Source organism: Bradysia coprophila, assembly GCF_014529535.1.
Source record: "Bradysia coprophila strain Holo2 chromosome X unlocalized genomic scaffold, BU_Bcop_v1 contig_173, whole genome shotgun sequence".
In the NCBI taxonomy this organism is placed as follows: domain Eukaryota; kingdom Metazoa; phylum Arthropoda; class Insecta; order Diptera; family Sciaridae; genus Bradysia; species Bradysia coprophila.
Window position 1 is genome coordinate 3,945,063 of NW_023503302.1, and position 116,824 is coordinate 4,061,886.

The 116,824-nt window shown below is 35.6% G+C and overlaps 5 protein-coding genes and 2 long non-coding RNA genes across 9 annotated transcripts; 2 read left to right on the plus strand and 5 right to left on the minus strand.

Moving 5' to 3' along the window:
* Positions 1–12,565: 12,565 nt before the first annotated feature.
* LOC119068275 lies at positions 12,566–24,021 on the minus strand. Its single transcript, XR_005086125.1, has 3 exons — positions 24,011–24,021; positions 21,534–21,535; positions 12,566–12,615 (listed from the first exon to the last, which is right to left on the minus strand). It is a non-coding gene; the product is annotated as an uncharacterized LOC119068275 (long non-coding RNA).
* A 5,588-nt stretch (positions 24,022–29,609) lies between these two features.
* LOC119068233 (5'-3' exoribonuclease 2 homolog) lies at positions 29,610–49,317 on the minus strand. Its single transcript, XM_037171749.1, has 10 exons — positions 49,104–49,317; positions 48,114–49,000; positions 47,895–48,045; positions 47,070–47,759; positions 46,916–47,005; positions 46,573–46,729; positions 46,335–46,509; positions 45,926–46,110; positions 45,719–45,862; positions 29,610–30,059 (listed from the first exon to the last, which is right to left on the minus strand). The coding sequence occupies exons 1-10, from the start codon at positions 49,176–49,178 to the stop codon at positions 29,737–29,739; spliced, it is 2,877 nt and encodes a 958-aa protein (XP_037027644.1). The 5' UTR covers positions 49,179–49,317; the 3' UTR covers positions 29,610–29,736.
* A 4,032-nt stretch (positions 49,318–53,349) lies between these two features.
* Positions 53,350–79,426, plus strand: LOC119068227. Of its 2 annotated transcripts, XR_005086112.1 has the most exons (7): positions 53,350–54,324; positions 54,438–54,640; positions 60,300–60,615; positions 60,677–60,822; positions 60,944–62,740; positions 62,871–67,387; positions 79,415–79,426. XR_005086112.1 is itself a non-coding variant. In XM_037171735.1 (6 exons), the coding sequence occupies exons 1-6, from the start codon at positions 53,985–53,987 to the stop codon at positions 64,830–64,832; spliced, it is 4,764 nt and encodes a 1,587-aa protein (XP_037027630.1). In that variant the 5' UTR covers positions 53,350–53,984; the 3' UTR covers positions 64,833–71,913. The 2 variants fall into 2 exon arrangements, 1 of the variants encoding a protein (XP_037027630.1); XM_037171735.1 differs by lacking the exon at positions 79,415–79,426 and having other exon boundaries at positions 62,871–71,913.
* LOC119068269 lies at positions 77,081–77,806 on the minus strand. The gene is made up of 2 exons (XR_005086119.1): positions 77,335–77,806; positions 77,081–77,279 (listed from the first exon to the last, which is right to left on the minus strand). It is a non-coding gene; the product is annotated as an uncharacterized LOC119068269 (long non-coding RNA).
* LOC119068251 (mitoferrin) lies at positions 78,047–93,404 on the minus strand. 2 transcript variants are annotated; one of them, XM_037171789.1, is made up of 7 exons: positions 93,053–93,404; positions 92,793–92,961; positions 83,315–83,403; positions 83,069–83,196; positions 82,742–82,977; positions 80,373–80,540; positions 78,047–80,304 (listed from the first exon to the last, which is right to left on the minus strand). In XM_037171789.1, the coding sequence occupies exons 2-7, from the start codon at positions 92,907–92,909 to the stop codon at positions 79,870–79,872; spliced, it is 1,173 nt and encodes a 390-aa protein (XP_037027684.1). In that variant the 5' UTR covers positions 92,910–92,961; positions 93,053–93,404; the 3' UTR covers positions 78,047–79,869. The 2 variants fall into 2 exon arrangements, with proteins under 2 accessions (XP_037027684.1, XP_037027682.1); XM_037171787.1 differs by having other exon boundaries at positions 92,793–93,400.
* A 4,659-nt stretch (positions 93,405–98,063) lies between these two features.
* Positions 98,064–105,940, minus strand: LOC119068365 (actin-binding LIM protein 3-like). Its single transcript, XM_037171934.1, has 7 exons — positions 105,891–105,940; positions 105,501–105,817; positions 105,290–105,384; positions 102,439–102,505; positions 102,322–102,362; positions 101,268–101,465; positions 98,064–101,198 (listed from the first exon to the last, which is right to left on the minus strand). Exons 1-7 carry the CDS (start codon positions 105,938–105,940, stop codon positions 101,085–101,087), a joined length of 882 nt encoding a protein of 293 aa, XP_037027829.1. The 3' UTR covers positions 98,064–101,084.
* Positions 105,941–108,181: 2,241 nt separating this feature from the next.
* On the plus strand, positions 108,182–112,167 carry LOC119068242 (ubiquitin thioesterase trabid-like). The gene is given in 10 exon segments (XM_037171769.1): positions 108,182–108,489; positions 108,549–108,766; positions 108,823–108,886; positions 108,889–109,222; positions 109,298–109,461; positions 109,464–109,541; positions 109,600–109,811; positions 109,886–109,987; positions 111,544–111,590; positions 111,682–112,167. Coding segments are annotated over 10 exon segments (1,557 nt in total). The 5' UTR covers positions 108,182–108,239; the 3' UTR covers positions 111,770–112,167.
* Positions 112,168–116,824: the final 4,657 nt, after the last annotated feature.

A 116,824-nucleotide genomic window follows, 5' to 3' on the forward strand; every position in this document is an offset into this window, starting at 1 on the left:
AGACCGGTAGAGACGTCTCTTGACTAGAAAAATTTTTGTTGGACTGCTGAGACCGGTTGAGACGTCTCATTTTCAGAAAATATTTTTTTCCGTTTCTGAGACCAGTAGAGACGTCTCTTTACTAGAAAATTTTTTGTTGGACTTGTGAGACCGGTTGAGACGTCTCATTTTCAGAAAATATTTTTTTCCGTTTCTGAGACCGGTGGAGACGTCTCTTTAGTAGAAAATATTATTTCGGATTTTTGAGATCGGTTGAAACGTCTCTTTGGCAGAAAATATTATTTCGGATTTTTGAGACCGGTTGAAACGTCTCTTTGGCAGAAAATATTATTTCGGATGTTTGAGACCGGTTGAGACGTCTCATTTTCAGAAAATATTTTTTTTCACTTCTGAGACCGGTAGAGACGTCTCTTTACTAGAAAATATTATTTCTGTTTTTGAGACCGGTAGAGACGTCTCTTTGCTCGAATAATTTTTGTTGGACTTTTCGAGACCGATGGAGACGTCTCTTTTTCGTGTGGTCTCACAATGGAAATTTTTTCAAACTAGTGAGACTGACTGAGTGGTCTCATGATGGAAGAAAGTTTCACGTGAAGTCCACTGTAAATTCAAAATGAAACGCACAACAGCTAAATCAAATCGTTGAATTTAATCTACTCGCTTTATTGTCATTTATTTTTTGATTCATTGGTTCAAATTCTGAAATGCGCTTATAGTGTGAAGATTAAAAAAATTTCTTCAGAACTGTGAGACTTGTGGTCCACGATGGAAATTTTTTTTTTTTAAATTTTGTGAGTGTTAGTGCGTACAAACAATCATTGAATCAAAAAAAAAACGAAAATTGTACTTCGGGTTTTGAAATCGAAGTGCAGTGTAGAAATAACAACAGAGACATTCAGTCTGTGCAAGCTTTAGCGAACAAACTAAATAATTTTTGTTCAATTTACGCAAAGTTTTGCTTTCTTCCATCATGAGACCACTCAGTCAGTCTCACTAGTTTGAAAAAATATTTCTTCCATTGTGAGACCACACGAAAAAGAGACGTCTCAACCGGTCTCAGAAGTCCAACAAAAATTTTTCTAGTAAAGAGACGTCTCCACCAGTCTCAGAACGGAAAAAAATATTTTCTGAAAATGAGACGTCTCAACCGGTCTCAAACATCCGAAATAATATTTTCTGCCAAAGAGACGTCTCAACCGGTCTCAAACATCCGAAATAATATTTTCTGCCAAAGAGACGTTTCAACCGGTCTCAAAAATCCGAAATAATATTTTCTACTAAAGAGACGTCTCAACCGGTCTCAAAAATCCGAAATAATATTTTCTACTAAAGAGACGTCTCCACCAGTCTCAGAACGGAAAAAAATATTTTCTGAAAATGAGACGTCTCAACCGGTCTCAAACATCCGAAATAATATTTTCTGCCAAAGAGACGTCTCAACCGGTCTCAAACATCCGAAATAATATTTTCTGCCAAAGAGACGTTTCAACCGGTCTCAAAAATCCGAAATAATATTTTCTACTAAAGAGACGTCTCAACCGGTCTCAAAAATCCGAAATAATATTTTCTACTAAAGAGACGTCTCCACCAGTCTCAGAACGGAAAAAAATATTTTCTGAAAATGAGACGTCTCAACCGGTCTCAAACATCCGAAATAATATTTTCTGCCAAAGAGACGTCTCAACCGGTCTCAAAAATCCGAAATAATATTTTCTGCCAAAGCGACGTTTCAACCGGTCTCAAAAATCCGAAATAATATTTTCTACTAAAGAGACGTCTCCACCAGTCTCAGAACGGAAAAAAATATTTTCTGAAAATGAGACGTCTCAACCGGTCCAACAAAAATTTTCTAGTAAAGAGACGTCTCTACCGGTCTCAGAAACGGAAAAAAATATTTTCTGAAAATGAGACGTCTCAACCGGTCTCACAAGTCCAACAAAAATTATTCTAGCAAAGAGACGTCTCTACCGGTCTCAGAAACGGAAAAAAATATTTTCTGAAAATGAGACGTCTCAACCGGTCTCAGAAGTCCAACAAAAATTATTCTAGAAAAGAGACGTCTCTACCGGTCTCAGAAGTGAAAAAAAACATTTTCTGAAAAAGAGACGTCTCATCCGGTCTCAAAAATCCGAAATAATATTTTCTACTAAAAAGACGTCTCCGCCGGTCTCAAAAATCCGAAACAATATTTTCTACCAAAGAGACGTTTCAACCGGTCTCGCACTGTCCACCCATATTTATTAGCGATGAGACTACGCACTTAGTCTAAAGCGATCTGGAAACCTAACTACAATGAGACCTTTCATCCAGTCTCAGCATTTGTAACAACGGTTCAAAAATAGAACTACCAGTACATATGTCAGATTTAGCAGCAAGCGTAAGGTCGTTGGCGGTCCGCACTGGAAAGTTAAGCATCATTGGTCGCGGTTAGTACTTGGATGGGTGACCGGAAAAAACATCACGAAATAAAAAAAAAGGTAAAAATAAAATTCATAAATTCATAAAATTTACTAACACTTCTCTACATTTACAATAGCGAATTATAAAAAAAAATGAAAAGTGGTGGCCATCTGTTGACTCAATAAAGAAGTATACGAACAAAAAACTCGAAAAATGAGAGACGTCTCAAACAGTCTAAAAAAAAACTCGAATATGAGAGAAGTCTCAAACAGTCTAAAAAAAACTCGAATATGAGAGAAGTCTCAAACAGTCTAAAAAAAACTCGAATATGAGAGAAGTCTCAAACAGTCTAAAAAAACCTCGAATGTGAGAGACGTTTCAAACAGTCTAAAAAAAATCTTTTTTTTCCTGTCTTTAAAATAGCAATTCGCAATGAGACCACTCAGTCAGTCTCACCAGGTCTAGCAAATCCAAAACGAGACCACTCAGTCAGTCTCACCAGGTCTAGCAAATCCAAAACGAGACCACTCAGTCAGTCTCACCAGGTCTAGCAAATCCAAAACGAGACCACTCAGTCAGTCTCACCAGGTCTAGCAAATCCAAAACGAGACCACTCAGTCAGTCTCACCAGGTCTAGCAAATCCAAAACGAGACCACTCAGTCAGTCTCACCAGGTCTAGCAAATCCAAAACGAGACCACTCAGTCAGTCTCACCAGGTCTAGCAAATCCAAAACGAGACCACTCAGTCAGTCTCACCAGGTCTAGCAAATCCGAAACGAGACCACTCAGTCAGTCTCACCAGGTCTAGCAAATCCGAAACGAGACCACTCAGTCAGTCTCACCAGGTCTAGCAAATCCAAAACGAGACCACTCAGTCAGTCTCACCAGGTCTAGCAAATCCAAAACGAGACCACTCAGTCAGTCTCACCAGGTCTAGCAAATCCGAAACGAGACCACTCAGTCAGTCTCACCAGGTCTAGCAAATCCAAAATGAGACCACTCACTTAGTTTCAGGACGTCTCGCAAATTCAAAACCATTCTCGAATGAGACGTCTCACCATTCTCGGATGAATTCCGATGAACAATCTCGATGAATTTTCGGTCTCAAAGGTCAAAAATACGTAGTCTCACTGCCATACAAGCGAACCGGTCTAAAATAGGTCTCAGAGACCACTTTTTTTTTCACCCGGGTTGAGACGTTCTTCAAATCAATTTTTACCATGAAGCCATGAAGGATCATTTTTGTGCACATGTAGTTAGATCATGAAGTCTTCTACTTTTTTTATAATTACCAAAAAGAGCCATCATGGCTTCACGGTAAAAAAACTGATTTCGGAATCCATCAAAGTGTGCTGAACAGAAGGAAAACCCTGAACTATATGTTGAAGATGTTCACGCAATTTTCTATTTTCCTTGTACATACATTTTCCTAGTGTTATTTTCTCCCACTACGTATTTATGTCTGCGCTTTCTATATGTATACATTTTCTGCCTGTCGTTTAATGAAAATAAGTTTACTCATTCGTCCCACCTTTCGTTATAAATCGGCAATTCTCGAGAGATTCGAAGTTACATAAATTGTAAATTTCATCATTCGTACGTGTCTTATCGTTCGGGCTAGTTTTATAATCATTCTGCCAAAATGTTTCAAAATTCAATTGAAACGATGGAAAATCGCCAACAACATTGCATATATTGCTGGTTAAGAACATGTTAAACTCAGGGATGTATAAAGCTTTATGCATCATTTATTCATGGTAACATCCACGAATGATATGCCATGTGCCATCATTTCAATTTAATTTGTATAGTCGTCGCTTTATAGCCATTGATCAGACGAATCTGGACAGCTCGCATAAATCCGTATCACATGTATCTCTTAACCACTTACCTGACGTAATATTTATCCTTTTCTAGTGCAACATCGGCTCGTAAAATTTGTAATCTTTATGTTGACAGCACTTACATTTAACTTCAACGAAATTTACTGTTGGTAACAGTCAACAAGTTGTGAAAGATCATTGTTAACAATTGTTGTAAATCTTTTAACGACAAAAAAAAATATTCGAAGCGAGGTCATATATTAATAGCTAAAAGTAGACATGTTACATTAGCGAATAATTAGAAAAATGAAATTAAATTCGTTGAACTTCGTTTCAAATAGTCGTTCTTTGAGACTATTAAACAAATTCTACTGATGTCGTCAGACTATTCGAAACGCAACTAAGCGAATGAAATTTAATTTTTCTTGTGATTCACTAATATAACACATTTAGCTATTCAATATGAACAATGAAGTTATTAAACCATCCAATAACTATTAAAATCGTATCCGTTTGCATAAAACGTACACAAAAAACTTCATACGAAAGGTTTGATCTACATTAATAAGAAAATGCACTCCAAAACACAATCTGGATTTTCACCGATTTCCTTGAGTTTTCTGAGGATTTTTTGAAGATTTTCTGATCCAATAATTTTCTAAAAGAGTTTCCATGCACAGTAAGCATTGCTTACTTTCCCTTTGGATTTGAAAACTGTTCGAAAATTTGGTGATATTTTTCTGCACCTTCATCGATACCTTCATTATCCTCGTTGACTTCCCAAAAATGACTGTTTGAATAGGATAATGTGAAAAGAAACATTTTTGTTTAAAACGAAATCGAAAACATATCGCATCCATATGTCCGTCAACAGAAAATTTATTTTTATTATAAATATTTATGAAAAGGTTCTTTATTTTCTGTATACGTATGTGCCCATTTATTATTATGCCATCTTCTGTCGATCAGAATTTTGAAAATTAAAAAACTTGCAAAGTCATGAAATGGCCACCCGCAGACATTTTTTTTTTTTCATTTCTTTCTTTTAACAATTTTCAATGTAACAATAGAAATATTTTGTATAATTCACACCAATTAGCATTCATAAAAATTGTGTGTTTGTTAACAAAATTATTTTAAAAAAATGGGCAGAGTTTGATGATGATACACACCATTTGTTTTGTGTGTGAGAATTTAGAGTATTAAACAAATAAATAATTTGGAAAAGACATGGACGAAAAAAAATGAACAAAAATTAAGATAATTTTGTGTGTCGAGTCCATGATAATATGACATGACATGCTCGAATGAAAGAGAATTGTTTAGATTTTACCTTGGTCATAGCCCATGAGTGTTCGTCTGTAAACTGCATAATATTATGGTAAATTACACCTTAAGAGCACTGAGAGTGTTACAGCAAGAGCATAAACCGTCCATTTTCCTCATTGTGAAAATGTTGGAATCCTACTGAAATCTTAAAATTTTCCGATGCATTTTCTGATGGAATGGCAAGTTTCGGTTTCCATGAAGAAAGTCATACTCTATACTACTTTGTTGAGTAAAGTTTTTTAAGTACTTTAGCAATAAAAACTCCATTTTATCAACTTGAATTTATAAAAATTTAGCCAGTACCCGTGCCTGAAATAATTCTGATAGGCATTTACATATAAACTGGTACCTAGGGAGCAAAATCTTATAGCTATGGCACTGTGTTCAAAGAAATGAAGTAAAACAATTGAAGTCAATCTCTTGAAAATACTTAGATTGTATGAACTTAGTAGATATTTTAGGATATGATTGCCGTCTGTGATAGTCAGAAGAAGACAGAAGGATTTTGCAGATCTTTGAATACTCAAATTGACCCAGGTATTTTGAGAAGTAGAATGATGGGGATCGTGGCTATTAGCCATAGTTATTACCACTAGAAAAACATTAGATCTTTAAGCATCAACTTCATAAAATCGGTCGAAGTCATTAGAAACAAAATTGTCGGTTTGTTTCGTTTACAAAACCTTCCCATTCTTCCATTCATTACCAACGTACAAGTTTAAATATACGTGTGATAGTCTCCTATTAACACACATTTTATCAATCGTATTGATGTTCAATAAGTGTTATTAATGTCTTCAATGAAGAAGTCAAACAGTAACTTATTTTCCAACAAGATGCAACAAGAATAAATGGCCCACAGTACGTAGCTCTCGTCATCAATTTTAAATTATGTAAGAAAATTACATTCACACGGAAATCGATCTATTGGAAATTTATGTTCGAGAGAAGTGAATTAAAAAAAAATCAGAAAAAAATATAATTTCAATTCTCATCGAAAACTCTTGAGAAGTAGGAATCAATCGATGACAATTATGACCCCCCAATGCCTTGTCTTGTTCATGATCAACGTTACCCCGATAATGTCTCAAATAACTGTGATCCTGCCGTGAATATATTCATTGGTGGTCCTTATTGCTCATGTGCATTTTTTTCATATTTATACGAATGCATATAGCTTCCGTTTTTATTTCACTTTCCGCATATCCGCATAAATCGCACGTATATAACAACATTTTCGGATGGAATAGAATTATTGGTCCCACCTTATTCATCCAACTGTCTATAATATGTTCGATAATTTTCCTTTTCTTTTTATTTCCTTGTCGAAATGGCCATAGGGGATTACAACTTTTTTTTTCTTTCGACTTTTTTTCGGTTTTGAAATAATTGATAGAAGCGGTCAAGAGGAAAAAGTATGGGTTAAATATCAGATCAAAGTCAATATTAATTGTGTATTATGTACTGCATACGAAGGGGAATGAGTGTGTTCATAATTCGAAGTATACAAAAAAGGCGAAAGGGAAATTACATTGAATTTGATTGATGCTCACATGCGGCTGTATAGAAAACGATTTTAGAATGGCATTTTGGCATATTGCATTAAATTAACTTTTACATCGTAGGAGTTGCCTATTAGCGTATTTGCAATCCTTTTGAAATTATAAATATAATTGTTTCCACGTCGATTACACAACATACTTAAAGAGACTTAAAGGCACAATATCTTGGCTTTAGATGTTTTCGAACATTATGATCTCGAGTTGCATAAATAACTATTAGAGCTTACTCAATTGCTCAATTTTTCGTTTTAAAATTGGCGGACACCTTGAATAACCAAGAGATAAATCGTGGACTGACTTGAACATATTTTGACGATTCTCACTATAACAATTCGCGAAAACTCACAAAAATTTGAGAATAAAGTTGCACGATAATTTTGCACACTAGCCTTCAGATAGGACTTATCTTTGGGAACTTTATTTCTTGGAGATTCCAAAAAATGCTAAAAAAATAAGAATTTTTTCACAAAAACTATGAATAGTTAAATGAGCTGAGCTTATCGCATAGATATTTGAGCTCAATTACAATATACTAATGTCAGCGCTCTATTTTTTGTGAACCAACTTCAAAAATTTTGTGACGCATCTATAGGCAAAAGCTGTTCGGAAATTAAGGCTCGAATGTAATAGATTGTTTTGTTGTAAAATTCTACATTCCCTCAAAAAATTACAACTGTCAGCGATCTATTTTTTCGTGAACAAACTTCACTGCTATGACATTTCATGGATATTGACCAGAGTGAAGTCATTTCACGAGAAAATAGAGCACAAACAATGCAGTACTGAAATAAAATTGTGGCGCCTACCGATAAGCAAAGCATGTCATTAAACCACGAAAATGTTTATTTGTAGCAATTTTTACTGCCAACTAATAAAAAGTTCGTGGTGGGCAAACAAGCTCCCATAAATTCGAATTAGTTACGAGCAAGACCACCAAACAATCAAATACATTGTTTAACTCTGAAAACGGTTGAGTGTTTTCTTCTTGGTAAAATACTTCCTCGGCTTGTTGATAAAAAACGAGCCATCAGAACAGTCGGAGCGTTTGCTGCGACGGAGCCCCGTACAAACCCGTATATCTATTGCGTTCGTGACCCTAGTGCGTCTGTCACCCTACTTTGATCGTAAGCCTATTGCGCCGGTTAATGTAGTTAAAGTAAAATTATTATGTAATATGTACATCTTACAAATTGCGCATAGCGCAATTACGAAGCCCCGTACGACGTTCCTTTCAAATGAAACAAAAATTTCAAATCGCCCTAAAATTTTATTTTTTTGAAGGGCCTAGTATCGGCCTCAGTCCGAGGACCCAAATTTAAATTTTTTTTCAACTACATTCTATTCGGCCTTTGATTACCTTCCAAATGAAACAAAAATTACGAAAAACGGATGAAATTTGCTCGAGTTATATGTAAAAAACACATAGGGCCCTAGTAGTGGCCTTAGTCCAAGGACCTAAATTTAATTTTTTTTCAACAATATTCTATTCGGCCTTTGATTACCTTCCAAATGAAACAAAAATTACGAAAAACGAATGAAATTTGCTCGAGTTATATGTAAAATACACATAGGGCCCTAGTATCGGCCTCAGTCCGAGGACCCAAATTTATTTTTTTTTTCAACTACATTCTATTCGGCCTTTGATTACCTCCCAAATAAAACAAAAATTACGAAAAACGGATGAAATTTGCTCGAGTTATATGTAAAATACACATAGGGCCCTAGTAGTGGCCTTAGTCCAAGGACCCAAATTTAATTTTTTTTTCAACAACATTCTATTCGGCCTTTGATTACCTTCCAAATGAAACAAAAATTACGAAAAACGGATGAAATATACTCGAGTTATATGTGAAATACACATAGGGCCCTAGTAGCGGCCTTAGGCCAAGGACCCAAATTTAATTTTTTTTCAACAACATTCTATTCGGCATTCGATTACCTTCCAAATCAAACAAAAATTACGAAAAACGAATGAAATTTACTCGAGTTCTATGTAAAATACACATAGGGCCCTAGTAGCATTTCACTTCTAAGGCCCTAACTCACGGCCCACTTACCCGATTTTAAAAAACTTTTTTTCCTGGATTGGTATTGACAATACCTATCATTTGCCGTGTCATTTACATTTCCATCGTTTATTTTGCCATAAATATCACCAAAAGACCTTAAATCACTTAGGTGGCCCTAACTCACGAAGGGCCGACCCGAATATGCCCATCTTCGAACTTAGCCTCACTATTTCGACTATCTTTCAGGGAAAAAAAAAATTTTTGAAATCGGATTTGATTTACTCAAGATATCGACGTGACAGACGGACAGACGGACAGACAAAATTTTTATTGCAGATTCGTCATCTATGAACATAGGCAAACACTTTGCCCTTACCGTCTGCTTCGAATTCCATCAATTACACACGGCATCGTAAACCTATAAGCCCCTTTGTACTTCGTACGGGGCTAAAAAGAAAAAGCAATCATGAGGGTGTCGATTAAAGTCTGTAATAGCATATCCATTCATATTATGAAGTATAATATCCGCACATTAAAATCAGGACCATTGATTTTCTGCTCTAAAATTGCAATGTGAAAATCTGTGTGTATTGATTCTTGATTTGAACAAATTAAAATTGGAATTTCTGTTCTTTGTGCCTTATTTTATATTTAACATTTTAAATTTACGAGTCATGTAAAAGGCCGATACACAATACAGGAGACCTATATATCGAAATATTTTTTTATTAATAATAACAAGAAACAGAAAGAAAGAAGAAGAAAAAAAAGAGTAGAAGAAGAAGAGTAAGATTCTGAGTACTAAAATAACATTGTGTGGCCGTTTTTAATGGCCATAAGATGAATAAACGATGATGATCGGTTTTTGTTTGTTTTATTTAAAACCTTCAAGTTGTCATACTCGTATATGCATTATTTTTATTTAATCAACGGCATTATACAAATTATTATTTATTGAATTGAACCAAAAGTGTTTGTATGTGAGTGTATGCGTTTGTTTGGATACCTTTTTTCCTGGATTTATACAGACAGTTTTTGTTAAACTTTTTTTTTTTTTAATATTATCCCAACAAAAATCTCTTCGAGAAAAGTGTGACGCAGTCTTTGAAATACAATTTCTAAAATGAATGATATCGCTAGAGTTGACGCTTTCAGCTTCGTTACGCAAAAATTAAATTTTACACCCAATTTTAGTTCAAACAAGCTGGCTTAGTTTTTCTCATTATCTGCCAAATAATTTTTACCAAAAAAAAATTTGACTGGAAACAACCAAAATTTTACCAAAAAAATCTACGTCGCAAAGTGGCAAATGTTCAGGAACAGATCAGCAAGAAAATTTATCTGCCGCATGCGACGCAGATTTTTTTGGTAAAATTTTGGTTATTTCCAGTCAAATTTTTTTTTGGTAAAAATTATTTGGCAGATAATGAGAGAAACTAAGCCAGCTTGTTTGAACTAAAATTGGGTGTAAAATTTAATTTTTGCGTAACGAAGCTGAAAGCGTCAACTCTAGCGATATCATTCATTTTAGAAATTGTATTTCAAAGACTGCGTCACACTTTTCTCGAAGAGATTTTTGTTGGGATATCAGTCGTTTTAGAAGTGTAATCAACACTGCTTTTTATAACAGTTTACAGTTTTAATTCAAAAATTTTACGAAAATCGAAAATTTGACGAAATTAGAAAATTTGACGAAATTTGACGAAATTCGAAAATTTGACGAAATTCGAAAATTTGACGAAAATCGAAAATTTGACGAAATTCGAAAATTCGACGAAAATTAAAAAATTTGACGAAATTCGAAAATTTGACGAAATTTGACGAAATTTAACGAAAATCGAAAATTTGACGAAATTCGAAAATTTGACGAAGAAAGTAATTCTCTATCTGCCACCATTCAAGAAATATCTCCAAAATCCCAATTGACCCACCCATTTCCAACTTTCGACATTTTTCGCAAATGCCCTTCTTTTCTACTCGTAAAACTCTGAGACTTTGCCGAAGAAAGTAACTCTCTATCTGCCACCATTCAAGAAATACCTCTAAAAACATAATTGACCCACCCATTTCCAACTTTCGACATTTTTCACATATGCCAATGTGTTCTACTCGTAAAACTCTGAGACTTTGCCAAAGAAAGTAAATCTCTATCTCTCATAAGCCAAAAAATATTAGTCCTTTCATCCTACGCTCGAGTAGCTCAAAATTTGGTCACTCTGACCACTCTAGCTCAACCAAATCTGCACCAATTTTTCTAATTATTTTTTTGTTCGATTCGTGTGGCAAATACCTTTCATTTGATGGGTCACACGCCCCTGCAGGTTTCAATACAGCTGAGCTACAGCTGAAAACGCGTTCCCGACCCTCGAAAACCACACTCAGAAACCACTTCGAGGCCAATAAAACAAAATTCTGGTTTTTCCTGGGGTAGTGGCGTATCACATTTTCATTTTTATGCCCACCCCGAGGTTCCTGCAAAATTTCATGGAGATTGGCTGACTAGTTTCCGAGATCGACCGTCGATAGATAGACAGATTGTCAGATAGACAGATAGACAGATAGACAGATAGACAGATAGAAACATACAGAGTAAGTTGAAAGATTTTGATTGTTTGGAAAACGTTAATTTGGTGCATTTTCTATCAAAATGACCAACTTGAAAACGATGTATCTCCGGCAATTTTAAAGTTAGATAGTCGAGTGATAGCTCGTTTTGCTCGTATTTGAAGCGCGAATAAGATAGAATAGGATTTGTGGTGATACAGGTCAAAGGAAAGAAACTTAAATTCTCGCCTATATATAGTTGCCGCGTCTCAAAAAATTTTCTTCGTTCTTTTTTTGGAAGTTAGACTGCGTCAAGTCCTCCGCTATCGCTCCGGACATGATTTATTATTGTGTTGATCTTTATGATTCAATGGTACAAAGAGCTCTAAGAAATCATTTTAAAAGGTACTAATAACACATCGTTAAATATGAATTTTTCAATTAACGAGGTGATGTTCACAAATGACATTAGGAAATCACTTTCACTGGAAAAGAAAGGTCAATCGAGAGTAAGAACTCTGGTAAGAACTGTAGGACTTCTCTGCCTTACAATGCATACAAACTCAGAACACAAGAGATGCAAGATTTTGAGAGAGTAAACGTTTGAAATTCTCTCACAAAATCGTGCATCTCTTTTGCAGTTCTCATTGTACCAGATTCCGTTTCTGGGGTGTGCAGATCGTCGCCTGAGACTCGTGGGCTGAGAAATTTGAGAGACAAATTTCCATAAGAAAAATTCATCGACCACAATACGAAAAACCATCGATAGATTGGTACACGCAAAGAACGTTTGTGCGGAAAGAATGTATGTACCCTTCCTTTTTGAAGGTACCTTTTAATTTTCCTTCGATTTTTTTGTGTTGTGATTAAAAATTGTTGTCTTTGGGTGTGTGATATATTTCCGAATTTTCGTTCTTCGTGTTTACCAATCTACCCTATGTTATATCCTAGGTCATCCATTTACGGGGCAAGATAGTTTCTACTTCAGTTTGAGACTCAACAACACTTAGATGTGAGTAGTTGAAAAAGAGGAAAACCTTCACATCGATGAACCTGTAAGGGTTCCTTAACCTTTACAAAGCAGAGAAATTATGAAAATATTAAACATATGGGTAATAAACTGCTCGACTCGAAGAATCCAACAAGGAGGAAAAATTAGATCAAAAAATTCAACATTGCAAATTGCTCTTGTCGATTTTTTTGCAAACAGCATACAAAACTGAAAGTATAAATCTATCATCAAACGCAGCTTTCAAACCAAATTTTTTCTTCCTACTATTCGCTATTAACGTTTTTCGAGGGTAGTGTTGGTAGCTTAGGCGAGACAATACTTCGGCATACGTTATAGTGTCTGAAGTTGTTGTAAAATTTGAAAAAGGGAAAGCTATGCCAACGTAAAAAATCCAATTTTTGTATAATAAACTGTTACTGCTGTTCCTCTTCATTTCGTATGCTACTTTAAATGGCAAATGATCGGAAATCAGAGAAACCAGAAGAACAGCTTCGATACGAAAGTGGGATTTTTATGTGTCCAAAATAGTAGCGAGGTAGAAAGAACAATATTCTACACATTCACCATCACCCATATTACATTTGATTGACCAAATTGCAATATATAAAAATTCATTGAAAGAAACAGAATTTTCTTAAATCATGTGATTAAAATATGATCGTATGGTATGTGCGTTTCAGAAAGAAATTAGATACCCTGTTGGTGGCGCGCTTAGAAAAATTCAAACACGTCTGATACATTTTCTCTTTTGCTATGCAAATAATTGTCTGTAAGAAAGCACACAAATACCATAGGGAAAGTCATAGTTGCTGTGCTAAGTCAAATTGAAAATTTCGATAAATCCCTTAAACATACAAGCATCGATATGCCCATATTGCAATAATAAGTTAGTTGTGCTCCTTTCTCGAAGAGAATACAGCAGCGTATTAAAGCATCGACGAAAATGTGTCCACATTGAAAATTCCATATTGTGTGTGAGTGTGTTGTGTGTATAAAAGTTCGTGAAAATTCCATTCAATTTTCTAACAATATCCTGACACCATATAAACACACAGTTAACAAAACATATCAATATAAATGGTAATTTAATTTTCCATAAAATTGATTTTTATCTCTACGAAGCGACGGTCAAACAAAAGTTGTGAAATATTAGGGGGTGTCCATATATAAAACATTCCAACCACAAAACATCTAAAAGACTTTTCACGCATTAGTAGAGGCGGTTAGTATAGCTGTCGCTTGCAGATACAGTCCATAGATAATGAAATTGGGGGCAAATTGTTTTGATACTAAATGGCTTTTCTTTTCCGTTGTTCGGTGGTGTATTTTTTTTTGTGGTAGGTTGTAGGATGTCGGTGTACGTTTCCATAACCATGAGCTGAGAGTTAAATAGTTTTCTTGTTTCTTTCAACGTTCGTAAAACTATATTTACGGCAGCATTTTTACTAACCCAACAAAACCCAATCCAAGTTTGTCGGCATATTCGTCGAATGGCAGATTGTATGTTATGTTACCCAACGGTGTCCTGTTATTCGATTCAGTTCTATAAGGCAAATGGAGAACTTTTTTTCTGATGCATATTTTCGAGTAGAATTTTTCCGGTCTTTCTGCTACTGACATGTTAAACTGACCGCATAAAATCACTAAAGGAATATTCAACACAAAAATTTTACCATAATGGACGGATCGGAAGTTTGTTGGTAGAGTTTGTTCGGGTGTGAGAGAGAGAGAGAGAGAGAGAGAGAGAGAGTGGGGGAGGCATAGAGTGTGTATTTGATCTTATTTACATCGAAATTACTTTTCAATTTAGTTTCAACTCAAACAAAGTCGCTTGAGAAATCAAAAATTATAAAATTAAATCAAAGTTTTCAAAGTGTACAGTGGGATATTAAGGAATCCTGTTCGGCTATATCGGTCTATATAATATCAACTCATGAAGAGAGAGCGAGAGACGTAACATATATATATATATATATATATATATATACATCAGCTTATAACATTTTACAAATTCTCATTTAATTCCAAGGTAAAAAGAGATTGTGTGTGGAGGGTGAATCTTATGTAATATATATGACACATTTATGTAACAAATAATGCTGTTGAGACTGTCATTGAATTCGTATAATATGAGATTGTTTAAGGGACTTTTGGACTTGCATTATGAACGAAATTCAGCTGAAAAGCAATAAAATAAGGTTCATGTCAATTTTGTGAAGATGTTTAAAAACACTTCGGACTTGTGACCATTTTAAAACCCATGACTGAAGCAGTGTTTCCAGATAGAACCAATAAAACCGATGATATTGATGGTTGTTTTCATGTTGAAGGCTTTGTTGTTGACATTATGACCAAGTACCGATGACATTATTACTTTATGCAATGTCGTATATTTGCTGGATGAGAAATTAAGTGAATTTGAGATACTGAAAATTCGTACAATCCACCAATTATCCAAATAACCAGTTGTTCGGAACCTATTTTATTTGAAGAAACGTTGCTTCAGAAGTTCAAAAGAACCTGAATAAGTCTTACAGTTTATCACAATCGCAGTTTATTTAAATGACGGGAATCAATCTTTATGAAATGAACAAACCATTACTCTGTTGTCATAACTACCAGGCCTCAGTAATATCACCTTATAAACCTAATATGCTACTGTACTATTTATGGCTTAAGATAAAGGCACACCGATAGTCGCAGTATTGCTGTAAATGCTATTTGCACCCAGGTACGAGTGCAAGTATTATTGCTAATACTTACTTACTTACTTTACCGGCACTATAACCCATTGAGGGTTTTGGCCTTCTCCAACATGATTCTCCAATTGGACCTATCTGCAGCCAATATCTCCCAGCTGGTTACTCCGACCGATCTCAAATTATTGCTCATGCGTTTATGGTATTTCAAAGTTGTGTTTCAAATTCATGAAAGAAACAATTACCTAATGGATCGAATGAGAAAAATTTCACTGTCGTCGCAGGCAAAAGAGAACTCTAATTGTATTCGATGATCTGTAATTTTATTGTAAATTATTTTCGTGGAGCCAATAAACCTAACTAATGTCATTTTACCCAGGCGACTATTTGCACCTGGGTGCAAATAGCTACCAGATATATTCTTGTAACTTGAATGAACTTCAATTTCAATTTGTTTTGCCATAAGATGAGTATGCAATTAACGAACAAATAATCTTTCATCACAAAACAAAATAGTTCCTGGTCTAATACCAAGTAAAAGGTAGCGAAACTATTTTGTCTCATTAATTTGATCATATTTAGCACAATAAATAGAACAACGCGAACTCACACAAAAAAAAACAATTTCCATGTGAAATTTTCTTTATTCTGCTGGTGGCATTTTTTTGTGTTGTCTCGTGCTTTATCTCGTTGACGAAGGATAAAAAAAATCTACAAAATAAGGGATGCCATGTCTCATACATTATCATTTGATATAAAGCAAAATAACATCCCCCTCATGGATAGGGTTTTTTTTGTTGTATTTCGTCGATGTACAATATACATGTATATATCTAGGACAAACTTAATGTATAAATAAGAGCATGCACTTGAAGAATCATGAATATTGCTGTACATGTTTATAGGATGTTACTTACATTGTGATTTAATGTAAAACAATAGTTCACAATGCTTCAATTGTTAAGTCACGTACGTGCGAAACCTGAACAAGGGCTCCCTTAAAAATCATAATAAAAAAATATTAAATAACAACAACAACAACTACACCGTATACGACTATCACACTGGTTGTGCAGCTCCTCACATTGATTGATATATAATTTATGTGTCCTCAGTGTTCCGCCCGCAGTATATTATAAAGTGGAAAAACAAGTCCTCTGTGTGACCCCTCGTCTTATTCGAAGGAAAAAAAAAATCTAATATAGAAATTCAAAATGAGAAATAAATCGGAAAAAACAAATAACACAAAACTCGGATACAATAGGTACGGATACATTGGTACATGTATGCATCGCATCATACAACAACACTAAACGAGAATAATGATCAATTTTCGTTTTAATAACGCAAACAATCAGATTGTAGAATTTTAGCTTTATCGTTTTGAATGCTAAATATCACGTGCAACACACGTGCACTCAGGTTAAGCTGGGTGGTATTAAATTAACCGGTGATTAGAGACAGACTAATCTTCTGTTTATTGAAACATTTTCATTTCGATTCCAGGATGATTATTCGGTTTGTTTATTATTAAGGATTTTCATTTTCGTATCGTGGAGATTGCTGCTGCATCGACAATTGATTGAAAATGCGTTGCGTAGTACTATGAATTAGGAATTACACTTTCGTATTAAAATATACCGTGCAATGAATGTCATATAAATAAGGTGCTGGGATGTGCGAGACGTTTTATACAGGACGATGGTTCACTGTTTATAGATGGTACTGTCGTAACTGCACTCATTGTAGAACACTGACGCAGTTGATCTAGAAATCAATTTCAATGAATCAAAAAGAAAACATTGAATGGACCTTGGTCCTATGATATATCAGTGGGATTCTGTAATTCTCCCAATTTTTCAGAAATTGTTCTACTTTCATTCTTTTCATTTTCCACCATTTTTTTTAAAACAATCTTCGTGAATCTTCGTGCGGAAAATTCGGAAAAAATGGGAAAACTCTTTACTGAAAAATAGTACCTGAATGATACTTGTGTGTGTGTCCACTTCCCACGGTTCGCCTGAACCAAATTTTAATAAAAAGTTCGGATAACCTCAACTTTTTTTCATGGAATAACAGCATTAAGTGAGTGTAGATTATACGCGTATAAAACAAAAACAAAAAATCACCGAGCCATTTTTGAGAACGTACCTAGTAGACCACCTCATGCAAGTTTTTGATATGCTAAACTAACGTAAGCATCCCAAATTTTTACTATAGCCAATGCTCTCAGCTTTCGATTGATCCCATACCTGCCATATAAATTTGAACAATTTAGCAGCTACTGGCCACACTTTTTTGAATTATTTTAACATTTTTATTTATAAAAACATATTTTACCAAACTAGATGTTTTAATCAAATCTCAGCCAACTGTATCGGAATACCAAAATGAAATACTGTCCCGATTCTGCGACACAACATCTCAAATCTGTGAAATAACTAATTTCCTCACGATATATACTTTACGTAAAAGTTCATCATAAACTGATAATGCATCCAGTATAAACGACATGCTTTCAGCAATAGATCATGTGATTGATTGGATACCTTTATTCCCATAATTACTCCGATTACATGTTGAATGTAATTATTACTTTGCTTAACATTTTAGATACTTCCTTTATGTAAAGTATCTCGTAGTGTTTGATACAAAAATTTTTGTGCACAGAACAACTGAAATACGACATATTTTGCCATGATTTTTTTGTTATGAAATGTCAGGTTTTCCCGGCAAAATACAATGTGTTCAGTGATTGAATGACGCAAAGTTATGAAGGAGACAAAGTAAAGATGATGATCGTAAAAGGCAAAAAGAAATCCAGGTCAAATTCACCGTATATGATGGTAATCCATGACGAACTGAATCATGCTGATAGAACCAAAAACGAACTAGTAGAAGAATAACTGGAACAACAATTTGGATTAGACAGAGAGACCCTAAAGACGTGGAGCATTGATTCAGTTTGTATATATCGCATTGTTAATTAAACATTTACAATTCAGCAATCATCATCGAAAATACTGAATCTCTCAGGAGATCGGATGACTTATAAGGCTCTGGTGAATCTCTCAGGGGATCGTTTGAATGTGTACTCTGAACCTAAATGTTGAAGTTAGTCGGACTGTACGCCACTTGAGGGTCAGCTTCTTGTGTGATTGTCCTTTACCACTTTCCTGGTTGGCCTACCGTAATCTAGGATGCATAGTGATTGAAATACATCGCTCGCTGGGTATAGTGAAGTCGGAGTCGGAAATGTCAGGTTTTCCCGAACGATATATCGTGCGGGAAAAAAATTAATTTCTTAACGACTTATCGTGACCGGTGCTGATAAAAATCGATGTCGTTGTACAAAAAATGCTATTACTTCAACGATTTATAATAGATTTCCACATATAACTAAAAAACTACTCATCACTGGCCAGAGCTTATTGTTATCGTCGTTGTCGATATCATATGCCTAGCTGTTTGTATTACAACTTCCTGTCAATAATGTGGAGTAAGATACGAAAAGACCGAACATACGTTTTGGTACAATAATTTATTTCAACAGAGGAAACAAATGCAGCTACATTTTCGAAGAATTTCAAATCACAAACACTCGCTCAATCTAAAATGCAGAGCAAGATATTGAGCTTCATCCGAATTTTTCCTATAAAAAAGAAATGTTAATTTATAATATCCCGGTTCCAGAAACTTTGGGATCGCTCCCTTCCGTAGATAATAATGGTAGAATGTGAAGTGACCCTAAAAACAAAAAAATTAATTGGTAATTCGTCGCTAATGGACGTGGTATTTTTTTTGCAACAATTTCGTGAACACAAACGAATTATGTCACATGATAGTTATTTATCACGGCAGTGTAAAGTTAACCGGCCTTTGATTTTGGTGCGAAAAGCTTACTGGTACAAATGCATGAAACGAATACGTAAACTATTTTAACGGGATTTATACCCCTCCTTTGAATGTATTTTGGTCCTCTGCTCCTGCCTGATGGTTTACTTTACTCTAACGTGTTATTTATGCAAGCAAGTGCTGTATGAAGGTTTTTATCACAAAAGATGTGAGATTGGCAATCCGAGACGAAGTCTTCATACAATGTTAATGCTAGAAGCAGTGCTATGCTTGAGGAAAAATAAAAAAATAAAAAAACTCAAGAGAATTTCTGCTCCGAAATCAGTTCTGACGCATACTTCACTCTTGTTTGAATTTTCAAATTTAACCCCTTGATTTGTTTATTGTTTTTTAGCATTGAAATTACAGGCTTGTATTGTATTGTATTGAACACAGCGATTCATTTTTTTTTCGGTTCTGGAAGGTCTGACAAGGATGTGATACTGCTTGCATAACCGAATCGTGTGTATGCACCGTCCATATGATAGCAAAGATCGACTCTCGGTACACTGTAGACAGTCTTAACGAATTGGCTCTTGCCTTTGGAACTGTAGAAGATAGCAATCTCTGCCTACAATTTTATTTCAATTTTTTTTTTCAGATACAGCATATCATGCTTTCTCAATATTATAAGTAAAATTTGAATTGTTTTTAATAGTACTCATATATAAGTAATGCAATCACATGTAGAATGTATCGGACAACATTAAAACATGGTTTGGAGATTGAATTTTGGTTGCAACCACACAAAATCTCTAAGCCCGCTCGTAATCCACTAAAGTTTTTTTTATCAAAATACAACCTGCCAATTATTGTTGAACTCCGAAATAAAGTTTTAAAGTGGTTACAGTGAACGATATCTCAAATGTCTCACTGTCATTTTTTTCAGAGAATGTCATTGTGAATTTGCAATGACACAATAAAATTCTCAGAAAAATTTGACAGTGAGACATTTAAGATGTCGTTTACTGTACATTCTCGATCTATATTTTCATGAAATTTGTTATACAAAAAGGATAACGGGGGTTAATACGATTAAAGAGCGCCTAAGAGGAAAGGTCTTCAAAAGTGTCGTTACCTGAATATCTACGGCAATGTAAACGGCTGCAGCAATGAAGCAGAAGAAGGCAAAATTTAGATGTCTTCTCATTTTGAAAGTATGATCGTCAATCCATTACAAAAGACCGTTCGGAAACTATTATTTATTCGAAAACAGTTTGGTTACATTCATATGGCTAGATACTCAATCACAATCATCGTATACATCATTATTAGTTCACATGTTTTACATGTGATGTTGATCTCGATCCAATCGTTTAACCCGTTTAACCCTTTCGTATATATAAATTAATTTTAATAAAATATTAGTGTAAACCCCAGATCTATTTAATTTTAACAGTGTGCTATTAAGATATATCTAGTGGGTATAGAAAACGGCTGACAGTTCATATTTGTTCAAATTCTTTTTTGCATTGTTCTGATTGTTACAAATCCTCTGTAAAAAAGTCTTTCGTGTTTTGTTGTTGTGGTAAAAAGAACCGGTATGGAATCGCCTCAGTTCAATTTGCTCGGCCATGACAATGTCATGCCGTGCCAAATTTAATTCAAAACAATCGACAGCAGATGTTTATATTAGAGATTTATTTGTGAAACTTCTCGAAACATTCCGCACATAGCGGAACTTTACAATTCGTACAAGTGATACGTGTGCGTTTTTCTTTCTTTCTGGCACTGCAAGACTTGCATCTCCGGTTCTTTTTGTTGACTGTCGGCAGATGTATACCGACTCCAACCAGACGGACTTCCTTTGGAACAATTTTTTGGAACAAACTTGGTGGTCGGCCAGGGTTTTTTCTGCTCGTAAATCCATTGATTAGTTGTCGCGCCAGTTTTAGCCGGTAAGTCAATTGATCGGATTTCACTTTTGCCGAATTTACCTGCATTTTCCACATCACATAGGAGTTAACAATTGCTAGGTCCACCAAATAATAGAAAATTCGATGCCACCATTTGACGGACTTTCTGCCAATTGCGTAGCGCTCGTGAAGTTGATCAAATTTGTCCACACCGCCCATAGCCTTATTGTAAACTGTCACAACTTGTGGACAGTGGACTTCAATTCGTTTTCCGTTTCTCAATCGGCGAAGAACGGTCGTTGTTTGTCGTGGACTATGTGCCGAAGATAAAAAATTAAAAGCTTTGCTGTCCTTCCATTTCACAGCTGCAATTTTATTCTTGACCTGGAACTGAAACTCTCCACGACTCATGCTATTTTCAGTTTTTTTGTCTTTTTTGATAAATGGTAGTCCTTTGGAGTTCGAACGTACGGTTCCACACGCAAAAATGTCTTTTTCACGTAACTTCTCCAGCAGTGAATAACTTGTAAAAAAAATTGTCCACCACTACAATCGACCCCGGCCTAATATTAGCAGCAAAGTTCAGAACAACCCGTTCGCCCAATGTCGAATTTAGAATGACTTCTTCTTTACCAGTGTAAATTATAAATGCGATTATGAAGCCAGTTGTGGAATCTGCTAGACACCATACCTTGTATCCTCTTTTAATCGGCTTCATTGGCATATATTGTTTCAGGACACACCGCCCTTTGAAGGCTATCATCGACTCGTCAACTGTGTAAAATGATGATGGATTGTAAACTTGGCCGAGGTTGGCGTTCAGCATATCGATGAGTGGTCGCAACTTGTGCAATTCACGGTCCCCCTGAACCAAAATAAAGTTTTGATGAAAATGCACCCAAAAATTTATTGCTGTTCTCAATAGAGGGACCCTAGGGGAGTTCAAAACGATGGTCCGTTAAGCTGGACCAGATGCTACCACAACCCCATACAACTAAGAAAAAAAATATATGGGATGGGGAAGCATCTGGTCCAGCTTAACGGACCATCGTTTTGAACTCCCCTAGGGTCCCTCTATTTAGAACAGCAATCAATTTTTGGGTGCATTTTCGGTAAAACTTTATTTTGGTTCAGGGGGGGTGTGAATTTTTCGTATTTCGGATGATTCCTCTCGAATATATTTTCGTTATCATTGCAATGTGTGTTCTCAATTATTTTCTTTGTAATCGACCAATGGTACAAAACTTTATTTTACCTGGATTCAGCGGCATGACCTTGGCGATTTCATCAACTCTCAAAATATCATCCGAAGACCAGTAGCATTTCAAGCTCGGTAGCTTGTGAATGCCCATCAATATGTGCATTCCGACTGTGGCTTTGAGCTCATCGGCGGTGACATCACTCCAATTTTTCGATTGTTTTTGTGCAGCGTACCGATTTGTTTCTTCAACAATTCTGTTGATGATGGGTACATCAAAGATCTTTTTAAAGTAATCGATCTCATTATCCCCAAATTCACCAATGACACTAGCAGCAACATCAAACGAGGTCTGAATTTCGTCCATCTCAGCTGTGCTCTGACTCCAAACTTGTTCAACGCTTTCATTGTCTTCGTTCTCACTTTCTGTTACACTGTCTTCGTCAGACCCACTATCAAATTGTGTTCCTCTGAACTGTTCATCGTCATCACTTTCATCTGAAAGTCCATCGTCTGCTTCATTAGCAGAATCAACATCGTTCTCTGGCAGAGAATGCTCAAGCTTCATTCGCTTTTCAAACAGCCGTTGACTTTTCCGAATCATGTTGACAAACTAATTGACTAATTGACAGCCAAAACACGAACCAATTTTGGTGAAAATAAATACAATGGTTCGGCAATCCAGGCAAGCTATAGCTCGTTTGAATCGTCTTTCAATTCTAAGAAATAGGCAGCTTTTAGTTTTTCTGTTAGTTTCCCATTTTCTGGTTGAACACGTGAAAATTGATAGCATGTCAAGGGATGGTGAAAACAGTTTTTTTTTGATAGCTCAAGATAGACATAGACATGTTTCTAAAAGTTGAAAATTTGTAGGAATGCCTTTGACAGACCTTCATAAAGAGTATAATCATCGGTATGGGCCGCCACCCGTTCTGGACTTATGACTCAAAATATGGTCAATGTTTGGACAGTCCTACTGGCTTGCAACAGAATTTATCAGGGAGTTCTATAGGGTTTTGTAGCTGGACTTACCCTCTTTCGTTCCACATATAATAAAACTAAGATAATTTCTGTTGCAAGCCACAAAGTTAGTCGAAGTAAACTGTCGCTCCAGGAGACCAATATTTTTCAGTGTTTTCAACTTGCTTTTGGTCTTCAAACAGGCTGGAGCGATGGAAATGAAATAAACTAAATCAAAATTACATGTTCAGCTCGAAATTGTCCTAAACCGAGCGAACATTGGTGTTGAAAATGTTGCTTTCCTCCTACTTCGTAGTAGGTGGAAAACCTCCTTTCTTTGACTTCACAAAATGAACAGAAACTCAATTGCTTGCTACGAATGTAGGTTTATTGTAAAGCAGAGATGCGCACTGGGTTCGTTTACAGCCAAAACATGGTCACTCAAGATGTAATTTGTGCTTCACAAGAGGTCACAACCATTCCCCAATATGGAAATGTGTGTAAAATCAAGTTTTTAGCCCCGTACGAAGTACTGGGGGCTTATAAGATTAATATGCCGTTTGTAACACGTCGAATTGGAAGCAGACAGTAAGGGCAAAGCATTTGGTTATGTTCATAGATGACGAATCCGCAATAAAAAAAATGTCCGTCCGTCCGTCCGTCTGTGACCCCTCTAGCTTGAGCAAATCACAACCTTTTTTCAAAATTCTTTTTTTTCCCGACTGGTATCGACAGATAGAGCTAGGGCCTTATAGGTGTTTTTCAGTCTTTCGACGATATCTACCGAAATACGCACGCAATAGCTGCTTGTGATATATCAAATGAAAGGTATTGACGAGTAGAACAAAGTTGCTGAACATTGTTTTTGTGTAGGATGCAACGCGAGCTTGTTGGGAGGGCTCAAAGATCGTTACTCGGCCCTAAGTGTTTTTTCCACATAAATCGAGTAAATCTCATCCGATTTTGCTAGATTTTGTTTTATTTGAGAGATAATTGAATACCGAAAAGAACGTGTCGAAAAAAGTTTCAAATTTGGGCCCTTGGACTAAGGCCGCTACTCGGCCCTAAGTGTTTTTTGCACATAAATCGAGTAAATCTCATCCGATTTTGCTAGATTTTGTTTTATTTGAGAGATAATTGAATGCCGAATAGAATGATGGCAAAAAAAGTTTCAAATTTGGACCCTTGGACTAAGGCCGCTACTCGGCCCTAAGTGTTTTTTGCACATAAATCGAGTAAATCTCATCCGATTTTGCTAGATTTAGTTTTTTATGGAAGGTAATTGAATACCGAAAATAACGTGGCGAAAAAAGTTTCAAATTTGAGCCCTTGGACTAAGGCCGGTACTCGGCCCTAAGTGTTTTTTGCACATAAATCGAGTAAATCTCATCCGATTTTGCTAGATTTTGTTTCATTTGAGAGATAATAGAATGTCGAATAGAATGATGGCAAAAAAAGTTTCAAATTTGGGCCCTTGGACTAAGGCCGCTACTCGGCCCTAAGTGTTTTTTGCACATAAATCGAGTAAATCTCATCCGATTTTGCTAGATTTAGTTTTTTATGGAAGGTAATTGAATACCGAAAAGAATGTGGCGAAAAAAGTTTAAAATTTGGGCCCTTGGACTAAGGCCGCTACTCGGCCCTAAGTGTTTTTTGCACATAAATCGAGTAAATCTCATCCGATTTTGCTAGTTTTTGTTTCATTTGATAGATAATAGAAAGTTGGCAAAAAATTTTGGGTTTCTAAAATAATATCGTAAATTGTTGGTTTTATTTGAGAGGTACTTCGTACGGGCTTTTGTAATTGCGCTATGCGCAATTTTAAAAATGAACACTTTCAGTAAATTTGACAATTCCCAACTTGACTTGCATTTTGGTAACAGACGCATTAGAGGGTTGTAGACGTATTAGGGTTCCGGGCGTATTACGGCTACGGACGTATTATGGTTACGGACGAAATAGGATTACGGGTCGTACGGGGCTAAGTCGCAGCAAACGCTCCGACTGTTCTGATGCCTTGTTTATATGTAAATGGACAGTTCGCCGGAGGTACCAAGTAATAAGTTTTATCAAAAAATTATCAAACAGCTCTGGAACAATGCAATTTGTTTTGGAAATACCTTGAATCCCTCGTTACCCTAAACATTTCCACATATTAATTTTTTGGCCGCCCGAATGCTTTCTCAGGACGATGTTCTAAAAACCCGGTTTTCAATTGATCTGTGATTCGCCCGAGGATAAGTGATTTTTTGTCGATTTGGGTAAAGACATTTGGGCCTAATTTTCAACACTCATGAAATTGAATCTATCTGGAAAAATCTTCTACTGTTGTATTGAAAATGACGGGTATCTTTTCATGTAGATTCTTCTACGGACTATTGATAATAATGGACTCATATTGATGATATGACTCAAGATTTTTGAGATTTTCTCAATGATTTTAAGACTTCAGTATTTTTATACGTAATTTCCCGGATTACTTCGAATACATGAATAACCAAAACCAGAAAACTGCTTTTGCTACACTTTATCCACCACATTTCTCCTCAAGCTATGGTGAACGAAAATTCAAGGCAGATTTTTTGGTCTACTCGAGCATCAAATATTAAGCTATCACTGTGTTTTTCTGGTCCGGTAGACTCACAAGAATACGTTCGTTTTTTTTCCGAATTATTAAACACATTTTAGGGGTCCCGAACAACGAATTCATTCATATGACGAAATACGTTGGTTAGACCAGTAAAAAAGATGTGCACTATACATCTCATCTCTTCTAACCAACGTATTTCTTCATATGAATGAATTCGTTGCTCGGGACCCCTAAAATGTGTTTGAAAATTCGGAAAAAAATACGAACATTATCTTCTGACTCTTCCGGACCAGAAAAACACAGTGATAGCTGAATATGCGATGCTCGAGCAGACCAAAAAATCTGGCTTTTTGCCTTTTTTTACAGCATCTCTGTGCCAAAAACACTATTCAACGGAATAGATTGTGGATTTGAGCAAGTACGGCTAGTGGAAATACGTAGAACAAAATGAGAAGAAAATGATTCGAGATAATAATTAAACACGTAGCATCCTACCGCCTGTGAAAGCATGTAATCCAAGTGACGATGATATTTTGATGGAATAATATTTAAGCTGATGGACAACACCCAATGCAACTGTCTTCACGGTATTACAGACATGGCGATAGTCTCGTTACATAGAAAACAAAACTGTTAAAAGGCACACATCATATTTACACTCAATGCCTAACGGAGGGATCATCAGAACGACAATAAAAATTCGTTTGATGTGAAGAAACTGTCGATATACTTTCAGATTTTAGTTAAATTTTATGGGAGCTCCTTCAAATAATTCCGACCCTCTCTTGTTGTGTACCTATAAGAATATATACATAATGATTTTGCCATCATGTAAATGTGCGTTAACATCCAACCCATATATACCTAAAATATATTCAAATCCACACGTGATATTTTATTGTAAATTGTACATTACTCTGTGTGTATTTATGCAATATGTTTGCTTTCTTTTTAACAAAAATGTATGAATGAACAGTGAATATGTAAGCAATAGTAAAACGACATACCAATGCGAATCATAAATTCTCAAGTGGACACTTAACGAAGAACAAAACATCGAAGAATGGAAAACAATTGGGAACAAAATTTTATTTTTTTCAATTTTTTTGTTGAACATGTTTGAGAGTTGGATATTTTGCAAAAGACCGATGATGCAAAGTTGATATATTTCATACGTCAAAAATTAGAGAATAGAAAAACCGTCGTTAGTACTTGTAAAGTTAATCGATTAGATTTTTTTTCTGATGTGAGATTTTAAGTGGACTCCATGAAATGCATTCACTTTTATTTGTTGGAACAGCAGCTTTTCCATTATTTAGCAACGGCAGTACCGTCTGGATTTTTTTTTGTTTTTTTTTCTGGAACTTTAATTTTGTTTAATTTTCCTCAACGAATTATATTTTCTACATGTTCGTACCACAGCTGTTTTATTGACATTAAAAAAACCTTTTGTGATCATGCATTATTAGGACCCGCATGCGTTGCGAAAATAAATTCATTTCCCGTCAGTCGTTAGTATCGCGTTTATATTTTCGTTATATTGAAATGATGGGAATTAGTATTTCAGACTATAGTCCATTTATGGACATAAGTATTCGTAGGCAAAATCGATTGCAGATGATACTCCGTTCAGGTTCAGTTTGACCTCATTTAGTTCCAAGAACTTAAACAGATCTTAGTCTGACAGATCTTAGTCTGAACCCGACTTTAAGGTTCAACAAGAATGCACCTGAACGTATCGAAATTTATCTCATCAGGTTTGGTATGCATACAGGTCAAGTTCCTGATAAATCTGAGCTTGGTGTCGAAATAAAAAAATGTCAGGTCCTGTAATCCGAACCCGACCTGTTCAGAGATTTAATTGCGGAATATTAAATAGTAACTTGAGAAACTAGATTGTGGTGTCTTGAAACATTGAACTCTCATCCACTATATCAGCTATATTTTCGACACACAAAACACCAAACAGAAATGAATCGAACGAAACGTTTACCTATTCCATCGATTTTCTTTATAACCCCAAACAGGTCCTGTTTCCATACGAAATATTAATAACAAAACTGGGCTACTCGACTGCCCTTTTAAGTACAACAATGAAATCGAATGGATTATTCGTACTTGGAAAATATTAACATTTCGGTGTAAACATTTCCATTCAACGTAAGCGCAAAGTTTCGACACTTTAAAATATTCAAAATGTGCAGGATTTATACTCTTTTCCATATTCAAATTGGCTCTTGTATGTTATTCGTAACTTAAGTGAAGTGCTGCACAGAACTTACGAAATTCGCTAAGGTGCCTTAGATTTGGCAAGGCTGTAAACTTTGGGGAAGTCAAGTTCAAAGTTTACAGCCCAGCTTTGAGATTTGGTGCGTTTGTGTACAGCTTAAAAAAAGAGGTAATTTGAATCTTCTCATTCCGTATCGCTTAAAATAGCTATTTTGTTAACATATGCCTAAATGAAAATTTTGCGCAATAGATGTGAAAATTATTAACCCGAGGCGAAGCCGAGGTTGACAACTACATCGTATGCGCAACAAGATTTTATGTACATGAGTGAGATCTTCATTTTTCCAAACGTCACTTTTACGAACTAGTGCGCAAAAGTATATATGAAAATCCATTTACTTATTACTTTGATCGCACTACTGTTCCTAAAGTTGTTTTTCGACGAAACTATAAATTTAATCGGTAACATTTCGAGTAAGGCCTGTCTGTACCCCAGACCCTATTCTTCGGTAGTAGATTATAATTTATGCAATGATAGATGGAGATGGCACTTGAGGCCAAAGCTGGCAGTACTATTTAGTAAAGATTTCCATACATCAAAAATATATGGAAAAATGAGAGACATGACAACTCGTGATCTTTGTTCATACTCATTGTTTCTTAGAAAAATCACGCCCTCTACAGTGCCAGTAACCTTCCCGTTCCCATTCGTCAAAATAAAAGTTCTGAAGCACAGACGAACGGCGTATTGTATTATATTACGAAAATGACGTTGATAATTAAAGCAAACGAGCCCATGAGCTGCTACTTTTCCTTTCGAAAAATAGATTTACGTGGAAATTGCAACAGCTACATTAGAATGTACAGTTGTTGTCAACGGCAGCCAAACAAATTCCCAACGATCGCTCAAAATACACATCCGTACAATCTTTGCTGAAACAACAGACTGACATACACACACCCACAACAATCCAAATAAAATGGAAAATTAATTAAATTCTTTCAATGCGAATAAAATAGGTTGTGTAGCACTTCAAATGGCTTAAATTCATTAATACATCAAATTACACAATATATCCCGGTCGTTGTCGAGGTGAGTTTCGTATTTACCTATCTTAAAACGGAACACGACGTGTATACCGAATAATAAATCATCATCATCATCATTGCCGAAATGGCAAATCCATAATGTTGTGTGTAACATAGCAACAATTAGCTGCTAAACGGAACGAATGCGATTCGAATTTCATTTTGCTTAGAAGAAACAAAACGGGAGAGAGGAAAAAATAAATAATTCGTATTGATGCAGTGAATTTTCGGGATATAATAAATTTCCCAAATAGAAAACAGGGTCGGGGTGAAACGACAACGACGTGTATCTTCGGTATAATATATGAAAATGAGGAACCAATTTAAAGCGATTTAGGTAATGCGATCAAATATCAAAATTGAAACAAATAAATGTAAGATTCTCGACGAAAATTATTTTCATAAAAAAAATGGTTTTTATTTTGGAATTGATTTCGTTTTATTTTCAGTAAAATCTAGATTTTTTAGCCTATATAAGTATCTACGTGATTCCCACATAAATGAAAAATAAAAAAAATCTTCAGAGAAAAATACGATATAATTAACTCCTCCAGAAACCACCACCGCTGCTGCGATCATTGTTTCCTTGATAACCACCTCGTCCTCCACCACTACCTCCTCCTCCTCTACCGCGATATCCACCGCCTTGATTGAATCTGTTGTTGTCGTCGCGATTATTGAAACGATTTTGCTCACCGTAAAATTGACTGTTTCCACTACCACCACTACCGCCACCACCACCTCCTCGTCCACCGCGGTTATTGTAACCATAATTGAAATTGTTTTGATTATTTTGGTAACGATTCTGATAATTGTTTTCACCGCTGTTATGTCCACGATTATAAGAATTGTTGTCGTTGCGTCCTGAAACAAAATAAACGAAACCGTAAGTTTAAACGACCGAAACAAGGCAATGATTTGTGTCAAATTTAAGTTAGTTCGGTCAATTCGATAAGGTCTCGAAATGGTCTTAAGACTGCACATTAAAAATTATAAAAGTAATTTAAACAGTCAGAATGAAAGCAACATAAAGACAACTGAAATATAAATTTATAACCAAGGAGAGCAGCAAGATATCAGTATGCGAATCACTGTTTCTACCCAAAGTGTATACCATGAAGAGTAAATTACAGGAGATGAGTGAATAATTCTTTAAGCATTGCGCTAAAGATCAAAAAAACGAGCCATCAGAACAGTCGGAGCGTTTGCTGCGACTGAGCCCCGTACAAACCCGTATATCTATTGCGTACGTGATTTAATTTTTTTTCGACAACATTCTATTCGGTGTTCGATTACCTCTCAAATGAAACAAAAATTAGGAAAAACGGATGAAATTTACTCGAGTTGTATGCTAGAAACACATAGGGCCCTAGTAGCAGCCTTAGTCCAAGGATCCAAATTTTTCAACAACATTCTATTCGGAATTCAACTACCTTTTAAATGAAAAAAAAATTAGGCAAAACGGATCAAATTTACTCGACTTGTGCAAAATACACATAGGACCGAGTAGCCTTTCACTTCTAAGGCCCTAACTCACGGTCCACTCACCCGATTTTAAAAACTTTTTTCCTTGATTGGTATTAACAATACCTATCATTTGCCGTGTCATTTACATTTCCATCGTTTATTTTGCCATAAATATTACCAAAAGACCTTAAATCACTTAGGTGGCCCTAACTCACGAAGGGCCGACCCGAATATGCCCATCTTCGAACTTAGCCTCACTATTTCAACTACCTTTCAATTTTTGAAATCAGATTTGATTTACTCAAGATATCGACGTGACAAAATTTTTATTGCGGATTCATCATCTATGAACATAGGCAAACACTTTGCCCTTACCGTTTGCTTCGAATTCCATCAATTACACACGGTATTATAATACTATAAGCCCCTTTGTACTTCGTACGGGGCTAAAAACTGGAACGTACAGGCGGAGAAAAATAAATCCAACTCCGTTTATTCATTCCACTACATTACCAAACTATTTACGCATGTATAAATAGTTGATAGTTTCACTTCTTTATTTTCTCCCACTGTTTGTGGTATGATAGTTGGAATGTCGGAAAAGTATTTTAAAACTGTGGAAATAAATCGTCCCCGATATATTGGTCCTGCACTTGAATTCACCCGAAAAAAGGTAACCTTTATTTTTTTGCTGATTGCAAAAAAGTTCGATTGGAAGTAACTGTACCCACATTTGTATAAAATTTGACGAATATGAAGTTTTAAGACCGAGTTGAAGGCTATAATACAGTTCTATAATAAGTTAATAGAGATCTCATTTTAGCAAGGAGGAAAGAATTTTCTTGCCCCATTGCTAATTGGACGCAGGTCAAGTAAATCGTCGCCTATAAATCAAATCAAAGTAGTCACTGTCTTGCTTGTATGTTCTTGTTGAAATCGGATCGAGTAATGAAACATTTACTGGCCGCACAAAAAAATATTTTTTTTATCAAAAATTAATTAATTTCTATCATATTCAGCTACCATTCATTAGGTCCTCCAGCGTATGTACATTAATAAAAATCTCATAGCATCGTAATTGTTGTTTCATTTAAAAATATTAATTATATTTTTTTAATTAAATTTAATTAATTTTTGAGTAGAAGACAGCATCGAATTTTATTGTGACTGGTCATTGAATGTTAATAAATTGTTTTGTTTTTATTTAAATTTGATGAACGAACTGATAGTTAAATTTGGAAGAACGAAACGAATTATAAAATTATGTACCAACAAGATAAATGATGGAAATGGTAATTTTTGTGTGAAATGTATTGATCCGGGGCGGAGCCGAGTTTGGTATTTTATTAAAAAAAAAAACCTGAGGTACTTGCGCTGCCGTGGATTAAAGTACGTCGCCATTACCAATACCGAAATTCAGAGAAAATCACGATCTCAAACTATAGAAGTTCATGTATAAGAGAATGGAGACTCCTCACACTTTATCAGGGACCCGACTACTGAAAATTGTGTGACATCATTTGCTCATTTCCTCCAGTTTTTTTACTGAACATTTATAGATATTTCCTCTTTTTGTATAGCATTTTTCCGTAGAGATGTGACACCCTTGTTGGTAACCGTTCACACTTTGTTCACACAAAATGTGTTTTAAACTCGAATTATCGAAGTTTAATAGTTTAAACGTTTTTATTTTCAGTGTCATCTTATCAACCACTAGCCAGACCAATAAATCAAAAAGATTCAATTTACTGAACAAGTATTTTACTTTTAACGGTTTCTTTCATTATATCTGGAGATCGTCCAACCGTAGCACGAATGTGGTTTCATGTAAAGGGTTTGATAAAATTCGTAACTTTTAGTTCCTGATAGTGTAAAGTCAAAAATCTTTGAATTTATAGTGAATGTTGTTTACGGACCTATAATTAGTATTGACAACACTTGAAAGAACTCTACAGTGTAGAGTCTACACCCCCACCCCTTTTCAAAGTTTTCGGTGCACAGGTGAGTTGGACGAATTATTATGAAGGCTCTTTTGATTGCAGAATACTGAATGGACTAGTGGACGGTTAAAACCGATCAATTTCAGTTGCATAAGGTAAGCCACCAGAGACGTTATGTGTCCATATCTTTAAAAATTTAAATTAGATAAAATCTGTATTAGAGCAGGACGCGTTCTGGAAGTGCAAAAATCGAAGATTAAGATTATATGATTTACAACAGTGCATGGTTCATTTTCGCATAAAATGCAGCCACCGCACACCATTAAAATATAAATTGCTATTTATTCAAACCCCCGTGAAAAACAATAAAAATTTTTGTATTTGTGATGGCACGCGACACTCACTCAGCCGTACAACAAATAAACTCTAGTGTATGTGACGCGTGTAATTGGAGCACAATGGCATGTCAAATTTAATCATAACGGGGTTTGACAGTTGGCAGTCTCTCCTCGCCTATACAATATTTGTATTATCCGGTGTTATATTATACACATATTTTGTCATACACCAGATATGTATATAAACAACATCAACCGAACGTCATTACCTCCTCATTATTTATCATCAAAATGGTTCTGATTTATATTATATTGAATGAAATTATAGAAAGTGAATGGAATGGAATGGCCCTATGTGAAAACTAAAATATATACAAACAAACAAAAATTATGTGTTGTATACCGAACAACACCAGGAGCATAAAACATTGAACACAATATGCTTCTCGGTGGATGGATGCGATATAGAAGCTATTATTTGTCGTTTTCGAATCATAATATGACAAGAAGAACTCCCTCTTTTAGGAGCTTATGTTTGTATAGCACGGTTGTTGTTTTTTTTCTCATCGAGGAATGAAAGGCGTCGGATAGCGGGTGGATACCCCATTATAAATGTTAATTGGTGTGTTATATATGGAAATTAAATGAAAGCCATACCGAAAAAAAAAATATTTTAATTATTAATTTCTAATTATTTTTCACAGCAAAAAAGCATTTTTTTTTTGCTTAATTCAGTTAGATGAAATTTCAAAAATACTTGAAACGAAAAACAAAATAGGACAGAAAACAACATTTTATGTAAATTTGTTTTTTTCATTTACCCCAATTAATATTTTACACAGCGACAAGAATGGAGCGATAGTTATTTACGTGAGTCGGGTGGAAATGATACAGTGTTGACAGTTTGTGTAGTCTGAATTTAAGGGCTAAAATTTCAAAACTCAAAAAAGACAGATTCAACTAGACTGTAGACTGATACCTACACTGATAGGAAGGTCCATGGAGCCGGACAACTGTCGTTTCAAATACCGTCAACATGATGACTATTTTAAAGAAAAAAGAATTTTCAGGCCTCTTACATAAAAAATAGTTTTGCCTTTTTGTAAACTGAAAATGGACATGTGCGCTGACGAATCATAAAACTTACTGACATATTTCTGGCCAAGACATTTTTTAAATCGATTTTTACCATGAAGCCATGATGGCCAGAAATATGTCAGTAAGTTTTATGATTCTTAAACATCGTGGCAAATGATTTACGTCTCATCTGAGCGGACGCATACGATGACGACGTAAATTGCGGAGATATTTTAACCTCATAAACACTATTCACACACCCGCTAAAATACCAGCATTCGCACCCAACTGTCGAAGGACCCAATTGTTAAACCAGTTGTTGTACAAGGAAGATTTAAATTGTTTGTGACGAAACACTCAAGGGTTAGGTAAGTTTGTACAAGGAAGATTCTAGTGGTTTCTGACAAAACACCCTGGTGCAAATAATTTTAGAATATTTGCATTCTATACGGGTATAAATTTTGCATTTACGGCTACTTCAACATCGTAGAATGAACAGTATTACTTCGACATTTTTATGTTCATTTAGGTCTGCAAAAACTGAATGAAAATTTTAGGTTGAAGGGTGCGGTTCGGAAAACTTTGCTGAACCGAATGTTTAATGAATTCCAGAATTTGTCCATTTTCAAGTTCTCTTACATTCGACCACTTGAACAGCTAATTTCGTAACGAATCCCTCAGTGGCTTTTTCTGCGCACAAGATGTTCGAATTGCTAATACGAGCCAAGGACGAGTTTCACAACACCCCATTTATGTACCTGTTAAGAACAAACCGTTCTGTACTCTGGCTGACGCACTCAAAATAAAATTTCTACACACTATAGTACAATTGTTAAAAGTTTCCTATGTGCTGAATGAGCACCAGCTGAATATCACCAGCTGGATCTACTAGCACACACTTATTGTATGATAAACAATCAAAACACATTCTTCACAATGTGTATACTTCATTCATACGTTTTATGTGTGCGCATAGATGACGTTTACGTAGAAATGTGTATAGGTTGTCTTTGAATTGTTTACAATTCAAAGTGTTTTTGTTTGTGCACCAGCTGGTGATATTCAGATGGTGCTTATTCTGCATATAGGAAACTTTTAACAATTGTACAAAAATATTTTGCTCTGAAACTGAATGCTGATGCTATGTCACGGCTCTGACCACCCGCCGAAATTATCCGATCGGCGCTCACATCTAATTTAAAAGGAGAAAATGAAAGATTTTTCCGTTGTAATTTTATATGTTAAAATTATCTTCAATGAGATATGGCAATGAATAGGTCTATTTAATTATGAAAGAGTGTTTCTTTCATCCGTTTAAAATGGAGAAAAAAAAATCTTGTAAAATTCTTGTATTTTGTTTACAATTTTCATTATTATTTTGCATGAATGTCACAGCACAGAAATGTTATGTCTGCACGTTGTAAAAAAACATTTTGTTGAGTGAAAAAAGAAATTATGTAGAAAGTTGAAGTTGAAGAGAATTACTTAACCGAAAAAAGTAAGATTTTTACGGAAGCAATGGCAATGTTTGTTTGGCTAAAATGAAAGAAAACTTCGAAGTACAGTAAGAGAATACACGACCCAGTATAAACAGATGAGCTGGAAGGTGGATAAGTATTTCGTGTGCACTAAGAATCATTTTATTTCGCTTTACAATTTCGGATCCGAACAATGATTTGAAAGGACACTGAAAAAAAAAAATAATTGCTCGCTGAAAATGTTTTATAAACTGTATAGCATGCCGTATTGAAACAGCTCTTACTGTGCAACGATATTTTTCGAAACAGAATAGAAAAGTTTTTAGTTTTTTAAATTTTCGTTTACTACAACAGTCCTTGTGTAAATAAAATTGCGTACACGGCCTCTCTCTGACTGAATGAAAACCTGGTAGGTAAAAGAGGATTGTGTACACAATCTCTAATTGGACTGTTTAAAACACTACCGCTGTTTGTAAGCAATGAGTGACAACAATATCTCTGATCGGTACAAAAAGATGGGATTTCAAGGAAGTCTTCCAGGAACTCGCTTAAATAATCTACAGACGAACAAATAGATATATTTGCGATCTAAACTCTTCTTTCATCAATGAAAATGTTTTCCCGCTTACTTCATGAAAACCATGTTGAAAGTTGTGTATGTAAAGTAAAATATTCAATTTACAGTCACAATAAAATGTCAATTGCAGTGGATGAGTAAAGGAAGGCATAAGCGAGGGAAAGAGAAAAACAAATCTAGAACCGGAAGTCTTTTGCGGCTCATTTCTGTTTTTTTTTTTTTAAGCAGAAACAATCAACCACCATCTACCACCACATTTTCTCTGAGATACATTTTATTTGGTCGACAAGTGACTTTGATGAAGCGCAGTGATTGAGCATCTTCATAATCAACGTTTCATTGTTTGAAAATTACCACTTGAGACTTATATGTGTTACATGATGAAACAGGTGTAATTGCGGAATATAACGAAATGCAGTGATTGTTGATTGGCCATTACGAATGTTTTAGAGGAATTCAGTGAGTGCATGTCTATCCGCTGTCATGAAATTTAACTAGCGTACTATTCCTATACGATTGTGATACATTCACATTAATCTACATGCCATAGTTGTGGTACAAAAAAAAACACAAAAGGGAACCGAAGAGACAAGAGATTATAGGGTCACTTACTGCAGCATTGTCAATGCTAATCTAATGAGTGCATTCATGGTTACTACATTCCGAACATCCTTTGACCACTGCCGTACGATTTGACAGCTGGTGTTTCGTTGCCCTAATAAACATTTTGAAAAGATTTACCCGTCTGAAGCCCCAAAATTATGAAGTTTTCTTCGCAAATTACCATGGATCTTCGACTATTTGTTAACTATTGTCCCACTAATGACTCACCCTGTTACTGAATTTGAAGATCTTTACTTTAATTATTCTTTCAATATCTCCTACAGAACTTCCGAAATATTCAATTGGAAAAATCTCTAAATTTCATTTCATTTTATCCATAATTGCAACTTATGCCAACCAAACCAACCAACAAATCAATCACTGCACACACACATACACACGTGAGATGAAAAATCACTCGTAAATATTGTGTAATATGTGAAAAACACCCCTTTTTTCAAACTGAAATTGGAAAATCTTTGTTGAATATTGGGAAGGAAATAATAAAATCGCATTTTGTGTGGAAAACGTTCACATAATGGACTCGGGAGAAAATCATAATAAATAAATAAATAAGAAATGGAGTTAAAGTGTTCCGGGATGTCTGTACAAATAACTTGCATGCACGTGATGTCAGCACAATGGGGGGCAATTATCTTTGGCGCAGCTTTTTTTTTCTTTTCTTTTTTTTCATGATTTTATTATTTTTAACTTTTTTTTACACACAGGAATAATGTGTGAGTGGTAAAACAACATATTGAAAAATTTGTAAAAAGGAATTGCCGTCGTCGTCGATTTAATTGCACTCGGTTAATTATGTTGAGGACAAACGTTAAATCGAAAACAAAAAGTAATTGACACAAGACTAAAATCACATCGTTACGAAATCATGTCCTGAATTCAGACAATAATGACTACTCTACGCCGAGTCTAATCTAACAACAATAATAGCGTTCAGCCTAAAAAGTATCGATCAGAGATGATTTATCGATACGATAATGAAACTAACTACGTATCGCAATTGCAAGGGAATAATTGTTATTCGTGGTGTATGAAAATGACTCATTTTACTGAGTCTATAACCGTTGTACTTTGTACATGGTATACAATCTTAAACATACCAACCAGTTTCAGTTAACAAATTTGTGTGTTGTGCCAAATATTCGTGTCATAGTGGTTATTATGATACTACTTTACAAAGTGACTACTATTATACGAGCGACGCGCCTGTGTATATCCAAATAAAACTGCACCGAAAATAAGCGAGTTTCGAGATTATTTTAGTGTTTTAGGTCCTTTGTTTTAATTGCTCATTGTTTCAATATTTTGCAAGTCGGCTACTTTTCTACTGCTAGAATTATCACCTAAAGTTGTGGACGGGGTTCTTAAAATTCTTCATACGCCACTGATTACAGCTTTAAGCGTTGGCTTGTTTTTCTTTTTAGATTTTTCTGTTTACCAATCGGTTGAAAACTCTTAAATTATCGCCAAAAAATCGTACAAAATCAGACATTTTGGGACAAGGGGTCACAGATATTATTGACTTACAGCTCTTAGTGACTTATGTCACTGCAGCCGGTCAGGGACTTGGGAAAATCACCTATTTTTTCACCTAAAATGATTGATATCACAAACAGGTCAACATGGACCTGGTGGTGTGTATACTCCAAATGTGTGTCTCTTCAAGGCCTACAAGCCTAGCTAAAAAAGTTTATTCCCAAAATTGATCCAACTCGACTAATCGCGAGAAAACGATTTTGGACCACTTTTGGCAGACCCTTACTTCATGACCTCGAGCGTCGACAACAAAATATATGACACCAAACGTAGTACCACGTTTTACTCGCAACAGTTCAACGAATCGAATGAGCTATAAGTCAATAATATCCGTGACCCCTTGTCCCAAAGTTGTTCGAAGATTTCGCGATATCACTCTTAAGCGAAGTAATATAATCAGAGCTATTGAGGTTAAATCATTAAAATACTTTCCTTGAACCCTTCGTGGACTTGTTAAGGCATTATTCGTGAAATATGAACGAGCCACTTAAGTTAAATTGCAGTCCTTCGTTTTTGCATTGTTTCAAATTTTACATTTATTCCAGGGGCGCCGACTTCTAGGTGGCAATGGGTGCGCGAGCACCCGACAAACGAATCTGTTGGGTGCGAAGCACCCGACAAGGGAAGGCTATACTTATTTTCGATTCAAATCTTTTGCAGCTCAAATAATTAATAATTTCACTATCAAATGTTTCCATACTATCCACGCAATTAGTGCTATCTGTTTTGTCAGATTGAGCCGATTGTGCTCTTTGTCAGTTTTCTAATTTCCAATTTATTTTTTGTTGAGATTTACGAACAGATAACTAATTGCTTTGATTGGAGTTACGTTCTACGAGTCAAAAATCATTCTATTCGGTCTTAGCTTATCGATATTAACTTTTTTTGGATTATGTTTTTTTAATCGGCGAAATCGTTGTTCGATGCAACAAATTGTTTCGTTGTCTTGTGACCAGAAAACGACTCATTACCTTGTAAAAATGGAAGGAAGACAACAAAATACCGCACTGTCTTGCAGCGAAGTTTTTTGTTTCGACGTGTGGGATGAATTCATCGCATTCGGCTCTAAATACAAACTTCACACACACCTCAAATGTCCCAGCGAGACAGTAATATACTATTTTCACACGAAAAAAACAAACCAAAAAACCAAATTTTATTGGACTGCGCAAATATTGGGAATGCGTAGAAATTTTCATCTCGGCAAGGCTTCAAATCTCAAAATTTTTCGCTCGCTCTGCTCGCGTAGTAAGTGTTCACTTAAGTTTTGATAAGGAGTGCCGTCAGAGGAAGTGGACGTCATTATTTATCAACCCATAGTGACTCAGTTAAAAAAAGTTAGAAAAATAAAAATTAAATACAATTTTTTACAATGGGCTCATAGCTTTAGTTTTTTTTTTCGTAAATTCGTTTGAAGTTGGTGTTATTTGAAGGCAATAGAGTAGATCTTGTCTTGCAAAGTATGTTACGCAGAGAACCGTTTCGAAAGTTATAGACTTTCCTGAATATGTTGTCTGAAGACGTTAGAATTATTTCAAGATCGCTCAACCGATGAAGCAAAAATTGAGGACGTATTTAGTTTAAATATTATACGCCTATGAAAGGTTTCCAGGAATATGATAGATTTTACGACTTTCTCCAATTTCAAAAGTTGCCCGAAACGATAATTTTGTATCTTTGATTTCATAATGATGAAATAAAAACTCTTGTGTTTAACAACTTGGGGTCTAGACTAATCAATTTCAGTAAAACTAAAACTATGATCTGAGTCAAAGGTTTGAGCACCCAACAACTCAAACGAAAGTCGGCGCCTCTGATTTATTCCTATAGTAATTATGTCGGGTAGTTAAATTCAACTAATTTTTCGAACGAATAGAAAACTGACGTATGAACTATGCCTGTCTCAATATTGTAAGCAAAGGTAGGTACTATTCGCACTTCGTGTGATTAGTCTCTTTCACCTGAGTATAAGTTGACAACTGTGTATGTTGACCACCCTGTAAGTTGACCGCTTTTCTCGAGACTTTCCTCAGTCACAATGAATTTTTTGTTTTTCTTTTCAAAGTAACATCATTCTCTTTTCTACAAACATTTTGTAAATAAAAGCATCACTCTCAAAGGATAACGAAATTGCTTGTAGAAGAGAGTGATGCTTCCTTTGGCAAAATGTTTGAAGAAGATGTCGGTACTTCGCTCCACAAAATGTCAAAACTTAAAACGAAAGTTTAACGGGAACCGGAACATTTTAATGACTAAAGTCAATTACCTTCATTCATTACAAGCTTTTCAGTCTAGTAAGAAAGTGCGAATAGTGAAATAAAGATTAGTTTGATTTCACTATTCGCACTGTGCTCGATTAGTCAAATAAAAGCTAATCGCACGAAGTGCACATATCCTTTTCGGTAAAATAAATATATTTCGCCTCATCTACTGTCTTCAATAAACATGAACCGTAAAACATCTAACATTAGAGGTTTTGAGTTGAAGAGTTTCCATTGAGTAAATTTTCTTAAAAAAAAGCCAAATTTAACATACTATTAAAAATGCAAAATAATTTACTTTTTCCTCTTATTTAAAATGAAAAACGAAGTTGTGGAAATTTAATTTCATAATGATTGATCAGAGCCGATTTTTTTCGATTTATTCACAATAATGAGCTTGAGTGACTTGATAGCATGTTCAGTTTCAATGGATGAACGAGTCAATTATGTTTCATCCATTCGTCAATAGGAGAGTTTAGCTGCATTACTGAATGAATTTGGAATACAAATTCAAAGTAGAAAATTGGTTTGGCCGCTATTACAGCGGCGTAATATTTCATAAATATCCTTTGTCAATCATCCTAACGTCTAATTTGTGTAGTCCATAAATTTCGTGCCATTTGAACAATCATAGGTTTTTTGGTAGAATGAGAAATAAATCAGCGTACGATTTGGATCACGAAATAGTTATTTCTTAACTCAATTATTTTCCTAATCCATAATGCCTCAGGCTCGTGCTGGAAATCTCTCATTCGATAAAAAAGTCTTTAAGCATAAGTTAGGAACAACGTTTTTCCTAAACGACTAAGGAAATACACGATAAAGTCGCGATTCTAGTTAAGAAAATAACTTCGAATTCGTTGCTTATTTCCTATGTCGTTTAGGAAGAACGTTGTTCCTAACTTATACTAACAGGCTTTTTTAGTGAATTCGATACCAGCACTAAATAACAAAAACAATAAGTTGCAATGCAAATTTTCCCCATTATCTTTCGCACAAAAGTTTACGTAAAAAGTTGGTCAATCTTAGTTTCTTAATCCATCCGCACTATTAGCACAGCCAAATCATTTGCAGCAGTATCAGCAATTCAAAAAAAAGGAGAAGAAAAAATGAGAAATATTTGATGTATGGATGGATACGAAGAAATTTCCATTGTGAGTTGTTCACACACCATACACTACACTTGCATCGAAAGTCTGAGATTATCTTTTTTGTGTATTGATCAGGTGTTTTAAAACCATTTGCCTTCTCCCTATATGTACAATGTACTTTTGAAAATGAAAGCCTTAATGCATCATAAAACGTTAGGATATTTACTGTACAATTAAAAGTGGATGGATTAAAAATGGATATGAGCAAAATGTTCGATTTCATTTTTTTTTTCATTCCTCTTCCATAAGTCTTTTGTGTTACATGTTCACAAGTATCAACAATTTCCTTAAAATGGCTGGATTTGAAGCGTTTGCGAAAACAAAATTGAATTGGTAGTGATATGTCAGGTAAATGTGGTGTGAATGCTATGTGGATTGATCAATTTCTTTTCTGAATTTGACTAGACCGATGAACAATGAAATGAACAATTTTCAATTTCCTTCTGGTTTAAACGGTGAGAATCTTGCGAAAAATAATTCTTTTTGTCTTTTAGACACTGGCATTCTTGAAGAACTTGAGATATTCATTGAAGTTCGCGACAAAATTAAGGAGCAAATAATCGCAAAATTTCTCGCCTTTTGAACTGCATTAGAAAGAGAAGCTTTAGTGACAACTCAAAAACCACGTTCATTGTTCTCGTGCAACGTTCCATTCAGGTCAGGTCAAAATAGATTATATTAGGTGAACAACAACAAAAAAAATGTTAATTCCAAACCGTAAGTGAATATACTAGGTAGCTTCTTGGGCTGTATGTGAACCACTCTCTGTGTAGTACCACAATTACCTCAACACACAAACACAAATATTATATTTCAGAAACTCGTGTAAGCGTAAAAGAAACCTCAATTAAATAATTAGCATACGAACAGATACGTATAATGCTCCCTCATATATGGTTTCGTTTAGTGACTATGGTTTTTGATATATGAAGGATTACTTGAAAACATGAAATTGATGGTTTATAGAACGATTAGCGATGTTGAGAAGTTTTTTAAGCCAGAGCACTGCCCTCAGAGAAAAAAGCAATGAATACAACAGAGCGACAGAAAATCGCTAGCTAAATATCTTCAGTTTTTCTCCTGAATTTCTAAAAAAAAAGTATTCAAAACAGAAAACCAGTCGAGAACATACGGCCTTTGGTGTTACACTTAGTAAAAAAAAACTATTTTTCAAATTACTGGTTACAAAGTTTAGCTGAAGGGGTGTCATTGGCTATTTTCTAGCGCTCTTGATTGGGTTCCCTTCAGGTGAGATTAATCTGACAAAATTAGCAATCGCTAGTTTCGAAATGCGATAGACTTGCCAAATTCAAAAAGTTAGCTGAGAACGCTTTTATGTTCAGCTTGTCTGCGTAGAATACACGAGTGTGAAAATTCCGATTCAGTAATTATTTCTGCAAAAATGATGTTTTGTTTGACGAGACTTTTTTTTAAATAAACCTCTCAGAATCTTGAATTTATAAAAACCGATTCGGAATGGAACCAAATTAAGAGAATCACAAAAGTGTAGCAAAAAATCATCCTGTGCACAAAGTTCTCCCCTTTAATTATGTGTTCCATACGTCATCACATCATTTATTACAAATACTCTCGGTTTAAATACGAGGCAAATATACTTACACTGACGATTTATAATTGCCATAGCCCGTACGTGCTCGAGTATTTGATTTCGAAACTTGATGTAACCATATAAATTGCTATGTTGAGGATTTGCAAAATTCTCTCGTCATCTGCCGCATTGCTTAACCGTGACATATAAGCCATGTTTGCAAATTAATCATAATGATGTGTTTTCGGTTTAGAAGATGGTTTATAACGTTTGAAGGATCACACGGTAAAATACGAGATGTGTATATTGCTGGTCGTATGAATATTTTATCATCTTGTTTCGGTGGCGCTTCATTAAAATGTTCGGAATTAATTACAGTTTTCAGTTGAAAATTGTTCCAATTTATAGTTTTCTTTATTGTAGTACACAGCTACGTTTAGTTTGCCCTCTACGAACGGTATGTAATATACACGAACAATGAGACAATGGCTTAATGCATTTCTAAACTAACCCACAATTTAAACCAATTTATCAATCCGATCCGAATCAAATCACAACATCGCATTCATCCTATTCGAGCATTTCTTTACAAATAATGTTCACCGAAGCGTGTGGTAAATATCTAAAGAAATTTTTTCCCTTCTAATTATGATGTAAGTGAATAGAGATTTCACAATAATAGGACTCTCTCTATACTTTCTATACGTCTATACGTACCACCAAAGCGAACATGATGAAGAAAAATGAAGAAAAAAAATCCAGAAAAAAATGTAAATAAAAATGGAATTACAAGTAAATTTGACAATAATTTGGTAGCGGACGAAAGCTAATAACAGGTAAATATATCGATGGTTAACTGATCAAAAAGAGTGGACCGAAAAACCGGGGCTGATATAGAATAGTCTATGTAGAATCAATGCCTCAGAAAGCCACGGTTTGAACAATATTCTGTATATCATTAGACAACCCGATACGAAAATTATTTGCTCCAGAACGTTTATTTTAGTGAGTAGAGGGCCACTACGAGGATTGGCCTAGTGTCTAACAATCACTCACCTTTCTAAATCCAAAGTTGGTGGTGTCGGAGACAATAGGCCCAAATGACGAATCAAATTTAAAATCAAAGTTATTCATGGACCTCCTGTGCCAGACAGGTTGTAAAATCGAATCTTTGACTAGCTTTCGCAGAGGTTGTGTCTGCTTCGGAAAACCCTTTCGGGTAATGGATGAAGAAAATTTGTAAAAAAAATACCTTCTGGCATCTTCCAATCAACCAGAAAAGGCCTGACCTTTCGATTAAAAATTGCATTTTTCAATTTCTTTGGTCCTTTCGTTTTTTCTTAAAACAATTTAGATTTTGTTTTAGGATGAGACAAACGATTGTGGCGCGAGCCGAGAAAAATACGAATTGTTTTTAATTATGCCAACCCATTTGCCTAATTCGGATTTTTTGCTATAGCGTCGAACGAGCGAAAAATTTTGTCAGCATCGTGAGTGCGGATAAGTACCACCTCAACCAGCAACGTTGCCCGTTATTCAAATAAAACCACTCAGATTAAACGCGTATGATTGAATGTTATAATGTACTGCGTAGACGAGTGGGACCCGAACCCATAATCTTATCTTACTAATTACATTAACCAAAAATGAAGTCAAAGAATTTACATAGGAGACCTAAGTTCGAGTCAGGATTCTAAATAATTTGCTTCAATATCGTTAGTATAAACAGATAGTTTGTGTAAGCATAAGCACACAAGTCGAAAGCATAATTTACAAGCTAGAAGATTGTAATATTCGCAACGAGTAAGTAGACTACGCTTTCGCTAGTGCAAACTAAGACGTAATGTACTATTACCGCCCCCCACGGAAATATGTTGCTACTAGCGTAAATGTCAGCAATTAATGAACCTTTTCCGTGGGGTGCTTTGAGATGGACTCAAAATGGATAATAACGCAAATGTCAAATATTTGATTTTTCACGATAGCCGTGCATTAGGCGACACTTCATCATTTTGCACGTTACACAAATCATTTGATACATGCGCTTCCAGACAACTGTAAACAAAATTTAATCTCCTGCAAGTTAGCTGGGCCTTATCTGCTAAAAATGGTTAATCGAGGGCGAAACAATCTATTGAATTACACGCGAAAAAATATTGCACGGCGAAATGGAGTTGCGGAAAAAGAGTGCTGTGAATCAGAAATTACCTAAGCTTCTTCACCTCAGCTCTTCTTCGCCTTGTAATAGTTTTTTTCGTGTGGTTCAATATGTGAGCAATATTATCACTTTTTCAGGTAGATCACACTTTATCGCCTTTGGGCTACTTCATGATGAGTGTAGAGTCACATTCGAATTGCTCGAATCAAATTAAGAAGAGTCAATCATGAGCCTAGTGACTGCCATATTTGTGCTAACTCTAAAGTCGTCATGACTCAGAGCAATCGACTTTCGATTTATTTAAGTTAGACCGAAGATTTTGTGATGTTCACTCGTAGTAAGACTGATAAAAATTGAATTCTCTTACCTCCGCCGCGATATTGCTGCTGTTGAGGCGGTGGGATTGAAGCGTAATGCCGTTGCTGACCATCGTTGTTCTTATTCGAATGATGATTTACCATTCTATGGCCGGCTGCTCCCAATGAAGCTTGCGGGAAATTACGATTGAAGCCTGTGAAGCGAAAAAGAAATTTTGTAACAACAAAATCAGACGATAACGAGACCAAAAACCTACCGATTTGTGGCCTGTAATCATTTGAACGATTTTCAGGTGCTAACACCACCGGTGGATCGACAGCACCAGGTAGTCTTTGTGCCTTGAAAACGAAGTCGTCTGGATACTTTGGGTCTCTAAATCTCACAGTGACCACTTTGTTTTCATCGATTTCGTGAAGGCCGATAATTGGTGACGGCAGCGACCTGAAATGGTAGGAATAATGGTTTGTCAAGTTTAATTCGGAAGTTGTTCTGCATTAACCTTTCAGATACGGTAAATCATTCGAAACGGATGTTTAATTGAACGAAGTGAAATATTTTGAGTCAACGCTAATCGATGCGTTGAACAAAAGAAGCAACAGATTTAGTCGGAATATAGCGATTGCTTGCCGTTTCTAAAAAGGTTACAATTCCGACAAAAGACTTACGATCCTTTCGGTACACATTCCTCGGCAATGAGAATATGGCCCTGAACGCCATCAATTAAAATCGGTAATTCCACGTCAGCATCACTCTTGTTCTTGTACAGAGCGAAAACTTTTTTGTAGTTTGGATTTGATGCTGAAATGTACAGTCGATCATCGCCGCGTTGGTTACGTTTAACTGGAATGGGAACACATTCAATGAAAAAATCCAATTTCGACAGATTCTCTGCGGGCTACTTACTTTCTTCCACAGTCAACAGATTGTAGTACGGCTGGACGGCCTTGATTAATCTCTTTTCATCGACGAATGGCAACAGCGCAACACCTTGCCAGGCAAACTTCTTTCCATTCAAGTCTATTTTGAAGTCTTCCGGATAGAAGTCAATGATCACGGACTCCTGAAACACGAAACGTAAAGAAATTATTTGAACTGTTTTCCGATCTGTCCCAGTTTGTAAGCATTTGTTTATGTGGGAGGCGAACATGTCCCGTTTTTATCGCATCACTTAACTCATTCCATTTCCGTTTCGCCCATGTTTGAGTTTAGTTAAAATGACTAGACGACAAGCCGAACTTAAACTTACCGGATCTGACATCAATTTAGCCCAGGGTTTAGGTACATGTGAACTACTAGCAGCTGGAAACACTCCCATCAATTGCTCCAACGGATTAAACTGGAAAAGATTGAACGCAATCATTACCTAACATTACTTCAACAAAATATTTATTTCCCCTTACCGGCTTGGTACCCTTCTCAAACTTCGTAGACAGTCCTCCAATATTTACAAAATCGGAAGCGAATGGCGCATAGTGATACGGAAAATACCAATTCCACGAAGCACAGCCTTGATAGTAGTACTTCAATACCCAGCACAATCCTTTAATGTACTGTAAGGCGACCGATGAACGAAATTGAACATTGTCGGAGCTGACATCAAATTTTGACTCGTAGTAACGATCTTTGAATCCAGCCTCCCACAAACGAACTTCATCATTCTTCTGCGGATCTTCTTCTTCCTCTTCCTCTTTTTCCACTTCATCGTGCGTACGCTTTCGGCCTGCTCCACTTTTACCGTCCTCTGGTCGAATCATCGCTTCTAAAGCTGCCTTGGAATTGACACCATCCACTTTCCAGTTTGTTGACGACGAACCGGAACCCTGCATACGGAAACTTGCCATTTCTTGGCGTGCATTTCCCAATTGTGCTGGTTGATGGTCGCGTCCCAATGGGACGGCGCCAAACTTCGTATCGTTCACATGCGAATGGTCATCGGCTCGTTTCTGTTTTTTATTCATTTTTTCCCGGGCACGGTACGATAGCTCACGTCGCTGTCTTTGCCGAAATATCTCGTCCTCTGCAAAGCCCAGGTCCCTTAGAATCATTTGCACGCGATCCAGATTTACTTCACCAGAGTCTGTTAAGTATCCCTGAAGGAAACACAAACATTTTTGTTTTGAAATGTTACTATACCAACCAGGGCCTATTTTTTAGAAACATGTTTCTAAAAGTTTCTTAAGTTTCTCAAATGTTTTTCAAAGTTTCTAAAGTTTCGCTTTACTTACACTAGTTTTGTACACACATTTCTTGTACAATTCTATCAAACGATCGATTGCTCCTTCACGGATCTCTAAACTAGGCAGATGAGGAAGAAAATCATTGCCGACGAAGAAGCACATGAACACCCAGTCGTCTAGCACACGTTCGAATTCGTACCTTCATTCAGACAGAAGAAAATTTTCTCAATTCCACTTCAATGATAAACAAAAACGACTTGCACTCACTTGAACGGCAAATTGGGCATATCCAACGTTCTCTTCAAATACTCCTTCAAAACACACAGCCGCACAAAAATGAATTGTACCTGACCGCCGAGTGCAATGTCCGGTTTCCCCATACTGTCGATCAAACCCTCACATTTATCCATTTCATGTCCAATTTGACTGCAAATCTCACAGGGTCTCGGCTTATTCGGTAGAAATTCTTCGCGAATAATTGTGAAATTTGGTTCATGTGTGGCCAGACCCAGCATAATCAAATCGGCATCTGCACCGCACAAAACGTGCTGCGTATTCGGATCATGATCGACCTGAGCCCTCTGTCGTCGTATGAAGTCCATAATCTTATGTTCACCTTCGCCGGGAACATTAGCGTCCGATAAGAAAACTTTGATGTTCTTCCAGGCAGGATTGTTATTCAGCCGGTCGTGAATATAATAGTGCAAGCATTTGCTCAACCGCTCCATGAACGGTGTTCCCGGTGTAATACAATTTGAGTCGAAGTGTTCGCCCTTTGGTTTCTCCGGTGGTACAGCAGCTCCAGCCGTAATTAGTTTTTCGCGAATGCGTGCAACTTCTAGTTGTTTTTCGACCGTTTCTTTCGAAGCACGAAAACGGCGGGACCGTTGCTGGTTCATTTTGGCTCTAGGCGCCACACCATCGATGGCCATATAAAGTACTTTTCGCGGTCGAACAATATTGAACAGTCTGTCGATGCATTCGAATATTGCCACCATCATTTCGTCTTCATTTTTGGGCGCCGGTTTGTCTTCCGGATGAGTGCACGGATGAATGATACCATTCATGTCCAAATACAAATTGTCGAATTCTATACCATTTGGATTTGGTAATGTAGCATCTTCGGGTATCCATTGGCCGGTCCCATCGTCTGTCTGAAATGGATTATTCATTCACAACAAAACAACATCTCGGCCGTCGCATTTTTCAGTAGAGAAAAATACAGAATTTACAACAACAAACTAAGGTTATGTTTACCTTATTTTCGACACATTCCACAATTACACTGGGATATTTGCGAGATAACCAACGGAAAAACGCTGGAACTCCCATCACAATTTATTTTGATCCAGATCTGAACGAGTCAAAATTGATAGGCTCTCGAATTGTAACGTAATTTAAAAAAAAAAGATGTTTTGTTTAAGGTCCCAGATCTGCAGTACAAAACACGATGTCACTCTCTATTTTGGCATTTGTTGGTGTAGCGCACCAAGCGGTCAATTTTTAAAAAACTAAATCATGCAGTGCTGACATGCATTTTTGGTTTTTAGCGTATGTATGTATGTTTATAGAATGTTTAAGTGGGAGAGATGGCGAAACCACAACCTATTGTTACATCTCGGGATCTGCTTTCAGATTCTTTTGTATTATCGATTACAGAAGATCCCGAGTTGATTTTCCATCTCGCTCTACCTTAACACCGTATAGGTTTGTTTCAAGTAACTGTAAACAAGAATTTTCACTGGCCGAACAAACACGATTTCATCCACAGAGATATAAATATTGATGACGTTATGTCTTTAAAGATGAAATTTGACAATTCGTTTGGCCTTGGAACAAACCTATAGCCTTGAAACTACAATTTAATGACAGGTTGCGTTGATGAAAAATGATGAAATTCGGGGTCGGCAACATACATTGATTAGGGGGGAAATGCACCAGACACCTAGATAAGTCCCCCAACGCCCTTTCGGCTCAAAATTCCAGAAGTGCCTGACTTGTTTCATGTCTATACTTTTGTTGTTACAAACAGATTTGAGTGGGTCCCAAATCACTTTAAAGAACAGCTGTGCTGCAAACAAAAAATTTGATTCATCAACAATTGTTGAACAATTCAGTCAACGAGTTACATATTTCTGATGTCGTCTAGGAACTTATTTAGTATAATGCTCTTTTAGTGAATTCGAACCTCTCATCTACTAAAAAGGCTTCTCCGCTTGCTTAAGAAGTCGTGTATTCCTGCGTATCTAATAAAATGGCGATCTGCGAGACCTCCACAAAGTTTACAACCTTGGGCACTTCGGTACCAAGGTTCTGAAAGAACCGAGGGGTAAACCACTGGCCAAAAAAAAAGGCAAATCAATTTCTAATTCCTTTCAATTCCGTTTAATTACCTCAATTACCGGATCAATTCATCTAATTGCCGGATTCGCTATACTTCCTTTCAATTTCTTTTAATTCCCTTTCAATTTCTAAAGGTCTTACTGTCAATTTCTTTCAATTCCCATTAATTTCTGTCAATTCCCTTCAATTCTTGTCAATTCCGTTTAATTACCCGATTCCGAGCAGGGTTTGTAATCAATTACCCGTGTGGTGTCCCCCTCGGAAAGAACAGGTTAAGACAACACAAAGTTAAAAGCGGTGAAACACAATTTGCGTCAAAGGCAAAATACAGATATCTTTATTTAAAAGCGAAAAAAAGGCTGTAAGGCGCAACAAAGTAAAAAATAATCTTTATGCAAAATCTAACTTAAAAAAAATCTAAATTTTCCAAAAAAAAATATTTGCTTTAAGTTGATTTCTTGATGTTCTCGCTCCGCGTCATTCACAATAACCCACAAAGTGACATTTTCCTTATACAAAATGTATCTTTTTGTTCAACTATTGTGAATGACGCGCCGCGAAATTCCTAGCAGCCGTTGGTACTGAGTAGTTTTTGCCAGATCTCGGTTGAAAACGGTAAACAATCTAAATAAACTTTCAAAACAAATTCTATAGGTGGAAACTTCATCTAGTCTCCAGTTAACAACTGTCCTACATTTTTGTTTATGATATGTTCATGAAATGCCACGTTTTATTGCATTTACCGTCGTTATATAATAACAGAGCACTACTCCTAGCATTACCACTGCCGTCGAATCTCTAGACTTTAGTGATAATAGATTAAGCTTGTTTGTGTTTTGACTCATACAACGAAAACAAGTCCTTCCTCTACGAATATTTTCTATGTTAATGCATGGATCAGACTTTGTTCCCTGGGCTCGTTTAAACTGGTCCGTTGATGAAGAACCAGAATTTAAATTGTCAACAGTTAAAATTGTTATTTAAAAATATTACTACTTTAAGGAATGATTGAACTTACCGCCTCTTATTGCATGGACGGTACCATAAAGCTTACTTCCCTGCACCTTGTTTTCTACATTACTATGTAGTTGTCCATTAGAAACATAAAAATATCGGCACTGAGACTAGATTCATGGCTGTTTGCAAGTATAACCCCCTAATAGAGTAAAATACAATTCAAGTCTGCCAGAAATTATACGATATTGACAACTGGGTGGTGTTAAAAAACTCAGTTTGACTATAATGATTTTTTAGAACAGCTTGCTTACAATAATAGCGATGTAGCGTTCAATCGTACCATACGTTTGTTGTTAGTAACGTATGTAAGTACTAGATTTTTAAAACATAGTTTTTGTTACATAGATCTGTTGTTTTTGCAACTAACTTTTTACCAGCAGTTCAAACGCCTTACTAGATTATTGTAAATGTTACTTGATTCTCGCTTCGATAAACCGGGAAAACACTGGATACATTTTTGACACAATTAGGAATGGTTATTTAATTATTAAACAAAATCTATGCTGTGTTATATGCTATGCTTATCTTCGCACAAAATCTTTTCAAATACTACAGTTGTCACTCACTCTCTCTATCTCTTTCTTTTCTTCTACTGTAATTTACGATAATTCTCTCAGGAAATGGTTATTTACGTAACGATTGAGTAGGCCGAAAGAGTTAGCCTGGATTTCCACTTATTCCGTTTGCTCTCCGTTGTTAGCTCTTTAAACAATTAAAAAGATGCGTGGCTTAGCTAAACGGATGCAAAACAGCGTAAGTGGAAATCATGCATTTTGTATTAAGTTTCTCTGCGAATCGGGGGCGCCCTTATTAAAATTTTAAACTTTTGGGAGGTCAAGCTGCAGGCCCGGACTGGCCATACGGTGAATTCGGATGATTCCCGATGGGCCTTTTGGATTTTGTATGAGAATTTTTAATTTGTTGGCCTTTTTAAATTGAGTTGCATGGAGCCCCCAATGGGCTTTTTCGAGCGAGTCCGGTACTGTCAAGCTGATGCAAAATTTCACCTACTCTGATGATTCTTGTCGTCGTGATGATGTGGTCAATTTTCTCTGTATGTAGAATCATCAGAATCATCCCATGTATCTAGTAAAATGGCGATCTGCGTGACCTCCCCAAAGTTTAAAGCTTTGGATAAACGCTGATCTCGAAAAAGTAATCCATGCATGTTTGGTGTCATTGGAAATCTGAGACCAGAAGTGATCAGTGAATACAGTTTTTTGTTGATGTAGTCAAATTTTTACCATTGTTTCAACTGCTCATATCTTAGCGTATACGAATTTTAAACTTAATAAGACCCTTGGCGCTGCGAAAGACCATTCAGCTCCGATAATGCTGACTCGAACACTTCTAATTCTAAGTCGATGGCATAATTATTTTATGTTCATTATTTAAAGATAAAAATTCCCGAGGTTGTTACTTCTGCAAAATTTGTCAAAATGAAACTTTGAGGTTAATTTTTCGATCACTTTTTTGACAAGGAAATAATCCTTAGTGATTCAAAGCTCAAATTTTTTAACGTGGAGCCTTTTACAACAGAGATGATCAAAACGTACATACATGTACAAACAAAAAAACATTGTGTGTCGTTTCGAATTTAAGATGAACATGAAATATTTATTGAATAGTATATTTCAACATACCCCAATACACACAAGATGTGTGTGCACGCGCGGGCAAAGCCCAAGCGAAAACACACATCGAGTGTGTATTGTGGTATTTTGAAAGTTATTTTTCTGTATACGTGAGAGTGTATTGGTGAGCTATGATATGAATCGGTCGGTAGGGAAAGTAAACGGTCGAGAAGCAAAGTAACGGTTGGGAAGGAAAGCACCAACACGCTTCGCCCGCGTGTGCACACACATCTTGTGTGTATTGGGGTATGTTGAAATATACTATTTCTGTAATAGTGAGAGTGTGTTGGTGCATTCCTTCCCAACCGTTACTTTCCTTCTCGACCGTTTACTTTCCCTACTAACCGATTCATATCATAGCTCACCAATACACTCTCACGTATACAGAAAAATCTTAAAGTTGACATTTGCAGCCCTCGCTCAGACCAATATGTATAGTAACATTTCAAAAATTGACGAATATTTTCTGAGAAGTCAAGCAAATTTCAAACATTAGCGCCGTGCCACTTTTATTGTGACACTTCTTGACATCTCTCCATTAAGTACGATGGCAGATATCCGATAAGTGTGTTGTGTTTTACTCTCTCATCAAGTTTTTTAGTGTATTTTATTTTTTCCGCGATATTATAACAACGAATTAATCAAAAAAAAAAAAAAATTGAAAAGTGGGGTTGTTTGTAAATAAATCGGAAAACGGATAGAACGAAAAAAGCCCCGCGACAATGTTTCAACCAAAAAATTGCAATCGAAATATGGAATAACATAAAATCAAAAAAAAAAAAAAATAGTTTCCAATATTCCTAACTCGCTCCCCGTATCGTACGACAAAAACATTTATGGCTGACTGTGTATACCTTTTGATTGGAAATTTAACAAAAAAAAAGTTTTTTGATTTTTTTTGTTGTTGTGTGCTCTCGTAATAATTAAAAGTGAAAATAAAACTGAATTGTACTGTGTGTAATATACATCAAACCAAATGTAAAAACTAAAAATTGATTCGTTGTTACGTAGACGCTGCCACTGTGTCTTTGTAACGCTGGTGTGAATAATTTTTTTATAATTAGCAAAGAACAATAAAAAAGAGCATTTGTCTCAACTTATTTGTGAGTAAATTAAAGGTGACGTGATCGTAAGCAGTCAGATTATGAACAGCGACAAGGAAATAAAGTCCAATGACGACGTCATGACACCTGATGTCCCAGCAAATGAACATAAAGTGCATCAGGATCAATCAATTGATTTCAATGATGAATTAAATTCAGCTAAATTTGTAGCCAGTGTAAATGTTTGTGATGAATTGCAGCAATTGCATAACACGAACAGTGCAATTAATATTGATGATTTGCTAAATGAGAAAAATCAGCAACCAGATCGATCGCTGTCGACGGGGAAACTGTATGCGGACTGTCGTCGAGTCTCTTTTCCAGTAAATGATTGTGATCTCGTGACTGGTTATTTGGAACCAGCAAATCCATGGGCAACAGGTGATTATCTGCTCACAACACACAAAAAATATTTTTAAATTGAAAATTCCTCCACCTTTGTCCCTTAACAAATACACGGAAAATTGCTCATTCAATTATTGTTTCCGATCCAGTGAAACCAATCGACAATGTGTCCGAGCTAACCGAAGTCTACAGGGAATCGTGTGAAAGGCACAACACAATTCCAATCGATTCCATAATTAAGCATCTCGATACGTTGGATCTGGGGAAAACTACAAGATTGCCAATACTTAATCTGAGAGAGCAAACACTGACTGCCGAATCATGCGAAGCATTGGAAGAGGTTCTGAAAAGGGTAAGCTATTTGCAATTGAATTTTGTCGTTGTTGATGACTGCGTGTAGGCTTATACGTGCAGTGAAATACAATTGGTGATCTCTTCTTCGGTGTTAAAATATGCGCGAGTTTTCATTCTATTCCTAAATCAATGAAAAGTTTAGGTGTTCGCTCGGTTGAATTTTAATTTTCAATCGAAGGACCGCCAACCAATGCCTCCACCGAGGATTCTTTTTTAGAACACGGATGGAAATCTATAATTCGGAGAAAATATTTGTCGGTTTGTGGAAACTAAGTCGGTTTTTTGGTTTTGACCTTGAAAGTAGAGGAACATTGCGGGCTTTTCATATCTTTTGATGTGCTCCTGAAACGATGCGATGCTGCTGTTCACCACATCGTTTTTTGATTCACTCTTAGCAATAGTTATAACCTAAAGTTCAGCGAAAGCAACCAATAGACGACTGGTAATGCAAACCTTCAGAGGGTTAAATTATGGGCCCTAACATTCGGGTGAATTCGTGAGCATGGCAATGTTCTCAGTGGAATTGATAAGGTGTGTTGAATGTGATAAACTAAAATTTTGGAAAGGTAATTCAATTGTCCTTTTCCAACCCTTTTCTCGGTGGCGGCAGGAGACTCCGCCATCGAAAAATCTTAATCACATTTTTAATCTTTGAAACTTAAGTGCTTATATGTCGGAATGACGGCTTAGCCTGACCACCTTCGCATTTTTGAGACATTGACGATGTGATAATTTCCGGGCGAAATTAGCAACAGAATGTCTCAATATGTTCCATCTGGCAAGGATAGACGGATCGGTCGGAACCAGTTCTCATTTTTGTGGAGGAAGTAAAACGGTTGAAATTGGATCAATAAAATACTTTTTTCGGTTAACCTTTCACGGTTTCGAAAAGACAAATCGAAACTAAAGGACGCATGTCACACACACACAAAAATTATTTCATGCAAAATTTCAAATTTTCGTTTCCGTTGATTTTCTATTTGCTGTTGTGAAGGAAACCGCAACCACTTCAGATCGGATCGGTCACGATGGCTGGTTGCCAGCAGCTAGAAAACGCTTTTTTCCACACAATTCATAATTGATTTGTCACCCAAACAATAAACACTTTTATGTTGCCATGCAGACCGCAGTCGTTATAATGAAAATCGCATTACAAGTTAGATGACTTGGTAATTAAAGAGTCTGGCCAATGTGGACGGGTTGAATGAGATTTTTTTGGTTTAACGAGAAAGAGAAACTACTTGAGCAATTTTCCCGCCAATTTCTTAATTTTTGAAGAAAAAGTTAATAGAAACTGAGAATAAGCCGAAAAAGCCGTCGAATTAGATGTCAATCCCTGTATCCCTATCATTAACTAAGAGTCATATGAGTCGTAGATAGAAAGACGAAACTTGAGACTGTCCTATTCCGGTGTACAATGAAATTTTTTGTCCAAAAGCCAACACTTATTCCGTTTAAGTACACTGCGATACCTCAACAAAAATCGAGTGATGAGATCGAGTGTCTTTCATAACCTCACAACGAAAGTGAGACACAATGTGAGGAGTTATCGGCTTGGTAATTTTCAATATTCTTCATCAGCTTTAGGTTCCCTCAAAGTGCGTCAAATATTTCATACCAATTTCTCAAACACAATTCCATCAAAGGCTTTAGATAAAATCTTTCAGTTTTCCAATTCGAGGATTGAAATGCAACTTAATCTGGAATTGTAAAATTAGCATACCTTTCCATTCCGTTGTGTTGTTGTTGTTGTTGATTTTATTTTTTAATTACATGATGTGCATATTATCGGCACAAATTATATTCGCGCTCATGGGACATGTCATTTGAATAATTAGAATATTTTTTTTTATTCCATTTGTGTCGCAATTTATCAGCATTATGTCTGGCTCGATATTGTGCGGAAATATCACAAAATCAATTCCGATCAACTAGTATGGAAATGGATTTCGTTTCCAAAGAAGTATGTCGAAGTCATAGAGTATGAAACATTCAAAGATTAGTCTTGTAGCTTAAAAGATTTGAAAGTCCAGACGTCATCGCTTATTTTCTGTAACAAATGACCGATCTTTCCTGAGAGGTTGTAATAAAAAACTTCCAGACTTCCAGTTCCATAAGAAGCAAAGCTCCGGGTTCCATAAAACTTTCTAGATCCCTATCTGAGCGTAAGTGTCATCAGTAAGTAAGTGCCTTTAGAGTTTCAGTTTTAGAAAGAAATCTAGAAATCTATTCGATGGTCGGGAAGCTCTTTTTGTGAGATTTAAAAAAGGCCAGTGGTGCTGTCAACGGTGGAAAAGTTATCACGTTAATGATCGAACGGACATTCAAATCCGTCTTTAAATCAATCTTTAAAATGTTGCCTGTCTATTAATATAATGCCTAGAGAAGTCTCATTCGAATTGTCCAAAATTAGTTTTGCATTTCATGCAACGGAGTGAATCTCTCTGTGAAGCATTTCATCTGCAAACGATGTGTATACTCACGATGTATTATAATACATATACAATGCAAAGAGATTAATTATAGAACTTGTGGTGTAGTATGGTTAATAGCCAAAGACAAAACCGTCACTGATCTTTATTGAATTACTGTAATTAACTGTAAAGAAAAGCAAAACATTGGAGCTAAAATAATCCGTTGATTCAAGTAATTTTTTTTAATTTTAAATGTTAAAAGAAGCCACATCTTTCCTTTTGAAAAAAAAAATGTTTTAGAATTGCCGCTAATCATAATAATCATCATGTTGCGGTACCCATTGACAGATACGTCTGGAACACATTGACAAATAAAATGTGGATAGGACGGAGTGAAAATTAGAATGGATTTTTTGTGAAACAGTCAAATTATTAATATTGGGTGACAGACAGGCGAGAGAGACGATTGATCTATTATGACTACAAAAGACGTAGATGAGTTTGGATAATTAGATCTCATTGTGCAAATGAAGGTTAAGACCAAGGGGTCGTCCATAAAGGAGAAGTTTATTGATACCTCATCAGAACAAAATAATGAAATTTTTTACCAAATTTATGGCTTTAAGAATGCGTACGTTTTTTCGATGTACTTTGCTACCTTCACTTCTCTTCTGTGCTCGGAACTCGAATTTGGCAAGCCAACTTAAGTGTAACATATTTTCTTTAAATTACTAGAGGCAGAGGTGTGCAGGTATTACTTTATCATTGTGTAAGTTTCATTGGTCTGGAAATGGATACTTGTTATATGAGTGGATCGGGTTAGCGATAGTCCAAAGAACCAGAAAAGAAAGTCTGGATCTGGAAGTATTTTATTTCGATCGAAACAAGTATCAGACTCGATAATGATAATGGTGATATGTTAACTGTCTGTGAAGTTGTAGAGCGACTAGACTCCAGCCGACCGAACATTGAAAATCGTTTCTCCAATATATTCTCGGTATATTTGCCGGTATCATCACTCAGCCGGTTTCACGTTTTGTATCAATAACTGCAATAACATTACAATCGAAATAGTCACTAGTAATTGTAAATTACAATCTACTGCGCTGTAATTGTAAATTACAATCTTTGAATCGATAGAACCATCCTTGCTATAGAATCCTGCAGCTACGAATTGCGTTTTTTTTTCTATTGTTGCTAGTGTGAAATGTCGAACATAGCGTTATTGGCTTCACTAACTAAGGAAATCAAAATTCATTAGGACTCTTCTGAGAATACTACGAACATTTTAAGGAAATGTTTTCCCGAGAAAAGTCACCCAATTGATTTCTCATCTGCCAATGGTCTTCAATGAATAGTTAATGCATTCGCATTAGCGAATTATAAGAAAATTTAATATTTCTTCTCCTTTCTTAAAGCTGACACGATGAATGTTTGGGATTATTGATTTAAAATAAATGAGTTACTTGTGCCGACAGCGGTACGAAAAACACAACTTTAATTTTTCTTAAAATTCACTAATGCTACACGTCCCTTTCCTGTATTTAATAATGCGAATAGTTGTTTCTATTTTTAAACTTCCCTTGGTCGACAATCGATGGAAGACGCTTTTCTTCATTGACCTGTATTGTTAATCAAAACGATCACCTCACCATTCCAAAGACAATAACTCATTTTTATTCGCTCCATCCTAACTATACTATAATAGTCTCTGTTGACGGTGACACAAACTCATGATGATGATTTCATTTTACTATTCTGTGTGCATGTTTTTGTTAGCGTGCGAATTAAAATTGCAAATTGAAAAGTAAACAAACACAGAAAATATGAGCTCAGTATGAATTTTTTTTTGTGTAATTGCTCTGAGCGTAACTTATACGTATACTCTGAAACTTAATTGGTTTGAATTGTTGACGATTATTTAATCAAGAGATTGATATAGATTGTAGAGACGTCGGAAGTTTTATTCAGCTGTGCTAATTGCCAGCTAAAGGCTGCTTATCAATCAATATATTGGTGATTATATAAGGCAGTTTAACCGCCCGGACATTATACGTCCACTATATGGTCATCAATGTTAATGGTTTCATATTAACGTCAATACGAATTACAAATGTAATTAATTTAGCAGAGTTGGCTCGGCGGTGTTCTGATTCTGTTCGAAATGGGCCATTTTTTGATGGGCATGAAGATTGACAAATAGAAATGATAATATTGTGTTGTAGAAGAGATGGAGTTTTTTGTTCGAATTATCTTGAATAAATAACACAGACTAGACGTGTAGATCCACTCGTTATTTATTGATGAAACTCCCTTAACAGCGGCTGTTGTTAGGTGTATATTTATAGCATGCGAGAGAATCGAGGTTGCTTTGTTACAAGAACTTGGTTTCCAATCTCAGTTTAAAAATTGTTTTTGATAAAGTTGAATATTTTGTAGAATCTGTTTAACACGGTTGATTGCATTCCTTCCTCCACGAAGCATCTTATCTATTCGCACTTTTATTTTAGAATTAATCCTAAATTGGTATCTGTATCAGGAGAATCAGGGGAAAACATAACCTATCGCTTTTTATTCTCATTTGAAAGAAAATAATAAACCTCGTCCAATGCTTGGGTTGACGGCAGTGTTCCGAGCACTTCTTAGTTCACTTCAAAATGTTGAGTGAAATCTTGCACACAATACAGAGACAGAAAATTATAATTTCCATCGTTCGACTGATTTCAATTGTAGTCAGTCATTGTCGACACGCTTTAGCACAACGCCACTGTACTCTTATCAACATCATCACTTTCGATTCTGATACGAAAATCTAAATCCGCCGCAAATGAATCGTATTCCTTCCGTTGAAAGTCTTGGCGAGTCAATTTCATTTACGGTACACTCAATTCAACTTTTCACAAACGGCGAAACGTTTCTGCCTTCAAAGCATGAAAATAAAATTGGGTTTAAAAATGACGACAGGGACGTATAATTTAACATATAACGTCATTCAGCTAAGACACAACCCACTAGCATCAGGTGAACGAAATCGGTCAAGTGGTTCCGGAGGTGTGTGTCTTAAAAAGTGGTGTTTTGTGTTAACATGCAGTTAGTTGCAACGAAATTTCTGTTCTTATTTTTGATGGGGAAATAACTGGCATTGACGCAATAGGCTTGTACTAGAACCATCCGCCGACTAATTTTGATTGTCCGTCAACTATCCACCAAATTAATTTTCTTCTTTTCATTCTTTTATTTTAGGTACAATACAAATTAATCGATTTAACCGATTGCGGCTTAAACGACGCATCTGCCCAAGCCTTATTTGAAATGATAGAATACTATGAGGCAGCGAATGAGGTCGATATATCCGAAAATCGAAGCATAACGACAAGGGGATGGCAATCGTGTATCAATATGATAAAACGCAGCCATGCATTGCAAACGTTGGCAACTAGATGCACCCCATTATCAGAATCGAATGCAATCAGTTTGGGAAAGGCGATGTTGGGCTCATCATTATTTACGCTAAAGTTGGAACATTGTGGTCTGTCGGGCCGGCCCATAGCATCGTTGTGTTAGTGATAGCATTTCGGTAGAACATTTGCAGATGATTTTATTATTCCATTCAATTTTAGGCTTGTACTTACGACGAAACACTGTACTTAAGGAACTCTGGTTGGCGCATAATGACTTAACTAGTTGTGATGCTAGCAATATTAGTACCGTACTGAAAGCAAACCTACATTTACAATTTTTGGATATTAGCAATAACAATATTGAGGTGAGTGTACGTACGACCTCGATCTGTCGTACAGATCGATATACCCTGTTATTCGCTAGGAGACTAGTTGATCGCCTGTAAAACTGTTTGCAATTCTCACATATTCGATTCAAAATTTCAGGACGCTGGAGTGATATACATCACCGAAGCATTAATTGAACAAGCAAAGCAATTCAAGAACATTCACGACTCCATTTGTGGCACGGACTTAATACCAAATAAACCGCACACAAATCATAAAGTATCTCTGTCCTACGATGAGTCAATGGATGTTGGCGAACTGAACAAATCCATTAGTTCAATCAGTGAAACAGTACTGCGAAATGTGCCAGAACCACCATCCAAACTGTCTGTACTGGAAACACTGCTGGAAACACACAAATACATGGAAAGTAACAGTGCCGGCAAGGATAGTAAATTGGTTAAGGCCGACGATGGGGATAGGGAACGTAATGCTGTTGTGGCAGAGCCTTTTGATAACAAACTACAAGCAATTTTTGAAAAAAGTGATAGCAATAGCAACGTCGAAACGTCTGTAGTGCCATTCGATTCGTTAGAATTAGTAGAACTAAATAAAATGTGTGAAAGTCCGGTAGCTCGGGATGATATTGAGCTGAAAATCGTTGAGGAAGACGAACTGCCTGTAACGTATGCGGACATTCTGAAAGCAAGTGATGAAAGTGATATAGATAAAAGTGTTGTTAATCCATCCGATGGCCTTATATTGAATGAACCGGTGCTTAACGTCTTTGTGGACAATAACAACAGTTTGGTGGACTTTATTTCCGACAAAAGTTCTGAAGAGTGTATCGACCAGCCAACCAGTTCGATGCAGCAACATGATAGTCCCATTCTCATCGATGCCGCGACTGAAACATCATTTGACATCAACGAAAATAATTCCACATCAACAGATCGCAAATCATCCCTTAACTGCAACGATCACGATCTAATCATTTTCGATGACAAATTGAACGACGACCAGGTGCTATCGCAAAATCTATCCAATTCTACAAAGTCTTCAAAAGCGGACAGCGATTTACCCATTGATTCACCATGCCTTTATCCAGCAATCGACGACGATGACGACGATTCAGTTTTTGTGAAATTAGCAAACACCGATACGAATGTCGTTGCATCAACCGCTATCGATGGTCAGCCGTTCGATATACCGTTAATAGTTTCCCGATCGCCACCGTTGAATGCCTCTACCGAAACTCCACCAGCCACACCACAGACGCCAATTAGTCCAAATTTATTGAGCTCAGCCGACACACACCTTTTCATATCAGATAGTTCTCAATCGCTGGACAGTATCAACGAACTTGGCACGTTTGAGACAAAAGGATTTCACATATCCGCCGCACCGGAACGATCGTTCAGTTCTGAAAGCTTGAATAGCGAAACATCTATCGACTCCAATGACTCAAAGTCATCCATCAAGCTAACCGAAGCAAAATTTTCCAAAAATGGCACGCTGGAACGGCAATCAAACAATGTGATAATACCAGCCGCAACTACAACGCCGTGCGGCCTGCAAGTGTTGGTATTGTGGAATAATCGAGTGACTAGAGATGCTGCCAAATCCATATCCGATCTGTTGGCTGTCACCACGACGCTGGAAATATTGAACGTGGGACGTAATGTGTTAAGTAACGACTTTTTGACGGACATTAAGTGTAGTCTCAAGTCGAACACAAGTGTTACGAGCTTAGGATTGCAAAGTGCTCATTTTACGTGCGCTGGCATGAAAACCTTATCCGAAATCATTGAATTTGGTGGAAACTCAACGCTACAGCGCATTGATTTGCGTGACAATCACTTACAAGTTGGTGGGCTGACCGTGTTGAATGATGCGATCAAAACAAATAAGTCGTTGACCAGGATTGATTTGGATGATGTGCCGAGACGAGCTTATGTAAGTATCGCTTGAATTACTTCCTATTTTGTCTTGGGATTCCTTGACATTGCCTTCCGCTTTTTTTTTTATTTAAACTTTGTTGCACGAAGCATCTCTAATATCTTCACTTTGTTTGTTCCATATCTAGGAGCTTGGTGGAGACAGCAGCATAGACTACTCCAGAATGGTTAGTAACATCCGCGCTCATTGTGCTCACAACGAAAATCCACCGGAACCCGAACCAGTACGTACGGCAGCTATCAAACGAGTCCGCACGAACATGCTGAATTCGCGTAAAATTTCGCTAACATGCCAAAGTATAAGAAATTTAGATCCGGTTATACCGAAAGTGGATCGACATCTGTTGGATCCGAACCGCAAAACTACTGGTGGGCGTTTAAGATCTCCCTTACCTAGTCCGATTCCATCACCAGTATCGTCACCTGCTCCTAGTCCATCACGTAACCGATTCCATGTGTCGCGTGTCGTCGAAACTGGTACATCCCCAATAACACCTCCATCATCAGCCAGCTGTTCACCCACATTTTTTCAAAACACCACAAATCAGGCATCACGATTCCGTGTTAGTATTGTCGAACCAACTAAACAACAAACTAAATTTGTGTACGGTAATAACAGCACGACCAAAGATTTACCCACATCCGCTCCAAACAAAACCGACACATCCACAGTGTCGAATAGTAGCACTCCCCCGGCTAATAATATCCAGATCGCTTCTGTAAAACAAGCGCCAACAATCGAGCATGTAAATATAACAACAGCCTCGCTGCTACACTCAATGTCGAACAGTTTTGATAGTCCCGATATGGAAGTGAAACAGTATATGGACGACAGTTGCTCGTCGATAAGTAGTATGGACTCGATCGATCGGCACAGAGATTTTATCAACACATCGATGAGTTCGACAGAAAGTTTTGATTTTGTTTTACCCGAGCAAACGAAACCGACATTGTTACCGCGATGCACAGCTAATGTTAAAGTGAGCACATTTGAAGCGACGCCCAAAGACACCATCCCATCGAACAATAAAATCCATGACAGCCTGTCGAGTTCGGAAGATGCCAGCTCCACTTCTACCGATTCACTGTACGGTTCACAAGATATTCCAGTGCCTACAAGTTCTTCGAATGAAGGAACTTTAACCAATAGTCCTAGTAGTCCGAGCTATTCTTATATCTGTGATAAAACTATTGAAGATAAAGCGGATTCGTTAACAGTTAAACCGCAAGAGAAACGCGTACGCAGCACATCGTGGATGTCGAATCCAATTTCGATGGCAAAAAGTGATGGTTATCCAGCCACGCTAGACAAATTGCTGTCAATTTTCCAACATCCTGGAAATTTCTTTTCGCGATCGTGCAACAACGACGGCGGTAAATCGTCCAAAGATACGTCACCGCAAAATACCGAAAATAAGCCACCGTCGAGGAAGGAAAGTCCGATGGGTGGACTGTTTGCATGGACAACAAACAAAAAGGAAAACGTTTCCGACGACATTGACTGTCGAACTGGTACCGATAAAGCCAAGTCCCCGTTACAAACGAACCTATCCCCGGAAAATATTACAATGCCAACGGCAATCGACGCCTGTTTGATCAACAGTAAAATCAAGCAGGAAATGAAGGAGAATATATCACCGGAACATACAATTACGGCAACCAGCGTGATCAATATCAAATCTCAAATGGTAGAAATGCGAGACAAGTCGGAGAAAGTTCATTTTGAAGTTGGCGGCGACGACGACGACGTCATCGATGTGGCCGACGATAATGACGACGATGATGATGACGACGACGATGACGAAATTCTGCCCATCGATTCGAGTACTTCCAGTTTAACGGCAACCGATTTGAATACGTCAACCACTGTTGGGGGTCGGAGTACTGGATGCAGCTCGGATACGGTGCACAATGATGCAGTGACGTGTAGCAACAAAAGCTGCTTGCAAGGATTGGGTCAGAAAACGCGTGATTCGTTAAGTATAATTAAGGGACATTCAAAGAACTCGCAAGATTCAATGCGGTCGTTAGAATCGTTAACGGAAGTTGATAAAGTTGAACCGTTTGTCGATGCCACTTCGTCGCAATAAGTTTAGTCAGTTGGTTAGTAATTATTTTCAATTTTCTTTTTACGATAATTATTTCGATTCTTTTTTAGTATTTTTATTTTTCAAATTTATTATTTCCCACGCGACATGGCAAATAAATACTTTTTATTCATTTGACGAACTCGCTATCATATATTCTGAACCAATTTTCGTCTCTTATTTCCTTGCACATTTTAGAAACGCTTTCCTTCATGGTTACTGACGACCATAGCCCATCTAACATTTTAACGAGATCGATGAAACTGTAAAAACTCACAGTATCAAAACGTTGGAGACTGAAATTTCTTAAGAGTTGTGTCCTCCATGTAGATCTTTTCCCCAAGACTATTTGAAAATCCAAATTTTTCATCCTTTTTTGGTGCTTACCAAGCAAACCACAACACACGTTTGTCCTCTTATTCTTCTTGGATTTATTTGACAAAGAATTTAAATAAGGGTCATCTCGACAGTCACAATTTCTCACACAAATCAATTTTTTAACGTTGGTATAATGCCGCTGCGTTTCCCAAATGACTGTTCAAAAAATCACCTGTTCTAGTGCTTGATTTGTGCGATGATATGAGTTAAATATTCGCAAATTACATCAGTTATTTGAGTGTCTGATTAATAGAGCATTCTCGTATACTATCGAAGCCTCACAGCTCTCGGGCCAGTTATAATTCAACGCGAATCCAGATTCTCAGTAAATCATCAGAGCCGAACTGGCTACCTGAGGGCGCATTGGGCATTTGGGCATTTGGTCTATGGACGCACAAGTATGTATCATAAGTGTCGTTATAAAAATTTCAATTGATAACACCAAGCCCTGCCCGATTTCACAAAATGGTCAGTTCGGCACAGTGAATCATAGTTCCGTGGAAATCTGAGAAGTCACAAAGGGTAAACCAAAATTTAAATTGTGAAGAGCACCTACGAGGTTATAGGTCCTTAAATGAGCAATATTTAATTGACTCTTGTTTAACAGTTCACGCCGGCGCATGATCCCTAGCAGCCCTTGGAAGGATAAATTTGAAAAGATTATTTTCGTTTAATATTCCCGTAGTCGAATTTAAAATCAAAATAGCAAAGAAAATCTCAGGATTTTCGAAGGGCTTTCAAAATTTAATCGAAATGACGAATAAATGTCGGTCATCAATATTATTACGACAATTGCGACAGTGGTGTTCTCAATACATTTTCTGGAGCTTTCAAAGATAAAACAAAATAAAAATTCGTTCCATATTTACCACCTTTTGTTTGATCAGTTCGTTTCATACTGTGTCGTACTTGTATATCAAATATGTCGACCCGGGATTTAGGTTTTAATGGAACCTACGTTCAAGCGACAAAAAAGAAAATAATTAAAAATAAACAAAAAATCAGTTGAACAAACTGTGTAAACAAAAGAATAGAGTTCGGTGGAGTGTGCAGAAAATAAAGAAAACTACACTAAGCTGCCGTGATGAGTGCACGGTACATTTCGAAGGATTAGTTTGAATAAAATGTAGAAATAAAATGAAAAAACAAACAAAAACAAAAGATAACTTTTATGGGTGAATGGATTTTATATTTAAAAATGAAAAGGCAAAAATTATGCAGCAATATTATTAATTTACTATATTGAACAGAAGAAAGGAAGAAGAAAAACGTTGAAAACACTAACCTATTATGTACAAATTTAATTTAATTAAAAGATTTTTTTTTTAATTTTTGTGATAATTTCTTTAAGATAAAGACATAAATGTCAGTGCGAACGAACGTAATATATTTGTGTCGGGTTTATAAATTGAAACTTTTGTCGCGACATTTTTTTGTTTATTTTTTTTTTTGGGCTCAGTTTTCGTTGTTTCACATGAAAAGAACTAATGAACAGAAACAAATAACTCATAAATTTACTGTAATTTACGACAAGTCATTTAAGATTGAATGATGTCCACTGATTAACAAAAAATGCTATGAATGTTTTCCCAATTTTTTCGAAAAAGTCAATACAAATTACATTTCCATAGAAATCCTAAAACGTTTCCCTGAAGCGAAGACTAACGTATATCTCAGAAAAATATTCGTCCATTATCCCATCAACTCTTTCACTGATTCCCTCTATTTCATCAAGACATTTTTTTATTGATTTAATCGAATTTAATGAACTTTCGATGCCCACATCATGTAAAATACATTACAAGATAACTATTACATAACTAGGGATAACTAGAGGTTATTGTGAAGAATTCGAAATTCCTAAAAAATATTCTTACATTTTTGAATACAGTGCACGACTTCCAATTTTGTGCACTATTTCGATCAGGGCCTAATATTTGTAAACATTTTTGTGAAACTTTGACAATTTTTGTGAAACTTCGCCAATTTTTTGTGCAACCTTGACAATTTTTTAAATTTCTAATAACATTACAATCACACTTTTCATGACTTTTAAGTTACTGATTGGTTTCACTGAGATGACTGAATTTTATAATGAAGTAAATGAATTTTACGCAATAAGAAGATTTCGTAAGAAATGCGGCTACTCTTCAAGTTATATCGTTTTGGGTGATAAGCTAGTGTACACAAATGACGTCATGCTAAAATTAGGAACTTTCGATACACTTTCCCTTTTGTCATGATAAATCACATTTGTATATCCCCTACCACCCTAAAATTACGTCACATTTTCGTATCAGCCCAAATCGGGAAATAGGTGAAATTTTATGAAACTTTGACAATTTTTGTGAAACTTTGACAATTTTTGTGAAACTTTGACGAATATTAGGCACTGATTTCGATTCAGCTGTTTGACCAACTGTAAACAAACGAGGTCAGTTATTTTTATAATCAGGAGGAGATAGAAATGGCAACAATGGTTTGTTTATTATCAAACAGCTGAATCGAAATAGTGCACAAAATTGAATGTCGTCCACTGTACTTAAATTTAGAAATTTTGTAAAAAATAGGAGTTTTATGGAATTTTTAGGAATTAAATTCGAGATTATTCCAAGAGTTGCAGTAAATGAAAGATATTTTAAGTTGAAATTATTTCATCTAAAATGGGTTGGTAATTCATATCTAGAAAACATTTGTCTTCAAGCTTCACCAAAACATAGATCCCTCCTAGAAATTTTTCGATATTGACCACATACAAACACATTTCACACATTTCACACATTTCAAACAATGCTTATATACCAGGTACCTGGGAATGTGTTGCAAATGCAAAACTAATTTCTATCAATAATTGTGTTTTATCTCATACTAAGTTTAATTAGAAGAAGTCATTTTTTAATCAAATGTGGATTGAACGGTGCGTAAACAAGCGGTGCGAGATTTTTTTTTTACATTTTGTTTTCACCTTAATCATTTATCATATTTAAACCACACAAAACTAACAGAAATGTTTCATAACCTAATTGATTCGGAGCCAGTCCAGCTCCTCTTCAAGTGTTAAGTACTTTTGCATATTTCCAGTCCCACTAATTTCTTTTCTTTAAAACTATTTTCAAATCTATTGATCTACTATTTCAATTAAAAATATTTTGCAGATTGGGAACGTTCATAAACACTTTTGTGGCATAAAAGATTATCTAACCATCATTGCTAATTTCATCATCATATTTCACTTTAATATTCATTCTTCAGTTTTCTCGTAAGATTTGACGACAATTTATAATTTGAGTTATTTACTGCTTTATATTTTATAGGTCAATTTACAGGTTTGATTTTTGTTGATTGTTTTAATTTAAGTTTGACACATAAGTACACATTTTTACTATACATTTATGTCGTGTGTGTAAAACAGAACCAAACATATATCTCCTATGGTCGGTGCTTAAAGTCTACAAAATTACTTAGTTATAGATAAAGTTGATTGATTAAGCTGAATCGAAACGGTACCTTCGTTCTTCGTACTAAAAAATCAAGAAATTCTAAGAAGAAAACAGATTTAACCTTATCTTGCTTTGAAAGACATTATGGGAACCTTTTAAACTTCCTTCCAAATAAATTCGTCTTTCACGTAGAATCAATTGGCCTAAATTTTCCATTTCTCTTAGCGATTTGTATTGGTCGTCCGTTATGGAGAATTGAGCAAAAAGGCTTAAATTGCGTTCCTAGTTCCTATCCTAGTAAAAATGGACCTTGCTTTTGATGCATATGGCACATTGTGCAGAAACATTATGAACTGTAATTTGTGCGTGTTTTGCGCCCAGCCTGGTTATCAAAAAAAAAAATTCTTTGGTAAATTCAGTAAATGGTCGTTAGTTTTGATAAATCAAATTCCCAATAACAAACCCTGCGTGGCGGGTCCTATTTTTACAAATTTAATTCTTAAAAATTCACAAAAAAAATATTTTTAAAAAATCGTAAAAATTTCTTCAATTCAAAAATTTAAGAATTTTGAGGAATCTTTTAAAAATCCTATGGTTCTGCGTAGCCTTTAATAAGATCTCGTTGCATTACAAACAATGGAAATTTTTCAAACTCAATCACAAACAACTTCAAAGCCTCGCAAGGTATTCGTGATTTTTATTAGGGATCTATTCTGCTGCCACTTAATTTTCAAGATCATTACCAGAAGACTTTAAAGACTTCAAGACTTAAAACGGTACCTTCAATGACGAGAAATTAAGACAGTCATTCATTGTAGACATTGCGCTTGACAGTGTCGCTTATTTTTGTATCATATAAATAAATTTGATCTTAAAAACCATGTTCTAACGGTGCGAAAAAATGTTAGTTAAAACATTACCAGATTTTATTTTATTTTTTAAAACTTCGTCCTTCAAAAGTTTCTCTGGATAAACCTATGATGACATTTCATTTTATCTTAACTAATCCAAAAAAAAGTAAAATTATTTGTTTACCTGATTTTCAACTTAGAATAACAATTTTTTTTTATCTATAAATAATAATTTCTATTTTAAATTTAAAAAGAGAAAGAAAAAATTTAAGTCAATTGGACTTCAACTGAACAGTGTGATGAACTACATAAGCTTAAAAACGTTCTAGGAAAACTTAACAAATTTATAATTTTTTCGTAAATTACCTACATTAGATGAAGTTAACATAAAAAATAATCGGTTCGTTTAAATCACTAAAACTACATAGAATATTTAACGAACAAGTTTCGTTTCGAAGGTATTTTATCGTACCAGATGTCAAATTGACAATCAGAGGCAAATCCGAGATTTATTACATAATACGTGCAATAAAATACCTTCAGAGCAAACGTGTTACGTACAACTTATATGTAATTCCGGACATAAACACCTTTCCAATGCAATATATTTCAATGGCATTGTCACGAAAATAAAACTCCAGAATCGGAATTGGGTCTTTTCAACACTAGTGCTGACTTAAAAGTCATTTCGACACTAGCTCCGTAATGAAATTAAAAATTTGACAAATACTCTGACTATTTTCTTAACATTTAAAGTAAATATTTTCAGATAAATGTTTGGATGTAGTGCGAAAGATCACGCGATTTGAAAATTCAAAAGTAAATTTTCGTAAACGATTATTCCATCCGGCCACAAATTTGTACATGCTGAATGTGGTGCTTATCGATAAAAGTAAATGATTTTCGGTCCGGAAGCATGTGATTCGCTAAAGAAAAAACTATCGATAAAACAACGCATGGAGAGATGAAAATTATGTCTTGGGAGCGCATGAAGCTATATTTCAACAAACTAGATAAGAGTACCGTAGACATAGTCATAGTCATGAGCAAAATATGAAATCTTTAAACAGAGTCATGAATTTATAATCCCATGTAAGTCATAATAAGCCTTTTGAGTTGATATTAGCTTGATGAGACTTATAAAAGTAAGCGTCGCTAATTCATTGTACAGCTGAAAGAAATGTTTAAATTCTCACATTACACCTACAACATTTCATTGGACAATGAAGCTGATCTGGCTACTTTTATTGGATTGCTTCTGTTCAATATTTCGATATGATTTGAGAGCTCAGACTGAGGCTCAGTAATTCAGCTTTTTCCAAGGAAAAATGTTGGTCCTTCAATTGGTATTTCAATAAAGCTTTTTATGCTCAATTATTTCGACTAGTGCTGTTTTGATTGGTGTCTGCTTTTCTTTTGGTGCTAATTATGTTTCCGTCCGCATTGAGTGGCTTTTTAGAATTTTCCTTCTATACTTACTTCCATGGGATTGTAAAAGCATGTCTCCATTGCAATAAAATATATAAACAAAAATAGAGAAAAATAATAGAAAACATTAACAGGTGTGAGAGCGGTTCAAAAACGATAGCGACGGTAGATTGTCGAAATTAAGTAGTTTGCCTAAAATGTTACAATTTTGAGTTAATAAACAGATGACTAACGTCACCGTGCTGATTTCTTTTTCAGAATCTTTCTGAAGTCTTGCTGATTCTTACAGATTTTGTTGGATCTATAATTTTGATTAGACTTTCTACGAAATCGACATGGTGAACTTACGCATTTGTTTTTTTTACCTTGTCGCAAAATTGTCGACATACTCAATGAGTAATATTCAAGCTGAATATTTTTAAATGACAGCCACCTATACATCGTTCTCACGCCTAATTTATTATACAATACAAAAAGAGAGACATTAAAAACAAAAATTGCAGTTTTAGCTTCTTATCTTAATTATAATTGCTAGCTTTATGTTACTTCATAACCGATTCAATTTGTGTACCTTAAAATAGAGCTAGTGAAAGTCACATGGCCATATGTAATTAATTATTCGTTTTACTACAATTTTTTTTTTGTTGTTGTTTTCAATTTAGACGAAGAAACAAAATCTAATTGAACCTCTGGTGAAATGGTAAACCATTTTTTTGTGTAATTAAAAAACATGATTTTTTTTCGTGAATTACCCAGGGTCATCATTTTTATATTCCTGCAAAATAATTTTAGTAATAAATATTTTATCTGTAATAAAAATAACAAAACGTATAAAATATAAAAAAATAGCCATTGATTTTAATGAAACCATTGAATTGGAGAACCAAACAAACAAACCAATACAACATATAAAAACAAAACAAAACAATTTATTGAACACATTTTATTTCGCACAAAATATTTTACAAATAAACAAGCAAAATAAAATAGAGCCGTAGAATGAAGTAAAGAACCACAGAAAAAAAAACGGTAGTCGTCACTTATTTTATGTCGTTTTTAATGACTATCATCAATCAGAAGATCAGAAGATGTATACACATATTGAACATATCGAAATGACTCAAAAATGAATATAACTTTTAAACGAACAACATTTAACTTAAAAGTGAAAAAACAACTCGAATGTTTGTTCTTTTGGCTTGTTATCAAACTAGGGCAAAGCTTATTTTTGGGAATTTGAGGTCCAAAACATACCAAATTTTTCAGAGTTTAAAAAAAAATTGAATTTTCAGGATTTTTCAGAATCAAACAAAATGTTTGTTAACCGAATCACAAGATGTCGTTTAAAAAAAACAACAATTTTTTAAAAACGCCTGCTACATCCCAAAAATTAACGCTGCCATCTCGTCGTCGGTAGATAAACTAGGATTAAAAAATTTCGAAATAAAAATGGACCGGAAGACCGAACAAATTTCATTTTTGGTTTTGAGTAGATGTAAGAAGCACCATTAATGTGCCAGTCAAATTAGGGGCAGAGTATTAAAAGTAGGTTTTTCTTTTCTTCCTTTTCTCATACAGTTGTAAAAACGAAAATTCATAGCCAATTTCATTAGTTCGGGCGCTCTATTTAACTCACATGATTTTGATCTTCGGAGCTGCAGAGACCATTGTTTGAGCAATAAAAAAATGATCTACGATTGCTTTGAATAGCTGTAGATTTTTTATAAATCGAATTAAGTGTTCGTGAATTACAAGCTTCGATGCACGAGGCATATTTCACTCTTAAAATCTCCTAAAATTCTAAATCCTTCAATCGTAATAAAGTTTTAATTTGGTTTAGTAGGACGTGGTTTTAAATGCTTGTGGATCCATCTTTTCACTTTAGTAATAACTTTGTTGGTATTTAATTTTGGTGGAAAATTTTGGAAGGATCTGATCGAATTCAATTGAAGCCTGTTTCAGACTGCTTGAGGTTCTTTATATTCATTTTTCTACCTTTCTACCAATTTCAAAAAAAACTTTACTTTAATTGAAGAACACCGTGATTCCCACGAATTGCTCGCTAAATTCTCTAAAAAAACGAAATTTTGTAAAAAATGTCTTGGAGTTGACTATGAAAAATTAAAAAATTAAAAATTGGAATAATAAGTGCTGGCGCATATTAGCCATTTTTTTATAGTTCTAAAAACAGATTTAACCCAATGCTGTGGAGCAAAAATTTGCTCGGAATAAGTTCTACCGTCGACAGTTAAAAAACAATTTAAAATGTTGGAAATTTAAAAATTTTGATCTCATTTGAGTTACACATGTATAAAGGGAACGGAGCAATTTGGAGGTATATTGGGTATTGTGGGAAATGTCATCCCTGTAGAAAAAAATCTTTAACATCGAGAAAACGGAAAAATAAAAATCGAAACTAAAAACGCATGGCGTTGTTAAATGAAAAGTATGCATTAGGAGCTGCACATAAATGACGTCCACTAAATGGTATTTATTAAAAAGAGATGTACAATTGTGAGGACGGGGATCTAAAAATGGTCAGAAAAATTGTGAACGTCATTTATGGACAGTCCCCTATAATATACATAATATCCACTAGATATTCTGGTGCATTATGAAAGCCTTAAATCGAAATAACATAAGTGCTGAACACCGTATGATTATAACACTAATAAAAATTATTTACAAATTAAAGTTTCTATTAAAAGTAAAAAGTTTTGTACAAAATTAAAATTATATTAAACAAACTAGTGGAAGGAAGAGTGTAATTTAAATGTTTTAATTTTTTGTTTTGAAAATTGGGAAATTTTTTTTATTTTTATTTTGTTTTATAAATATTATTATTATTATTATTATCTCGTTTGTATTGACAAGACATTATATATATATATATATACATACATTATAATATACATTACGTATACATATTTTACACCTATATTTATATACATAAAATGAAAAACAAAAATTTAACTAAAAAAATTTAAAAAAAAATATTTAAAAATTATCAATTAATTTTGTGATAAAATAAAAATAATAATAAATAATGGATGATGTGAATTAATCGAATATTTCTTTGATTCCTAACCTAAAAATGTGGAAGACAACATAATCCACCACAATCGATTTTTAAAGAATGTGCCTTACTAAGTTTTAGGATTCTTCTATAAAAGTCCACTAAATTTTCATGCGGCTATGCGAAGCCACCGAGACATGGAAGTGGAAAGATTATTCTGTTTGATAGATTTCTGACTCAGTATACATATACAATGACTTCTATTTTGAGACGTGTTCTGCCCAGACCTCACAATAGTCAAGTGTTACCAATATCTGATATATTTGGAATTAAATTTCTTTTTTCATTTCATTTATTTCATCTTAAAAAGAAAAGTTCTGTTTGACATGACCTGCGTAACTCTAGTTTGCATTAAACAATTCAAAAGAGCTACTATCTTTCCGAAATCAGTACTGGTAATTGTCTCTTAGTGAGTAGCAAAGTAGGGCAGTAATCTACTGACAATTTTGTGGTCACTGTTCATAGCTAGGGTGCACTATTTCTGATAAATGCACTTCAAAATCTGGAATAATTTAATCAAAAAATCCCTTTGGGTAGCTGACAACAATCAAGACTAAACTTGAGGTTTTAACCTACAGTTTATTGGTGATTTTCAGGATCAATATTCAACAGATGTCTCTGTTGTCTATGCATTACTCTAGCACATCGGACTCAGTATTTAGAAACTTTCTAATAAATAAAGAATTTTACAAAAAAAAAATGGTTACAAGCAACAGGTGTTGAGGAAAGTGCTCTCTTTCTTAAATAAGCTGAAGAGCTTTCATCATTTAATATTATTGTATTTGCCGATAACGGGTGACCAGCAGAGTTCAGAGATACGTTTCGCTCATCTTACGCATATTCTTACGTATTTGTATACTATTCTCGTACAGATTCGCAACACTAGGTGAATTGTATCGTTAGATATTTGCACGGTTATTAATGCCTGAATAATGCAAATTGGATAGGAAGCAAATGTTTTTATTGTTATTTGAACACAGCCGATAAAATGCAAACACATCTTTAAAGTCATTCACCTTTTATCGGAATTAGAGTTTTTATCAGTTTTGATCTTGACTACAATAGTATTTTACATGATTAGGGAGACATGAAAAGTAGAGTTTTTGTGTAAATTTCACGAAAACGAGACCTTTCATTTTTATCCAGAGTTATGAATTTTACATGCTGAGGGCTTCGAAAGACGTACTTGAAACATGAAAAGTACGGTTTTCAACGCATGTAGCATGTAAAATAAATATGAAGCACGAAAGTGCAATCAGGAGTTGCAGATTTGACGAGGGACATTGAACTGATAACTTAGTTTGGGAAGTTTGCCCAAATGTTTACTAAAGATAGTTTATTTTAGTTGTGGGATCGGGAAGCATCAAGTTTGAATGTAAAGAGGTTGGTTTTGAAAATCGAATTCACTTGAAATTTCATTATTGTTTATTCTATAAAGTCAAGTGCTCCTGTCTAATTTGACATTCGGAAATGGAAAATCTCCTTTCTGTGAATTTACTATGTCGTTGTAAGAAGAGAATTCTCTGTTGATGCGAGGCAAGTAATTAAATTATTATTCTTTTGTATCTCGTAGTTTCACTGAATATAATGTCTCAGAACTTCTAAGATTCCAATGTATGGGTCAGCAGAAAACATTAAAAAATTGTTGTTTGTTTGGTCTAAAGAAAGTTCAAAATTTATTGATTTAAATAATAAATATTATGCACCATCTATGTCCAAATGTTTATTTTGACGAGTTGGTGATTGTGATCGAAATCCGAAGGCGCGGATCATAATCCAACTCTTCAAAATAAACATTTGGACATAGATGGTCCCTACTGGCGAAAATATTACCGAAATTGATGCACCTTTCGCATCAATGTGCATATAGTTTTTTATGTGTCGGTGCAAAGATAAAAATTATTAGAGAAGTGAAAGGAACGATGAAAGATTTGTCGAAATGAAAAGGACAACTTTGAACTTACTTCCTGCAAAATTAAAAATCACGAGAACCTCATCCTTAGAAAATATTTTTTATTTTTATCTGAAATCAAAACATTTAGGAACTTCTTATTTTCCTGCCGCATAGCCATTCAACGCACCAACAAATCTTCCGAAAACGGTTTGGCTTACTCCCAATGCAGTATCAGCTGCTGCTGGAAATATGCTAGCAAATTTGGCTGCATCGGCGAAACTAGCTGCAGCAACGCCTCCAGCTATAAATGCGAGTTATTACCTCAGTCCGATGATTGTGTTAAAGCTCACTTTGAACATAATTTGGTAAAAGCTTACCTGTTTGAAACATTGTTGTAAAAGGACCAGCAGCTGCGGGTGCTTGTGGGGCTGGCAATGCACTAACAAGCTGTAAAGGGATTTCAGACGATTTAGAATTTTTGTTCCAATGATTTCCCATTGACTACTTACAGCAATGGACATGAACAGTACGGCAACGATGAAGGAATTCATTTTGATAGTGGTAGCTTACCGAGAAAAGAACGACAATTAAAGCAATAAGTTTACTGAACGAATGTTTATCGCTCTTATATGTTACGCAAATGCGAATAAATTTGTGAATTTTTTTATTTTTCGATTATGAAAATTTTGGGTATTAATTGAAATGGAAATAAAAAAAACTTGTCCAAATAGCAACTTAAATATTAAGTTTCCATGAATAATGCAGAACGTTTGAATGTTTTGTTACGATTCTACAACTGTTGATGTTGCTGTGTATACTAGCGGAAAAGTTGAAAAACGTACAACCCGACTATAAAACTCTGTTTCATGTTTACTCTTTTTCGTCTGTGATGATAGGTGATCACACGTAGTTGAATGATAATTGATCTTGTACATTCTTCATTATTTCCCAACTTCGAACTACTAGTACGGGTTCTTATGTCATCCTGCTCGATTCAAAACTTTTTTGATTTTTGACGATTGGATATGTTTGGGGGGCCAGACTTTCCTAACTAAATTTTTTTTTTTGTGTTTTGAACCGGTAAAAACCGGTTTTAGTGTAAAACTTAAAAGTGAATATTTTTTTATGGTTGGACCGGAATCTGAAAGGCTGGCTCAATACCTAAAATCGCTAAAACAACTTTTTTTGGAAAATTAAAAGTTCAGTGAGTTATCATGGGTTCCCTGAAAAGTGTACCGGAAAAACCGCTAACTTTGAACTCAATTTCCCTGGCCAGTTCTAAATAAAATTTGACGTTAGGGGACGCGTTGGAAAGCTGGTGACTAGTACTGTCAGATCTAGCCGGCCGAGCTTGTACGTATCAGAAGAACATGAGTAATACCGCTATGAAGCACCCCCTTCCCATAGACATTTTTCTCTAAATAAAATGAGAAATTACCTGAACTTTTCGAATGTTTTTTTATCATTTTACCCGAATGAATTACTTGAGCAAAGTGTCTTTGAATGATTCCCCACAATATGACAATTCTTGAATGTCCTCTAAGTGCTCCCAAGTGTTCCCAACGCTAGAACTCAAGGATAAAGTGACAGTTTTTTTTTCGACTGTATTTTGTTTTTAAGTATAGTCGAAGGTCTACAGAGGTCAGTTCCTAAAATCTCATCACTACTCAGTGTCCATCTTGCTCCCAACGCTAGAACTCAAGGATTAAGTGAGCTTCCATCAGTTTTTTTGTCGACTGTATTTTGTTTTTAAGAATAGTTGAAGCTCTCCAGAGGTCAGTTCCTAAAATCTCATCACTACTCAGTTTCCATCTTGCTCCCAACGCTAGAACTCAAGGATAAAGTGAGCTTTCATCAGTTCTTTGCGACTGTATTTTGTTTTTAAGGATAGTTTAAGCTCTTCAGATGTCAGTGATGAGATTTTAGGAACTGACCTCTGGAGAGCTTAAACTATCCTTGAATCCTATTGATTAAGTTTCTGGGGGAAAATTAGCTTCTCCTTTCGGGAAACCGTTTTCTTTTTTTCTTTGCCTTGGGCTTCCTCATCACAGATATCCAATTTGTCGCACATAAACGCATAATGTACTATCGGGCTTTGAACCGGTCATCGTCACGGTCAATAACCGCTGACATAAATTCAAACTCAAAAATTCATATAAAGAATAATCGTACACCTTGTTGTAAGGATGGACGACTAAGTTTTTTCTTTTATTGTAGCTGTTTAAATAATTGTGTTTCTTCATTACATTTTAATACTAAATTCATAACTGTAACAATCAATATTGAATAACAAAGTTTTTCTTTTTTTTTTATTTTTATTTTTCTTCTGTAATAATATTTCGGTTGTTTGTTTTCCCTTTATTTTATGTTTTCTGTTTCATTTTGTAATTGGATGTGAAACTGGCGATTATTTTCTTTTCGAGTTTGTGGTATATTCTAGTTGTGGTGGTGGTTGAGTCAACAAATGTTTCACTTTAATAAATTTTTTTTAATTTTAATTTTTTCTGTGTTTTCCTTCTATCTTTTCTCTTTATTTATTATCTGCTTAGTTTTTGAAACTACAGCAACATTCTATGAACATTTATACAAACAAAAAAAAGAGTTTCTTTCACTGGAAAGGCTTGCAAACAACAAATCGAACAAAATTAAAAGCAACAACAAAAAATGAAATCTTTTGTCGATGTTGAAGATCAAATACGTAAAAACCACTGGGACTCCTTCTTTCGCTTTTTTTATCAAAAAAAATCTATTCTCTCTCCTCCTTAATTTTGTTTTCGTTTAATTTCTTTTGATTTCATCATCAGTGACATAGGAGTCGATTTGAAATTTAATTTTTCTTCACAGATTTATGGCGAGAACATTTACACAGCTTATATTAGAATGAATGGTTGGTGTGAGGGGTGAATATAAATGGCATTTGGACCATCATGAAATCTTTTGGTTCCTTTAAGTATCGCCAAGTGTTTGATACCAAATCTTGTACTTCATTAGCTGTAACAGACATTTTGCTATATTTAAGAGAACAGTGGCCGGGGTTCATTGCTTCTGTTTGAGCATGTGAGCATGTTGATCTTTAAAATCGTTAAACATGTTTTGAATAGGACTATTTTTCAGCGCAAATTATTTTTTGAGAGCTTTGAGCTTTTTCTATTGCCAAAAAGTTTTGAACTCTACTGAAAAGCTAGAACTATGACAATAAATCAAGAATCAAGCTATCCAAGGATACCAAAAAAGGAAATTAAAAATCGAAACGTTTTCGATGCATTGAGAACAATGTACTGAGCAAAACTCAAAATCTCATTTTTGTTATGCTCAAAGCTCTACAAAACAAATTCATTTTGGATTGGAAAAATTGTTCGAGTGTAAAAAATAGTCTGGCAAAAGATTCGAACCGCTATCTGCGACGATAAAAGATCAGCGATGAGCTCCGGTTAATAGATGTTTTATTTAGCAAAATGTTTGCTAAATCTAATGAAGTAAAAGATTTTGCACCAAACACTAGGCGATACTTTGATCAGTTGCAGTAGCAGATTTGCCATTTTATTATAGCGTTTAAAACCAACTATCAAATTCTAGTAAAATGGTGAACAACGAAAAAAGAAATTCAAATCGACACAGCCCGCCACAGCCTACATTCTTTTTAATTGAATTTGTCTTCATTTCTTCATTGTGAAGTAAATTGTTTTTTTCTTCTTAATTTTTGTTTTACCTACGAAACAATAACAACGTAACTAACTAGGCATAAAATATTTTTTATTGAAAATTTCGAGGATAGGTAGTCAAAAAAAAAATGCACTGAGGTGTGTTCCCGCCCCAATCCCCAACATTCTTTTTTTTTCGTGTGTTTTTCAATTTCCGTTTCTTTTGTTTAATTTTGTTTCTCATTTCTGTATAATCGCTAAAGCTAAAATATTTAAAAACCAAAGAAAAAATTCAAAAATTTCCCCCATTTTTTCCCGGATACGAATTCATTTTAGGTACTACAACCTCTGTCGTACCCCCGGCCATTTCTAGCAGCTGTGTCCGAGTGCATTGTGTTTAGGCTGAGCGCTGTGTAAATACCTGCACCGGACATTGACGGCAACTCTCGCGGCACTAATGTCGATCCGTCTCCACTGCGTATCGTTGTCGCTATGTCCGTGTCGGCCGCACTGACGCTGGTCGTCGGTAGCACGTACCGCAGGCCCAATTTCGTTTCGTCAATTCGCAATTTGTCTGCTATCACATCTTTTGGTTGCAGCAATTGTGGTGTGGTCACGGTGGATTGGTAGTCGTCACGACTTTTGGGCGATAGGAAAAATTTGAAAAATTCATACGTTGACCAGCATATGGCTGTCGCAGGCATTGAATATAGCACACGCGGGACTAAGCCTCTGAAGAATCCGAGCGGACCAGCCACTGAATAAATCTGTTGTTGGTTAAAGAGAAGTGAAATGAGCACAACAGCAATCTTGATTTTCGATTTTCGACACTGACCTGTGATATTGCACCTCTCATTCCCTTCGTTAAGCCGATTCCTGTTTCCTGAGTATTTAGTAACGTTTTAACTACGTCTAAAGGTGTTGTAACCGCAGATGCAACAGCACCAGCAGCGCCGCCTGCAACTACGTGTACCATGGGATTGTATCTTCGTTCGTGATTTAACTGCAAAAATAATTTGTGAATGGAATGAAACCTAGGTTGTAATTAGCAAGTCGTTTTAGTTACAAGGTCATACTAAATTTGACAGGAAATGTGGGTTGTTACAGGTTAGCAGTGGAAGTTAAATTAAGTTAACATATCGAACTGTTACAAAGTCTATTTTTGGTCGCTGATGACATAAAAGGTTAATTCATTAAAATAATCCCTTAGTTTCTAGCTCTTTCTTTCCACCATACCAAAAATGATTGTTGAACCAATTGTTGAATGAGACAAGTGTGTAATATATATTACACACTAAGCCATAGGGAAATGAGTTTTAGCGCTCATGTCAGTAAATTAAGGAGTCATTTCCCCGAGGAAGTAAGTAAAATGAATTTTCTTTCGCAGACTGCAGGTCAATTGTTCCAAAATTCATCGCAAAGTCATAGCATAAGATTTGTACTTTGAACGAAAATTCTACATACTCCGAACCGTAGGCATAGGCATCATTCGTTCATGCATCTTAACGTCATAAAATCTGTAACATAGCATGTATCCTGAGGACGTTCTTTATGGACGGATTCTAATCCTAAATGGCAATCTTCGCAGTTTATTTAAAATTAGAACCGAAAATGTTGTCATCGTCAATCAATCTTACACAACAAAAGCTAAAAGCTTGACATTGGCATCAGAAACCTTATCAAATTGCGTAATCATATTTACAGAGACGCTATCTGAACCGGCTATCTTAACGATCTTATTACCGGCACTCAGCCGCACTTGTGTTTCAAGAAGTTGAGCATACATTCAATAGTAAGAAAAACTACTCGGCTGAAACAGATTTTTCTTTTAGAAAATTCCATTCATTTTCACGAGTTTCCACGAATCTCATGATTCTTGCGATTTATCATGACTGTGAAAATAGTTGTAAATTATCAAAAAAAGGTGAGAGAGTTACGGCGCACCAGTTCTGATTGATTAATGAGTAACTCTGCTCACCGTCATTTCAAACGCTGTACTTCAGCTCACCTAATTTATTTGCGGAAGATAGTGAGGAGATAAGATATTGTTTTTCCATAGATAGTGCAAATTCAGTGTTAATTCTGAAATTTTTGATTAGAATTTGTGACTAAATGGAATGTCCGGTTTTGTGTCGGTCAAGTGATGATTCGGCAAAATGGTCAAGTGAGTAAAATTCTATCAAACTCCGAGCTTCGACGAAATCAAGTCACAAAAGCAAATGAGACAGGCCGTTTCCCTGCACCGATTACGATTTGATTTTCAACAGAAGTAACACCAATTTCCGTTAAAATACAAATTCAAAATTTTAATTGCGTCAATGAATTGTTTTATTTAACTTGGCTAGGTGCTTGCACTGTAAACAGAACCACATTTACAAATCTCAAGGTCAAACTCATGAATAATAAGTCAACTTGTAAATGGATGGTGGATTACATTTGAATTCGATTTGAATAGTCAAAAATATTGTACAACTTGTTTAATGGCACTCAGTGCCAGCAATATATATAGTAGGTATGAGGCACCACCATTTGCGCAGAGAGATTCGCTTCAAAATATTTGAGCATTTATTGGGAAGCTTGAAATTAGAATTTGGTTCTGTTTGATGGTAAAGAAACTGAAGATCGACCAATTATGTCCTCCTATTGGTTTGCCTGCTCTAATATGAGGCTTATCATCCTGCGTCCTCTGGGTCATTTCCACTGAAATAGAACGTTATTTTTATGAATGGCTCCTGACAGACAGATGTACGTACAGTATACACACAGTTTATTTGAAAATACTGACAATATTTTGTGTTACTCATTTATATTATTAGATCATCGTGTCTTAGAGTCGCGTAATCATACGTTGGAAATGTTGACACTTTTTTTCGCATTGGCAGTACAACAGGCGACACAATATTATGAATTCTCTTACGTTTAACGACTTTTTTTGGGAATTTCTGACACTCGACAAAATTTGATGGCACGCTAACGATTGGATAACCATTCCTATTTTCCTATTCCAATAGCCCATCGTCCTAGCTTATCATACTAAGGGTCTATATTATAAAAATAATCGGCAGAATGATGAAAGTTTTTGTTCCTGAATAATAGCTGGTAAAGTTACTGGGGTTCTAAGGCTTAAAATCAACCAATTGAAGTCAATTACTTTCACCTTCTACACACGACGTGTACGAAACATAAACAGAGCGACACACTCACCATATTTTGAAAGAATTCATATGTTGAAAAGTGTAGAGCCTGATTCGGTAAATTCATAACTAATTGTGTCATATAGGATCGATAGAACGCCTTCATTCCTTCCACTTGATAAATACCGCGAGCACATTGCACCACTGACTTGTACGGTGATCCATACATTTGTAATCGCTGCTTGATAACTTCCGTTGGATTCGATATGGCATCGTGAATTAATGTTGCTGTTACAGCTGACATTACTGGAAGGTGAGAAAAGAATCCCCATTTTGATTGTAGATACAAAAAATATTATTTTCACAAGATACAAAGACGCCTCACAGCGCCACTTACTATAGTTCATTTGATTGTGTTGCGGGGATAATTTGGTTAGCCATTCTTTTGAATATTCATATGTAGCAAAATAGAATGCATGGGCAGGACCAGCACCGGCTACTACCGCTGTTACACCTCGAATCGGTCTGTAATGACAAACCATTTTTTTTATTTGCAAATTTTGTTTTTCAATTTTTTGTATTTGATCAGCTTCAGTACCTAGTCGATGCAAATGTAAAAATTCAATTAAAATTCAAAATTTACCGAAATATTCCTTCTTTTCTTATCATATTGTTAAAAGTAGATACGATTGTTTGACCAGATGTAGCGTGAGATAGGCTCTGCATTCGTGTCTGAAATTCAAATTTTTTTTGTTGTTTAAATTTTGTTTATTTCAATTCAAGATGTGAACGATAATGGTTTTTTAATCAGGTCAAACTGGATCGTTTTCGAAAGAATTTAGTCAAAAATGGTGGAGATCGGTTGAATTCTTTCACAATGAAAATTTAAATGCATCCCTTCAGTCACGCAGTCAAATTTGTGTCCAGAAAATTTGCTAAATGCGGAAATTGTTTGTGAAATCTACATTTACTGACATTAGTTCTATCGGTGCTCAGAAGAGGTCAAATTCAGACCATTCAAAGTTAATTCAATCGCTTCGTATGAATCTCGGCAATACATCGAAAGTGGTATCATATGCTGCCGTAGTGGTGTGTCAACTTGAAGTTGACCTGACTGGAGATTACATCCTTTAATATGCCAACTACCAATTTTGTTAGCTGATGTTGCTGACTAGCATAAGTACAGGGATGCATTTTTGGGGGTTTGTTCCATAACATCGACATTTAGGTTCTGTAAAAACTCTTGGCTACTCGAATGCAGAAAATTATATTCAACGTAAGCAGTGGATCCGATAAATACAGCAACAACTGAATAAGTTATCACCGTCTACAAGCATAGAAGCAATAGTAATGATACCCAATTGTATAAAACACTTGGCTGAACGAGTCGAAAAAGGAACAGGAGATTCAAAGTGTGAAAGATAAATTTCTGCAATTTATTGCGATAATATAAAAAAGAGAGAAAAAAGATTGCGTTCATGACCTATACTTTAATATGAGGTTCTGTCCATGATATTTAGAATTAATCAAGTCCTATTCATAAATGGGTGTGAAAAATAATGAATTAACAAAACGACGAACGAACATATATAATCTTAATACGACGATGCGTAATTCTATAATTGTAGGTGAACTTATACCATATATACCTTAAAACGAAGAGGAGAGATAGCGAGTCCACATATATTTCGACGTTCTATTTCCACAATATAGTTTTGTTGCGACGCATTTGTAATTTTAATGGTCGTCTGACTAGGCGGTTCTTTTAATTACTACGATTGTCAATTCCAAACATAAAAACAAATTTAAAATTCAAATAGTTTGCAAGTGCAAACTGTCACCTGGTGGACTGTGTCAAAACAGAAAGTGATTCGTCACTAGCAAGACCAATTATGCATTTCATTGTAGTTTCTGTGTTTAATGACTGGTACATCAATAACAACAATGAGAACATGGTGACCAAATTTGACAGATTATTTTAGATCTAGGATAAGTTGGACTAAAGACAACACTGGATAAAACAACTGAAAATGCTAGCTGGTCTGGTTAATTCGACTTTCACGTTAACGATGAACTTCTATTTACTACTTCCCTCATGTTCAAAAAGAATGAGCGTCTGTTAAGTGGCACTTGACTCAACCACAAAAATATCTTAGATCTTTTCATACACATCCTGAAATATTGTTCTTGTCTTTCAACATTTAGTCGCTACACGTCTCTGGGCAAAGTCATTGACTTACAACAATTTTCTGTTCTAAACATGTAAACATATTTTTTAACGATGAAATTAATAACAAAGCGACGAGTGCTACTATTTGGATTACAGTCATAAAGAAGAACGATACTTTCTTCATTTTTTCCTCTTCTTATTTTGACTTGCAAAAATTGGTTGCAATTGCACAACTGAATTTACTAAACATGTTTGCATTATAATATACGTCTGATAATAAAATGAGTCACAAAACGTATTTGTCGAACAATTCGGCGACATAACAACAAGTCAACTTTAGACTTCAGCCGGTTTTTTTTTACGGTGTTAGTAATATTGCACGTAAATGTTATCGTAGTTTTTCATTAAGTATACATATTATGCGGTTAAATATTCGATAAAACATCTTAAATAAATATCAAACAATTATTTAAACGTAAAAAAACTTTTTTGGGTTTATTTTTGTCAAAGAAATTTCGGTAAATAAAATGACAATCAAATCAATATTTCACAGAGAAAAAACTCAGATTAAAAGTTTACTATTTCGAAAGATCTTTTGTCTTAAATCTGATTTAGATTCGGTCAAAACATATTAGTGAGGTAATGTGCGGGGCTATTTTTTCGAGCACAAGACACTGAACTGAGCTATTACCCGATCTCACTAATTGTTCTCCACGTCAAGGTGCGGGTGGTTCTCCACATCAAGGTGTGGATGAACTAGAAAATCCTTTCATCAGAAAATCTTCATAAAACTTTAAAAAGCATTGGAAATCCAGGAAAATCTAAAAAATCGCTAGAAATAGAGGAAAATCCAGCAAAAAACGGAAAATGAAATCTTCAGAAAATAATTGAAAATCCTTGTATGATCCTTCAAAGCAGTTTACAAATGCCCGTCCTCGCTTTACAAAACTATATGAAAGACTAAACAGGATATTGAGATTACAACGATATATTGGCCGAACTGTTGTCACTATTCAATGGATAGTATCCATCAAGATCACCCTCGACATCACCTAAGTAAACATTTTCCTTCTCGGTGCGCATAGTTTTATAATATGTGCTCACGTTTTTCTTATGCATATTATTTCCGAAACATAAATCATATAAGTACGACATTTCGAGCGTAAAATTGTCATACGCAATTTCTTTATTTACTTCACCGAAAGAAAAGGTTAATTTTATTAAAAATGTTTGATCGGATATTTCGGTTAATAATAATCCATTTGATTACGGTATAATCGTATAATATTAGTGAGTTCGTATACGAACCGAAATTGTTTGGATGGATTATTGACGTAGCTAGTATAGAGAATGAATACTTATTGTACACCTGTGCTAGAGTATTAGTTAAAATAAAATCTTTCTATTTTCGAACAAAGTAAACCTTGCAGTACAGTACGGAGTTCTTAACTTTAGACTGAATTAAAATGACAATCGACAACTGAAATAGAGCACAATGATACTAAGGTCTAGAATTCCATCTCAACTCAAACTTATCGTTATAAAATAATAAATTTTTTACATATTTAACAGCCGACGTTTGACACAAAAGTACTTTTTATTTCCAATTTAAGAAACAAATTACGATAAAACATCTCAAACTGTTTAATTGATTTGTATCAGACTCAGATACACTGTAAGACTTACTAAGCTTACTAAGTGGATGCTCAAATGCACTGTAAGTGGATGATCAGATGAACTGTAACGGGATGTTCAGATACACTGTTATCGGATCTGTGTAATTCGATTTTAATTCGCACGTTCTAGGACAGCTTTGTTTTGATATTTTTTTACGAACTTCAGCTAAAATAAAATCATGCACTCTAAACCCATTATGTGTCGCCACATCATGCACGGCATTTGCAAATAAAAGAATTTCTGTCTAATATAAGCGAGTAACTATATAACAATTAGACTTGCAGTTGCGCAGAAACAGTTTTTTTTAAATGATCATTATCTACATTGATTATCGTTTGTACGGTAAAATAAACACGTTGCTATTCGCCAAAACAATTTTTAAAACAAGTGAATTTATAAGCTTTTGTTTTAGTTTGGAAATTCTAATGCAGTTGTATAGTTGAATAAATTGGTAGCTTGATTGGATGTTGAGTGAATACCGGGGCCTATTTTTTAGAAACATGTTTCTAAAAGTTTCTTAAGTTTCTTAAATGTTTTTCAAAGTTTCTAAAGTTTCTCAAAAGTTTCTGAAAAGTTTCTCGAATTTTTTCTTGAGAAATTTTAGAAACATTTTTAGAAACTTTAGAAACTTTGAAAAACATTTGAGAAACTTAAGAAACTTTTAGAAACATGTTTCTAAAAAATAGGCCCTGGTGAATACCATCAATATAATAACGATTAATCGTCGAATAAAACATTTTCCAACAACAAATCCGCTGGCCACGTTAAGTGACCTTGGAAATGTTATTGATTTTCCGTTTGAAGTTAAATTAATTCTGAAGCATTCGGAAGTTGTATCTATTTCGTACTATAGGTGAAAATGTTCTGATCGAACCATTTCCATTGTTTTGTCCTAAGTAAAAACTAGTTATCGATTTTCATGTTTTGTTGTTTCATAACAAAATTTACTTGCGGTAGCTTTCAAGGACTTAAGGACAACGAAAATCAATAGAGTAAATTTCAATATCACTCGCACCTCAGGTGAAAAACGTAGTCATGACTTTTTAATGAAATTCTATTAATAAATGATAGAGGTTAAGGAAAAGGTGGGAGGTTATCGGAAGTTTATTGTAGAACAACGGTCCGGTTCCATTAACTCGGAAATTAAGGTACAATTATAGTGAAGAGTTGAGCTAATAACAAATAATGAAATGGAAATGGAACCAGAGCCATACAGATAATGTTACTACATTTTTCGATATTGACAGAGTGATGTCATGCGCGACCATGAAAATAAGCGTTTAGATGGGTTATCCCATAGTTTATGTGTGAACTTGTATAAACTTTAAAGATAAATGAATTCATACATTCTTATGAATCTTATTCTTATTCTTATGAACTCTGTTGGTTCAGCACATAACCAATTTCGTATAAGTCCGGAATTTTGGTCTATTTGAGATTCCACCTTATGTCCTGTTAGTTTTCGTTTCAAAATATACAGATTTGCCTATCATTCATAAATTACGCAGCGTTTCATCAGTGCTGTCATCAAAATTAAATCTTAAATAACTTCGAGAAATACGCGCACCACAAAAAAGTCAAAACTATGTTCTAAGTGGGGTTGAAAACAGTCTTAACCTCGGTCTTAACTTAGCAGATTGAATTTAATTTTGATGAAAGCACTGAAAAAAAACGTTACGTAATTTATGAACGATCCCTCACGAGTCAGCGTCGTTATTGTTGGTTTGATCAAAAGTTGGATTTTACGCAAATAATTCGAATCGCGAGTTATGTAGCAAAATGTGCAAAATGTTAACCTAGCCGACTTCTTAAGTGAATATATTGCTTCTACCTGATTGATTGATAAAACTGTTCTTTATCGGATAATATTGATTTTGCACACAAACATGTAGGTATATCGTGACTTAGTAAAGGGATTTCGCAGGCGTGATTTGACTATCACTTCGAACGGTCTTAGTCGTTGCCACGTACCATTTTTATTACCCACAATTGACAAAGTATAATAATTCTGTTCATAAACTTGTCACATGTGGTGCATGATATTCGTGGCTCAGTAAATGAGAAACAGAAGATAAATACGCAACGAGAATTGTTTTTACTAATTAATTGAATGAATGAATTTATAAATAGTAATTGATCTTTCAGATTAGATAATAGCTTACTATACTTAACGAGGATATAATATTGCGCATTATGGAGGAAGTGTATGATGAAACTAATATTATATCGATGTTTTGAACTGTAATATAAGCGGAATTCTATCGTAGCAAAAGAGTGTAAATTGATATTTATATCTATAACATTCTACACAGCTCAAACGAAAATAAGCAGAAAAATGCAAGACGTTCGCACATTTTTTTGTAACATTGATATGGATAGTGGTGTGGTGGTGATGCGATCAGTTTCTCTTATCTAATATGCTTTGTGAAAACATTGTTGAGAGAAATGTTTTCATTTAATTTCATAGGTGTGCGTAATTGTTGCAATCTGATGTGGTCTTAGCCATCGAAACCTGATCAGGTGTTTAGAAAATTGTAACGACACAACAGTCTTCTATACCATACGAATCTCGGTCGAAGTGCTGATTTTTAACATTCTGGTCTTTGCTCGGTCAACCCAAATTAAATGCGTGCATTTCCTACAATTCCAATTTATTTCATTCCCATTGTTTAAACAATGCAATTTAGAATACAAAAAAAAAAATGGTTGGATAAAGTGCACGTATTTATAATTTCGGTCTATTAACGAAAAAACAAACAGATTAATTAAGTGGCTGAAGTTCGTTGACTTGCGAAAAAGTAAAAAAAAAATATTTTTACGCAAATCAATAAAACTGTACGGAATGGGGTTTAGGAATGTTGTGTCCCTCAAACGAAGTACATTTTCTAACCAAGAAACAAATTGAACAATTGTTGGAAAAGTGTACCGATGTTCACTGTATTGTTAGAAATCTGTTGCCAATTTAAAGAGATATGCTGAAAGTGATTTGTCAAGGTGAACTTTTCATAGTTTCATTACCGAACCGATTTTTATAACTTTTAACGTTTAGCCCACTTAGCGCAGTCAGAAACAAGACAGCTGAACCACATTAATCATTTGATTTGATCCACGAATTCGTACTGTTCGCGGTCAAAAACATTGGACAATTTGTGCATAAATTGGGCAAAATGCAGATTAAGTCGTTGATGCTCGATCAAACTCTTTCTTCACTCAAAGAAGCAGAACGTTATTAGAACAGAGAAACTTAATGTGAGCTAATGTACGGTTTGTCTCATTCTTTACCATTGTTTTAAATGGAAATTTTGACAATGTCGTACAAAAGTAAAATATTGAGCGGAACTGAGCGAACACTTTGAGTGGATATTGTGTTTACCAGGAACTATTAAAGAAATGCTTTGTTTGTAAATTATTTGATGAGCGGTTCTATATAAAAAATGCTAACCGATGCAGACATCTGAACTAAATTTGTTTATATTTGATGGTTGTTTATAAATTTGCGTTCCTAAGCTCTAAATGTAGGGAATTCGTCTCAAAATATATCAATGTGATGAGATCCGAATAATTGCTTCTGAAACAAAACTTGGAAGAACAATGTTTATTATGCTAAAGGATGGGTAACTGATAGTGTTTATAACGGAAGTGAACTGAAGATTGTTACTAATTTGGATCTCATTATCAAAATATCGATTTGGTCGACCCTTTTTTGGACAACTTCGAGAAATTTACGAACAAAAAGCAGGCCAAGTCATTCCACAGTTCTCAGATGTGCGTCAACCCTAGCCTGTGGAGCCTGAGTCAACCTAAATCTGATTTCCTATTTTCAACCAGTCCTGAAATAACCGAAATATTGAATAGTACGGCCGGTTTAGGTCAATTCAAAAACTTGAACAGGTGAACTGAAAACTGATCTGGCCTGAACTATTTCAGGTTGGTGTGGTCCGTGGTGAACGATTGTATTTAAGATGTGGGGTTAAGTAAAGTTGGCTTTGAACTTGTCCAAAATCATTTCTGGTTAATTTTGTCGGGTTCAGGTTCGATGAAAGTGAAATAGTTTTAAGTTTACGATTTGACCTTTAAATGGTTTAGGATATCAAACTCTTCAAATCTTCAAAAGTCAGATGTCACCCGTAAAAGTCTCGTGCTGTTTGTCTTGCATCTTCACTCCTACACAATTAAAAAACAATTAGATAACTCAAGTGGGACCTGAACAATGATACGACGAGTGAGTAATCTAAACTCTAGCGGCGTCTCCGATTTGCGATTAACACAATCTTATCCTCTAGTTTAACCACAACACAAGCAAATCATCATTACACAGAGATTGCGAGAACATGATCTCGAAATTATTTAGTAGGTCAATTGTGTGTCACTCGATGTGTGAATATGAAAGTGGCTTCAGGCCGTAAAATAAGCCAGTTTTGGTTGACAAATTATATGTGCAGATTAGCAACAGTAAGTAGAGTAAGTTTTTCGGTTTTAGTTGGGACTGTCCGTACTCAAATCTTCCTAACGTATGACAGAAGCCGCTCAAATGATTGAACCTAGAAATGGACATTTGATATTAGTTTAGTCATGATGATAATGGATGACCTAGATGATTTCTTATCGTTAGTGCCAGTAAATTTGTCTGTACTTTATTGTCGTGCAGAGGCTCATTGCTGCCAGTTTATTTGTTGTTTCAATTGATACTTCCGTATTCTCTGAAAGGATCGATAGAAAATTAATTTTGCGTACTATTCGATATTATGCACACCTCTACCATGATACACAACCGATTTGTAAATGGCAAATAGAACGTGTGTGGCTTTCGGAACCATTTCATAATTGTAACAAGATAAGTGAAATACGAAACCACATAAAACGAAACACTGCATGACGTTATCGGTTGGATTTTTTTTTTCCTTCTGTTATCAAACTTATCAACGTTATAAAGCCGCACAATCAGAGTATACCCTGCTAACCAAATTACTACACAAAAAAAAATTTAATGAAAAAAGTACGGAAAATCTAAACTCATCCATTAAATATAATGTGCCGGTGTGCTTAATCAGTCATTTTAAAATTCATCTTTTTTTTATTCGCTAAGTATTTATGACAATCAGCATGAGTCGGATGAAAAACTTCTCGATAAGATTAAATTGACTAATAAATAATCCGGACGCTAACTCATTTTCTTCCAAGAGATCGTCATCCAGCCATAGTAATACACAACGAAAAAATCATTATTACGTCACAGAACATATTCTTCCGATGGGACACAAGTCCAACTCAAAGAAGAAGAAAAAATATTCATGTCATTCGATGTTCTCACACTGAACCGAACCAAAAACCGCGAATCGAAAAAAAAAGTTTATTTTTACTCGGCCCGAAAGACGAGAGTTATGTCATTGTACAATCGCAGAAAGAAGGAAAAAAAACAACAAATTCAATTTTGTGTGTATGATGTGCGTTACTGTTCAATCTTCATTATAATCGTACACGGTGACGATGAGAAGCTAATAAGATGAGATGCATGCTTGTTGTGGTTATAAGGCTATAAGTAAAGTACAATTCATTGAGTAGTAATTGTACACTTCAATTTATTGTTTGAATGATAAATTGTACAGCGTAGTAAGGGACTTCCTATCTCGGATTTGTGGAAACGACGGTGTTACTAATTTTTAGAACCCAAATGTCACTTTGATAGATCTGATCATGAAATATTTGTTGACGAAAAATGGGCTCTGAGCTATGACTCTTGTTAGTATTCTGAACATAACTGGATCACGGCTTGTGAAAAAAAAGTCACGACGAAAATCGTCACTGTTAAAAATTTTTCAGAGCACAATTATCTGTTTCCCCTCAGATCCCAATGCACGGCACAGCCACCCTCTATCAGCTATTTTTTCCGACTTCATTTGTTGTCATTGGTCTAAAATCGAAACCGATAAGTTCGAATAAAACATTTATGCGGAGCATGACACTGCAAAAGTCGTAAACAATTCCAATGAATTGGATAACAAGTTGGCTGTTCTCGACTGAAAAAAGTGACAGGAAACAAGACAGTAACAATCAAAATAACACAAAAATATCGGACTGAAATTGTGAGGTTAGGTCGTCCAAGTTCCGTAAATAGAGAAATCGAATTTTATTTTGGTTGACTTTTTTTCTTAAATAATTATACGTCCGAATGTCATGTACATGTTTTGTACGCATTCGATTAGTATATAATAATGTGAAGTGGATGTACGAGTGTGTCTAAATTAAGCTCGTAATTTGGTTGAATGATAAATACCTTTACAGAATCCATTGGATACATTATGCAATGTTCTAAAATACCCGCTAATGCTCCTGCCGTCATATTGATAGCAACACTCGGTGTTTCCAGTTGTTCATAGTCTTCGATATTCATTTTTCCCGTGTGGTTGTTGTTATTTTTCCCAGAATTTGATGTTCATCAGTCACTATTTGGAACAGAACTTGTAATTGTCGCCTGCTCTAATTTTCTTTTTTGCTTTTTTTTTTAAAGAAAATTAAATTCTAATTTCACTCTACCGCTGTCATCAACAAAATTGTATTGTTAAGTAATGTTCGTCAATTTGCGGTGTACTGAACGATTTTTACTTTTTTTTCTTCACAAAAAAAAATATTTAAAAAAAAACACCACACACAACACACTAGGTTTGCAAATTTCGAAGAGAAAGCCTCGAAATCAAATTTGTTTTTCTAAATTGGACTACTTGACGGAATATGTGACGGTTTATTTGTTCCGACACTTTAAGTAGCCGATAGGAGTTGGATTAAACTTAAATTTCGGACAAAATTTATATTTCCAAATCAACATACGCACGAACCGCAGTTGTGTAATTTTAATTCTTGAATAGATTGCACGAGGATGAAAAAACGTCAGATAAATTTTTTTAATGACAGTGCTGCTAGCCACCTGATACACTGTCTTATTTTGACATCGATATCAAATGAGCGGGAATTTTAATTTCAGATACGTGGTGTTCGATGTTATGTAGTTACACGTATACACGAAATAAAGTATCGGAACAAGGTAGTATCGAAACACTGCTGGACTGCTGCTTAATTCTCTTAACTCTCTGATGTTGAATGTATCCAAGTGTGATGTTATGTCGTTTTTCCGCTGTCGCAACCCGTTGCGCTTTTGTTATTCTGTGGGCGGTGTCTCGCTAAAGAGGATAGTTGAGAAAAAAGACCTAGGTGTGTTTTTCACTGCTGACATGAGTTTTAACAGACACGTTGAATACGTTGTGGGCAAGGCCTATGCAATGCTTGGATTTGTCAAGCGCATTTGTAAGGATTTTCGTAACGTTGACGCCCTCAGGAGCGTGTACTTTGCCCATGTCAGGTCTCACATGGAATATGCGTCGGTTGTCTGGTCTCCCTATTATCAGGTACACAGCGATAGGATTGAATCAATCCAAAAGAAGTTCGTAATTTATGCGCTGAGGCGCACTGTGAGGAGGGATGCTAACTACAGGCTTCCGCCCTACGATGATAGGTGCCAGTTGATTGGTGTGGAGAGGCTTTTGCGGAGGAGGCTGAACTTGTGCGCTATTTTTGCCTTTGATGTTCTGCGCGGTAAGTTAGACGCACCCGCTTTAGCATCGAGATTGAACTGGAGTGTCCCGGTTAGGCAGTCGCGGAATATCGGCGGTTTGCGTCTAGAAAGGCATCGTACGAACTATGGCCAGTTTGAACCATTGAATGACGTGGCTAGAACGTTTAATTTGTTTGCTGCTTTTTATGACGATGATGTTTCCAGAAGTGTGTTTCGTAAGAGAGTGAAGTCGGCAATTTTATCGAACGAAGTAATGAGAAGGAACGGATTTATTTTGACGTTAGACTGATTTATATTTACTCTTTTGACCTGACTTAACAATCATGTTAATTTCTTCTTTTTATTTTGTTTCATTGATCGTTCGAGTTGGCAGTTCTCACGTCAATTGCGTTGGAACGACATTGTGGAGCCGTGTGATATGCGTCATTCGATTTCTGAGGACGTCTTTAATTTAACCAACTTTCATTGGTGGCATACAAGGCAGAGGGCAGATGAGGTTCCGACGGGTCGACTGGGCCAACATGGCTGCTTCCGGTTCTGCCTTTTCAGTCATTTCACCGTAATGCTGTGACTGAGCTGTAATGTTATTGACGAACTACCGAGATGATATGTACGAATATTGTTGTGATTTGAGCCAGTAGGTTTTTGTCTACCGTTGGCTTTTGTAAAATTAAATTAAATTAAAAATTTTGAGATCTAGGACAATGATTTTTTTTGTGTCAGGCCTGTTGGTTAGATCTGTTACTTCTTGTCAGGATCGCTTTTTATCTGTTTCATACATCCGCTTCCGCCTCGTAAAACTAGTACAGCTCGTAGTTGTAAATTCGATGCCGATTTGTTTTAACATTATTTTATTCCAAAAGTGGTCCACATTTTTCTTTTTGTGTCAAACTTCAAAATCATATGCAACCCAAGGTTCTGAAAGAACTTACGAAAACGGATGAAACACAAAATTTGACAATTTAGACATGTTTTGTTAAAAACACTCATCATAGATGGAAAGAAAACTTGAAGGAAAAAATTTATTTTTATCAAGTTGACATTTCACACAATCTGCAATGAATGTGTTGAACAAAACCCGTCTAAAATGTGATAGATCATCACAAGGACGTTGGTAATGCCATCCACGTTAAAGAAAATCATACAAATGAGTAAATGAACGAAACATTCAACGAATCTAAAGTGAGGTTACGTCCGAAAGTATCGTAACTTGAAGATGATCTATATTTGTGTTTCACCGCCTTCGTGATCAACTCAGAAGTGTCTGAATCAGTAACAGTAATCAGAGTTCGACATAGCGGTTGAGTCATTTAGACTAAACGGACTAAACTGGCCATTTAGAGAGCAACATATGGAAAACGTATAGTGTCAAAATCGACATTATAAGAAAAGAATTCTGTCAATTTTGACACTCTATGTCGCCCATACGTCGCTCTCTAATGGCCAGAAAGGATACATTTATATTTTTCAAGAGGATTTTTATTTTTGTTAAGAATGGCAAGGTCACGTGATTTTTTTGGATCTTTAAAACACCGAAAATATACCAAAAAATGTTTCTAACAACAGTTCCTTCCTTCAAAAATTATATTTTGATAAATGTAGATGTAGATCGTTTGTCATTTTCAATCCTTTGTATTGTGAGATATGAGACGTCTCTTTTCGAACCTTTGAGACTTTTATTTTTACTCGGGAGAAGTTGATTAACGATTCAGAAACGCAACGCCTACCTAGTTACCTACTTACATAACTATTTCACGCCATGGGTGCGCATTCTATTCCGAAACATACCGCATAGCGGGTCGTTTTGACGCTCAGTTTTTGACATTTTTTATATGACGTTAGCGTTATTTTGTCCAACTGTCAGTTTATAATATTTAAATTTTTTGGCGGACTTATGACGTGAATTGCGTAGATACCAATCCTATCCATTAATACGCCGAATTGACGATTTAGAAGGATATTTCTCTAAATTCCTTTTTAAACTTTTTAAATATCAGGTCTTTTGAAATGCAAAACAATAATTGCGTGCCTCAAATATTTTACTTTTAAAAGTTAGGCATTGTAGGTCCGAGTTACAATCTACACCAATATTGGTGTTGGTTGCTTTAGCCTCGGCTTTAGCACCTAACGCTGCCTCAAAGTCGGTGCGCCTTTGTTCACTGAAGTCACAATTTCCTAAAATTTTATATGGAAGCAGCACACTCAAGGACTCATCAGGGACGACAGTACTATGTCAGCATCCATCCTTATAAATTTAACTTCATCGATGGTTACGCTTAAATTTGTCAGCATTTACCAACTGCAAATAACCGAAGCGGTTGAATTTCGTCCCAGTCTGCAATCCCCACACAGTAGGGTTCCCATTCGTCCTCTTTCTAGAATCTTGAGGACATGTTCTCTGTTTTCGTCTCGTTGTTCTTTTTTACGAAAAATTCTTTATTCTTCAAGTAAATTTGATAAATTTAATCAAGTAAAAAGAAAACTATTTATTTACCCCCCTTGCCTTTGAATCATTAGGTTGCATGGGTCCAGAAACAAAGAAATTTATTGACAAGTTGGGATCGTTGATGAAGAGAGCATCAGGGGAGCCACGTTCCAAAGATTATCTGTTGCAGAAAATTTCTATTGCTATACAAAGAGGCAATGCGGCATGTATTCTTGGAACTTTAGGAAGTAATAGAGCGGATGATTTTTATTTATTGTAATATTTGTTGATTGAAAAGATCGTTTTTTTACTGACTGCGCCGTATGCGAGCAGTCTTTTTTTTCGCTTTGAATAAATAAATATTTAAGTAAAATTTATAAAAAAAAAGTAAAAAGAAGCCCTTAGTCAGGTAATAATCGATATCTGTTATCACTGACAAGGAAACCGCATGCATGGTGTGGTGGCGTTATTTATGACATCAAGGTGCAAAGTACACGGAATTTTTTTTTTGAGGGTTGTAGCTGTGCAGAATTATTTTACAAGACAGCTGAATATTATGTTCCGCATATATGTACATTTTACATACTGACCACACTAAGTGCAGCTAAGATGTACATTGTACTACTATGTTAACAATTGTACTTGTCCCGAATTTGTACAGTGTAGCAGTACATTTTTCGTGGTAGTTGAACATTACTATTGTACTGTTGAAACGTATTATTGTCTATTGAGCTATAATATGGACAAGATAGATGAGAATGATGCCGTGCTCAGCTGAATATAAATGCATTTTAGTTGTTAGTCTATACTGCTACGTTACACATCTGTACTTGTCCCGCTCCAAAAAAAATGTTCAGCTGTGCTGAAAATAATTTTTTTGGGTGTACTTTATTAGGCTCTAGATGTGTAATTATGACACGAGGCAACCGCAACAGGCACTGAGATACATACAGAGTTTTATGCCACAAAGGCATAAAGTTTGCAAATTTCGCATATTATGATGCCGAGTAGCATAAACTACATAATAGTTGCACAAAGTACCAAAGTCTATGGGTACAATCGTTCTAATTCTGTGTACGAAATTCACCTGTAGTCCTATTTTTTGAATGTGAAGGCGAACTCTTTTGTCCACTTTTTAGACGCTGAAACTGGAAACCTACATACGCGGGCCGTATCACAGAAATCTGACAAAATTGGTCACGATCAACTCCATTCGAAAAGTATACCTTTACAAATTCCATTAACAAAATAGTCATTCCATTTACCGTCCAGGCATACGGTGTCAAATGGTCTATATGATATCAGGAACTACAGACAGATGTTTTTCACAGCATGATAGAAGAAGAAAAAGATTTGTTCTTGTCATTTTAAACTGTTTATTTTGAAATAGCACTCATTAAAATAAATCCATAATTTTATAATTTTTTTTTTGTTTGTTTTTTAATAAAATACATTTTACAATCATAATTTGCTTTATCAGTTTCTTCATCTTCATCTTCTTTTTTCTAAATCTTATTTAACAATGCGAAAATTTATTGTGAATTATCTATAGTTTTTTGTTGTTGTTTCATTTAGGTATTTGTAATTAATTTGAATTTTTCCCTTTATATTTATACTTTTCTTGGTTGTTGGATTTTTGATGCTTTGTTTGTTTGCAGGAAGAGGGGACATAGCAATTTCTAAATACATTTATACGTTTTTTTGTGTTTTTACTTTAGAAGTTTTACTTTTCTAAATTTGTTTTTCTTTTAATTCGAAAAGCAAAGTTTTGTTGAATTTTTTTCTCTTTTTTCTTATTAATTTGAATATTTACTTAGATCTTAAATTTTTTTAATTTTTTTTTTGTTTTGTTTTAATCAGCATAGAAAGCTTTTCCTTACTTTTCAATACCATGTCCACTTTTAAACCTTCCAATAAAAAAATTCCTTTCTTCAAAAATGAGAAAAAAATGTACGTCTACCGACGCGACATCCACGAACGTTCTGCGACAGAATTTTTCCTTGGACATCACCAAATGTCCTCAAATCTCTCTCCAAATTTTACAAAAGTCTACCTAATTTTACATTTGAGTTGAAAATTTGCGGTGAAAATTTTAGGAAAATCGGTGAAATTTGATGAATTCAAGGAAATTGAATTTCACCAAAAAGTAAGCCCTAGGAAAGAGATGGTAAAGAACAAGAATTTGCAGGTGAAACAAAAAAGGAAAGTTGCTTTTCAACGTACTTTTTTAAACCGACCAAAGGCATCTTTCACTTTTATCCCCGAGTTGTACACCGTACTTTTCACAACTCAAAGAAACTAAAAGTTTAACACACCGGACGAAACAAGCTACTTTCATATTGACGTCGTTTTGTGTTGTGAATTACGATGATTCCCATTCGCAGAAAACTCTTTTTTCCTTTCGAATAGTCACAATTTTTTTATCGAAAGATTTTTCATTACGAACCTTTTCGTGTGTTCAATCATGGCCTGTGTCTTCGACTTGACTATTGCATATTGTTAAATTCTCGTTGCAAACTTAAAATTGCGATAAAAGTGGACAAATGTAGTTGAAATATGAAAGTGTACAACATGGGTAGGTACTTTAATGAAATCAATTGGGCAAAACAAAGTGAGATCGCCGAGGTACCTCAAAACAAATTAAGGAAAATGACGACCATGATTATCCGCGGCATTACAAATTTGATTATTTGATTCAATTACCCTGTTAAGTCAGGTTTTGACGTCACCAGTAATTTTCATACAATTGTGAAGTCAGTTTGGGTTTCAGGTCAATTCTTCGCAGATTTGTTTTTAATTTTCATGACGCCATCGTTCAAACTTCACCAAAAGTTAACTTTATACTGTTGCAGTAAAGATGCTACGGAGCCAAGGAACAGTAGCTGACTACAGTCATCTTCTACACGGAAATTGTATGAAAGGGGATTTGTGATAATAAACAACGACACCAAATGAAACTGTTTGACAGTTTGTCTCTTAAAATGAAAATGTTCTCCCGGCTTTTTTTGTGACGGAAGTCATGGAACAGTTTTAGTTTTTGGACTGATCGTAAGACCTGTTTCCCTTCCGTCCATAATATGTCCAGAATTCTACATAATTCCATTTGCCCATCAAGCGGAGCAGTCTTGCACGTCATCGATAGCTAAAACTAATTTCTAATTAGCAAAATTTACACCGACTTTTTCTTGTTAAAAAATCTACAAAAATCTCAAATTTATCCTCAATTTCGAACATCTAATTGAATAAGTAATCGTTGTACTAATAAAAAACTTACTTAGCTACCCTAAATTAGCTGCAGGGCGAAGTTGCTCATATTCAAAAATGCTTTTCTCAGAAACAGCACAATTAAGACACTTCTTGAACCGAGAGACAGATCAACTTGTAGACACAAATTTTCGTCAAGTCATAGAAAAACGCCGAAATTCTCTCGTCCTTTTTAAACCAAATTATGAACTAAGGTTTGGCCGTTCCTTATTTTATCCTCTTTTTTAATGTTAAAATAGACGGATGGGATGTACGAAGATTGGCGTTCAATTGAAGATGAAAATCAACAACATTTTAAAAATGCATTAGAAGAAAGGCCAGGCCTGACATCACCGGATCAAAATGCAATTCCGAATCGCTCTTTTGTATGAAACCAATTCATCTAGCAATTTTTATCAATTGGTTTCCTATTGGCTTTACAGAGCTCTTGGAAAGATTCTTCAGAATTTCCAATTGAAATTAAAGCTAACATTTCGGCTTAACATGACCGCAAAAAAGGTGATGTTCGCTACATATCTGACAATTAAAGTCGATAGTTTGGTGTGATGTTGAAATTTAACATATTTTCCTTAATCTGCTCGCAAAACGATAGAAACTTAACGTTCCGTATCGGCAAGATTAGCTCGTCATTATAATTATTATTAAATCTCCCATTCATAGGGTATCGTCTAGTGCTTGATACAAAATCTATTACTTCAATGGTTTTAACGTAAGAGCTCACAAGAGTCCAAATGGTTGTTTTCGTCATCGTCGCTGTCGATAAATAGATGGCATTAGCCGTCCGAATTAAATGTGTTGCTGTTTTAAAACATAATTTTTAAATAAATTATACAAATTGTTTGTTTTTCCATATTTATAGGTACCTTATATAACAAATATTAATCTAAAAAGCCACCGGCAAAAGCACTAAGCACTGTCATTTCAAAATATTGGACTCTTTCAAAAGAAAAGAAAAATTTTAAAAAAGAAATTTGTTTCCCTAATCATAATATATTATAAATCCTCTCTCTCTCTCTCTCTCTTTCTTTCGCTCTCTATCTATCTCTCTGCTGGCATTAATGCAACTTATTCGCAATTTTAATTTAATTTTTAAGTTTTTGTTTTCTTTTGCAAAAAAAAATTCTCAATTTTTTTTTGTTTCTTTTGATTGATATTTCCTTAAGACCATTAATCCATCAAAGACGAAATGCTATTTAGTACTTCCATTATATAGACTCATCTCTATAAACAAAAAATTTCCCATATGATTTTCCAGGTGCCAGACCAAAAAAAACAAGGAAAATTTTATCCAAAAAATTTTCGTTCCTAAACTAGAACAAACGAGCTCTTCGCTTGATGTCGTTTCGACGCCATTGCGGCATTCGATAAAATTCGGATCTGGTACACTGTAGAATCGCCTCGAATTCGACGTCAGACAGATGACGCTAAACGAAATAAATGCAACGAAAATCAAATTTGCTTCCTTTGGTGATATAAATGTGTGTAAACATTACCTCCAAATTACAACGATCTACGTCAGCTGGTAGACGATAATTGGTTATAAGTAGTAAATGGTATGGATAAATTTTGGCTGGTTCATGGACAAGCATTGAATGGGCCATATTTGGTAGACTACGACGAATGAGACCGGCTTGTGGATAATGATAAGACATTACGCCGGAATATGTGCTTGATGCTGGCAAGTCGGCCATCTAGAAAGGAAAATGTTTTGTTGTAATTAGTCTGCTTGTAATTCAGGGACCGATTTTCTACGTTTCGCACAATTTCCAGTTCACCTCAAGACTCCCTAATTTGAACCCGATAAGATTTCAGCGAGGGGACCGCACTGAATTTGCAACTCTTTTTGCAACTCTTTTTCCTCGTGCAACTCTCTTGCAACTCTTTTTTTCTGCGTGCAACTCTTTTGCAACTCTTTATTTTTGCGTGCAACTCTTTCGCAACTCTTAACTCTTTTTTTCCGCGTGCAACTCTTTTGCGACTCTTTTCAGTGCGGTCCCCCTCGGTTTTCAGGTTCACATTGAGCCTGACGTAAGAATCTGTACCTGGAACTGATCTTAAGATAACAAACCTAAAAAAATTGTGGGTTCAGGGGTAATCAGGTTCAAGCTGAACCTTCCCTGATTTAAATCAGGCTTTCTCATATCAGGTTAGGTTCGTCACACGCTCTACCGGAGACTTATTTTCTTAAAGCATTAAAAAGTATGAAAAGTATGAACCCCGTTTAGTTACACCACAATTTGTAACCTGCAACTCTCATAGTGTCATAACACATGGCTCCTTGTGAAATTATCAAAGATTTGTAAATTGTGAAGATTTTCCTATTCTTACCAGTAACAGTTTGAATAAAGTTACATCTTAATAGATGCACTGTTTCCATACTGTTAACGTAGTAATCAACAGACCATAACGGTCAACTCTAGAATCTAGATCCCAGAATGAATTGAATCTTAAATACAAAATTCCAGCCCCACCCACACATCAACAACTAAACTTTACACTGTGCATATTAATGAGATATTATTGATTGAGTTTAAAAACATTTCTTACCAGTGCTTGTCGATCGCCTTCAGTTATCGAATCCACGGACACTGTAATTAAACATTGACACAAAAAATGACTTATCAGTAACACGACATAAAAGTCTGGATATGAAATTGAACTAACCATCTGATTTTCCGCAACTGAACTCTGTGCTGTGAGTTTTATCACCAAGGCCTCCAAATGAAAAATCCTATTCGCGGGAAAAAGTGGAACAATATTTATACCGAGGAAGACAAAATAAACAAACGAAAATCTCAATTTCAATAACTAAAATCCAAACAGAAACTATTAAATGGCACACAACGACATAACATGCAAATATTGTTAGTGGCAATGATGAGCATAATGTTTACATTTGAATATTTTGCAATCTTTTCCTTGATTGCGTTCCCATTCGTGAAGTGAAAATGTTACAAGTGAAATGGTACAACACGCACGAAATTATCGTTTTAAATACAACAACCCGATCACACTTCACATCAAAAAAGATAATCAATTTTGCTGAAGCTTTTGAAGCAAGCATACAGATTTTGAAAATAAAAATAAAATTAAAATTCAGATTATGCTGCAAACGAGTTCCTAATTGTAAATCATGGTTGTATTCACTCTCTGTGATGAATGATACCTCTCTAGCCGGAACAAATTTATTTATTTTCATTTAAAAAAACCAACTCACAACTGGATCATAGTGAAACGTTTGTACTGAGAACAGTCGGTATTGAAGCATGCCATACCAACTGAAACGGATTAAAGTGCAGACGGATTGGATGGTAATGATTTGAGGAGTCGGTTGTCTTTTAAGAATGATCCTGAAAATTTTATTTCCATTTCCAGATTAAATTCGAATTTAGAACAACAACAAAAGAAATTGTCTGGCCAATGTACAATTACAGATGTAAGCAGATTCGGAAGTCCACAATTTTTCTATATTGATGTCGACCGAATTATATTATTGTTTCTACATGGAAACTAGAAATCAATGCATCATTGCTCTAAGGGTGAGCCTACATTCAAATGGTTACTACTGCAGAATGAAATGCACACGTTACCATTGTGTTTTACTCTATACCATTTAATGTGCAACAAGCGAGGCAGCAACATGTGTCAATATATGATTCGTCCTTTTCTATTCTCTTCCTAAAATCTATATAAAGGACTATCAGGACTGAGAGGATTTTTGTAGGCAAATAAGGGAAAGGTTTCTATTCGAACGGGTTTAATGTTCGTGCGGTTTGATTGGGCAGTAACAATGAAAATGTTATATCTAATACGCGGGAGCTTCTGAAGTTTTCATTGTAATTTTGATTGTACTTGTTAACCATTGGTAATCTGATTAGTGGAATATGGCACATATACAAGAAGCCTAGTAATGCACCGTAACAATTCAAAATTCAATCTTTTGTCTGATCTATGGATTAAAAACAAAACTTTCACTTAGGATCTGACTAAACTACCGTGCCAAAAAAGAATGAAAAGATAACAAGCAACGATAACGGAAAATTGTGAAAGCAAAAGGATTTTTTCTTCAATTTACAGAAAATGTTCAACAAAAAAAAAACAGAGACACTAAAAAGCTTACAGGTGCTCCGGTACGAGCGGAACCAGTCGTTGTAGCAGAGCTGAAGGTATGCGAGCGCGGTGCCAAGCCGTATCCAGGTTTTGGTACCTGTCGTAAAGCACTCACCACTAAATTTTGTACAATTCGAAATGTAACAAATATCCAAAAAGGAGAGGTTTAGCATGCACAAATGTACAACGAATTTTTTGAATGGTGGTGTGTGCGTGTTAATAAGTGCGCCAGTGGATTATTATTATTATTATTTTCCGTATGTTACAAAGCATAATTATTAACCGACAACAAACCAAATGTTCCATGTAACAAGCAGCGGGTATAGAAATTTTCGGAATATTAAATATTTTATTTGTATATTAACGTTGAATGTCGAGGTTGAACGGATGGAATTGAATAAAAAAAATGAAATGATAAAAGATGAAAAACGAAAAAAAACGTAAGAGGATTCTTTTGAAAAACAATTGGCCAATTTCTCAGCGTAGCCCATTTTAGTGATTTTTTCGAAATTCAAGAACTTTCGGAATAAATCCTCAAGTTTCCTTAAAATTCCTGAAACTCTTCAAAATTCCTAAAAACTCCAAAAAATTTTATGAATTGTGAAGAATTTTAAGGATTGTGAAAATTAATTCTTGAAAATTCTTTGAATTTCAATAATTTTTAAGAAATTCGTGATAATTTTCCGAAATTTATGAAAATTGATTAACTGAATTTACTGAAATTCACCGAAACTATATCTTGCGCAGAATCTCAGTTAGTTCCGGGAATTTTCAGTAAATTTTGGCATATTCAGCAAATTGAATTGAATCTAATTGATTTCCCATAATAGATCCAGCTTATTGGGACCTGACCTGGTGTTTCTCAGGAAAGGTATTTTCAGTACACACAATTATTGCCACATGAGATGAGATACATTGGATGTCCATGGATGCATCAGAAGATGTCCATGGATGCATCAGAAGATGTCCATGGATGCATCAGAAGATGTCCATGGATGCATCAGAAGATGTCCATGGATGCATCATAAGATGTCCATGGATGCATCAGAAGATGTCCATGGATGCATCAGAAGATGTCCATGACATCAACAACAAATTTCTTTCTCTAACAGCGTTAATTAACGAATAGAGCGAAATGAGTGAGAGTTGACATGCGCAACCTGGGAACAAATTCCATCTGGTCTAGAAAGTATGTCCGACATTGACCGACCTGTTTTCTTCAAAAGAACCCTCCAAAAGAGTTTTGTGTTTCAAAAATTATAACAAAAATATGACTAAAACAGCATACGAGGTTAACTATTTTGGATACCACTAAACGTTTTTAGTATTTAGCCCACAAAGCGTTTTGTTCCAATCTAATTGAATTTTTATTTGTTTGTTGTTCATTTACGCTGAGAAAACTTACAGAACTGTACCCATTACGATATCCAATGGATGATGGTAGTGTCGATGTCTTAAAACCATAGCCTGGTTTCGGCGGGGATCGATATGAATGTATTGCTGTTTTATTCATGTACAGAAATAAAGAGAAAAGAAAAACAAAAAAATTTGAACCAAACAAAATAAGAAATAAAAACAAAAGAAAGAAGGGAAAGTGATCGAGATCCGTCCCTTACCGTTATAACTCGGTGCATTACCAATCGATCTGCCGACCGATCCTCGGTAGCTGGTTGACCGTTCGAAAACCTCGTCCTCGTAAAATGGCTTTTGATGATCCAAATGTCGTGACGGTGACGCACCGATCGGTGATTCGTACCGCAAACGGTACACTGGCTCCTTCGAAGCGGATGGTGTTCGTGATGCATTTCTTGGATCAATGTTGTGCTGCTTCCATTTGCGATTCTTTGCATGCTCCTTTAAATCTTTCAAAATCACAGCGCCCATGCTCGAATTAATTTTGCTCAATTCCTCCTCCTCTTTCCGCAACAGTTGTCTGTGAACAAAAAACGGGCATTTGTTAAGAATGGAAATTTTCTTTTGGATTCGGCAATGGTATCAACACATACTCTTGCTTTGTTTCGCCATTTTTCTTCGCTTCAATCCACTTCGTCCTCATCGTCCGACACTGGAACACCCTTATTACGAATCCGAATATCGTCTACCGACGCTCAGGATCTGTGTACGGATACGGCGGTGCCGGAAAATCGTCTCGTTCGATCTTTGGCTTTTCACCCCGGCAGCGGTTCTTAGCGCCCGGAAAGTGAGACAATTCGATCGGTTCTTCGTTATTCATTGCCGGACTTTTAGGTCGTGGCGTTTCGGTACGAATGCTGTCCACCAAAACTTTCATAGCACTTTTGTTGCGCGAATGCGGTCTCGACGGTGGACGACTGGAATTGCCGCCACTTTGCACTACTGCTGAAGCCATCGCAGCCGGCCGATGAAAGTGGGGCGACACCGGCGTTTTATCATAGGGATCAATTGGTTTCTTCAGATAGTGCGGTTCGTCAGTTAGATAGCTGTAGGTGTAGATCCGTGATATGTCGTCGTAACCGTATCCTTGGCGACCATACTCACGAAGTACGAGACCAGGACTGACAGTGCGATACTGAAACGGGAAAAAAATTTAATTTAATTTTAGAATTTTGACTGTAAGGGGTGTTGCTTCTGCTGCATCTCGTGTACAAAAAGTAGCGGTCATGGTCAATTAAAATAGCTCACGAAATTGGGGGAGATTGGAAAATTGTTAGACGTATGAATGGCAGGACAAAAGGGGTCAGACTGGAGACCATTTTTAGACGAAATGTTTAACGGATAAAGTCAAGAGGCCTTAAGGGATCAGTATTTGGCTTATTTTCACAATCCTTGATTCCGTATTTCACGTTTTGTCTACTTGGTATGTACACGAGTGCAAGTCTATAGACAATACTTGTTGGTGTTAGTTCAAGTCAAAAGGTTTGCATCGGCTCTTTTGGACCAATGACACATACAACAGCTGTACTCTCATCGGTATACTTGGGCCATTCATGACAATACAAAATGAACAAAATTCAAACACAAAATAAAACTACTAACCTTTCTACTCGAATATGGACTGTAATTGAAGGAGGAGCGGAATTGCTTGCCATTGTCAATTAGTTGTACGTACGTGTCGTCATCCAGATTTCAATGCTTGTGATGATGAATCGCATGCAGTGAATCAGCTATCAGGTTAGGCCTGATCGACATTATGTGAAGTCAAATGGACTGACCACTTGACTTGACATTTTAGCGCAGTGTCACCAGTCGTACTGCTGATGATTACGAAGTACGGTTATTTCTCCACTTTATCTAAAGTTGACAAGCGTAGGCAACAATTCAGCTATCAAATTAAGGTGCTGGAACACAAATATAATAATTCGTCACTCTGCAAGTTTGACAAGATCTTGATTTTGATTAAGAGTTCCCCATCTACGGGATTGGTTGGTCATCCAAAGAGGAGGCAGACTTTAGCAGACCGAGTAAATGCCTGTGGTAACTAATATACGTCAGTAAGTCGATTGACTAAGACTCACGGATATTCCATTATAAACAGCATTTGTGATTACAATTGGCAATTCCTGAATTGCTTCTGCTGCAATGCCAGTCAACTATTTAAAAAAAAAATTTTCAAAATCATCAACACAAGCAGTATAGTACTGCCTGTTTTTAAGCAATGGGATAAACGATAGGTTATTTGCTGCACAGCCAAACTGGATGCTATACCCATTTTAAATGAGATAATCGTTCGTCATCACTATGTATAACCGTCTACTTGCATCAAAATCTCTCAATTAATCGCATTTCTGTAAGTTTTTTTTCGCATGTTGTAATTGCACTCAAGGTTATTCGGCTAAAAAAGCTTGTATATGAGGTAGCGTCCGTTCGTTTAATGAGAATGACAGGGTAAAGTGCATTCTTCCGGCTCTTTTTCGCATTTTTTTCGAGAGGCGGATTTTTATGAACTCTACTGTACCGACACCGTTGGTAAAGAGTTCAGATTTTTTTTTGAATCGGAACGGTTATGAAGAGGTACCTTTCAACGAATTCTTCCAAGAAATTCTTCTTTTTGAAGTTGGTGATTCTGCGGATTTAGGCAGTAAGGGGTCATTCATAAATTACGTAACGCAACAGATCACTCATAATTCTCGAACGAATCTTACTACTGTAGGCTACATTTCGGCTTCTTGTATTGACAAATTACTCGAAGGTTAACAGTGAAGCCCGGAAAATGATTCAAAACTGCTACTCCATGGATTTGTTATGAACGCACTTCGGTGTAAAAGACTAGCACGCTTCTTCAATCCTCGTCTGGGTCAAGTAGCGCGACTCACTTCGTCTGTTTGCCATTTCAGACATGCACCTACGAAAATTGGCCAAAGAGCATCAAATGTTCAATGTGCTATCATGCAAGGGATTTATCGCAAGAAACTGGTGCTTTAAAAAATATTTCTTCGCCTGAACGTGACATCGATGAAAATTGTGCCGGCAATTTTATTATAGCAAATACAAACAACAAACGAAATAATTCTAATCGGTATCAATTGGGCAATACGGAACCAACAAATAACTGTGATTCAATACAAGAGCGACGTTTAAGGCAGCTACGACGACAGGCCGATTGGCAATGGTTGTCCGCTTGCATTGGTACGATGCTTTTTCATTTATCAATTCTACATCCGACTGATCTCATTTTCGTCCACCAGGCGTTGTTGAGAATAATTTTAGTGCAGTCGAAGCTTATTTATCGTGTGCGGTAATCCCGGGTCGTTCTTTAACCAACACCGAAGTTGCTCTATTGAATAGAAACTCAGCATTTGATGTTGGTCACACACTGATACACCTAGCGATTCGATTCCATCGTGAAGAGATGTTACCCATGCTACTGGCACAAATATCGGGATCCGGACCGGGAATCAAGAGGGTAAGTGTTTCGAGTCATTTGACAGTGCAACAGCAAATTAATTTCCCGTTCCAAAGGTTCCATCATACATCGCACCTGATATAGCATCAGACATTCGTCGGCATTTCTGTGCGTCGTTACGCATTCGAAATCATCGTTCAACTGTCGCTATATTAATGAGCACGCAACATTTTCGCTGCCCGCCGAAATCGAAGAACTGCCCATTTCGATACAGGAACAACTGCACGAGGAACTGTTCGATCGTGACGCTCAGGCGGAATTGGAAAGTTCACCGCCGGCATTGAACTGGTCGTTGGAAATAACGGCACGATTAGGATCACGATTGATGGTGTTGTGGAATAGAAGCGCTGGAGATTGTCTGCTTGATTCTGCGATGCAAGCAACGTGGGGCGTTTTCGATCGTGACAATGTACTGCGACGAGCGCTGTCAGACACATTGCATCAATGCGGTCATAGGTAAGTAGTAGCATAAAACATATCGCCCCGGCGCGGCGTTGCCCTTTACTAATTGAATCTGTAAATTAACTACAGCTTCTACAATCGCTGGAAAGAGTATGAAATGATTCAAGCTGCTCTGCTACACTTTACATTAGAAGAAACCCAATGGGAAGAAGATTGGTCCAGTCTACTATCACTAGCCAGCCAACCGGGTTCCTCTTTGGAACAATTGCACATCTTCGCACTAGCCCATATTCTACGCGGCCGATCATCGTCTATGGTGTTAAGTACGTGAAAAGTTTTCGTGGTGAAGACATCGGATACGCAAGATTTGAAGGTTTGACTGACATTTCCATTTGTTGCACTATCGTATCGTTAAAACACCGTTTACTTAGGAGTGTATTTACCTCTGTTGTGGGAACAAAGTTTCTGCATAAAGTCACCAATCGCTCTGGGCTATACACGTGGTCATTTTAGTGCCCTTGTGCCTACGGAACCATATTCCCGAATCGATGTGGCTCGCGTCCAATCCGAAGATGTTACGTTTTTACCGCTAATGGATTGTGAACATAAACTACTGCCAATTCATTTTCTGAACCAATCCGAGGTAAGAAGAGGAGGAGGACACGTTGCATGATGGTCAGAAGAAATATTTTAATTCCGAAATTATTTGTGATTCAGATGGGATGTGAAGAGGCGATCATGCGACAATGGTTAGATGTCTGTATGACAGAAGGCGGCTTATTGGTGGCACAACAAAAGCTCCACAAGCGTCCGTTGCTGGTAAGTTTTTGGTTATTGATTTCTATATTGAATTGGAGAAAAAATGTATCAATGTGGGTCGTGGGTAGGTTTACATTACCGGATTCTCTTTAAAATCCTTAAAGCGTGAGTGATGAAGTGGTTGTTGGTATAACGAACGACTTAATTCATTCTACGCCAAATTTAGATAGGGTCAATAGGGTTTACAATGTCGTTTAAAAACCAATTATGATCGAAGTGAGAAACTGTTTTATCGGCTACCACTAGTGACACTAAGACGATTGAGAAAGTAACGTCCAGGACATGTTGCTGCTGTTTCAATTGAAGTTTGTTCACTCTGTAAACAATGGATTCTTTTCCTACTTCGTCTAGGGTAGCGCGAAAGTCTAAAATTTGTTTTATTTTAAAAACTATTTTATTGTCTGCCCCACGCGAAAATTGACCATTACCAAGGTAGATATATATTGGGAAGGTAATGTCAAATATAACCGAATCAGATGCACAGTGGCACAAAAAAGTTCGATATGAACACCATCTCGTCCTTTCATTAGAAACAGAAAATTGGATAGAAACTCGGGCCATTTGATTTGATATAGACACAGCTGAATTTCACACAAAACCGGCAGAGCAAATTGTAAAAATGGAACGACAAGCAGATCTTTATGCTTATTTTCCTCTTACCAAAAAAGTACTCAGTGTGAGAGACAAAATTGATTTTTTTTTTCAATTTTTGCTTTGTTTATTTGACAGCTCACTGACGGCTCTCTCACGGAGTACTTTTTGTTGAGTGGAATGGAAACTATAAAGTAGAAAAAATGTGAAAAGATGTCAAGAAATTAAGAATATCCACTCTATAATACTTTAGCTACAGTGAACGACATCTCAAATGTCTCACTGTCATTTTTTTCAGAGAATGCCATTGTGAATTTGCAATGACACAATAAAATTCTCAGAAAAATTTGACAGTGAGACATTTGAGATGTCGTTCACTGTATTCGCAAGAATTATAACGAATACTCTCTTCTTCGCTATTCACACATTCTGAAGAAAATAGTATTTTCTCAAGGTCAAACAAAACGCTAGGGGAATGTCCAGAAACAGTGCCCAGTTTTAAATCTTTGATAACCTTGATAACTCGAGAACAACGCATTTCTTTTTGAAGTGACCTCGTTAAAGACTCTTTATACTACTTTGGCTCTGCGCACACAATGTTCGAATAGTCAAAGGTCAAAGTATTATAAAGTAGCGAATAAAACTTTCGCAATTAAAATCGGATGGATATGCGGGACCTACCACCCTTTAGAAAAATCATCATCTTAACAGTTTCTGATGAAGGGTTCGGAGTTCGGTTCTTTAAGAAGAAAAAAATCGTTGCAGCGGTTGTACGGTTCTTTCTGTCAAAAAGGTCGAGGGTCTTGGGATCGGTTCGGGTCAGTTCGGAAACCGAGGGACTATCTTAAAGGTTTTAAAATAATTCGAGCCATATGAGAAGGAACGTTAGTTCGTCCACTCTACATCTTGACGTTTGACCGGCTTTAACCGTTAAATATGGACTAAACGAAACTTATTTATTCCAGGTAGCGCAAATGCTTGAAGAATGGCTGAACCATTACCGAAGAATAGCGTAAGTTGCCCTAATTAATGTGAATTTCTTGCTCGTCTTTGTAAGTAATTGACGTTTTTCTTCTCTCTTTTTTCCCTATCTCGAATTTCAGCCAAGTTATGACAGCACCTTTTTCACGTACAGGAACAGGGACGGGAACGACCGGTTATTCCAGTGATGGAGATACCGACGAAGAATAATTCATTTTGTGATCAATTATTACTTAATTTTAATCATAGTTTTGTGCTCACTTACAAACGCATACAACAAAAGAACGAAAAGAAATTAGGAAGAGTAACACACACATACTTACCACACACACACACACATATATACACACCCACAGTCACATGTACAATCATTTAGTTCATCATCCTAGCAATTCTCGAATTTAATTAATTTTCAAGTTTAGTTAAAGCTATGTTTAAATTGATGGAAAAAGGAAATACGAACGAAAAAAATCAAATTTATATTTTCTCTGAATTTTATTACAATATTTTGCCTAGCAGACTAAATTAGCGTTGACTCTTTTGTTCTGCTCAAAGTGATCAACAAGATTGATTCTATTTATGAAATAAAATTTAGTTTTTCTCTCTCTCTTTTTCACTGTTGAATTTACAATAAATGACATTAGCACACACACGCCCATATGGGATGTACAAACTGGAAAGCTTCCAAAAATGTCAGCAGGTTTGATTTCCGCGAAAACACGGAAAGAGTACGGTATAATCATTGAACCTGTTTTCCAAATGAACTATTTTCTGGCGTTGCAAAATTTTTTGCTTCAGTTGTTTTGACACTCATTTTGCATAAGAGAGAACATTAGTCAGACGAGTACTCCTTACTGGGCTCTTCGTCAGGTGGACTCTTTTCGAAACCCAAACCTGACCTAAAAAAAATCAAAACCCGATACGAATTCAATTAAACCCGGGCCCGACAGATTCTAACATTTTTGGAAAAGATCCGTTGATCATGTGACTAATATGTCATTGGGTGCTCTCTTTTCTTTTCTAGTGAACAACATCACATGACCAAGATTTAATATGAGTGCACATATGAGTGGCGCACGAAGCAAATATTGTTTCGTTCCATCAGTCAATGGCGTAGATCTTGTTATTTCATACACTTTAATCACTTGGTGCTACATTTCCTTCCTTGTATTAACGAATGATATAACGCTCGCACTTGCTGGAAAATTTAGCATACAGCTGTAGCTAACCCTGCAATCGATTGCCTTGATAATTGAAAAAAAAAATGTTCCGAAGATCGATCTCCCAATATTTCAGAAAATTTGAGAAATCGTCACATAGCAAAAAGGGGAAAGTCACTGTCAACAAAGTTTAATATGCCTATCTCAAGGGAAAATGATGGGAAATACGAACTTCACGGAAAAATGTGACCGACGAACTGCTCAGGTTTCGTACCACCAAATAAAAACATAGAGATCCTGGTAAACTATTCTTACGAACCTTGTCCATCCATAAGGAAAAGTGCCAATTTTAAAGTGTAAGTTTTCATTGAATGACACAATTTCCAGTCTCTACACCTGTTCGGTGTAAAGTGGTCGAGGTCTACAATTACGAGAATAAGCAATTGCAATGAGTCCAATTCCTAGTGAATGAATAACATATCCTTCAAATGCTCGTAAATATTTGGATGACACCCATGACCTTTAGCCTTAGTCCGCTGAATGAGTAAATTGTTGTTTCAGTTTATATGTGTCGATTGTCATCACATTGTTATACTCACAAGTTGCAGAATGACGTCATTAATATAATCAAGTATTAAAGTAAGACGCGAAGATTCCTTGAATTCATTTGCTCAAGTGGTTCTGAAGGAAATCTCTTGAACTAAAAAGCTGTTACCACCTCGTGCAAAAATGTAGATCTAGTTTCTAGTTCACAAATGCCAATAGATATTACTTTTAGTCCCTTCACTGCCCTGTATTTGTCGTCTGACCGATTTTGGTTAGTTGACATCAATAATTATTATGATCAGACTAGAAGGCATCTGTAGGCAAGACACTTTCTATGCTGATGTGCTACTTCGTAAAATAGTCATCAAGTCTCATAGGAACTGTTATTACGCAACTTTTGCATAAATCTATTAACAATACATTACTGCGATGGGACATTTTTTGTTGAAGCGTGTGGGAAGTTTGTATTTCGAGCCGAAGACTAGTTTTCCAGTTTGAATCGTGCAATATTTTTATTCATTTTGGTTGGAGTTCACTTTTGACAATTTTAAATTGTAGAAAAGTTTTTTTCCGTTTCATGATTAAACCAAATCGAAATGAAAAGAGAACAAAAATCATAACAACAACAAAAAAACGATAAAGAGTCTGTGAAAGAAATTACACATCGTAAATTAAATTTACAGAACTGCCAGTGTTTTACGGTAAATAAACCGCTTCTCTACAATTTACCAAGTATTGTGTGTAAGAGAGACAAACAAAAAACATTGTGAAGTAACCAAAATTAACTTGAAAAGAAAAAGTTAAAAAAATGATTTAAAAACATCGATAATATAAAATAAAAAGAAAATTTTAAAGTGAAATTAAGTAATGCTTTTCGTCGATCCACAATGACATTTTGAAAGAAACAGTCGACCAATGGAAAAAAAAACTGGGCTTTCAAAAGCTTTTAACTGAGCTTTCAAAACCTTTAAACGGAGTTTTTTAAGCCCGAGTGCAAAAATGAAATCTGATGTTTGAAATGAACGATTGGGAGTAAGTGTTAGTCGAATCGAATGTTAGATATGTCTCATTTCAGTAGATCAAATCTGCTTGCATAAATCCCGTCAACTCTACAGGGGAAAGGGTTCAAGAAAAAAAAAAACTGCAGCAAGGAAGATTAAGGGAACTCGATTTTTTTAAAGAAATGGGCCATAGCGATACATTTTTAAGAAAGCAAGCTGTTCGACGATAATCCGCCAATAATTATCTATACCAGTAGAAGTGTAAAAGTGTATCTCGGATCGCATGGTGGAGTAAATGAGAATTTTTGTTCTGACATTTTTATTTTGACGGGTTGGAATTGCGCGCCGATGGCAACGGTTCAACTAGTCAAAATAACAATGTCCAAACAAAATTACGTGAGTTACCAGCAAGGCTCTGCAGAAATGAAAATTATCGCAAATATCGGCAGAGTTGCTCCGACCACTGCGAGTACTTTTATTTACTAAAATCATCTTACATTTGTAATAATTAATGATAAGTTGAAAACGTTAGGATTGAGATGACAAGATGAACAAGGTGGTTGAAAAATGATTGAAACGTTGTCAGGATATATGAATGTCTATTGATACACCGTTTGCTGTCAAAACATTTCTGCCCTCGGCTTAGATTTTGAAACGTGTCTAATTGGCACCTATTAAACATCCATTGTTCGATTGTAACTTTTTTCTCTGTCAATGTAAGTCGATTGTGTGATTATATAAATTCTGTAGATAAAAAAAATTAAAATTAAAAATTTTTAAAAAAGAAAGTAAATTAATGTTTTACAAAAAAAAATGAATGCAGGTGAATAAAAACGGAGAGAAAGTGAGAGTAAGAGAGCGAAAGAGGCCCGAACGAAAGCGATATTTTTAAAAAATAAAAACAAAAAATCCTTATATTATATCCTTAGCGAGCTAAGTTCTAAAAACAAACTAGAAAATAGTATAAAAGTTTGCCTATTGGAAATAACTAAAATTAACCCAATATCCTGAGTTGAAAGAAAATGGAGTAATTTCAAATGAAAGAAAATATATTAAAACAAAATCCACTAAACCATCAAATAAATGAATGATTAAGACAAAGAAAAATAATAGATGAACGATCAACACAAATGTTACTTAAAAAACAAAAATTTAATATGAAAACCATTCAATTTCAGATTCATAAAAAAATAATTTTTAAAAAAATGCTAATTAAATTTATCTTGTATTATGGGCTGTTGAAAATATTAAAATGAAAAAAAAAATGATAAAAAGGATATATAAGTAATAAATTATTTGTTATAAATAAAATAAAATTCATCATTTCGTCTATTTTATCATATTGTCAATATGATCTTCGGATCATTTTTATCATCACTCTCGTTATAAGTTGAAATACTGCGTCTGCATCATCGAATATAATGATTCACTTTATGGGCCATGCAGAAATTACGTACGCCAGAAAATACAAGAGCGTTTATACATTTTACATTTTTTACGCTCCATTTTATTTATTTTATTCCCGGAAACACACGTCTTCCGATGATTTTGCATACAAAAAAAATCACGACATCAACAAGGCGAAGGTAATGCAAACCCTCAGCGTTTCACAAACTTTGAAGCCCAACTTTCAGGTGAATTCAGGTATGTGTATCGATATACAGTAAATTCACCAGAACGTCACCTCGACTTATGGTTCCGTGCGTTTTTGTTTCTACATACTTACGAATGTTTAGAGGTTCCACATTTTGGTATTTCCGAGGATATTTCTGAAAAATTGCTTGTTATGGTACGTTAAACTACTCCGCAATTTTTTGTGCATGACAGAGAAATTAGTCGCCATTCATAATTATTGTACTAATAAGGTCTTAGTTCGGTAACGAAAAAAAAGGTTTGACAGTTTTACTCAAGTTACTAGCATGAGGTGAACTCAAAGTTTGTCGATTTTTTTTTCGACTACACTCGCGGAATTTCGAAAACCGACACATTTTTTCGTGTTTTTTTTTGTGCATTTTTATATGGAGAAATCAGAAACTCAAGTAAAACACAAACAGAAAATGTGTCGGTTTTCAAAATTCCTTGTGTTTCCGATTTATTGCTCGGTTGAGCGAATCAGTTGAATAGTTCCAGAGAATCTCTAATATTATATGGTAGTTATCCCTCAAAATGTAAACAAACAATCCATAACAACTCTCAATCAGGAAAATAAAATAGCAATACCCTCTCGGTGTGTTTGGGACTAAACCTACCTTGCCCGTTTCTCTTCTATATGCTCATTGAAGAGTGTAATATGAAGTTATGATTATATTTGCCAATCCATGAAGCAATTGTCTTCTTCTCGTCTTTTCTACCTCTTAACACATTCATTCCTGAACCCAATACCACATCTGTATATAGAAATACAGTTAAAACAATGCTCTGATCTGATACATCTCGCAATGAGATTGGACATTTTTACCTGTCGTCTTAAAGAAAGACGCACAGGGGTTTAGAAGGGTCTACGGATTATCGCGTTAGAGAAAAGAAATTATGGTGCACTGATTCCACGCTTCATCAGC

Coding starts and splice junctions, on each gene's coding strand:
- LOC119068233 (XM_037171749.1), bottom strand. CDS start 49,178: ATGGGAGTTCCAGCGTTTTTCCGTTGGTTATCTCGCAAATATCCCAGT. Junction 46,510..46,572: donor TCTGTTGACTGTGGAAGAAA/GTAAGTAGCCCG, acceptor TTCCCATTCCAG/TTAAACGTAACCAACGCGGC. Junction 46,111..46,334: donor GAATGTGTACCGAAAGGATC/GTAAGTCTTTTG, acceptor CTACCATTTCAG/GTCGCTGCCGTCACCAATTA.
- LOC119068227 (XM_037171735.1), top strand. CDS start 53,985: ATGAACAGCGACAAGGAAATAAAGTCCAATGACGACGTCATGACACCT. Junction 60,616..60,676: donor CCGGCCCATAGCATCGTTGT/GTTAGTGATAGC, acceptor ATTCAATTTTAG/GCTTGTACTTACGACGAAAC. Junction 60,823..60,943: donor TTAGCAATAACAATATTGAG/GTGAGTGTACGT, acceptor TCAAAATTTCAG/GACGCTGGAGTGATATACAT.
- LOC119068251 (XM_037171789.1), bottom strand. CDS start 92,909: ATGAATATCGAAGACTATGAACAACTGGAAACACCGAGTGTTGCTATC. Junction 82,978..83,068: donor ACACAATCAAATGAACTATA/GTAAGTGGCGCT, acceptor CTCACCTTCCAG/TAATGTCAGCTGTAACAGCA. Junction 80,305..80,372: donor TGAGAGGTGCAATATCACAG/GTCAGTGTCGAA, acceptor AACCAACAACAG/ATTTATTCAGTGGCTGGTCC.
- LOC119068365 (XM_037171934.1), bottom strand. CDS start 105,940: ATGAGGACGAAGTGGATTGAAGCGAAGAAAAATGGCGAAACAAAGCAA. Junction 105,385..105,500: donor TAATGCACCGAGTTATAACG/GTAAGGGACGGA, acceptor TGAATAAAACAG/CAATACATTCATATCGATCC. Junction 102,506..105,289: donor ATCGTAATGGGTACAGTTCT/GTAAGTTTTCTC, acceptor TCCCGCGAATAG/GATTTTTCATTTGGAGGCCT.